We start from the raw sequence: 144,179 nt of genomic DNA on the forward strand, positions 1-144,179 counted from the left end.
CTTGTATGGCTATTTGTGAAGATGTTCACCTCGCCTAAAAGTTAATGCATTGATTTTGAAGGCATGCTTGGTTAAAAATTCAATCCTGAATCACCTGAATCAAAAGCTGCCAATTCAGATGTAGCCCTGGTGTTTCCCAGCTACATGGTCAGCATACAGGGCAAAGAGCTGTTCATGGGGAGAGCCCGGCCTCCCTGTAAAGTCAACTGAGGAGGAGCGAGGCCCCTCACTTTTGTATGTGGGACTCATGAGAAGTCTTTATCAATTGTATATGGAGTTATTTTGGGGGTTTCAAATCACAGGGATGATTCAGGGACCAGGCATTTTAGGGGTTGCAGTACCTGTGTTGGATGCTGCCTGGATCTGTCTCTCTGCTATACTTTGGTTTCTGGAGTTGGTCTGTAATAATATTAGGCCATCAAGAAGAGAGAGTGTGGCCTATTACTCCTGTAATTCCCTATTTAAATCCTGTATGCAGCTTTGAAGTAAGGCCACATGAAGACATCACCATTCTGGTCTCATTTTGGTTTTGAGACATCATGGAAGAAAATTAAATAAGAAGATAATGTAAAAAAAAATGGTCTTCAAATTATCCTGCAGGTATTACGAGGGAGAAGTGGTACAGATAAAGTACACAGAGCAATTCCAAACCCATTAGCAGCGGATGTGCTTAGAGGCCAAATGTCTATTATGGAAATTTGTGGGCAGCTGTCCATAGGTTGATAAAACGCATAGTCCAAGGAATGCTAATGAAGCCGGGACAGCAACAATAATGGGAACTGCAGAAGGCTCTGACGCTAAATATTCTCTGTAACTATACGCACACAGAAACAAAGATGAGGCTGGAAAAACAAGAATCAATGGCAATCCAGCTTAACAAGGGGAAGTGATCACTTCCCAAGTGCTTATAAAAGGAATTAATCTAGTTCACGCAGAATCAAGGCACGAGGAGGAAATTCATTATGTGTAACTGGGGACTCAGTCTGTCTCGCACCAAAATCAAAGGCATTTCAAAGGTATAGTTCTCTTTTCCTTATCAAGCATATACTGTGGAATAGGATCTGAACAAATGAACACATATGGTGTTATAGATACAATAACTACTTGGTCATGCAAAAAATAAGAAGGTAGGAAAATAATTCTGAGAGCAATGTTACTTTAAAGCAATGTGTTTGTAGAAAAGTAGGTTCAGGAACATCAGAAGTCTTTGTAAATCACTAGAGGAAAAGGGGATGATTTTTGGAAAGGCAAATGGAAGATTACTATGGGCAGTGCTGTGTGAGGTTTTAAAGTGCGAAACACTCCCTCATGCACATGACCAAGCAGCTAAGGCTTGGAGGCTTGCCTAGAGGTGGGACGGTATTACGGACACTGCTGAGAAAATTCTGTATAAGCTTGCTTCTGCTAAAGCAGAAAAGCAACGTAGGCATCTGCTAACATACAAGCGTAAAAATTTCACCCACGACATTTCTGATTCAATTTAAATGAATAAATTGTGGATTTGATAAACCACCAGAGCATAACTATATGAGATACCAGGAAGTGCAGTTGCTGCAAATTTCCCATTTCCCTTTCCTAATGCAACACCGCTGAGGAAGGAAGGAAACCAACTTTGTCATGCTTTTACTACGGTTGTGTAGATGCAGCTGTTTGGATGGAGTGTTTTGTCACAGAGAGAAACCAAAATATCTACCTCTGAGTTGCATGGGAAGCCGTAAGGAAACAAGGAAGGGAAATTCATTTGATTCAACTAGGAGGAATTTGGCTGAGCAAAATCCATTCCCTCCAGACTGTAAGGAATGCACGTGAGGCAGAGAAATCTCTGTGTGGTACTTTTAGACTGTTGGGAAGTGCTCATATAATAGCAGTGAGGGATTCAGATAAAAGCCTCTGTAAGCTGCATTTGATTTTGTTAAGTAATACTTGGTGAAGGCATGGGATCATCCTGTAAGGATGTGGTTGAAGCTCCCACTGTGGAGCAGACTAGTAGGGTGCCAGTGATCACACTGGTGCATACTCTCATGACATCCTTTCCACGTGATGCCAAAATCAGGCGTAGCAGAGCTCTCAGGTGGTATCAGCTAATATGGTATTAGAAGACTGCATTTGTGGCAAGACTACTGTGGCTGACACTTTGAACTTGACAGGACTATATGAACAGGAACTGCTCCCGTCATGCCATTAGTTATTAGACATGTCTTCTCATTATATCAGTAAGTATAATATAGGACCACAAGACTGAGAAGGATCCATTGGGTCTTTTATTTCATTTTCTCTTCTGGCCATGGCCACAAATAATCTTAAACCAGTAACTGCTCAGAGAATGCAGGGAGGGTTCCACTAGTAGGTGGCCAAACCTGCGCTAGTTTGCTAGAGGGATGTCAGGTCACCCAAGCTCTCAAAATGCTTATTTCCCTCCATTGACCAAGAGACTCTAGATCACTGATTAATGTGTGAACATTTACTCTACAGATATCTGGGGTTAGGAGAGATGACTGTCACCTTTGTGATCCACATTAGGTGGCAACTTCACTATCAGTGGAAAGAGGAGAGAAAACAGCAGAAGAAATAGGACATTGGGCTGCAGGTTCAAGTTTTTCCTGTTATGTGTGCATTGGCTTGTACATGACTTTCTTCATTTTGTGCTTTTTTGTTAGATCTGTGGGTAGGCAGGGAAGTAGATTGTGTTAAGATGAAGATACGCTTATGAGATAAGCAAAGAGAAATGAAAGAAGGCCTTTTTGTCTGGAAAACTGATGTTGTCCTGTAGACTAATACTGTTAAGTGTGCTTTCAGCAGCACTGCAAATGTTACTGTTGAAAACGCAATAATGGCGTGGGTGGGTTTGTGTGACCTGCAGTGGATAAGAGGACTTTGTGCTCCGGAGATCGGGCAACAAGCCGGGGTGTACGTCCGTGCCCCGTCCAGTCTCACGTGAAGTTGCCTGTGACGTGTCCTCCTTGGGTGCAGCTGTGATGAGGATGGGGGAAGCAAGCATCCAGGAGGCCCCTTTGTTCTCTCTTCATTTGTGCCCTGCTCTTCCACGCTGCAGCTCCATGATGAATACCGTGACTCTCTTTGCTGTGCGTTTAGAAATGGGGGAGAAGTCTTCCCTTGTGGTCAGGTTGCGCTAGTGCTAATGGAGGGGGGCAGCCTGCCGTCTGCAGCCTCTCCTAAAGCCCTCATGGTGTCAGCAGCCTGAGTTTGCCCCCTTAAAAGGGATATTGTAGAAGAGGAAGGGTTCAGAGGAGGACAGCTTTGATGACCCAAAGGATGGGAAACAGATGAGAACAACCAAGCTTTGTGACTTTCTGAGGAGAAAAGAGAGGAGGAAGGATATGGTAGAGGCCTATTAAATACAGAGTGGCTGGGGAGGGTGGCTAGACATCATGTCCATTGCCTCTTCCAGTGCAAAGACTCTGGGACATCAAATTGGAAAGGGCTGTGTCAAAACGAACAAAAAATGTTTGGTTCGTTGTACCAGGTTTAGGCACGGTGTGGAGCAGATGCCAACAGGGAGCTGGGACTGCTAAAGGTGTAGACATGATTTCAAGGGGAGACTAGGCAATGAACCTGGAACATCACTGGTTTTCTACACAGAAAGGAGGAGGATGCCCTCCTTGACAGGCCAGTGGCGAGGGCACTTGTGCTTGCTGGGAGACCTGGCTGACACGGAGACCTTGCATCTCCAAGCCGGTGCCTGACCACAAGGCTATTTGCATTGCTGACATGGAGCATTTTGTTCTTCTTTCTCTCCCCTCCTTATTCAACCACTGCAGACCAAGAAATCTGCCTCTCAGAGGGGCTCCGGCCCTTTAGCACTGCTTCTCAGAGATGTTCCCTGCCAGCATTTCCCAGCAGAAATTCCCGTTGTCAGAAGTATTGTCAGCTCTATTAACTAATCCAAAGAAAAGAAGAAGGGCCATATCCTTACCTCCCTTCACACCATCCAGTAGCTTTCTCTAGGAGGCTTGGACCTCCAGGAGACCTCATGCCTGAGTGACTTCGAGCACAACCTTTTCCTGGAGAGGGTAGGTCCATGCTTACACCTTCCCCAGCTACGGAAGGGCAGAGAAAGGGGATGTGGCCTCCCTGATAGTTTTCCAGGCTCTACGCTAGCTTAAATTAGGCACTGTAAGATGTTAACTGCGTGCCTTGGGGGAGTTTCTGTGCATAAAGTGGAGAAAAAGTGCCATCAAAATTTCATGGCAAGTTGTAGTTAGTTTACACGACACATCTTCCATTTCAGCGTGTGGAAAGCATTTTTATAGTAACTATCCATGAAAATTATTAAGATTCTTGTGCATCAATAACCTTCTTTTTAGGCCTGAATTTATGCATGAAAATCCAGTGATTTTCTCTGAGAAGCCTGAACTGCTGGAGAAGCTAAGGATGAAATTCACACTATTAAGCGTGAATTCAAAAAAACCTTGCTTTTAAAACCTACTGTGCTCTGAATGGAGTGATTTTACCTTGACTCGGTTCTGGGTATATCAACATTACACGGTACAGTGCTAAGCAGCAACACCAGAACTAGGTCATCTATTCCACAGCGTAGCTGCATGTCATATGCAAATATGCTTTTACATTGAGAAACAGCGAACAAATATTTCCTGTTCATCTTTGCCATTCCCCCAATGATTTTAGAAGCCCCTATCATATCCCACCTGTTCTTCTTTCCCAAGTTTGAGTGTCCCAATTTTTGCTGTTGTCAATTGTCTGGACGCTATTCCATTTCCATGGTCATCTTAGTCATCCTCCTCTCTACCCTGCCCACTTCTACCCTTTTCTCTTGCAGAGTACTGCAATACTGCACAGAATATTAAAAGTACAAGGGTAGTGTAGGTATATACAGTGGCATAATATCTACTTTCTGTCACAAAACAAACAAATGATGGATGTTTGAGCCACACTAGGGTTTCTTAGACATGACCACCGTGTAAATGAAACGTTCTCATAATAAAGTCCCCAAATGAGTTTTCACAATAGACCAGCCTTTTCGTCGTTCCCTCCGTCCTTCTTTCTGATGCATACGAAAGCATCTGCCAGCTTTGCATCTGCCTGAACAGGTCCCTTTTCCTCATTGTCTCTTTTCCCATTTCTGTTCAGCAATGGGCTTTACACAGCCTGTGCTGCTCCTTGGCATTTCGGCAAACTGTGTTGCACTAGTCAAACCCTCCCTTGTGTGATGATATTGTTCAAACTAATAATAATAACAATATAATGAAAACTAGCCACACCTTTTGGCTGCTCTCATCTCAACTTTCTAATCAAATTACCTTGTAGTCAGGGGTTGAGGAAATATTTATGAGTAAACACTTATGAGTCATGGGTGTTTCTAGAGGTCACATGCCCTGGGACCGGGCTCACGTAATCCCTCGGCCAGATGAGCAGCTCTCTCTAATCAGCATTGTGGGCCTGAAGATGGGTTGGCCCAGACAGACCTGCTTTTGTCTTTCTTTCCTTTATAGAAACACAAAAATGTTTTCCTTGTTTAATCACTGGCTACATTTTTAAAAAAAAGTTCATCTGTTGTCCTTTAATTACTAGTGTCAGCTAATATCAAACCAAATCCCACTGTCAGAAGACAGCAGAAGCCCCACGATGGATTTGCACTCAGTTTGTCTCTGTGAAATCTGCTTATACAATAAATATACTCTGTGTTCCTGGCATTCCTATGAGCATGTAATAACCCTAAGATACTGGCAGGTGCTTAGCACCGGAGCGAACGGCAGGTATCGACACATTTTCCTCTTCCTTTCCTCCTTGCTGGCAACACACGAGCACCACAGTCCCTCCTTTTTCCAGCTCCCAGTTAACATTTTGCAGTTAATATTTTAGGGGCTTCAAGGGGATCACACAGACCATGAAGAGGTTCCAGGTGAACTCCTCCAGGATGTTCAAGTGCCTCTCATTTCATTTTCATTTAATTCACTTCTTCCAAGCTTCAGCAAACCAAATCAGATTAGTGTCACATTAATTCTGAGCATGTGTCTGTATGTAGAGATTATTTCAGTTGAATTTGTCCATGTTAAAAGTTAATTCATATTAATTCTCCTGGGACCCCTAGGCAGAAAAGCCTTTGGTGGCCTCCTCATGGAGCCAGGATCCAGGTGCTTAGAGAAAAAAAAAATAGCTAGGGTGAGGTTAATGTCACTTAATCTCATAAGGTCCCTTTCTGCTCCATGCGGGGCAGTACGGTGCAGCTCCACTAGGCTCCTTTGGACCCGTGCGTTAGGAAGCACCTGGAGCTGTGCTGCAAAAGTGTCTGAATCGAGGGCAACCCAATGCCAACAGCTGTGCGATGAGTGTCTAGCATTGCACAAGATGATTCTCCCTCCTTGCAGGTGTATCAGTATCCTAAATCTGAATGAAGCTACATCAACACTGTCATGCAATGCCCACCCCAGTAATCATATCCACTGAGCTAACTGAGCTCCAAAAAAGTGCCCCAAATACAAAGTAAAAGCATTCAGCACTGTAAAGGGCAAACACCAGAGACATGGGATTTTGGTCACCAGCAGAAACTCTGTGAAAGGAGCTCAGCTCGCAGCATTGCCTCCTGAAAACTAGAAGGTCACACCCAAGCAAGTTTTAGTCTGCTGAACCACAAGCAAAATGGGCCAGCATAAACACAAACATCTAGTGCCAACGGAAATGCCAGTGATCCCATGTTATGACGTCTACCAGGGCCGGCAGATACGGCACAGGATCTGTGGGACATCCACAGGTTTCTGGAGCAGTGTATGGAAACCAAGTGGGACGTCATGAGGCATCATAGATAGCACTGGCTGATCCTGCTGAGGCAGCTGGATTGCTCCCTTTACATCCCTACATCTGTATCTGAGCCCTCTCCTCTCTGCGGCTGGAAGAGTCTTTCTTCAAACACCAGAATTACTTTATCACGATAAACTTATCTTGGGGCAAAGCAGGCGAGCAACAGCATTCACAGTGTCTTCATAGGCCATGCAAGGAGCCTGTAAACCTAAATCAAGCTCTTAAGACAGGGGTTTCATGAGCATCCCAGCAAATCTGATGGCTTGTTGCATTGGCTCCATGACCCTTCTGCTCCCAGCTGTGTGCTCACACGTGAGATTGTGCTCCCTCCTTTTCCTCTGGCTCTATGCTCCCTGCCTCCTGCTGCAAGCCAGCTCTGGTCATGAGCCCAGCAGAAAAATGTCCACTCATTTCTGCTGGATTAGAGAGTTAAACGGGCTGAATTAGTGAGTTAAACAGTACTGCTCTGGCTGGCATAACATGAGCAGCAGAAACACGGTTGAGAGAAAAAAGAAGAGATTAGTAAAGAAGGGTGATATGTCCCTCCCCTTTCAGCAGCAGCAAGCTGTTAAATTGGTTGGAACTGCTGTGTGAAACCCCACTCAATGATAAATGTCTAAATTAGATCGTAGGAACAAGTCCCTGTGTGTTTTCCACAACACCTAGAACATCTGTTCTGGCAAGTCAAGTGCTGAAACAGCCATATAATCTGAAAAAATCCAATCCAAAAAACCCATCCCAACAGATGCTGGTGCCCTTTATTGTGTTGCTCTGCCACAACCTGTTTTTAACTAAGCTGGAGAGAAGTTTCTATTTGGAAAGTCCAGAATTAACTTTCCTGGAATAAACGCTCCTTTTATCAAGAGCCCAGGCTTTGCTTTTCTTCCTCATTAGCTCTTGAACAAGACCCTTCGGCAACACCTGAATGTGAATTGCAAAGCTACTGAACTGAGTTCCAATAAGCCAAGTCTCCCCTTTTTGTGCTAATTGTATTAATTGCATCAGTTTATTTATCCTTTTGTATTAATGGCATTTTAAAATAAATGAAGTAGAGTATCTGTCAAAGAACTTTACAGAACAAGAATGTATATATTTTTGATCTGGGAGATGAAATGACCAGCTGATTACTACCCTCTGCCTTTGTATTTGATCAGCAGGTTGATGTTCTGTTGGTTTAACTAGGATAAGCGAGACATTTCTCATCGTCTCAAATACACCTGTGCTTTGTGCCAAAGTTTACAGTCTTTTTGGTCTAAGCACTAATGCAAATGCTACATCTGATGTATTGCTGTGACACTGTGGAGTATCGTTTGCTATATGAATCATCTCAAAATTTCATACTATGCTCACAAATGCCCCAGGAAAATAAGGAACTAGACTCATTCCCATACTGCAGATGAGATGTCCTCTAGTTCAGAGAGGAGGAATAACTTGTGCAGTCACAGTAACATCAACATCACTACCTGGAGCAGATTTCATTCTCAGCCCACGCTCTGAATGCTGATACATGTGCACATGCCATTATCAGGATCAGAGTACAGGACAGGAGGATAAACTCATCAGATAATTCAGGCTGGAAGGGACTTCAGGAGGTCTCTAGTCCAACCTCCTGCTCAGAGCAGGGTCAGCTGTGATACCAGACCAGGTACCAGACCAGAACTGAAATTCCGAGGCTTTTTTGAGCCTATCTACTCCACTATTTTCCACTATCTTGGCCAACCTCCCACTGATGCCGTTGGGGTGTTTGTACACTAAGGAGAGTAGGCTGAATTGGCAAGTGTGGAGAGGGAGAAGGAGCAGAATTGTATCAGCGTAGCAAATACCTGAACTGCATGAAACTGTGACAGGAAACACATACCCCATTTCTGGCACAGTTGCACAGCAGAACATCAGGCTGTTGTGTTTCTGCAGCTGTATTATGAGCTGAAATGCCGCCTGGCTGTAAGCCAGTCCCAACTGACTGCCACGACAGTGAGAACCCACTTGCAGTGGGAGGAGGAAGAAAGCATCTCTATGAAGAAATGCTGTGTGCCAAAACCACTAAGTTTTGAGAGGCTTCACTAAACAGTTAACCACTCTTGTACACTTCAGTGCATTGGGAAATGTTATCTAGAATAAGAAAAGAGTCATGAATATAATTAAGTGTTTAAACAGCCTCACCCTAGAGTGGCGGATATCTCGGTGGGTTAATCATAAACACAGGTGGAATCCCTACAGCAGCCAGAGGAGAAGAGTGGTACGTCTTTCAGGTGCTGGAGGAGTTGCTGAAGGCCAGTCCGACACCGTGCAACAAGGAAGCATAGGAGATGGATGAAAAAAAGCCAAAGTAATGTCTCATCTATATTTCCTTTGTTTCTGATAGTGAAAATGCAAGACATTCTGGAGGGAGAAAAATGAGGCTTAGAAATACTTGCAGACTTAAAATTTTAACATTGATGTGCTTGTGTGAGGGTTTCATTTATACCAGCAGTTTCTGTATTAGTATTTGTTTACTCTTTAAAAGTCTTTAAGGAAAGAGCATTAATTCCACTGAACTCTAAATGAGAGGAGATGACAAGCATATTTCCTTGTGTCTTCAGGATTTTCTTTTCCTGTCCACTGTTTTTAGAAATGTAATATATTGAAGATTAGCCCGGCTCATACCTGGTGTGCACCACGCCAGTAGTACAAGGAGGAGAACTTGCACAAGCCCAACAGGGCGAGTAAGAGAACAGAAATCACCCGGCGCACCTGGGTCTGGTGCCTTGGGGCTCAAAGGGATGAGGGCTGTTTCTACAGCTCTATCAATCGGTCTAATATAATTGGTATTTCTCCCTGCAGATTTGTTATTCTACCTTGAATAAGTACATACAAACAACATGTCTTGTTTCTTAGATGGATGCTTGTAAACCTGGCTTTGCCCACTGAAACCTTCTTTGATTTCAACAGGCTGCATCTAAGGGCAAAATTTGACACTTAAATCTTTCAGCGCTTAGGTACAGAACAGATGATCAGCAGCTCAGATCAAATCCAGTTCTTGAGCTGAGGATCTTCCTTAGTTTTTTCACAAGGAAAGGATACTGGCTTTTTCCTGGAAGACAAGAGAGTGTATGGGTGTTTGTGCGTGCCTATGAGCGTGTGTGCGTGTGTGCATGTATACATGCTTATTTATATATTTTTATATTTCCATTCACAATAAGCTGATTTAAGTAGGATATCCTGCTTATACTGTACTTCTTGTCTCTACCTTCTTTTGCAGTAGAGCTGAATGCAGTATTGGCAAACAAATTCTGCCCTACCTGTAACAGACCATGGGTTTTTTAGAGTAGCTATGGGCTCACAAATGTGGACTGAGATCAAAGCTTGGCCAAAGCACATAGAGGAGTTTCCTGAGAACTTGCCATAAATTAATTTTTATATATAATGAATCAATGGCAATGGTTACATAAATTTCACTTAGTGACAATTTTTAATTTTTTGCCTGCCTTAATTTCTAGGACTGCTGCATGTGGTTTTGTGTATGAAGAGAAAGACATGCTTTATTTCCCTAGTTTGCTTCCTTCTTTGAAACAGTGTAAGAAACCTTTCCTAAAACGAAGCTGGCATTACCTCTGATTGATAAGATTTAGATCAATTTTCTACTCCTTCTATTGAAACAGATTTGTTCTGCCGAGTTGGAGTCTGAGTCATTTACTGCTCTGTGGGTCTGATCCTGGGCTTACGGCAGACAGCAGAAATCTTTTTCATCAGATGCTCGAGGTGTTGGATTAGTCCCTGCATTAGAGAGTTCCCAGGCTCACAGTCTTTAAAACTGACTCTAAGCAGTTTATTAGCTTTGAAAAACAATAAGGGTTTGTTTTCATGTATTTGATATATTTTATTTCAGTTAATGTAGTTGATTTTTAAGAAACCATAGCTGCACACAATCCAAAGCACTTTAACAGCCACTGCTAAAGCACCTGGGAATGTGAACCAGTCACATGAAAATGTGAAACAGCACAATGATGTGAATCGAGTCTAAGAAATATTAATACCAATTTCTTGTTTCCTGCAAAACAGTGGGTCCTTTGCTCAGGTTTTTCTTTGTGACATCAAAGGGTTTTTTACTTTAAGGATGATGGATTTGTGTACAAACAAAATACCAAAAGTGTTTCGTACTTTATTCAGTTATGAGATCTTGTTTTCTTACACATTGCTACTATAGCTTCTGAAGTTAACCTCGTTTCTATAGGTAGGGAAATACTGATAATATGTTATTAGCGCTGACCTTCTAGATATTGATTCCAATTTCATCTCAGCTGTGGTTCTGAGGTAGCTCTAGAGAAACGAGGAATTGCTTCGGTGTTTACATCAGCATACCTGAGGGCAGAATTTAATCCACTAAGAATAAAAGATGCAACTTTATTAAGGTGCAAATGACTCATTTTTATTTAATTGAAGGCAACTCACATCACAAGGCAGCTTTGGGTTGAGGCAGGTGGGGTAATTTGTCAGAATAACCACAAAAACACACCAAGGAAGGAGTTAGACCTCCCCACATCTCCCTTGGCTTATTCTGTGAGGCTACAAGGAAGAGTTTGGCTCCACTGACATTGTCACTGCTTTGGAGAAGGTTTGGGTTTCTCTGTAAGCCCTCAGGGAGTTGTAACTGTCCCCTTTTTTGCCCCCCTTTGTGGATTATCAGTCATCAGCTCCACTGGTATCCCTTGCTGGGACTCAAGTTGTTTCTTAACACACCTTGCTCCCATATGTGAAAGTGTCTACCACAGGTAAAGCCTGAGATTTCTGACCTAGAGCTCTGGCCTCCTAGGGACACTGGGCTGTTGCTCCAGGTGCTCTTAATTCATGGTTAGCTGTGAGTTATGGATGCAAGTTTTGATTTTTGGAGAAGACAAAAGCCAGCTCAAGAGCTGTATGGTGTGTCTGTACAGAAAGAGCCCATCGACACAGCACTTTTTAGGATCTGAATAATTTACATGCTTTCATAACTTATATCCTCATCTCCCCCCGGTTTAATTTGTTGTGTTTTTGTCTAACTGGAATTTGTGGTAAGCCCAAAGCTGCAGATCCTGGTCAGACCATGAGGGCAGAATATAATGAGCAGTGGGAAGCCTCGGAGGCATAAATTTTTATGAGGAATGCAACAGTGAAACTGCTGTTGTTGGAACAGAGTCATCCCTCTGCTTCCTGATTATTACTTTATTCCTTATTTTTTATTTTATTACCATTTTATCGTTTATCACAGAACTGCTGCAAAAGCTCTGGGAGGCTGGCATTCATGTTGCTCTCCTGAAGCAACTAGAGGTATCATTCAAACCTTTGGGCTACCTGGAGATAGCCCAAATGTAAGCTGTTAGGATGTACATGGGATCCAGTGGTCTGATCTGACTAAAAGGACCCATGTGGACATAAAAAGCCAGGGCTTAGAAGAGGTGGCATTTGAGGACAAAGCACTGGCGACACAGGCAGGGTTTGCATTTTCCATGACTTCTCCTTCAGGAGAGTGACTGCTAATCACAGGTCTCATACTGCAGGGGGGAAATCTGCTTTACTGTGAGCAGTGGGTGAGCGTTCACCTCTTGTGCTCTCCTGGAGCTTCACATCAGCTTGTGTCCCCCTTCACCAGCTCAGGGCAAAACTGACACCAAGTTGCTTGGTGGAGAGCCTTGAGGTGGAGCTAAGTTGATCGGGTTCATAAAAGATGACTTGCACTCATGTGAGGGTCCGTGCAAGGGCAGTGAATCCCTTACATCTGGGCTCTTCAGGTGAAACCTCCCAAATTTTTTTTTAAAAAAGCAATTTTTCCTTCAAAACACTAATGCGCTACACAATCTCTCCGTGTTTGAAAACTTTCTGTCGCTTTACATAGTTTTGTGTGTAGTTTTGGTGGTTTTATGACCTGTTGCCGAGGCTGTACTTGCTCCATGGGGGTGGGATTCACCTGGATGAATGCAGGTGTCTCACGCGTCTAGACTCCCTTTCCAGCTAATGGAGACGAACGGACACTCATGGAGCATGATTCATTTGATGCATTTCTGACTCCTACCTGATGCCGATCACCTGGGATGACAGGCTGGGAGGTAGCAGGCTCCCTGTGGGTGTCTGAGGTTAGATGAGGGGAATCTGTCACCAATGACTAGATCTGCAGCAACAGATCACGCTCAGATAAGACCCATCTTATAACTTTATGGGGGATCAACAGAAGGATAAGGAAAGGAAGGTGCTAAGGCAAACAAAAGCACTTCCATGCTCTCTGATGGAAGTGGTAGCCAGGGGAATGAGCTGGATGCTGCTAGTGTAAGCGAGGAAACCTGTGGAGCTGTCGGGCAGCTGTGCTCTTTGACAGCAGCTGACCATTTGGCTCAGATTTCTTTTTCTACATGCATTCATATTTCCTACTTTACTTTCAGGTGAAAGTCACTCTGGAAGTCTTGTTTCCTGGGATTTGTTTTTTGTTTGTTTGTTTGTTTTTTTTAAACTGCATCTTTGCAAATGACAAAATTGAAGCCAAGTGTATTTTCAATGCTAGGTCTTTACTATTGCTGCTTTCAGAGGAGGTGCGGTGGATTTTCTGGGTGTCTTATAGAAGTTCTGAAATATATGCTCTTTTCAGAGACAATGGATATCTTTAAGTTTGGTATTTCTGGTTGTGCAGGCTGGAACCATGTATAAAGTTTGAAAACACTAGCAAAATAGCCTTTTATTCAATCTGTACATGCACCCTGAGGCTGAGACACACACACTCTACCTCATCACTAATAACTCTGGTCTTGTATCCTCTTAGAAAATGTGAAGTAATTTGATTTATTTTAGTCTGCAATGACAGACATTCAAGTTAAGCCAAATTAGTTGGCGTTCCCTGCAGCTGAGGGTCTATACTAATACACGGCAACTCAGTCATGTGTCTGAACCCTTTTTGCATTGACTGTGCCTCTTCCAAACCATCCAGTGCATCTGCAGGTTGGAGCTGTGGATGGCACTAAAACGATACCCCTGGCCTGCAGGCAGATGGATTTAGCCAGCACCACCAGAAAAACTGCTCTGGTGGAAGTGTCTGACAAAGTCACGTCTCCTACAAAGAACTCCAAGCAGGAAAAGCTATTAGGCTTTGCTGTGTCTCTGCTGATGGCAAAGGGATCAGAAATTTTGCTGTCTTCCTCTGAGAGAGCTGTTCCAGGGTATCACTGCTGAGAGCAAGCAGGTCGATCTTCTGTCCATTTCTCACACTGCTCCTGCTAATGTTTGCTCATACTGGGGATTTATTGATGGTGGTGAATTATGGAAGATAAAAGAAGAGAATTGCTACAATGCATAGCTTGTGACAAAAATAAGCAATCCTTTCTAAAGCCCAGATCAGCTTCCACTCCTCACTTTATTCGCCTGCTTTACCTATGTCCCCAGTAAGCCTGCCTTTTGGGCAAACAGATAGGACTCGTGAGTCGTGATTTATATTCTAGCCTCTGTATGACCATTAGCTTCTCTGTTCCTTGATTTTTCTATTTTTGAAAATGTGTTTATGCTTGCCCTTGCAAATCCATTTGAAATCCTTAGAAAAAAGCATTACCAGTTATTATGAGATAGTTCTTTCTGCCGCATTACTGAGGAATGCGTTCAGAATAAACAAAAGGAAGCAGCAAATGGTTTATCACTATAGAAAGTCTCTTGGAAGCTGGGTGGGATTATTCACAGGGCTTAATTTTAGGTATTAAATACCAGCCAAGCTCCTTGTATTGTCACAGGAGGGCAGGATTCCTCCTGAGAACAATTCAGATAATACTGGTTAAGCCTTTCCTATGAAATGCTCTCTGGAAGGGCCGCTCTCTCTTTGCTGGCCTGCCAGGGAGCCTGACTAGTGATGGGCAGTAGGACCATCCCTTTCTTGACCCCATCAAAGGGAAACACAGTGGGTGAGTTTTAGTTCAAGGTTAGGGCAATAGTTTTATTTATTACTACTCGGCCGTTCTATTGGGGAGAGCTGCACAAGGGGGAGTGAATCAATTGTACTAGAGAAGATATGTTTTCACAATAGTGGATATGGTAAATGTCTTCAGTGATGAATTGCTTTCCTTCTGAGTAATGTGAATAGGACATTAATTATTTCTCTGTGTGTTTGTACAGAAACAGGCACATTAGTCATTCCTCCAACAATCTTTCTTCATATAATAATCTATATCTTATTTCACGTTTGCTTGCTTTTCTTCTTTATTAAATGATCCCAGTAAAATACTAGTGAAATTTCAAGCACAAAGGTTGCAGATCTGATCCTTTTTCAGGAGGCTCATTCCAAATTTTTCTTCTTTGAAAATAGGACATTGAGCTGAGAAAAAAACCCACAGTTTTCAACCTGTAAAAAAATCTGATATTTCAGCATTTTCTTTTCACTGTGAATCAGGTCACAAGGCTGAAATATTCACATACAGTTCACAACCCCAAAACACACAGTCATGACATTTTATTTCCCAGCAGTTTACAACTGAGCCATATCTGAATGCAATGGGGACTTGTAGTATGGATTACTTTCCTGCTTACGCTTACGCAGGAGACAGGCTCCTTCACCAGACTGTGCAGACAGCTATTTTTAAGTTGTCATTCCCATCTCTGATACTAACAACACTGGTTGTGACTGCTGGCATTTGGTTGCTTCCAAATGCCTATGGAGAAGTACCACAGTAACAGAAAGTGTTCGCTCGGGTCAACCAAATGTACTCATTATTGACAAAGGGTGATTCATACTCCAGAACAGCAAACTCATTTGAGTTGCACCCTGTCAAGACAGGCTGCTTTCAGGGGAAACTGATGAGAAGCAAATATTGAGACATGAAGATGTTTATTTGAGGCACTAGTAGTGCTCTAGTCATTTTATACAGCCTTTGTTTGAGCAGCTTCCCTCCAACCCCAGTATAATAAAGGAGCAATAGCCATGGAGACTAATATGTTGATGGCTATGACAAAAGTGCAGAGGGATGTTTGTCTGGAAAACCTTCAGGCCTTCTTGTCTTCAAGGTACAGTCTGCTTTGAATGGTTTTTTTTGGAAAGCCTGGGCAGGTTGCACACTTTCTTTTTACAAGTTTCAGTTTTCTGGTACCAAATGGAAACCGAATTTCTGTAAAACCAATGAAGAGACTAATTTCACCTCCAGTGTAATAGGTCTGTGAGAGTTAGCCTGGAGCTCATGCTTGTGCCTGACCACCACTACCTCCCTGGTCTGCACTTCCAAAAGGTCACCTGGCACTGAGTGGCAGCAGTCCCTTGGCCCGCACAGGGCTCTAGAAGCTCCCATGGATTTGGCTTGGGCAATAATCTAATGCTCTACAAATAATTATGTTCCAGGTGATACTATTTTTCTCTCTCTCATGACTAGTTCAGGACCAGAAAATGGAGGATTTTATTTGGCCTGGCAGGGTACAGGCTATCCAAAATAAAAATCAAATCATCCTACAATGACTGCTGTCCTAAGCTGGTCAGGACTGCAATACCAGCTATTTCATAAAATGCTCAGTTTAAACATAATATCTCTAGACTTTCAAAAAACAAATTTGCTCTGAAGATAACCCCCTAAAATCATACTGAAATTTAGCCTGAAACTTCTCCAGAACAAGAGGATATTCTGGAAGATATGACTTTTAAGGTCTAGCCCCACTGAGCTTCACCATGAATAAAAAATGAATACTTAGCAATCTAAGAAAAGAGAAATTCCTGTTTGAAGACATACCAGAAATATCTGCTACTAGCCTCTTTATCTAAACGTCTTTGTTTCACAGCTATTTTGTGACTTATGCACACTGGGACTGGAGCAGGCACAATTAGAATAGACTTAATGATGGAAAGGTAGATTTAAACAGAAAAGAGATCCAATGTTGGTGATGTAAGATTGCAGGGAAATAGGAAGTCAGGGAGTGTTGCAAGCATATAGGCAGTGCAAAAATTATGACTTTGATCTCATACATATGCAGCTCTAAGTGTGGAATTACATCACACGTTCAAAAATTGGCAGTAGCTTTTGGCAGAACTCCGTGAGGCTAACATACATCCCTCATCCGCCAGAGCTGCCCATCAGGGCCCTTGTGTGTGTCTGACAGGTTTCCTGATGTTGGATCCTTGTACTTGTCATGGGCTCAGTAAGGTGAACTACAACCTTTCTGAGGTCAAAGTGAAAAAATAAGAAAAACGTTGTCTGTGGGATGGAGAGACTTTTGAGAAGACTTGTGTTTAGACACTTCTGTTTATGGAAACCAACTTGCTCCTTCTCCTGAATGGTGTTTAAACTTCATGCCTACTTGATAGAGGCTCTCACTGTGTATGCAATAAGCTCAGATGCTTACATTCCAGTGCAAACAAGGTACTGATAAAACCAAAGCATCTTTGCAAATGTCCTTGCTTGACCGGCATTCCCAGAATATTTCGCTGCATTATGGGAGCATTCCCAGAGACTCAGTCAGCAGGCTGTGGTTCGTATCAGTGGGCTGCAGTTTTGGGCCCCGTCTTGTAACAGCAAAATGCAGAGCCCTGTACTGAGTGGGAGGCAGAGCTTCATTTCGCCATCAGAGCATGAGAGAGCTCACAGTTCTCCTTCTGGAGGTATATTTTTATGGTTCTGCTTATCCATGATGAAGGAATGGCTGGTGGTGCATCAATCCTTGAATCCAATTTGGGCTGACAGGGTTTGGCATAAAATAGGGCCGCCCAAAGGATGTTTTGCATTTGGAGCCCAGGCAGTCTTTGATGACTGGAGACGTGTGGATGGGAGAAGGTAGGAAGAGGAGTTCAATTTCTGTGGCTCAGTCCATACCCTGACAAGACTAACATCTGACATGGGACTGATCACCACAACTGCGTCCAAACCTTGCATCTCTTTGGGCACTCGGTCCATCCAAATGGGACTTAATTATTCCTCTCCCGTTCTAGCGCCGCAGTATTTTGCCAACAACACTTGCCGACAGCCTTTAGAAAGTAGAAGACTGACCGTGTTGGGAGTACTGTAAAATAACAAGCCCCTAGAGGAGAAATAAGATGCGTAGTCGAGCTGCTTGCTAGTAAAGCAAGTGCAAAAAGACTGAATTAAAGGTGATATTGTTTGGAAAAGCACAAAGTCATGGTTCCCCTAGGTGGGACGTTGAACGTAATTCTTCACTTTCACAAAGCATTTATTTTATTTTTCAAATTTGACATCTTTTTCAATGCATCAAAGCATCTGGCAGTTTGATGTTCAGTAAGAAACATGCTCCTTGGCAGCATTCCCTAGTGCCGGTGAGGACCTGCAGTTGTCAGCGGGCTCTGGCTCTCCGTCCCTTGCCGATCAACCTATAACATGTCCATCAGAGCTACTGGGAGCCTCAGGAACAGGCACCCTGGCTGCCATGGCCTGGTACGGGTGCTTTTGGATCCACACGTCTTGGCTCATGATCAGCTCTGAAGCATCACTTACGAAAGTCAAATGCTGCTTTCTAAATAAGGCTCTGTCAGCCCTTTTTACTTATTTTCAATTGGATCATTAGCTAGATGCCTCTGCCTAGATTTCAACACATGGATTACTCCCTCAAAAATTAGAGTAATCTAATTTTTAGGGCCACGCTATCACTGAGCTAATGCACCAATTTATACCTGCTGAGGAGATGGCCTATTTAAGCATCTCAGCTTGTTTGCCAAAGTATTACTTGCTCTCAGATAACATTGTTCCAACACTTCCAGGCCTCCCCAGCAGTGGGTGATTTATGGGATAGGTGTTCTGACATACCACAACAAGAATTAACTCTCCAGTTTATAGTTGCTTGCATTTGGTGGCAGCACGCCCAGCATGGGAGCAGTCCAGCACCCACACAGCAAAAAACATCAGGTCCCTCAGGAGTTCAAAGATGATTGAGAACAATATTTTGCAACCTTTTGAGGAACCTGAACCAAAACATGCTTGATTTCTGAGTGTCTATACTAATTACAAGGATCCACTTTGTGCAAAGGAGTTTGTATTTATATACACAGGCCCATCTCTATAAATACTGCAGTTTACATCAGAGCACTTTTCTAACGATGCTGAAGTTTCCTGAAACTCTTCCCATGGAACAGGTAAATATTTTAAGCCAATTAACTGAATGGGCCACCCAAAGCTACACAACATTTTTGGATGTGGCAGGAGTGAGGCTGGCAATAAGCTCCATATTGTGACTTTTCTCTTCCTACCCACACTGCTAGACCCGTTTATTTCCCTGCAAATCCTGTCTTAGCCCAGGACTGGTCTGCTGTTTGGTGAGAGAGGATGGGCTGAGTCACTTTTTTAACATATTGACTACTGAAAACCTCCCTTTATGTAAGCTCTCCAGTTCATTTACACTACTAAACGTCTTATGACTTGGTGCTGGGCACAACCCCCATCTCAGTTTATCAGACGGCTTATGGAAACGCCTCCTTTGTAAATACGAGAGAGTTTTCTGTTCAGCCTCAGATTCGTAAAATAATTAAAAAAAACCTTCCGCAGCTCACTGCAGTGCTTTCAGCTGTTCCCACAGTATGATGCAGATCTTCGGGCAGGCTAATTACCGCTCTGCATCGCCCTGCGAAGCAGCCCCGGTGCCCAGCTCGCTGCCCGCTGCTTCTCTTAGAGGGGTTTTTCTGTCTGACAGCAATGGGAGATGAAGAGCTCGGTCGGCCTCCAGGCACTGCAGGAAAAAATGGGTTCACTGAATACAGGCACACCTCATTTTATTGCACTTTGCTTTATTGCGTCTCGCAGATATTGTGGGCTTTCCAAATTGAAGGTTCGTGGCAACCCTGCGTCGAGCAAGTCTATCGGCACCATTTTTCCAACAGCATGTGCTCACTTCCTGTCTCTGTGTCACGTTTTGGTAATTCTCACAATATTTCAAATGTTTTCATTATTACTGTATCTGTTACGGTGATCTGTGTTCGGTGATCTTTGACGTTACTATTGTAATTGTTTTGGGGCACCATGAACTGTGCCCACATAAGATGGTGAACTTCATCAACAAATGTTGTGTGTCTTCTGCCTGCTCCACTGAGCGGCTGTTGCCCCCTCTCTCTCCCTCTCCTCAGGCCTCCCTATTCCCTGAGACACAACAATATTGAAATTAGGCCAGTTAACAACCCTACAATGGCCTCTAAGTGCTCAAGTGAAAGGAAGAGTCGCACGTCTCTCACTTCAAATCAAAAGCTAGAAATGATGAAGCTTAGTGAGGAAGGCATGTCGAAAGCCGAGACAGGCTGAAAGCCAGGCCTCTTGCGCCAAACAGTTAGCCAAGTTGTGCATGCAAATGAAAAGTTCTTGAAGGAAATTAAAAGTGCTACTCCAGTGAACACACGAATGATAAGAGAGCGAAACAGCCTTATTGCTGTTGGAAAAAGTTTTAGTGGTCTGGATAGAAGGTCAAACCAGCCACAACATTCCCTTACGCCAAAGCCTAATCCAGAGCAAGGCCCTAGCTCTCTTCAATTCTGTGAAGGCTGAGAGAGGTGAGGAAGCTGCAGAAGAAAAGTCTGAAGCTAGCAGAGGTTGGTTCATGAGGTTTAAGGCAAGAAGCCATCTCCATAACATAAAAGTGCCAGGTGAAGCAGCAAGTTATCCAGATGATCTAGCTAAGATAATTGATGAAGGTGGCCACACTAAACAACAGATTTTTGATGCAGATGAAACAACCTTATATTGGAAGAAGATGCCATCTAGGACTTTCATAGCTAGAGAGGAGAAGTCAATGCCTGGCTTCAAAGCTTCAAAGGACAGGCTGACTCTCTTGTTAGGGTGACTTTAAGTTGAAGCCAATGTTCATTTACCATTCCGATAAATCCTAGGGCCCTTAAGAATTATGCTACATCTACTCTGCCTGGGCTCTGTAAACGGAACAACAAAGCCTGGATGACAGCACATCTGTTTACACCATGGTTTACTGAATATTTTAAGCCCACTGTTAAGACCTACTACTCAAAAAGAAAGATTCCTTTCAAAATATTACTGCTCATTGACAATGCACCTGGTCATCCAAGAGCTCTGGTGGAGATGTACAATGAGATTAATGTTTTTTTCATGCCTGCTAACATGACATCCATTCTGTGGCCCATGGATCGAGGAATAATTTCAACTTTCAAGTCTTATTATTTAAGAAATACATTTCGTAAGGCTATAGCTGCCTCTGGTGGATCTGGGCAAAGTAAATTGAAAACCTTCTGGAAAGGATTCACCATTCTAGATGACATTAAGAACATTTGTGATTCATGGGAAGAGGTCAAAATATCAACATTAACAGGAATTTGGAAGAAGCTGATTCCAACCAGCATGGATGACTTTGAGGAGTTCGAGACTTCAGTGGAGGAAGTAACTGCAGATGTGGTGGAAATAGCAAGAGAACTAGAATTGGAATTAGAAGTGGAGCCTGAAGATGTGACTGAATTGCTGCAATCTCATGATAAAACTTTAATGGATGAGGAGTTGCTTCTTATGGATGAGCAAAGAAAGTGTTTTTTTAAGATGGAATCTACTCCTGGTGAAGATGCTGTGAACATCGTTGAAATGACAACAAAGGATTTAGAATATTACATAAAATTAGTTGATAAAGCAGCAGCAGAGTTTGAGAGGATTGACTCCAGTTTTGAAAGAAGTTCTATTGTGGGTAAAATACTATCAAACAGCGTTGCATGCTACAGAGAAATCCTTTGTGAAAGGAAGAGTCAATCGATGTGGCAAACTTCCCAGTGTTAACACCATAGCTAGAACTGCCCCCTTTATTTTATACTGATTTTAACGTGATGATTTTAACCAACTACTTGTCTTCATTTTTGGCTGACCTCTTGAAGACCACTGTCCTGGAATAAGCGTGGTGCCCTTCAGGGCACTTTGGCTTTGTGCGGCAGCAAGAGCCAGAATTACTCTGGGGACACTTTTCATTACTCCTGTTAAGATGGCAGCTGGAGGCCAAAACCTAGCTGTGTGGGCCAGGATTTGTGCACAGGCAGAGACAGTGTCTGTCCTGAAGAGTTTTAATCTCACTAGTGAACGTGGACACAGGGTGAGGGGAAAAGAATTATCAGTGCAACTGTCATAGAGCAAGGAAACAACACATACAGTAATTTCAGTAATTTGGCATTCGCTTTCTGTATAATAGCCATCACTTTTTTAGTGATTAATAATCGAAGGAAAGGAGTAATTCCTAAGACAAGATTCTCCATCCTGGTGCTCCACAATCATCGACTGATTTCAGTGCATATATAGTCACATATAGACAGTCTGCGTCTGCCCTACTTGTTGCACGGTAGCTCTGGGCATGTAAACTTCAGGAAACATGAACAGAAATTACTGTTGAAAGGATAGCAATGGACAAAGCAGATCTGTGATTCTTCTTGGCAATGAGTAGAGAAGATACCACCCTCATGGCCTTTCCTTGCTGTTATTTTATTCAATTATAAAACTGTCAGTAGGACTTCTTCCTCGTGCCAACTGCTGACCAGTCTGGAGGCATGTGGACTGATGAGCCATGTCCATCTTTATATCCATATCTTTCAAGATTATGCCTTGTCTTTTAATCTGAGTGGACAGCCCTCAAGCAAGGCAGATGCAATAAAAATCTTTGAATGTGCTTGGTTTCCTCCTCTTCGCACCTTGAACCTGGGCTGTTAGAGTCTAGTAAGTCTGAAAACATTTCCTATGCAAAAGAAACAGTCAAAACACACCTTTTCCCCTTCTTCCAAAGTGTCCTTTCTTTATATCTTTTAATCAAAAGCTGTTTTTGTTACCCTCTTTAGAAAAAAAAAGAAAAAGAAAAGTCTTGATTAGGACAGAGCAAAAGTTGAGCCGAAAATTTGGCTCAGCTTTTGCTGCTCAAGTACTGATTGGGTGCTGAAGGAAGAGTCACTGTTTCCAGCTGAGCAAAGGAGATGTTTGCTGACCTGTTGCAGATCTTCTCGGAAGTTTTGTGCAGTTAAGAAAGAAGCCATTTGGGACCCACATGGCTTAGCATGCTGATAACACAGCATGGAGGCTTTCATTTGTAGCAAGGAAATTTTGATTGCCTTCCAGGACATTAGTGAGCAAAACTCATTAGCTACTGACAGGGGATTTGGAGGGTCTGGGACTGCCTCTGCCCTGACAGCTTTTTTCCTCCAGAGTTGCTAGTTCAGCTTATCAAGTTGCAAATTTCAGGGCAATGTAGTGAAACCGTCCCATATTGGTAATCTATCATTTCTGAATTCAGCCCCACAGGAGAAACATGGTTGGAAGCGCTGAAAGTTAAAAGTTTGATATTGCCCTTTTTTTGGATGTTACCAGGCTGTGAGCAACCTCCCCCTGAGAGTTTTTGTGAGCTGCTCACAATGTTTAGGATTTCATTTGGAAACAGAGTGCTTTAAAACCAACTTTGGTGAATGAGTTTTAAAGTGACAGCGCTATATGTTATGTCCCAGAGATGACACTGTTCTGGTGTCAGCTGAGTCTCCCCGGACTAGATGAGCTACTATATACTTTTTTATACCCTACCAGTGTCGGTTTAGCTGACATTTTGTACTGAAGAAATTATGAAGTTTTTTGAGGGAATTGGACAGCTAAAGCAATGGTGGCCACCACCCAGAATATAGGCACATGTCATAACCCCAAACTGAGTCATGTGTTGGTGATGATTTTCATTATTATTATTGATTTCTTTTTTATGATGGCTTGTGTGTGTGAGAAACAGCAGGAGGATGAGAGAAAGTGGAAAAAGGAATCAAAGAAAAACATACCCACAAAAAGGCAGCATAGGAACTTTGGGCTAAGTGTGAGTTTCAGAAAGGCAAATGGAGAAAACATTTTCTGTTCTGCTCCTTTGGAGAGAACATGGGATTTTGTATGCACTTTTTAAAAACGTAGGATTGTATGAGATTTAATTACCAGTTTCTCCTTATAAAAGAGCTTTGCCCACTGCTCAGGTCAGCCACAAGTGTGGCTGGTGTTAACTGAGGGCAGGGCAGCTCCCTGGGAGCTAGGCTGGATGCTTGTCCCTTGTTGAACCAGGACAGAGCAAATACTGTAGGCCATCGGAGGCAGCCAGCTGTCAAAAGTGGTCCAAGAGAAATCAAAGTATACAGAATTTTAAACTTGGATGATCACTTGGGTTAAAAACACTTAATGCTGTTTTGTTTGTCTGCTGCACTTCTTATCTGAGTAAAATTGCAGCTGCTTCACATACTCCGTGAACCTCAGTACTGCAGTGAACTTGATCATATATATTGGGAAGGAGGAATTCACCCTGCTGGGATTTGAGTACATAATTCCAAAGGTATCCTTAAAAAGATGTTTAGCCTAGTGCTAATAAACTGCCCTTTCAGTGGGTGACTTCCTTCTTATTTGCATCACAAAAGGTTAAGGAGATTATGAAAATAGTCTTCTGGGAAGTGGCAGAACAAAGGAGGTCTTTTGCTTCTGTAACCAGTTCACTGCAAGGACTGTAGTGGTTGCTGAGTTATGGGTGGAAAAAGTGAGAAAACAGGCAAAATGAAAACATGTTCTTATTAAATAGTAACTGGATATGCATACATGAATGCAAATTGTAATATCTGGAAGTATTCAAATATTTACTTGAAATCAGTGCTTCCTGCTGAGTTCCAGAGTGACACTGGAAGGCCTAATTTTCCAGAGAGTCTATCTAACAGCTCACTCCCGTTAAGGTGTCTTGGTGGGTGCGAAGATCTCGATGTCCTTTTAGCCTGGAGGTGCTATTAGTAAACAGCATGTGGCTCTCTGGCATTCTCCTGCAGATCGCCGCAAGACGTCAGAGGCGTTAATGTTTGCACAGGGAGAATTCCTGGTTCTGGTTCAGTGTTTACCAACTTGCCTAACCAGGCACTACATTTGCTACATGCAAGTAGATGAGTCTTAAATATCAATAAGAGCTCGGAGAGTCTGTTCATGGTGTAACAGGGAAGAAAAACTGGAGGAAAAACACTCCTGAGCAGGATGGAGCCCTCAGCAATGACACCGCAGTCCCACAGGTACGTCTAACGCTCGTAGGGGATCCTTCCAAGCTCTGATTTTAAATTCAGCTAATCATATTTAAAGGCTTCTTCTTGAAGGAAAAGAAAATAAACAAGCCCTTTAATGCTTAATTGTTCGTAGCAGAAGTAATTACTGCTGCTTATATTTACCTATTCCATACTGCCTGGTGCTTTCTATAGCAGTTTCTACCTGTACGAAGTCAAGGCAAGATTTTCTCGGACCAGCAGTTGATGGCTCAAGCCCCCTTTGGAAAGGGGCATGACTGTAAGAGATGCAGGAACAAGAGAAATGATCCCCTTGTGTGTAACAACTGTGTTTCTTATTTTGTGGGTGTATGTGTTCATATTTAGTAGGTCCATTACTCAGCTTTTGTGCCCTGACATAAGAATAATTATGGAGTACAGCCCTTGATTTACACCTGCTCAGGACGTAGCCTCTTTGCTATCATGACTTATAATTTATAGTAATGCTAAATGTATCTGTAAAAGGCTGTTGCTTTTCTGCAGGAGGGGCAGGGTTTGAAAGAACCAGGGCTATATGTCCCTGGGTAAATGGTCCACATTTGCAGAGGGCTTCTGCTGCTGCTCTGTTGTCTTGTAACCCTTGTTGGAGGTTTTGAGTTTAATTTCATTTGCGAAAGAATTGTGCACGCTTCAGAAGGTTCAAATTACAAGTTGTGCAGAATGTGCTTGAATAAACCTGGTATTTCCTCTTTCAGATTATCTTTTAGTTAATCAGTATATAAAAGCATTTAGGGAAATAGTACTTTTGAATTAAAGTGCTAAGAAAATGGGAGCAATGGGGTAAGGTCTCCTTAACTTCGGGTTTCTGCCTCCCTAGAGGTGCCAAGGCTGGATACTTGGGGAAAGAGTCTGTGAAACAGGATGGGAATAGAGTGATCCTAATCTTAGGAGTTGCCTGCAGTCAGGGAGTTTCTGAGCTGGATGGACGTTCAGTATCCCTGTCAGCAGACTCCATACGTTGAGCTGAAACATTTTTGAATTGTTTGATCTCAACAACATTCCTGGCAATATGTGTTATGACTTCTGTACCTTATAGAAAAACATTTCCTTTCTTTAGTTTCAAGCCTGTTGCCTGATAATTTCATGCAGTGCTCCTGTTTTGTGGTTTCAGGACTGAAAAACTGCAAATACTTATTGATCTTCTCCATGTCATTCATTATCTTGTACCTCTGTTCCAAACTCCCCTTCAGCTCCAGTTAGATGATACAGTAAACCCAAGCACCTGATCTAGAATGTGGTAGTCACATTAGCAGGGCTGACTGAGCATAAACTCACTTTCCAGTTCAAATGTGTTCCAAGAATGGATTAATTTGGTGGTGTGAGGCTTTACACTGGATTAGGCGTAAACTTGTATAGCATGTTCTGATCATTTTGACCAAAATGCGATTATGAACCCATTCCTGAGTCAGATCCAGCATGACTGCTAGGTGATTCAGCAATGTGTAGATCTGGTATTTTTGATCCAGGACGACTAGAACATGAGAAATACCCTACAGAGTCAGACGCAGTAGCCATCTAGCACTATTCTGTCTCCAGCAAAGGAGGTGATACTTAGGGAGAGAACATGAGCCTGGCCACTGTCTGTGATCCATCCTCCAGCATCCACAATGTTTTTATTATGAGTGTTAGTGGGTATTTTTCCTCCTAGTCCTTTTAGTATTTATGGACCTGTTTCATCAAGTGCATCCTAGCTCTAGTAGTGCAGGATTTGCTAAGTAACAGTTCTGCATTCACCTTATTCACCAGCTTCATCTCATGAACCTTGACCATATTTCCTTAGCTCTCTCTTTTCCAAATGAAGAGTCCCAGTTGTCTTAGTTTCTCCTCATAAGGCAGCTTCTCCCTCCCCTTGAATGTTTTAGTTGCCCTTCTCTATCATCTATTTTCTGCCCATTACCAAATTCTGTATTCTTTTTGAGAGACAGCTGACTGGAGCAACATGCACTAGCCAAAATGCAATAATTTAGTGGCATATGATGCCCTTTGTCACACTCTTATCCCTCTCCTAACATTTTCTAACATCTGATTTCACTTTCTGGTGCTCTAAACTGAAGTTCTACAGAGATTTATCCACAAAGAGAGTAACATTTCTTTCCTGAGTTGTAATAGCTGATTTAAAGCTCATTATTGCATGTATGCAGTTCGTGTATAACTAACACTGACCAGCATATTTTCACCTTGCAATTTTGTCTTGCCATTGCTGATATATTAGGAGATATTGACAGCTCGTATGAGACATAATATCATGCTGTCACGTACATGCGAAAAACCGCAAGCTTCAGAACAGATACTAGTGTGTGTGTGCCACACAAGTATTTTAAATAGCAGCTTGTTACACAGAGTTGTGTATCCAGCTTCTTCGAGAAGCTGAAGCTTTTCTCTTACAAATCCTTGGACCTGTCAAAATACAGGAAACAGTGGGAAATCAGGAAAAATGGAAACAAGTTAAGACAGCTAGTGAGATCTGCTGGGCTGTGAAAGAACAGCTCAGAAATAATGGATTTTGGGATACAGGGAGTCTGATTACTGAATCAGGATAAAGTACCTGACAGTATGCTGTATGACGCAATCCTGCACTGGCAAGGGAGATAAATTAAATGAATAAACAGCCAAAATCTTCCTTTGACTTCAGTAAACCTGAGAAAAGAATGCATGAAATGAATACTTCATTAACTGTTCATTAAGGTGCTTCCTGCTTTCCACTTGACCAAGTATATAACTGCTGTTTTGTTCAGCCCTTTGCAACAATTAAATTTAATGCAATAAATCTTTTCCGTGGGACTTCATTTATTAGCATAAATGAGATACTAGCTGAATAAAAACTCATTCTGAATTAACCAGTTTTGCTTACAGTATAGTTTTAGGCTGATTAAGCTTTTTATTCTGAAGCCCCTTCTTCATATTGTAATTATGTTTGACTATTTGAAATGATCAGTTTAAATGATGAGATAATTTACTTTTCCTTTCAATTTCCTTGACTATTATATATTGTGGACGTGATAAAAGGAGCCAAGAGTATTTCTTACATTTTTATGTTAAAAAAAAAGAATTAGGTTCCTTTTGTTTGGGTTTATTCAATGAAAATGGGAACTAATCATGTGGAGTTAATTATTCCCCAATGCAATAGTGTTTGATCTACTGCAAAATTCTGTGGAAAATTAAATTTTATTGAAAGACGCAGAATTTTAAGGAGCCACAAAACTGCATGCAAAAATACAGACCCATCTAAAAAATTTTACATTTGTGAGAATGTGGAAGGGTACTTTTCTCATTTCTTCAATTTCCAACATTTTCTCAGATGTCAAGGCAGTCACCGTGCTCATAAGTTTACAGTCCTTAGACACTGGAGCTGGCTCAGATCTGAGCTGCACAAACCTTTGATCGTCTTTAGAACTAAATCATTTCAATGGTACCAAAAAGTTTACTGAAACTGCTGCTTCCAGTGATGAAGGGACTCTGTGGGAAAGTGGGGCATCTGCTTTGGTAGGGATTGTCTGCTGCCAGGAGCATAGTGGTAGCTCACTCACGCTGTCCCTATGAGGACTTCTGGATGGTCTCCAGAGGTGCACTTTGCCAAGATAAAATTGTTTACGTCTGGCCTCTGTGGTTCCAAGAATCCCCAGAACCACAAAATTGCAGAATAGTTGGAGCTGGAAGGGACCCCTAAGGGTCCCTGGTCCATCCCCCCTGCTCAAAGCAGGGCCAACATGAGCAGTTTGCCCAGGGCCACATCCAGATGGGTTTTGAATATCTTCAAGGACTGAGACTCCACAGACTCTCTGGGCAACCTATTCCAGTGTTTGACCACCTTCAAAGGAAAAAATGTGTTCTTAGGTTCAGATAGAATTTTCTGTGTTTTGGTGTGTGTTCGTTGCCTCTTGTCCTGTCACTACTCACCACTGAGAAGAATCTGGCCCTGTCCTCTTCACACCCTCCCTTCAGATATTTATACACATTAATAAGATACCCCTAAGCCCAGGAGGCTGTTGGCCTCTTTGGCTGTGGCCTTCTTTGCCACAAGGGCAAACTGCTGGCTCATGGTCAACTTTGTGTCCACCAGGACCACAGGTCCTCCTTTGCAAAGCTGTTTTCCAGCCAGTTTGCCCCCAGCCTGTACTGGTGCATGGAGTTATTTCTCCCTAGCTGTAGGACTCTGCACTTCCCTTTATTGAACCTCATAAGGTTCCTCTCTGCCCATTTCTGCAGCCTGTCGAGGTCCTTTTGAGAGGCAGTACAATCGTCTGGTGGCTGCCTGGCCACCATCCTAGCCAGGAAGATCCTGCCTTCCTGCTTTCATTCCTCTGTGGTCACTGGGAGTGCGGTCCATGTGCCAGAAGGCCATCACAAGGTTCATGCCTACAAAAATGGGCCTTGACAAGCATCTTGGTCTAATGCAAGGCTAAGCCCAAGAGCTGGTTTTGCCTGAATGGCACAGGAGGTAGAACACTGTGTAAAGAAGAAGGCCTTGTGGAAAGGAACTGAAAGTCCCTCCTTGAACTACAAGGTGAGGTTAGACTACATGCCTGAATTCAGATAGCTCAGGTTGTACTTCTGACTTTATAACCAATGGAGAGAAATGTGTTTCCTGTAATCCTACACTAAATGTCTAAAATGAGTCAGATAACCCACACCCTCAAAGTGCCCATTTCTCTCCCCTGACTGTGAAGGTATTTAGGATGGCAGAGGTAGACTTCTAGCTCGGGTGAGATGAATCCCTCCCCTGCTGGTAGGTGGGTGAAGTCTATTGTGCTTGTCTTGAATTGAAGGTTTAATGTATGACTTGTGACTATTCCTGCAGCAAAAAGATATCCTTCTCCTGTGTTAATTTTCATAGAACATGGACTGCTAGGAACATTTTTCTGGAAGAAGAAATTAAGTTTAAATAGTGAGGAAAAACTCCAAGTAGATTCAGTGTTTTGTAATGTCACCCTTACTCTCCTACTGACAAGTCTGAAGTGCTTTTCTGACAGCTTTCCTTTAAATTAGACCGCAAATTGCAATTAAATGATAGCTGAGACATTATGCAGAACAAGACTTGATCATGATGCCCTTGTGAATGGACAGCTTAAATGAAAACAAAAGAGCATAAAAGGATATTTTTGGAATGCTAACAAGTGGGAAAGATGAAAGCTGCCATGAATAAATCTTGATGAGAGAGGAGTATGAAAATGAGTGAACTGAGAGACCTAGTAGGCCTGTGGCATTGATAATGGGAAATGAACCCTTGTACTTCTAGATCACTGCTTCAAATCCAGCACAGTCTGAGTATAATCAAAAGCTGTTATATGGCTGGTGTCTCACTCTTGTTTCCTGTTTGATATCAGGGAAAGATCAATGAATCATAGTCATAAACTAGGACCCGTATTGCCACTATACATATGCAAAAGAAGGAAGTTGTCCTTACTCCAGACTTTTTACAATCTAAGAAACTGTTCCTGTGTGGAATGAGCTGAGAGACTCAGTCCCACCTGTATTAAGTAATGTTCCTGATTAGCTGAGATTATTGATTTTAAATCACTTCTAATCAAGCACTTTCAATGGGAAACCTCCAAGGTAAGCGTATCAGTAGCCTATAGGAACTCTTCTCCCGCCTTCTCTTTGGACATGAATTTCTTTTATTATATCTTAAATTATCTTGCTGGCTCCAAACAGGAATGAAATCCTTCTTCCTATTTGCGTACCATGTAGTATATGGGAACTGAATCTTCACTGAATCTTGTCAGTGCTACTGTGCTACCGCAACAGCAATAACCTCACCACAGGTCAAAGAGAGATGAATGACCTTTCCTCAATCCACATGATCTGTTCAAGTCTCTCCCGACGTCCCAGTTTCTTCCAGTGCCATATTTCTTCCTTGAGGAGAGCCAGGAGATCCTGCTAACTCTCAGTCTTCCTTTTCACTGTGATGAAGATATCCGTAGCGTGCACCATGCATAGAGACATGGTCAGCAGCAGTAAGGTGGTGGCAGCCATGCAGCAGTGGAGGAGGAGAAGGCATTGGAAGCATCACACTAACTTGTCTTCATTCTTGCACCCTGGTCAAAGGGATCTGACAACTTGCAATCCCACGAGTCAAGAATACCTGCACATCACATGTGAGGGCACTGGCTTGGGAACAAGCCAGCAGCTCTGTGCAGCAGCTGAGCCGCTGTTAAATGGAAAATATGTCCCAAATATTACTGCTGCTAGGCATTGCCTGTGACAGGTACTGTACTTTAGTGGTTGGCAAACTCCTGAAGCTTCAGCTTGTGTCTGCAGAACCCCTTATCCCCTTCCCCACACCAGTAGGCTTTTGATTAATCAGGCAACACAATTTGAAGGAATAAGAATGATTACTCTGCTCTGGAGGTGCTGTGGCAGGCTCCTGGGAGAAGGCAGGCTGCTGGGATGCTGAGGCCCATGGAGCACCACTCAAGGACATGGCAGTGCCATTGCACTGTGAGACATGGGACGATGGGCCGCAGCACTGAGCTGCGGAGGTGGTGGAGCGAAGGTGAATGAAGTGAGACTGCCCCATTCAGTCCATCACCACAGGTGTAATGTCAACAGCGCTCCGCCAGGCCTTGGGGGTTATGCAAGGAGCACTGGAGACCCTTTCCTTGTGACACCTTTGCATCTTCCTAGAGGTGGCAAGCACAGCTGTGTCCCTGTTTTAGGGATAACAGATGGGTAGGAATAACCTATATATGGGACAGAATCAAATTTGGCGAAACTGTATGGAAGCCTGGAACTTTCTCTTCTTGGCAACATTTTCACAATTTTGTTGAGGGGAGGAAAGAAAGAGTAATCTTCCAGTTTTCAGCAGCTGATCAAATTTATATCTTGGCGCTGAGGTGAAAAGAATCACCCTTTGTGGAAATTCAGAGAAAGCTTACTCTTTTTTTCTTTCCAAAAGAATAATTTTCAGGAAAATGATATCCACAGAACAGGCTCAAAGGGTTTTAATGACTTTCCTAAGCACATCGGGTGTGTTACCCATGTGCTCTGGCACAATCTGTGGAGCACATGTGCTATCACTGGATGGCAAGTAGCTTACGTATTAAGGTGATGGATTGTCCCTATTGTGAAGGATAAATACCTTCAATTCCCTGAAAATACCATCTACTTAGCTTAGATCTATATGAAGGAGATTCGCTCCAGCAAATCCTGTGTGTGTAATGAACTTTTTTTTTTTTTTTTTTTGCTAAAGTCCATATGGAAGTTCTCCATTCTCTGCTATAGAGTCAAGCATTGCTGACATTCCTCTTGGACTTGGAACTCAACTGAATTTGCTTACTCCGAATAGGACATTTAAACCTTATCAGATTCACTTTCCAATTTTCAACAACTTTTCCTTTAGAGCAGAACACATCTGGAGTTTGCATGTGATTTCAGATGTCTGAGCACTGATTGCTATCAGGTTTTCTTGACTCATAGGTGCCTGCTGCTTTGGGCTGGTTGGCTGGGTACTTTTCCAGAAAAGTTCTTTTTTATTCCTACAGCAGTCTATGCATATCATTCCTCTAATGATAAGGGAAAAAATGTGCTGATAGTCTATCACTGCATGCTTGTGGCCATGCATATGTCCCACCTCACAAAAGCTCCCTGCTCCTGGACAAGCCTGGTAGGCACGTGGCAAGGTGTTGAGACCAAAACTGGGTGAACACAGGAACTGAGGAAGCCTTAATGAGACTGTGAGTATAAAGTCACTTTAACCAGGCATGATCTGAGAAATGATCCGAATAGATCCTCACCAAAGCTTTAACTGGGTCAGTTTTCGGCTGGATTATTCCCCTAATCAAGCTTAGGGAGAAGTGACTAAAGGCAGGAGAGGGAGGCAGAAAAGCCACATTTGGTGGTAGCTGTAACTGATGCTGGGCTGAAGCAACCCTGTAATGCAGCTTGCAGAGAAAGCCCTTGTCCAACCCCAAAACTAACAAGTAAGAATAAGTAAAGAGTAGTAAATAAATAAATAGACTGCAACATCTGTTATGGTGCATGTGCCGCTGGCACAGTGGGCGTCATCACAAAGGAAGCCAAAACAAACACTTTTATGCTTATCTTAATTCACTGGAAAACTGCTTTTGACCTGGAACCTATTATTTATGAGGTGCTTTTATCTCTGGCCTCTTCAGAGGCAGAAGAGTTGTGGTGGGGGGAAGTCAACAGGCCTGTAGGCTCATCGTGGATTTCCTTTCTTTGCCTCTTGTTCATTGTCTTGGTTTGAAAAGAAGTTTCAGCTCTTCTCTTGGTATGTTCCCCTGTGTGCTGCCAAATTTTAAAGTGAAACAAAATTAGGTGAAGCACAAAACCAGAGTGTTCCCTTGTTTGCTATCTGTAAAAGGAAAATCAGAATAAAATGATCTCACTGGGAAATTAAAACTCCTGCTTAACAGGTCCTTGAATTAAACTAGATTCCAGCACAGAAAAGGCCTGGAAGGTATTGCAATGATGACTTTTCTTTATTTTTTCAGAAAGGGGCTGTTTGCTGGCATGAAGCTGAAGAAGAAGAAAAAAGGCGGAAAAGGGTTAACTATTGCAAACAAAGACGCACTGGGTAAGGCCTCATAAATCAATACTGCAGCTGTTGAGAGCAGGATAAAGGAGCAGTTCTCCTCTTAAATGTGCGCAAGGGTTTGGTTTTTATCTTTATCTAACTGGTGTGGACACATTCACAAGACACACAGAGGTTCCTGTTTCTCCCTCCGAATGCCCTGCTGGTTTCCAAGCAAACGAGCAGTTCTCCCGCACACCCTCCCACTGTCCTTGCTCTTTCCTATCCACACAGCCTCCTGTTCATCTTCACCACAACTGGTATGTCAGCCAGAGCAAATGATTTCCCTTCCGTAGTTTTATGTTGCAGTCTCTTGCCTCAAATTTCATGTGGTCTTTTAAAACATGGTTTCTTGTGTGTTTAGTTCAGCCCGTGAATGATAGTACTGCAATAAACCAGCCATCTGTATCTTGGCCCACTATTGGGCAGGAACAGAAATACGTATTTTGTGTCATAGGCGCTATTTAGCTGAAGGGCACTACTTTTAGAAAGATTATCCTTTGGCCTTTATAGCAAGGGCTCTGGGCTTTTGGAGCAGAGAAAACCAAATACCATTAAACTTCCTAGTAATCACAGATATTTTAGAGTTTATCTTACACTTGATAAAATATACCATGATCTGTAAGGTACACTGTACTCTAATTTGCTTCAGTCTTCCTCGTAAGCATCCACACCTCTGCAACCTTTTATTTCAAATGATTCTGTCTTTGAATCATTGGATAGATTGATGTCTTAATGCCGCATCTTCATATATTCCACTAGTGTCTTTATTACTTAAGAGTCTGAACTAGCAAAGATATAGAAATTATTGGTTCTCTCTTGCCTTGGTTGAGGTTTTGGGCTTAGTTCACCTACCAAGGATGTGTGCAGTGGGGGAATGTGTCACCGCGCCCTTTTCATTTTCTGTCTTTGGATCCACACAGGGTGATAATTCCTGCTGATTAGTCTTGCACAACATGCACAAGGTTATTGAGGAAAAAAGATACCTGTTCAGGTGTTAAAATGCTAGAAAAATGCAACTTTAAAGGGAAAGAAACTTTAAGAAGACATTACATCTTAATGGAAACAAAATGGAACTTACAAAAATTGGTGCAGGCAGTGTGTTGGGCTGACACATGCCTGGTCCCTGCCGGGCTGTAAGTTTTATCTACTTTAGCCTACAAAGCAAATAATGCAGGGTATTACAAGACCATAAGCAAACAGCCTGCTCTAGAGTAAACAGGATGTGGGAGGTAGTCATGGGAACGTGGTACTACAGATGCAGAGCAAATCTGTGGACGGACACTATGCCCTAAAGGGGTGAAAAGCAGGCCATGCTCACGTGGATAAGGAGACAAGTTCACTCTCCCTATGTCCTGGGAAGGCTGTGCAAGAGGCGGAGGGGCAGTCAGAGAACATATGTGGTATATGAGATTGCTAGTGTAGTGATCTTTTTCGAGAGGCTGTGTATATCAGCTCCGGCACTAATGGGGCAGCAGGACACCTCGGCTGGAGCTGGCTCATGCCTGGCTACCTTGGAGCACAGACAAGAGTCACATCTGTCTGTGTCTGTCTGCGATGATATGACTCCACGTAGGGGTAGGCCAAAAAAGGCACAGGTGCATTCAGACCTGATGAGAGCTATAATTAAAAAATCCAAGTGAGTTTTCCTGTAATGTGCATGGTCCTTTGCTGTCATCACCACAGTTTCTAGGTGTCCCTCAAGTGACCATACCTTTGCAAAGAGATAGGGAAGCACCATTACAACCCTTTTTCTAGGTTTGTGGTTGGAGCACAATGTCATAGAGTACTTAAAGAAAATGCACTTGGATATGTTTCCTCTCATTTAATGCAGGGATGTCTCCAGAAGGTCATCTAACCCACTGGGTATTTCTGACCAAGTCAACCTTACTGTTGTAGATACTATTTGATAACTTCCAGACCAGAGACTGCTCATGTCCAGAGTCACTAAACATTTCCTACTTATAAATATCAATATCACAATGAATTACAGGTGAATTTACCCATAACACACAGCTGCCTTCCTAAGACAAGCATTGAACACAAACACGCTAGACAAGGGGCAGAGACACTGGCAGGATTTCTGCTGGACCAGGGGGAGAAAACAGAGCAGTATGGGGAAGGCTCCTCTGGCCAAATGCGGATGCCTACATCTGAGCTAGTTGCTGAAATTCTCTTTATGGTCAGAGAAAAAAATAGGTACTTCTGGAAGCAATTCCTGTCATCTGACTATAGCTTTCCACCAGAGATCACATGAATCATGCTGTTCAACTCTCTCTTTCTGTGCTTGGTCTTTCAGTCCACTATCTCTGCAAAGGGGAAAGGTGAGAAATGATTTCTAAGCTAGACTCCACTTTGGTCATTTGGATGGGACTTAAGGGTCTCTACTGCTACGGCAAACCACAAATGGCAGACTAACAGCCACAAAGTAGTATGTGCAAAAAACAGCACGTACCTCCCACCATCTTTCTGCCAGATGAGAGGTGAGGTAGTTGGGTGCCTCTGGTGTCGTTGTGCTTGGTGTGGGTGTACATGGGGTGAACAGAGGGGATGCAGGCATTGTTTATACAGAGTATATGGCTTTGCACAGAAGGGAGACTACTGCTGTTGTCAATGCTGCACAGCGCAAACCACTTCTGTATCTCTAATTGTGACACCCAAATAAATAAAATATTCAGTTCATGCTACTGAATTCACTGCTCTGCTCCAAGCTAGCTTTTTGCAAGCAAAAATCAGAGAGGAGTTTCTTCTCTTGATTGTTTTCTTCACCAGGTGATCATGATGAAAGTGAAAATCTTCACCACGAAACTCTCAGAAGACAAGAAGAGGGAGATGGAGACCTGACAAGCACTGATGCAGCATCCAGTGTTTTTGCACCCTTAAGCCCAAAGAGGAAAAGGTGCTGCTTGGCATATCTTACCTCACATCCCCCAAAACACGTTTTGTGTCCTTCTCTGTAATGGTATTGCCACAAGGCAATACATCTTCTCACAGAAAATGTGTTTGCTGACAGAGCCGATCTCTCCACCTCTGTACTTCCACATGACACAGTGGGATGTACTTGTCAGCAAAATATTATCAGCTCAAGACAGATTGTCACCAGATGCTATCCACTGCAGAGACAGATTGAAAGGGATGCTGAGAGAGCCTGAACTGTGCTGCTAATGAGAATGAACCAAAGGGGCAGGAGCCAATGTGTTTGTGTAGTTGTTCATATGGGGGAGGAATAGAGCCAGGTTTAATGGGATCAACAGGTGGAATCATTCCCATGCAAGACACAGCACTGGACTGTGTGGATGCAAAGCATTTCCCCATTACCAAATATATGAGAGACGGAGAGAGATTTAGAGTGATATGTCATGCAGATCCAGGTATGAAATCCTTTAGTACTCAAAGAGTGATACCAAATTCTTCCATGTTAAGTATCTATGTGAAACGGATAAGAACCTCCCATCCTCTTTTTATGTTTCATAATAAGCAATAAGAAAAGGTTAAAGACACACTGGGTGCTGTTCTGAGGAAAAGGTGAAATTGCTTGAGTATGAACTATGGTACTTACCAAATTGCTGGGTTCAGAGTTGAGCTGCAGTAAGTGTCCTTGCATGTGCTCTGAACTCCTGAGAGATACAAGCCAACACAGTGTAGCCAGCTTCAAATCAAAGGGGAAGAAGCTGTTTTGCACTGCTTTCCATTTGCATTGGTCTCGTCCACGGACAGCTACTATGCAGCTGTCATCTGACCATGGATCTGAGTCCTTGGACTATTGTTGTCCACAAAGCCTATTCCAGTGATGGTGTTAGAGTGACTGCTGGTGAAATCAAGCCTGATAGTCCATAACAAAACTACCTGCCATAAACAATGCAGGCTTAGTGACACAAAGTCTTTTCAACGCATGTCAAAGCACTAGCTCTTTCCTAGAGACGCCCAGTAATCTGATTTGTGATTTAAACAGGGCAAAGCTGGTGCCCAGAATTCATGGGGAGGAGATGAAAACCCAGAACTACCAGGTAAGCATGTGGTGAGGGCCTTTATGTGCCTGTGCAATCCCCAGGTGGGCTGGATCTGAGCCCAGGAGTGCACCTGGTGTCCTTGTGCCCCCCAGATTGCCATCACCATCATCGAAGCCAGGCAGCTGGTGGGTGAGAACATCGACCCCATGGTGATCATAGAAATCGGTGATGAGAAGAAGCAAACAACAGTAAAGGAAGGCACTAATGCCCCTTTTTACAATGAGGTAGGTGCTTTGTCTTGGAGAAGGCATTTTCTTTGATGGTTCTTGCGGTGACCACCTGGTAGGTCAAACAGAGATGAACTAAGTTGGCAGCACCTACGTATCTGAGCAGTGAGGTTTCTCCAGGAGCTGCTTAAGTTTCGAGCTTGGCAAAGCATAGGCAAAAGCTCCCTTGTGCTTAGCTCTCTTCACCCTTTGTCTTCTCAAGCTCTGTCCATCCTGATTCCCCATCACATCTTTCTCTTCTCCTGCTGCCTCTGTGCATTTTTCCAAATGACCCATTTGGGAGGTCTTTCTAAATTGACCTCTAACCTCCATCCTCTATTGTTTCCCCACGTAAACCTTTCCTCGAAGTTGCTTTTCCCAGCTGCTGATAAATGAGACCAAAACAGCTCCTAAAACAAAATGCTTCTCTGGGCTTCTGAGTATCTCTTGTCCCTTTTGACTGCACCTCCTGATACTGAGTGAGCACCAGGGGTACTTGCAAATGGCAGCGCCATGCAGCAGCAGGAGGAGGAGAGAAGCCGAATGGTGGCAAACAGGTCCAGGCCATGGCAGTGATGAGCGGGGAGCAAGGAAAGGGCTTGCTGTGCCCACCATTGCCCCAGCAGCTCACCAAGGCTCTGTGCGATAACCCAGAAAGCCGAACCGGGTTGCTGGCAGTGCTGGCTAACGGCACGAGGGTGATTCTGATCCACTGTCCTGTTTTCCCACAGTACTTTGTGTTTGACTTCGTTGGACCGCAAATGTTTCTGTTTGACAAAATTATCAACATCTCTGTAAGTACATAGGAAAGCTCAGCACCATAAGTAAAGATCAATTGTTGTTTGTGTCACATTAGCTTTAAATGATTCTCCTTGGTGTAGTTAAAAAGAGAAATAATTTTAGGTGCAAAGAGTGGTGGAAAGTTAGCATGAAATGTACTGAAGAATAGGAAAGGATAGGGAAGAGGAAAAGGAGGAAAGGCAGCTGGCAAGAGTTTGAAGTAATGTAACCCTCAGGAGGATTAAGTGTGCATTTTCAGGAGCGCTTTTTTGCTGCTGGCTTGGCAACCTGCAAAGTAGAAGGAAAAAAATCACCTTGTTTAATAGAGTCCTCAGCATTGTCTCCATCCCTTTATTTTCAAGCTGCCACTTATTTCAAATTACTGAGCTGAAACTTCTGCCTTATCTCAGTTCCTCAGATACAACGTGGTTTCTGACTAGAAATATGCAGGTACCTTGTCCTCAGCAGTGGCTCTCGCACTGTTCGGGAATTTCAGTAGCTGCTGCTGTTAATGAGGAAGGGGGGCTCTGAGTGTTCAGCGCTGTTCCCAGTGCTCGCAGCAAGTCAGCTTCTGGGGGGGCAATGGGTCATCTCAGACCAGCCCTGATGGAAGACACGCACACTCCTTTTGTCAATCTGTTGCCTAAATAAGCCCCTAAAAACTGCTGAGAAGATTGGATCAAGTTCCTACAGCACTGATGGGCTTGAGGTGTAAAACTGGTGAAGACAAATCAGTGGCAGAGCATTTCACAAGCTCAGTTCCTTCAAGGTGACAAGAGAGTGTGAATTCACCAGCTGGGATTGAAGGGACACCGGGTCCTTCCTGTTGCAGTCTACCATGGCCTGTGAAACAAATGTCCCCTTGCCGTGTGGCTCTGTGTATCCCCTCTGCCCCCACCTGACAGCCAGCTCACACTTGCACCTGCCCCTGATCAGAGTATCTAAAAGAAACGTGGATTTGGGGAATTAGGTACTGATTTACAGCCTAAGAGGCCGAGTCTAGGAAGTCATGCTAATTATCTTAGCTGAGGCTCTGGGGGTCTGTCACCACGTTCAGCAAACTGAATACGTACCTTAAACAAGGAGACAAGTACAGTAAGAGCTCATGAGGTTCTGGACAGTGTCATATTTGGATTAGTCACAAATATCCTAAGCTGAGACCCTCATGTGGTGTTTCTGTCTTTCAACTGCCAAAAGTCCCACCATTTGGCCAGAGAAATGATCAGTGAGTTGCTGCCCCAGGAAAGGGTCTGTGCCAAGCTGGCAGAGCTGTAGGAAGGCGTTCGTGTGAAACTGCCTCAGAGACACTCACCGTGTACCTGCTCTGCTGAACATCTAGTTAAATGACTTCTCTGCTACACAAATCAAAAACCTTCATTTACACATGCCCAATTGGACAACTAGGTGTTTAATTCTGTTAGTAAATTAACAGTCTATATCCTAAAGTCTAGCTTAGATCCACTGTGCCACATGCACAGCTCAAATACACAGAAATAAAATTCATACCTACATAGTGTGTCTGCACATCTAAACTTCGCTTCTCCCTGAGGACAAGTTCTGATACTGTTGCTTAAACTGGGTTCCTCTTTTTGCATGGGAGGGGATGTCATCTCACAGTTATGGCTAATAGCGCAGCATACAACCCCGAGCTTCTGACATTGTTAGGGTCAGGACTGATAATGCCCAAGGGGCATTAAATCTTTGTGAACTGCTGCTGCTTTGGGCTGTAGAGTCACTTTTCTCCAAGGCATGGCCAGTCTGTTAGATCTTGAATTCTTCTGATGATGCTCACATGTATCCAGGGGTAAAAGGGAAAACACCGGTTTTCCAAGTGAGCTGTAGGTGGGAATATGCCAGCTTTACAAGGTATGAATCAGCATAGTTTCATCAGGCTCAGTGAAAGTATTTGATTTGTATCAGGTGAAGGTGTAGCACCAAGAATTTAAAGAAGGTCTCCTAGATGAAAAAGACATTTTTAAAGGAAATGGTAACCCAGTGCAATGCTCATATATATTTCTGAAGACATAAATTCTATACCTTGGAACACAGTTTTGGAGAAAACAATGTATCAGGGGAATAGAAAGAAGTGAGTGAGGAAATGTGTGCTGGTAAGGACGGAAACTCTGGGGGATGGAAAGTTTCCTAGCACTTGCTTAGCCTCAGTTTCACTTAAGAAGAAACAAAGATTGACAGCTTCCCTTACTAGCAATCATTCATGCACCAAGTTCACTTAATCTGTGAAAACAACCCCCGCATCTGGAATCTGTATCTGAAAAAATTTGCATCTGGAAGCTCAAGGAAAACAAAAAAAGTATCAAACTATTAATCAGTTCAGCAGTTAATCTAGTTGCATTCAAATCCTGCATTTGGAGGGAAAATAAGTTTATCCATTTCTCAACACTTGCTAATGAATAGATTTTTTTCGTAATTAATATCTTCCAGTGCATTCCAGAAATCTTGTAGCAATGCCATAGCATAACTGAGATGCCCCTTTCATCCCAAACCCCTCTCTCCAGTACTGAAATATCTCCCCTTTTAACACTATTCATGCTCATCCTCATTTTGAAAACATGAAGAAAATCATTCAGTCATCTTTAGAGTTAATCGAGTCTGAAACAATGCAAACCTTTAATTAGGTATGATGTAGATCCGATGCTCCCTCTCGGAGAAGACAAGAAAAGTTTGCTATAAACTCCATGTTTACCTGCTTTGTTACCTTAGAAAAAGTATGCTTGAAAAGAAGTTCCAGGAGAGATGCAGAACACTAACAAAAGCAGTGAGGTATTCCCTCAGCACCATTTTAAGGCTACATTTTTTTTTTCTGTTGGAAACAGTTGATTTGGGCGAGCTCCTATTCCCATACAACTCCTCCAAAGCTGTAATTTTGTTTGGCTCCAGGATGGGACTCATCAGTCTTTGTGACTCCCTTTCCCAAGGGCTCCAGGCCAGGGTGGTCAGGAGGAGGCTGGTGCCCTGATGGGGCCTGGCCAGATCAGGGCTTCAGGAGAGCAGCTGTCGTGCACGAGGGATTCACTGTCACACTGCCTCCTCTCCCAGACAAATGTCACTTAAGTTTTATTTTCAATAGCAGGGTCAAGTAAAACTGTTCCTTTGTCTATTCTTGATTTTTTCAGTTCCAGAGGCTCTTTCCACATAGAAGTGAGAGGCTGACAAGGACAAGCGAGCATGATCCTTAAATCATAGGGGCACAGTGGTCCCAGGTCTTTAATGGGAAAAGACAAAACATTGCACTTGGCAACCTCCTGAGTTTTGCAGTAGAACCTGGTGACGGTGTCTGTGATCTTTACTTTGGAGCTTATGTCTCTTGGCCTTGGAGAAAGATGCACAGAGTGAAATCACATGACAAATTCAAAGCTAAATCCAAAAAAGTCCTCTATCTAGGACATGCAAGTCCGAAGTCAGGGTGTGAATCTTTCCAGATTGCTGAAATGCTCTCAGAGGCTGGGATATTTGGCTCCAGGATTTGGATTTAGCTCCCATGGCCTTGGATCCCAGGGGTTTAGTTTATCTTTGCAGTTTGGCCAAGGTTTGTTAGAAGATTCAGCCCACTTTCAGAAACTTTTCCATAAGCAAGGACTGGGTTTCAACCTTTTAAACCATTCTCTAATCAGGTGAGATGTCTATTTTTTGAAAAATACAGTTCTAGAGCCAATCTTTCCTTAGGATATGTTGCTAGCTTCTGCCTTGTCTATGAACTGCAGTACACATTTACTCACAGCAATCTGAAAGCATGTATTTGAAAACCAGACACAAAAGCCTATAGATCCAGGAATTGTCTCATAAAGTAACATCATTAATTAAAGTGAATTAAATTAAATTAAATTCCTTTGCTTACAAGAAGGATAATGAGACAGACTCAACTGGGCCTTCTTGCCATCTCATTTGTACCCATTTATATCTACATGGTTGCTTTGATTTCATTACATTTCTATGATGGAAAATCAGAATTGACTCTCTTGGTTTATGTGCACACTGAAACATTTGAAAGCAACACTTCAATTCTCTCTCCTGTGGTTGTACTCAGTTTATATGGAAATTTAGCTGCTGTGTAGAAAATGATATAATTTATGCAGCCTATGGGAAACCAATTATACCCCATGTGTTTATATGATTTATGGTTTATTTAAAAGAGTCAGTATAAATAATATAACTACATCTGCTCTGAAGACACTGTCTGATGTGCTTCAACCTCATGAAATCCAATAAAAGGAAGTGCAAAGTCCTTCATCTATGGAGGAATAACCCCATGCACCAGTACAGGTTGGAGGCTGACCTGTTGGAAAGCAGCTCTGTGGAGAAGGACCTGGGGGTCCTGGCTGACTGCAGGCTGACCATGAGCCAGCAATGTGCCCTTGTGATTAAGAAGGCCAGTGGCATCCTGGGTTGCATTAGGAAGAGCGTTGCCAGCAAGTTGAGGGAGGTGATCCTGCCCCTCTACTCAGGCCTGGTGAGGCCACATCTGGAGTGCTGTGTCCAGTGCTGGGCTCCCCAATACAAGAGAGACATGGAACTACTGGAACAAGTCCAGTGGAGGGCTATTAAGATGACTGATGGACTGGAGCATCTCTCCTATGAGGAAAGGCTGAGAGAGCTGGGCCTGTTCAGCCTGGAGGAGAGAAGACTGAGGTGGGATCTTATCAGTGTGTATAAGTAAGTATCTGAAAGGAGGGTGTAGAGAGGATGGAGCCAGACTGTTTTCAGTGGTGCCCAGTGACAGGACGAGAGGCAACGGGCACAAACTGAAACACAAGAAGTTTCGTCTGAACATGAGAAAAAACTTCTTTACTGTGAGGGTGACTGAGCACTGGAACAGGTTACCCCAAGAGGTTGTGGAGTCTCCTTCCTTGGGGATATTCAAAACCATCTGGACAAAATCCTTGGAAATTTGCTCTGGATGACCCTGCTTGAGCAATGGGCTTGGACTAGATGATCTCCAGAGGTCCTTGCCAACCTCAACCTTTCTGTGATTCTGTGACACATTCATCTGATCCCGGTTTATTTGATCCTGGGGCCTGCAATGAACCTGGGTGATTCCACCTGATATAGCTGTACTGATTTCTAAATTGGCACAAGATTTGGGTGAAGGTCATATTTCAAACACTTGCTGTGTTCCTGGCTGTGTACATCTGTCTTTGACTGCTGCCACATATAGCTGTTTATTCCCTTTGAGCCAAATATGACCGTTGTTCGGATTGTTGTTTCTTATGCTGATTGGAAAGAGAGAGAATGACAATCTTTAATGTGCCTTTTTCTAACAGGTTATGCATAACAAACTGATCGGGAGTGTGTTGATAGGCTCCTTTAAAGTAGATCTGGGGACAGTATATGGCCAGCCAGGTATGTGTTACCTTTTCTGCCTTCCTTTCTGTCAAATAAGGGTGCAGGGGAAGGAGGGGAGAGGGAACTGCAGTGCTTTTTCCTTTAGATGATTAGGGCTTGTGCCATGTGGTAAGCTAAGCAAGGTTTTCAGAAGAGTTGTTTTCCTACTTAGATGCCAGAGTATCAAAAAATTTTTGAAAGAGAGTTCAGCAGTGAAAATACCTTGAAAATCTGCCCACTGGTGGGAACTGTGGATCTGGGGGCACTTTTGCAAAACTGTCTTTTGTTTAGGGGGTCAGGGTGGAGAGCTGAATGCTTAGAAAGCCTGACCCTACTTGGTCATGATAGAGTTGCTGAAAATCTGCTGCGCGTGTTGGGGTAGGAGGGAGGGAGCGTGGAAGGAACGGAGAGGTGAGCGGAGAGGCCAGCCAGGAAGGGAGAGAGAAGAAGGCTGCGACAAAGCAAGGCGAGTGTGGTTCCACTTGACTTGCCATCTTCAGAGCTGCCCAGTGCTTTCTGAAATTTTAAACTAAGAAAAGCTCACAGAGCCCTTTTTGGTCCCTGCCTGCTTTCATAGCCATCTGCAAAACATCTGAATTTCTCTCTTCCCTAATTACTCAAGGTCTCTTTTCAGTCTTTAGGAATGGATGTATTTAGGACACTTGCTACAGGTGTCAGCCAGTCATGACATCTAAAACCAAGAGCAATGTGTCCTTCACACCACTCTCTTCTTGGGGCTCTGGAAATAGTGATTAGAGAGAAACAGGCTGACTGAAGTGAACAGGCTACTGCTCTAGTCTCTGAATTCTGCCCTATATTTCTTTGCGTGTGGTTTTACAGGAAGGCTGGGTCTGAGGAACAATCTTGATCTCATATTCCTGAGATTCCAGAGCAGCCTAGTTCACTCTAGTGTCTCCTCCCCTCTCCTTCACACACCCGAGCTAACGGCCAAGGATTTAATGTAAATGGCTGAATGTAAGTGTGTTGGGAACCATGAGGAGATGGGAAAACAGAGCAGTAAGTGTGAATGAGGAAAAGGAGAGCCGAGGCGAGGCTGGGGGCTACGCTGCCCTCACCCCCTGTGACTGTGCTGCACAATGAAACCAGTCTGCTGTGTTGTCTCTCCTGATATTCCTGAGCGCAGCTGGCCCAGTGAGTCTCATCCCTGTCTATACCATCACTAGGAAAGGTTTTAGGACCTTCCTCGAGAAGAGTAGCTCAAGCAAGGCTGCTTCTGGCTTCCTTTGGTGGCTGTCCACCCTCCCCCAATTCCCAGCTAGGATTTTGCTGTAGAAGAGTATTAAGATCTTCAAACAGTTCTCATCAAAAAAGATGGCTTTTCCTCATATAGCCCTAGCCTTAATTTGGTTGCTGCAATCTGACCCAACTTTCCACTGGTCTTCAGTCCTTGATCTTAGCAACCCTTGATGAAAATAAGCTTATTCCTGCTGAGTTCTAGATCAATCCTCTCATTTGTCTTTCTGATCACACAACATTTTGGAACTTGCAAATGTGTTTGGTAAACAAGGGTAATTCAGCATCATCCTCCTGAAAGCACAAATCTTGTTTGCAGCTTTCTGGCTGTAGAAATGTCCTTCCTGGAGATGAAGAGGAGAAGAGTTTGCATTGTTTCCATCATCTGATTGTTTGTATTTTTACAGGTCATCAGTTTTGTGACAAGTGGGCTCTTCTCACGGACCCTGCTGACATTAGGACAGGAGCCAAGGGATACCTGAAGTGTGACATTTGCGTGATTGGGAAAGGAGACACAATACAAGCCACTCAGAAAACAACTGATACTGAGGAACAGATTGAAAAGTACTGCAATAGTTTCTTTCTTCCTGCATCCTTTTTTACTGAGTACCTCAAAAGTCAGAGGACATATGCTCTCCTTTCAGTCCCTGCCTTGCTAACTTGAAATTACAATTTTGCAGGAAAAAAATATCACTTCACTGTCTGAATTTTCCAGCTGAAGGAAATGGATTCTTTCTCCTTTCAGGAACCTCTTGATCCCCAAAGGATTTCCATCTGAAAGACCATGGGCCAGATTTTACGTGCGAATTTACAAAGCAGAAGGGCTTCCGAAGATGAACTCTAGCATCATGGCCAATGTCACCAAAGCATTCATAGGCGACAGTAAGGACCTTGTGGATCCCTATGTGGTGGTCATGTTTGCAGGTCAAATGGTAATTGGGATCTTCTTGATCACAAATGTAGGCCTTCTTTCCTACTAGCGGTGTTACCGGCAGGCAACAGCTGATGTACTTTCACTTACTTTTATGTATATTAGGGAACACAGATTTTTCTTTCATCAGCAAGAAATCCTCACTTTCTAACTTATGCAGGAACAAAGTGAAGGAAATATCTATTGTCAGCTGAAGAACTAATATCAGCAGCATAGCAGTAGGTTAGAGTCAGATGGCAGTAGGAAAGATAATTCTGTAAATTTGTTACTAAAACATCAAATTATGAGACAGTGATTTACACACTGTGATGCTACATCAGTGCTATATTCTGGTCTCCTTAGGGTGAAAAAGAAAACAGGACTGAGTTCAGTGAAGATGGTTCAGCCTGGATTTTAGGGCTTTGCATTTACTAGAGAATTATATTGCTATAATTCAGGACCAGTGCAGATTTTCTGGGGGGAGCAGAAGAGGAAACATTTGAGGAGACACTGCCTCAGTGTTGCTTGGCGTTTTTGCTCCTGTAGCTACTGCAACACCTAATGCAATGCTATGGAGACCTGCTGAGAAGGCCCTTCTGACTAGGTGGTTTGCAGATGAGGCCTCAGGGTCTAGTTCTTGTCTTAAACCCATGTAACATCATGAGAGGGAGCTTGTCTTGGTTACTGGTCTAAATAAGGAAAGAAACTGAATGCGTTTTTAAGTCAGCAATGCTTCCAGTGTGCAAAGAGACTTTGGGGAGAAATCCAGTTTGTCCTTTACAGAAGTTTTGGATATGCGAATGAGACCTGTGGTGCTGACTGTGTGTTTCACTGTGAAGCCAAATTGCAGTATTACATCTGGAACTAGTATGGGTTAAAATGTATGGTCAGATGCATGCAGCTCTTCAGGTTTAAAAGGAATCTGAAGAAGATGTAAGAATGGGTCACGGATGTGAGTTAGCCTGCCGGTGTGTAACATGGGGACTTAGAAATGTTGGTGGGATTCCTGACTCAGTTCTCTTGCTGAATATGAATGTAGAAGACCTGCTACAGCCTGTGGCTTCACTAATATCTTCAATAAGGTCCTGCCATCTCCTTCAGGCCTAGGGGGCTAGCTCCAGCCTCTCGATCTGGAGTATGCTGGCACTTGCCTAGAATCTGAGCCACAGTAACTGTATGTTATGCTAGATAAATTGCCGCAGTTAAGGTAATTCCATCGGTAGACACAGCCTGGCCGTTGTAATGCATACCATCTTCTACAAGGCAATTGTGCTGGATTACTCCTATCCAGGTAGTTCAATGGCCATTTAAAGATGTGTGGTTTGTAACACAGATGCCAAGGTGTGGCTGCACAAATATGTTTTCTGTATAAGGGCCCTGAAGAATTAGACCTTATTCGCAGCTCTGCTGTGTGCAAGTGAGGATTCGTAAGCCATAATGTATTTTTTTTAATTAGATACAGAGGGAATTAAACAAGAACATCACCTGCATTAGTTACTTTAGTGCAATGTTATGCCCTATGCTAAGACTAAATAATATAAAAGCAGAGGTACTTTCAGGTTTCACCTATACTAGACAAGATTTTTTGCTTAAAAGTTGACCGGAGAAATGCTGTCAAGTGCAATTTGAGCTATGTTCATCATTGTTTTCCAGAGTCTGACCTAAATGCTAGGGTTAAAGTTGCTGGACTTTTATTTCAGGGTCGGACAACAGTGCAGAAAAACTGTGCAGATCCTGTATGGCACGAACAGATTGTCTTCAAGGAAATGTTCCCTCCACTCTGCCGAAGAGTCAAAATCCAGGTCTGGGATGAAGGCAGCATGAATGATGTAGCCTTAGCCACCCACTTCATTGACTTGAAGAAAATATCAAATGAGCAAGACGGTGACAAAGGTGAAGAGGGAAATGTCTGTTCTAAAATATGCCCTGAGAGTAGAATCCACTTGCTTGAGGTCTGGGCACTGACTAATCCCACCTAAGGGATACACAGAGCTCAGGTGAACATCTAGCCCTTCTGTTGGCTGTGGGAGCCTAAACTGAAGTTATATCACATTGAACTTAGTGTGTGGTGGTCTGCCACTGCCTTTGTTGCTTATAGGACCTCTACATAGTTTGGTACCTTTTTGTGACCGTGGCAATAATTTGCTCTAATACATTAAGGGTGACTGATGTAAGCTCACAGATTGTGCCAGTTTCTATCTGGCAATGAAAGTACAAAGTGCAAATCAGGGCCAAGCAGGTTTGTATTTCTGATTTAACTGGTGAGAGCTAAGCATTTAGTTAGGGCTTGGTTGAGTGTTATCACAGCTCAAGGAATTACCATAGGCTAGTGCTTTAGCTTGTCACATAGGTGAGGTGCAATTCACTACCTGAAATCTTTTCATTGATGTTTGAGCCTATGTGTATTATTTATGCTACGTTATCTCAGTGTGGAACATGGTCAGAAAAGGCACAATAACTCCTTAAACTTGGCAACTCAAATGTGTATCTAAGCCCCTAATCATAAAATAAAAAATAAATCATTTAAGGTGAGTAGTGGCATGGGCTTGGGAACAATTTGTACAAGGTAAGAAAGCCTTTGTTCCTCTCCCACCACGACCCAGTCCTCAGCCTGGGAAGCAAGTCCTTTTCCTCAAGAACTGCCATTGGCCTCATGCCTCTAGCACATGCAGTGCTAGTACTCTCCTCCTGAGAAAGAGCTTCATATTGGCAAAATACCTGGTTCACCCTGTCCATCTTTAGTACCTAAGTATCCTGCAAAATAGTGCTCTGTATGAAATGGTCCCTGCCTATACAGAAATGGGTCTAGGTTTGGCTTTTAGTGTACTGGAGGTAGGCTTTCTTTGGGTAGACTGTGCAAGACAGCCTGCTAAAGTCTAAGGGAAAGGCTGAAAATGTACTTTATCTCCAGGGTTCTTGCCTACCTTTGGGCCTGCCTGGATCAATCTCTACGGCTCACCCAGGAATCACAGCCTCATGGATGATCACCAGGAGCTTAACGAAGGTTTTGGAGAAGGAGTCTCCTTCAGAGGACGTCTCCTCATTGAGATTGCTGTGGAGATACTTTCAGGAGGAGCCCGTGAGTCAAAGTTTTCAAGGATTGTCAAAGATATCAAATTGCCATCTAAAGATAAAGACTCCAAAGCAGCTAAAGGAAAAGACAAAACCGACAAAGCAGGAGAGGATGGAAAGTCAGCTTCTCCTTCAAATAAGACAAACTCAACTGAAGTGGAAGTCGAGCCATTCGATGTGCCTTCAGAGGTCAGTATGAGATTAAGAAATTGATTGACGTGCATCCCTAAACCTCCGAGGTAGGTGCTGATTTGTGTATTTGGGTTCAGGCTGTGGAATACTTCTATGTGCCTCCTCCTGGCTTCTTCACATTTCCATAGTCTTGGGACATTTCTGTAATAATGCAAGCACAAAAGGAGTGTTAGTGTATACCTGTAACTCACAGAACATCTTGAGTGGGATGGTGATTACTGTAGCCATGAGTATTGTGTTAAGGTAAGGTTTTTCCACATTACTCTGTTTCCATAAAACTTAGTCACTTATCCTATTGCCCCTTCTGTACTAGCTGCATCCATGTGTTTCTACTAGAAACTTATGTGACATAATACCTGTTAAATGGTAGAGAGCCAAGGAGGCTACAGTTGGTAATTTTAAAGTCTGATTTCTTGCTCTTGAGAAAATTGGAAGTTGTCAATTGAAGTCAGTAGGGGCTCGCTGATGTAAAATTGGTGCAACTGCAAAGAGATGCAGCCTAGCCAGGTGCATGCTTTATTCCTCCTTTAACCCCTCGTAATAGTAGTAGTAGTTTTAGATAGCTAATCTCTAGGATTGCTAATCTCTTTAGGAGAAGTGATGCAAATTATGTTATCACCCTCAACTGGTGTTAACTGATGTAACTTTACTAACTTCGTCTATTGTACTGATTTTTCACCATGGAAGGACCTGTGCTACAATACTTTGGGAAGGTTGCCCGGTTGTGGGAAGACATGAGTCAGGTGCTGCGCAAATACTCCAGAACCACAGCTTTGATTTTCTGCTCCTTCACACTGCTGTGTCTGGAAGCAACAGCAGGCTGCTACATATGCAAACTCCATTTTTATACCAAGTAAATGGGAAGAAAAATGGTCTTATACCCAAATTTCTTCTCACTTCAGTATGTCACTGATCATAACTTTGGTGTTTGTACTGGGAGTCCCTTCTCACTGCATAAGACATTTAAGTCCTGTATTGGATCTGACTCTAAGTCTTTTGACTGCATCTTACCTAGTAAATAAAATCAGAGAGATTGTTCTTTGGCCTTGAGACTAGGCAGCATGGCCCTGCTTGCATCTGTGTACCTCAACTCTCTTTCTCCCTAATGAGAATGAAAATACCCAGAGCACCTTTTGGGGGCAATCCTTGACAAATGCTCTTCCTTGGGCTGTGCCCTGTCATTGCCTCCATGAGTGCTGGCTGGGACAGGTCAAAACCATGTCAGGGAGTGTGCTAAGAATGAAATGGTATAGATGATTGCAAGCTGGTGTGCCAACCTGCATCCTGGTCTTGTTTTATACAGTTGTATAAATTTAAGTTGCCTCTGTGCCTCAGTTCCCCTCTGAAGATTGCACTAGAGGTAATATGAGAAAAAACCTATTTCTATTTTCCTCTATATAGAGGAGATGCATTACTGTGAGGGACTCCAATACAATGGTCATAGGTGCTAGCTAAATAGTTCACACAGATGAAAAAACCCTGTTGTAGCACAAATAGCTATTAATAGTAATAATAAGGATTTTTTTTCTGGCAACTCTGTCTGAAATTCCAATACAGAATGAGTATATGAGTATATGAGTACATGAGCAAGAACATAATATGGTGCTGCTCGATATTCTTTTGTTTTTGACATTCAACAATATTTCAAGCTACAGTAGATGCAATAATTGCATTGCGACTTTGTAAAAGGAAAAGTAGGAACTGGAGACATTAGAAGTAAGTCAAAAAATGTTTCATCAAGCCTCTGAGACAACAGAGGCAAATTACCTGGCCCTACAGCCCCTCAGTACCCTCAGTAGTGACTGAGTCCAACAGCAAGAAGGCATTAAATGTTGGCAATTTGCTTTCTTTTTAAAGAGAGGTAGGTGTGTGTGTCAAAGTCTCTGAGCCCCAGCTTTACTAGGCACACCACACTCTCTGTTCATGCTGAAAATAATCCAGGTGCAGGGGAGCTAAAGCTGCAGTCTATTTTAGTGCTAGCTTTGATAAGAGGTGGTGCTAATGCTGTCACTGAAGACCTATGCCCCTTTGCTGTGTCTGGCAGAGGTGCTTCAAAATGAAGAGACCATGGGCTGCGTCAAAAGCTGTTCCCTGCTATGCTAAAGGCTGGGAAACTAACACTCAGATACAGCTGGTACCTTATCCATTGCCTTGCTCTCTTCTCTGTTGCCAAAGGGGCTAGTTCTGGTCTTGCCTGTAGGGCTCAGTACACTGGTATTCCTGCAGTGAAATCAGTGGGTTGCCCTGGGGAGACTGAGGCAGCCAGGGTATAAACTGGGGAGAACTCAAACCACATAATTGAGCTCTACTGAGCTTAGTCTTGATTTGGGGGTAACAGCTTGTTTTGTTGATGACCCAAGAGCACTGGAGGTTTAGCTAGCCTTCCTTGAGGGATAGTGTGTGCCAGGGGCAGGCAGATGATGGGTTTCCAAGAGGTTTATACAGAGCCAAACAGAGTCTCAAAACTCCAGGGGAGGTCATTACGCTCTCCAGGATGTGCTGCTGTGTCAGGATCCTTCAGTTCCTCTGCTTCCAAATTTTGTGAAAAGCTGACAACTGAGTTACCAGGTTCTCTGTGGTGATGCCAGGGAAAGCAAACTGCAGAGGACGGCACCATGGCGAGCCCATCTTTGTGCCTGTGGGTCAGAGCACAGCAGCATAAATCTGTTTGGCTGCAGTAGGCTCTTGCCCTGATGCTGAGGTCTAATAAAATGTGGATGGCAGAGATCTTCACGTCCTATTCATTTCACCAGGAGCTGAGTGTCCCTGAGCAAGGTCGAAGTCTTGATAGCACAAACTTATGGCCAGTAGGTTAAAATCATCTCACCTGAGAAGCAGAGCTGTGAAAACATTCCCTTGCCTGGATGCATGACAATGTCAGCATTTACCAGGGCAACGCAAAGAAACAGTATCACCACACTCACTGTAAAATGACTTATATCAGGATGGTGACACTTTGTTGCTGCTGCGCCCTTGAACTGCTACAGATATATAGTTTGGATGATGGTATAATAGTATCTGAAGATACTGAAGTCCTTTGATAGAGATTACAGGTGAGATAGAGTTTGAAGTGGGAGGGGATGATTTTTATTTGACTGGCTGATATAGCTGGATAGTACTGAAAAGACCGAAGGCACACAGGTTGGTCTCTTCTTCCAGTCATATAAGTTTCTCAAGAATGAGGTGCTACTTCTCTCTATGGATTTTGTCTCACTGACCAACACATTTACAACAATGATACAGCTGCTAGCTATTTCTAAAAGCTTCTCTGTGCTGGAAAAAAGATCAGAAGGTAAAATAAACGTCATTTTCTGCCTCATGCCTCTCCAATAGATCTATGAAGAGAAACTTGAGGAATTTCTCCTTTTTGGGACGTTTTTTGAAGCCACAATGATTGATAGGAAGATTGGGGACAAGCCAATAATCTTTGAGGTTTCTGTTGGTAAGTGTTTTAATCTCTTCTCTGAAGCAGAGAGGGAGTCTCGGTAGCAAGGGGACACTGCGTATTATTGATAGCCCTGTCTCAGAGCTCAGGAGTCAGCTTCAGATAAAGACTTACATATTTGAATTAAACTGTGAACATCATTTTTCCAGATAGTACCATGCTTCTTCCAGTCAAGTTGATTTAGCTATCTTTACTGCCAGGTGCCCCTTATTAACGTGTACCATCTCACCCAATGCACAGCTACTCACCCAGTATTTAGCCTTGTAGTCTGGGAGACCCAACTCAAACAATTTTTTCTCAGAGTGGAGGTCATTCAGCAATGCCCATTGCGACTTGTCCCTAGCACTGATGGAGCCCCTCTGCAAGGAGGATCCTCTTGCCCAACCCTGTTGATGTATAGATATGTGAGGGTGGCACAGGGGTGATGTAGAGCCAAGACTGAAAATGTACATACCAACATGTCCTCTAAAATCCTCCTGGTAAATCCTGTCCTCTTTCTGTGCAAAGCAGAACTGTACTGTGTAAAGTCCCTGCCATGGTGGGCTGAATTGTCCCTGAGAACAGACTGAAGAGAAAATGAAGGCATTTCCATAAGCATTGACTGAGTATTTTCAAAGCAGAGGAAATTTCCCTGGAGAGAGAAGCATTAAATGGCCTTATTTCCCTTGCAGGACTTTGCTCATCTTTGTATTAGCCCCATTAGAGCCCAAGTGCACAGCAGCCTTCGGGCACTTGCTGTCTTTGCATCTGTGTACCTGGGCGCATTCAGCTCTGGGGGTTGTGCATGGAAAGATCTCCATGATGAACACAGGTCAATGCATGATACTCTTCCTACTGAAACCTTAGTAAGAAGCAAGGCTGGAATAACAAGAAACTCATTTGTATACTTGGGCAAGAAATGATACTGCTGGAATTAATACTGAAGATGAGTCTGGCTCTGAACTCTGGAACTGAACATCTGCCAGCTTCCTCTACAGTTGAAATTTGGGTCCAAATTCAGCAAATGACCATTATTTACACAAAGAGCTGAATCAAAATTGAGATCAAGTTGTTGTATGGGGTGATTCAGCACATCCCTCTCCCCCCAGTGAGTGTTTTCTAACTCTAATAAAATCTATAATTGCCTGTCTGATGGATGTGCCTTTTTTCTAGTGCCTTTTAAAGGCAAATTGCTATCAGAGAAGATGGCTGTATTTTTAGCAGAACTATCCAGCCTCAGTCATGAAGCTGGGTCCTCAAACTGTTGTTATTAGTAAAGGCTCCTCAGAAACCCTACTGTGCTAAATTTGCTTGGCTGTAAGCAAGCTTTAGCACTTCTGAGATCAGACTTTGTAATGTTGTAAAAAAGAGACACAACTGCTATTTAAACCAAACACACACAGAGGTTCCTAGTGCTAGAAATACGAGGAATTTCTCCAGCAAGCAGCAGAAGATCCCATGGCTTTCCTGGGGCCAGCAGTGAGAGGATCACGTCACTTAGCCAGGCGAGCAGAAGTCATGACTTGGTCAGGGGTAGTATGTGCCTGGGTACTGCCAGGTAGGGCGGGTGAGGAAGCACTGCTCTGCTGTGCAGTCTGCAAGGGAGCGGGACTGCCACACCTGCAGGACCTCTATGCCCTGTGGTATGGCCAGAACTGCTAATGAACAGGAGGCGACCAAGATTTTTCAATTGTTATCACTGTTCTTTCTTTTTTTTAAGCCTAGTTGAGGTTTGCCACCTGCTATTCATTCATCCCTTCTCTGGTAACCCTGTGCCTCTAGGCAACTTTGGAAACATTACTGAGGGAGCAGCAGCAGGAGCTGGAGGGAAAAAGAAGGCGCGCGATGGCAGAGAAGTGGAAGAAAGTGCCCCTCTGCTCCATGAAGGGGAGGATGAAATTTCTTGCGACCTTGGAGTACCGCTGATATCCACCACACACCCCGAGAAGCCACTAGTCACAGATGGGAACAGGTGAGGAGCTGTGTTTCGAAGCCTCCCTGCCCAGGACTCTGGGAAATTCAAACATGGATTTGTGTTTAGGTTCTGAACCTCCACAAAGTTAAAAAATATTTTCATCCTTTCTTGCAATCAATGGTTCAAGCAAATTAAATATGAATTAGTGAAACAAAACAAGAATGAAAACACCATGGTAGAAATTTTCACTTCTGCAGCAAATTGTTGCCTCTTCTCATTAACAATACTGCAGTTTTGGGTACATGCTGGTTTATTATCCTCCATGGCAGACTATGGGATTTTTAGTTTTTCCCTTAACAAGAATTTAGATTTAAAGAACTGTTGTAAAAGAATGAATCATTCTTCAAATGTGCAATTTGCTTTTTGGCTCACTTCAGCATTAGCAAAACTTTCCCTCGTCAAGGACCCTTTTTCCTCAGATTTATGGAGATGTAAAATGTTGTGTCTTTTTTCCCCCCCTCTTGTGCTGTCTGTAACTGTTTCGCCAGCCACAGATGCCATATAGTGACTTTATGACCATCACCTCATATTGGAATCTCACTGGTCTCACCACTGGCTATTTTTAGCATTAATCAGTACTTAATGGGTTATCTGGTAGATTAAATAAACCCTACATTTTGCAATCATAAATGAACAGTAGAAAACAGTAGCAGAAGCCCTTTCTGGAGACTAAAGCCACTAGCTAACTGAAAGAACAGACTGAACAATAAGACTGCCAAAATGACACTGTGAAATTGCTAGGGATTTTTGCCATTTATATCAAAATATATAGCAAAGATAAGCTAACAACAAAAAAAAAGATCCCTCCTGAATCTCATAGAGGGAATAATAGACAAGAAAACTCAGTCCTTATGAGCTCTTTTATGGTTATATAATTCCCTCTGTAACAAATCCCATGAAAGGACTTAAGAGCTCTGTGGAGTCCTGGCAGTGGGCAATAGTTGGATTGTTCTTCCCTACCAGGAAACCACCAAATGTGTGATTGCCCAAGATCTGTGTGGTGCTACTGCTCACAGAATTTAATGACTAATACTCACTTTGCTGTGGGTTATTGAGGAGAGAGTTGATAGGAAATTCTATTTCTCTTTTGGTATCCCATAGGACAATCAAATGAGGTTGTAGAGAAGATCTTCATCTCTTTTGAATAGAAAAACTCCTGTAGAAACCTATTAGGGGTGCATGGAAGCTAGAAGTTATGGCTAGGATTGTCAAGAGTGACACGTGATTTGGTCTCTCTGGGCTTCATTCAGTCATTAAACACATGTGCCCAGTTTTATTTGAAATAACCTAAGGTATCTGAGGCATCTGTAAGAGTACATATCACACAGGATTGTTGAGAGACCCAGCCCTTTCTGGGCCCATTGGTGGATGCCCATGTTTAGGCAACTCAGCCTTTGAGGCTCTGGATTTCAGGAGCTGGATGATCAAAACTTTCTAAAAATTTGCTTCTGCTCAGATAGACATACTGAAATGGAAGCAGTCAAGTCTCCTCTCCATACCAAGCACTTCTGCCTTTTTTGGGTAACACAGCTTCTCCCAGAGCCTCCTTGCAACTATTCTTTCTGCCAGCTGTTGAACAAGGTCTTGGTAGTGAAGAGCAGGACCCTCAGGAAATTTTATTCTTTTTTTTCTGTGGGGAAATATGGAAAGATCACAAGAAGAATACATACCAGAAAATATCTCTGTGGTACAGCCTCTTCTGTGCTGCAGAGCACATATTGGTGGCATAGCATTGGAGCCATTCCCAGAAGAGCATAGAGCAACTGATAAACCTCCATTTCCATTAAGGAGCTCTCCACTATCTCACCATTAGGGACAGGGAAGACGATGGGGCCTCTAGTGTTAAATAGTACGCTGTGAGGAGGTGACCAGATTTTACTCTTTGCTCCCTTTTGTGCTGTGTGTTGTACCCCTATTGCTTCCCACCCACAACACCGCATTTCAGTGCTTCTCTGCATGCCTCTTTGCCTGGCGTTTCCCCCACCCTGGAAAGTGCTAACATTAGATCCACTGGCTTCCAGCTTCTTCTCTTCAGGAACCTCACAGGCAGTGTAACTGATACTTGCATTCATTCTTCTCATGTATTTACTGGGCAGCATGTGTGAACACATCCTGCGGCCTCTTCAGTTTCTGTGCTTTGAGAGAACGTCAAAGCGTTTTTCCTTCCAGTGCCTCCTCCAAAGTCCTTACTGCTGTGCTCTGCTCTGTACTTCATTTCCACAGGAACTATCAGTACCTGCCATATGACGAGCGGAAGCCCTGCATCTGTGTCAAGAGCTACTGGGGAGACCAGACCTTTCGTTTGTACTCTTCCAACACTCTTGAGAAAATGGCAGATCACTTGGTAAGTTGCAGCCATTTTCTGAGGCTCGGGTGTTCAGCAGAGTATGCCAGTGAGAGGTCATGTTCCCCAAAACATGCCTTCAAAACTTTCTCCAGCTATATTCCTTGTTATTCAGTTTGTGAAAGAGCAGTAGATATCAGCCCCTTCTTTTTTTCCAAATTGCTTTGGTCTGTCAGAGCTAGTCAAATATTTCTGACTGCACCTTTTGGGGGAAACATTTTTTTTGGCTATAGGGCTGTCTTCTTTCCTTAAAAATATTTTATTATTTGTCAGAACAGCAAAAAACATTTAAAATGTGGCATTTAGAATTATTTTGTTTCCTATGGCTCTTCCTTTGGCACCTTTTGACCCAGTCCCTATGATTTAACATGTGCTTAGGCTGGCGACCCTTTCAAGGATGATTTTGCTTTTAATTTTCCTAAAAACATTGATAGATACCAAATGCGGTATAGTCTCATGAACAACAATACTGAAGTCATACTGATGCAAGCTTGTATCATGAGAAGCAAGTGGCTTATAGGCCAACATTTTCAAACCACAGTGACTGAAAATTAAGCATCTGGATATATATAGAGAGAAAGACATATATTTGTCAGTGTATGGGAACACCCACAGGTCTTGCTGGAAATCCAGCCATTTATTTAAGTAAATGAGAACAGACTCCAACTCTCAGTGATGATAGTAGGTGTTGGGGTAGACCTGTGTATGGATTCAGGGCCCACAAAGTTTTGAGAAGTTACACAAGAAACTTGCTAAAGCAAACAGCAGGGCTATAAACAAAACCAAGGAGAACTACAGTTTTCCATCTCGTTCCCCACCCACTTGTCTTGAAAGAAGTGAAAAAACCAAAGCTGCTCCAAGCAGTAGCTGGGGAGCCTCGGAAAAGGTCAAAATAAATCATGCATTTGGAGTCTTCTCTTTGTGCGCTTCAAGCTTAGTGATATTTCAAAGGTCCTGTTTTGTCAGGTTACAAAGTCGCCTCCCTCATTCTTGCTAGTCCTACAGTGAATAATGGTATAACACTGGCAGGATGACAAAGTGCCCTCCTTTACATAACAGCTTTTTCATGACTTTTTCTTAGGAAGAGTCATTAGAAGAAGTAAAAGACTTGATCAAAGTTTCAGAGATTGCACCTGAGGAAAAAATGAGGAAGACCATAAGTGATTTTATCAATGAAAGCAGGTAACTGCATTTACCAGAGGCTCACAAAAAATCAAGTTTATATGTTGCCTACAAATTCCAGGCTAGACCAGGAAGCTGGTGATAGTAAAAGAAAATGCAGTGAACTAATTGAGATTTTTTTTAATTATTCTGCTATAAAAGCAAAGAGCTTCCCAAATTGCAGTATCTATTTACACAGGGAAAATATTTTACTGTTATTTTCAATAGTCAGTATTGACAATAGAAAACTGCCAATCATTGGCTTATTATTTTGGCTTTCTGGACTCTAAGAATAGAATGTATATGGGAATAAGTTGGAAGTAATAAAGTGGGTGATAGACATACTGTAAAAATATGCAGAGTTAAAATAAAAACAAAGGATTTCACATGTTGGGATAACCCCTCTGTGGGCTCTGTGCCAGATGTCATGACTGGGCTCAAAATAGATATAGATTCTGATTTACAGATGTTAACCCTGATTTATGGAATATGGTATAGAGGTTTTTTTACTCTTCTTCAGCTCTTAGATAGGTGCTCTATATTTATTTTAGCCAGAGGATTTCAGCATCTCTGTCTTCTGGTTCATGCACTGCGGCAGATAGAGAACATTTCATTCCAATATATCTTAGCAGAAATAACTCACACAAAGAATCTGTTATTGTTGTGTCCTAGGGCCTTCATTAGCAATGCTGAAAAGAAGCCCAAAGGGTTGAACTACACTGCTTTGGATAAAAAGAGACTCATGCTGTTCAAGCAAGAGCTGGTATGAATGTTTTTTCTTCAAGCATTGTTGCAGTGATGTTAACTGAAAGCACATTGGCTGTATACATGTTAATTTGTATTTGACTTCACCATACTGGAATGCTTTGTAATTAGTATGCATATAGTATCCAAGAACACTTTTTTTTAATAAAGTCTGCTGTGCGTAATGAAGAGTTTTAAGATACCCTGAAATAGTTCAGAAGTTGTTCTTCCTAAATACAAATAAGAAATTATAATAATTAGCTGATTTTTCTTTTTGATGTGTCTTATAATGGAATGATGCTGAGTTCAGTGGAATAATACCCAATTAACACTGTTGTTAGGCATTTAATTACTGTGGTGGAGCTAAACTCCAAGGCTAGTCGAATCTGATATTTGGTATTCCTGGACACATGCAAATATATACATAGATTTCAGTATGTTTTTATGTGCTCTAGTTTGGGTCTGTTCTTTATTTATATATTATTAAGCTTCCTGTACAATGCTCTGGGACATTTTCCTTCCCTTAGGTGCTAGAGAGACATGAGCGTAAGTGAAGATCTGGATTAGGCTAAACAGAGCAAAGAAGGAATTACCTACACTATGTGTCTTTTTTTTAAGATTATGTCTGTCTGTCTATTACCTATCAAGGCATGTTTATTGGTATCTTCCATTAAAGCAGATATCTGAAATATGCCAGACGAGTCGTTGCCTAAAGGCATCTATTTCTCCCCGTCGTATATAAAGTAGGCTTTGAGATCCTACATTGTTGTGGTCTAAAATTAGGAGGGATGAGACCCATTCCCAGTGAGGAATGACAAGACACAGACTGCACGTAGGAACCAGTTGGGCTTAAGCATCTAACTCTGTTATAGGCAGTGAGGTCCTGGTCACCTTCTCAAGGACACTGGTGAGAAGAAACCAAACTGGACGCAGGTCTTTTGCACATGTATTAGCTTTGTTTTCTGTTTGCAGCACAGCATTCAGTGGTGCCTTCTCTCAGGTCTAAGATCCTATAATTCTAGGTAGTAATCACACATCTCTTGGGACTTACATGAATCCAGTATACATATAGACAAAAAGAAAGTGGGGAGTATTCAGCTCCCAAGAGTTAATTCCTTTCTGTTGTGACAAAGAAGATAATCATTACCTTGAACCAAGCCTATCTTTTCTTTTAACTTGAATCTAGAACTGTTTTCTCCTGTGTATAGTTCAAACTACATGATAATGTGTATAAAATACATGTTGTTTTTCCCGGTTGCAGGAAGCAATATCCAGTGATGCCAAGGAAATTGTTCAGCAGCAGAAAAAGAAGATGTCACTGGAGGAAATGATGCATGAGACTCAGATCTTTATAGATAAAATTCGATTCTTAGTTGATGAGGTAAATCACACAGAAATTCAAATAAGTTTAAAATACAGGAGTAGACTTTGGCTTTCATGATCTCATGTGAATAGTAAGTCCTGATCTAGTTATCTAAAGAGTTCTCCTTCGGATATCTGGCCCCAATCCTGTTTTTCAGTTCATGGAGTTCTCAGTGGACTGGTAGGAAACACAAGGCTAGGCTGCATGGGCAGGGCTTTTTTGTATCTTTGTTTTTGTTTGTTTGTTTTTTAAAAAAGCCATCCCGTGTCTGCTCTGGTGGTTTGGAGACAGCCTGTTTTCTGACCTGAATTCATGTCTCCACTTTTATGGACACACTGATTGGGACTGCTATGAGCTCAGGAGTCTTTGCACTATCCTTCACTGCGCAGACCCTGTATAGACATATTACTAAGCCTCAGAATAACATGAGAACATATTTGGTCAGATCAAAATCCAGCTAGTCAAGTGTTCACTCCCTGAGAGTGGTCTGCAGGCAAATCTAGGGGCTGTGTCTATGCCAGCAAACTAAACAGGGCTATGGCTATTCCCTGGCTTAGAGAGCAAGTGACATGGCCTGGCATGGTTTGCATCCTGTGGCCAAACTCTTTTCCTTCCCAAAACAGAGTGATCTCATCCATACAGCCTCCTGGGAACAGCCCTTGGCCTGTTCTTGGCTTTGAACCACACTCAGGCTTTCCTTGGGGAAATTTGGAGCAGGGCAAAGCCATGCCATGGAGTATCCTAACAAGCAGAACAGATGATCGTGTGCCAGCACCTGAGTTTGTCCCTAGTTCCTTTTGATTTGCTGATACAAATGAAGCTGGTGATACTTCCCTAGTGGGTACTTCCAGCTTCCATGCTCTGTAGCTAAGGGGCTTCCTGAGCCAGGGTCACACGCTGATTTTTATTTTTAATTTCCCCTGAAATTTCACTCTGCGGAGCACCCACACAAAGCACTTACCTTTGGCTCTGCTTAGGAATGGAGGTTTGGACTGCAACGCGTGAACTCACAGCCTCTCCCATTCAGAGCACACGTGCTGCCCTGCAGGAGAGGCGAGGGCATCAGCTCTTGGTAGCTAGTGTTTTAACAAACGGTGATGGTGGTGGCTTGCAGAAAGAATCTGGTTTGCTAACTCAATATTCCTTGTCATTTAATAGCCACAGAATACAGTGCCTGATGTGTTCATCTGGATGCTCAGCAACAACAAAAGAGTCGCATATGCCAGAGTCCCAGCAAAAACCATACTCTATTCCCCAGTGAAAGAGCAAAGAGGCAAGGACTGTGGGAAGATTAAAACCCATTTCCTGAAAGTAAGTCTGGGACTTTCTCTGAACAGAGGTAACTCTCTGGGAAAACTTGGTATTCACATTTCACCCAGGGATTGTATTTTACATGTTAGTCTTTGTAATGTACTAAAAATGTATACGTGCTTATATCTGCCATCTATTATTAATGCTTACTTCTATTTATGCTTGTCCTTTTTTAACCATGATATCACACCAAGGCTCTCAGTGTCTGAGTGATTCATTCCTTCACTGCTTGTTATAGCAAGATCTGTGGTTTGTCTATAGATACATACATAAACAGATAGAAAAAGCACAGCCTCTTCCCTGACAAAGACATCAGAAAGCATCACATGAAACCCAGGAGGAGTTTGGTAAGAGATGAGCATGTACTCAGCTCACATACCAAAGAAACCTAGATATTCAGATGTACTATAGCAGTTTATGTCTGCTACTTGAAATGTGTCTAGGTGTTTGTAGTACATGTCTGCAGTATTGCTTAGTATTCTATATTTTGAAGGAAAGTTTTAGTGGACATCATGCTCCTACAAAGGCGATATGACCTGCAGTACCCAGCAGTGGAATATTACACAGTTGTGTTGTTACCATGACCAGATGGAAAAGCCTGAACACATTAGGCAATAGTAACTTCATTTGGTAGGTTTTTAGCAGCTTTTCATCTGGAGCGGTTGGGAGCACTCCCATAAAGCACAGCTGAAGAGCAGATAGAAATACCTGACCTCTTGAAAATTGTCATGGGTATTTGTTAAGCATGGTACTCTTTGCCTGCATAAGCAAAAAATATACCCTAATTCATTCTCCAGTCATATCACTATCAAGAATTACTTTAGGACTAGATAATATAGAACAGTGAGTTAAACAGAGGAGAAGAAGGAAATATTGTTGGGTTTTTTTTGTCAAGACTAGTAATATTTTATATCAGAATGTATTTTCTGACCTGCCCCAAGAAGTAGTATTTTTGGTAGTACACAGGACCAGCTATCAGACACTGGCAAAACTGCATGAAGTGTAAAGTGGACCAAAAGTCTGAGGAAAGTAGGATATCAAATATAATTAATGTGCTTCCAGTTGTTAATTATTTTGCACAAACCTGTGCATATTAGCCAGTATGCAATTTATGCAGGCTTTCAACTGAGTCAATTAGTCATTACTTCCCTAAGAATCACAGACGTTCCTTGTGCTAAACGGGTCTTAGGGCCACCGACTGTGGAGACATGTCATTTATCCGTTTATCAACTCCATGAATGCTCCTTTATTTTAGTAGCCTACTTTGTTTTGGCAGGATTCAGCATTCAGTCATCCCTCTATCTTGAGCTTGCTGGTGATGGGTATTTTTTCCTCAGTTACCAGGCAAACGCCCTCCAGGCTGGAACATGCAAGCAAAAGTAGACACCTACCTGTGGCTCGGACCTGCCAGATATGCCCAGAGCATCATGGAGAACTTGCCTGTAGGGTATGAGACAGAAACACCATCTATCACCAGCCCAGGGCACAGCACGGTGCACCCACCTACCTGCCTGCTCTATAAAAGTAAGACGCTGTTTCTTCTGTATAGTAGCAGCGTAAGAAGGGTTGTAAGAAACACATGGCCTAAATACCTCTAATTTCAAGGGCTGCAACATTTTTGCTTAAAGTGACTGTTTTAAGATGACCGTTGTTTAGCTTCTTCTTATCACAAAAAGCCAGTTTTATTGCCAGGTCCTCAGCCCTGCCACTGACAGGGAGAGAAAGGAACGGTTATCCTGTATTTTCTGTTCCCCGTCCCATGGTTCTGTCTTCTCATCATGAGGAAGCATCCCTCAAGCCTCCTGATGGAGCTACCATGTTGAATACCTCGTAGATAAACAAGCGATGGGAGATAAAAACCGGCAATTAACAATCTTGCAGTAAAGACTTTTCTCAGGCATTGATTTTAAGTGAACACAGGAATCTTACTTCTGAGTGTATCAGGTGTTTCCTTAGAGAAATGGAATGACAACTTCCCTTGTCAGACCCCTGGTTGGATGGTGGGTGGTCAAGCTTCCCCTCCTACATATGTGCTGTGCCATTTCCATGAAGCTGACATTACTGTTTTCATTGTAATGACATAGCCCCGCACCTCTTCCAGCTGAGAGCCCACATGTATCAGGCGAGGGGGCTCATTGCAGCTGACAGCACTGGACTTTCTGACCCCTTTGCAAAAGTTACTTTCACGTCACACTGCCAGACCACGAAGGTAAGTTGCAAAATCCCTTTCAGTAAATGAAAACAGTTTTCTCAATCAAGCCGTGAAAAGGAAAAATCTTGGTTTTGCAAGGAAACACCTAGCAAGAAAAGTTAGATGCCTACTGTTAAAGAGCAACTCCTGACAGTCCGCTGTGAGCAAGGCAAATGTGTAAGTGTAGCCAGCTACGCTAATGTGAGGTGCAGTAGTATTATTTATCTCAGCTCCTTTAGATGTCAGGTTCCCTGTCTATCGGGCCTCTGTAGCAAGTGATTTACCTTTCTCTCCATCTATTTCTTTTGAGTTTGGGCCATTGTCATTGCTTGGTATGAGGATGATCCCCCATGGTTCTCTTTTACTATCATCTATATGTGCAATGATAGAGGAAAGGAAGAAGAGGAGCTTTATATGACTTTTGTAGCCATAACAGTAAGTCAATATTGGTCTTGGCAATGGAATTCAGCAGTGCACAAGGCTGGTTCTAGGGTGGCAAAGTTGAAATCAGCTGAAGATGTAGTGAGGTGTGAGACCTGCGTCCCTTAAATGCTGAAGAAGTGTGGCCATGGGGAGTGGTCTCACCTCTCTCTCAGGTATCTCCAGGGGGTGAATGGTCACATGTGGGCATTCAACGGAGCCTCTGGAGACAATGGAGGAACTTCCACACAGCTCCTGCAAGAGGAGTTGAAACACAGCCCTGACAAATGGCCAGGAAGATAGTCCATGTCAGAACAGCAGGATGGACTTTCAGAGGTCCTGAGCCCTCTACAGCTATCCTAGATTTCAAATGGAGTTTGGAGCTCTGCAAATCAGGCCATAAGCAGAATGTGCTGGACCAAATATGGTCTCCTTTGGGGAAAAAAAGTATACAAAAAAACCCTCACCCAACCTCTCTCCCCCAAAAAGCCTCCGCAGAAGACTGTTTAAATTTAATTAGCAGGTGTGTATTCTTGAATACTCCTGTTGAATGCATGACAGTGTCTGCTGTGCGCTAAGGACCTCATCATCAGAGGCCAGTAGAATTGCACAGGTGTGGAAAGGCACCTATGAACTCTGTGGCACCTTGAATTTGCTGATCATGTGCAAGATGGAAAGACCTGACTTAGAACATAACCTAGCCGTGTTTTCTGGGCTGTCCTCACTGTCCTTCTAAAATTATCTCTGACACCTTCTGTTTGGCAGAAAATTCTGCAACATGTATTAGGGGAGGGAGAAGCAAAAAACTTTCTCTGCTGGAAGCTGTAGGTGCCTGATTGTGCTGCTTTTACCCTGAGAGTATGAACTGATGCTTTTCCTCCAATGTGATTATAACTTTTAATAGAAGCTGGTGAATAAAGCTAATGAAGTCAGTGTTTAGATGCATCAGATTCAGGAAAGTAGAATGTGGTCCAGGAAGACAGCATTTTACAGGCACAGAAGTGTGAACTTTATTCACTCCCTGAATAAAATACTGCAGGCAGTAACTTGCATGTTTTTAGAAGATTGTCAGCCAAGTGACAATAAACTGTAGTCAAAAGCCTTATTTCCATTGAAAAGAATGATAGCAGGTTATGAGTCATTTTGCAGTTGGCATATTTTTCCCTTTTTAAATGTTAGCTTTGTTAAATATAATTCCTGCCAAGGCAGTTAAAACATTATCTGTGATGAAATTCCATAAGCATCCTTGTAAGTTAAAGTATAACAAACTAAAAACCAGTGATTTATTATGAGTGATTCATTAAAATACTGTACCTTGTTTTTGTAAAAGTGTATGTGTTATTATATTGAAGAAAAAAACAAATCAGAAAAAATATACTCTGGAGAAGTGAAAACTGGATTCAGTTTTGAGCAAGACCTTTATTTAACAGCTTTGGGCCTGACCCTGCTTTTCTAAACCAACAGCCTTCCTCTTAATTTAATTCAGAGTCTTGTCTACACAAAGCATGGAGGTCACATAGTGAAATGTTTGTGATGAGCCCATGAGGCAAACAGGGAACGGGAGAACAAAAAGCCTTCAGGAGGAATGGGAGATACAGGCATCAAGGCAAATTAATCATATTCTTTTGGGTGGGAATAGCTGCTGAAAAATGCAGTGGCTCAGAGAACTGAGTTATTCAGGCCGTGGGAAAGGATGTCATCAGCATGTCAGCACGTCCTGCTGAACCACTCCCGGTCAATCAATTTACAGCATATTAAACCTTTCCTGTTTTTCATTAGATCATTCCTCAGACGTTATCTCCCACCTGGAACCAGATGCTGCTCTTCAACAATGTTGTGCTTTATGGTGACGGAGAGGAAATCGCTCAGTTCCCCCCTGAGATTGTCATAGAGCTGTATGACGACGATGCAGTGGTAAACTTGAAATCCTTCTTAATAAAAATCATGAGCTATTACATCTTATCAACAGCTTAAAGACAAAGCTGTGTCACTGAATAGGCATTAAAAAAAAATGATCAGGCAATCTGGATGACCTTCCTGAATGAAGCTCAATGTTACAACAGTTTGCAGCTGAATATAGACCCGAGACTCACTTAATATCCTTGCAAAGCTGTGGCCTTGTTTTTGCCAAGTGAATCTTCCATCCAAAGACAGGCTTAAAGAAATTAGAAGCATCTTCCCCACTCCCTATATACAGCTGTAAATATTGTATCTATGTCTGGGGAGACCTTGATTTATCTCTGGCCACGCAAGCTCTGACATGATCTCACTGGTTTGGCGTAGCACTCAGAAACTTTGGATGCCTGAAAAGGTAAAAAGGACTCAGCTGCTCCATTTTCATAGCTGCTATTGCATTTTATATTGCCATTTACCTCAGGAGAAGGTTTTTGTCACAAATACTAAGCTCTGCATCATCTTGGCTCCTGAGAGAGCCGCTGAATTCAAAGACACTTGATACACATTCTCCTTTATCTAGGGTAAAGCAGAATATATTGGGTCTACAGTGGCTGCCCCTGTGGTGAGACTGGCTGATCAAAAGTATGAACCACCTAAACTTTCTTACCACCCGGTGTATTGTGGAAATCTTTCTGGAGGAGACCTACTTGCTACATTTGAGCTTCTGGAGGTAAACTAGATTTTCTGGGCTGTTAATTCTCTCATTGATGACTTTTACTTTATGGGCTCCTAAAACTAGCCGTGGTATTGAGCACACCATCCTCCCGAATTGGTGGGAATTGCAACCGGAGGAGGATCATTTTGCCATCGCACTCTCTGAGTGTCGTTCCTCCCATCATGCCGGGGCAGCAAGGGCCACTACCCATGCACCCAGCCCTGCCAACCCTTCGCACGCTCTGTGCCACGTTTTCTCCCCACTCGGCCTGTTGCCCGTCCAGTGACTACATCCAACTGGACTCTGCCCCATGGAACAACTGTCAAAATACCACTGCTACTGCAATGACCTGCTCTGTGCCGTAGCGCATAGCACCGGTTTCAGCAGCCTCAAAGCTCGCTACCACTTTGTCTCATCATAAAAGGGAGCAGTGGATAACGAGAAGTGGATCAGGGAAGCTGGATTTTCAGTTACACCTGACATATTTAGAGAAATGTCACACTGTTTTCCAACTGCAAGGCAAACTCTGTGTGCCTCGGGCTAGCCTGGCGGATGCACACACTGAATTTGCAGGGCTTCCAGTTAGAGGAAACTTCTTTCTACCAGAAACCTGCAGAAGTTTATTCTGAAATCTGAAATGAGAAAAATGTGGAGCTCTGTGACACCATTTACAAGATATTCCTGAGGTAAAATGGGCTTTTAAGCACCATGGGCTAATTATATATTTGATGACAGTTGGAAATATGACACCATGCAGAGCCTATCCTCATAGAGGCATATACCTAGGGATAGTCTATTACCTTAGCTATTATTTCCCCTCCTTTTTTATTGAAATCCACCTTTTCAGTGACCAAAGAAAGCATTCTGTTTTGTAATGCTGTCTTATGAGATGAGGGAAGCAGAACGACTTCTGGGATATATCCAAATATACCTGTAAGACTGCACTAGAGAGTTGAAATTAACTCTAAGTAAAGACCTTACAGTCTTCGTTTTCATGCTCTGTGGTATTCTTCTCAGTGACAGCACTCTAGAGCACTGCTCGCAACAGATAATAGCAACATAGACTTAAAGGAGTCTTCAGGAAAAGGCACATTAAAACATCTGCAAGGTTTCCAAGCACTCAGAGCGGTTGTGCCAGTTGCTCCCTCCAGTATCAGGGGATTCCTGATGATGTTCTGTGTCAGGATGGAAATGAAAATCTCTAACCACTAATTCATTCTCCTCTTCTTTTAACCCTTTAACTGCTTTTGCCATAACCCTTTATGCACTCGATAGTTCTGATCTGCAGATACCATTTGGTCCAGTTAAAGAAGCAGTGTGTAAGAACTGCACCCTCCTTTGTTGAAATAATGCTGGTATGCTGGGTCAGTGCTGGGAGCTAAATTGATGTATAGAACAAAGCAGCCTGTCATTTATAGAAGTAATAGACTAAGGCAAGATTAACTAATGGATACTAGGAGCCTTGATTTTTGCTCAGAGGGGCTCAAGATTTGCTGAAAATCCAAGGAATCTAGATTTAACATCAGTCTTACATGACCATTTGTCAGGTCTGGTCGGGGTTTACAGTCATGGAGTTCAGGGGACTGTTCCAGTAGTTTTAAAAAAGAAACCCTTTACATGGCTATTTTGTCCTCAGATGTGAGATTTCTCCAGCCTTCCTCTCTTTAAGCTGTGCCCTTGTTATATGTTCACAAGCTGTAAGAAAAGAGACAAACAACCATTTGTTTTCTAGCTTTAAAAAAGATATGATAAATGTACCAGTTTAGGAATTACATGTGGATAAGTCACTTTATCACGTAGATGAACATAGTTTTCTTGATCACCTGTCATCATTATGTAAGCCAGATAATGCAGTGAAATTGAGAACCTTGAGAGGGGAATTGGGACACAACATCTGCCATGAGATCTGGTTCAGATGGTCTTTGTCTCTTATCATTTATTATTTTTTTTTCCAGAGGGTAAGTTAATCTATCATGGGATAAATTTTTGAGTATTTAATGTCCACTAATGCAGAATTTTAAAAGAGTTAATATTTTTAAAGCCCCATAGATGGATTTCTAGACAGACAGGTAGGGTTCCCAAAGTTGTGTGTTTCTGTTTGTTTTCAGAACAGCGTCACAGAGGTGGCTGATAGAAACCAGACACATTGATACAACAAAACTCGATCTATCCTAATCACTTTCCTTAGAAGCACATTTCTTTTTGATTAGAAATATGCATTAGATGCAAGAAAAAAACTTGAAATGGACTGAAGTGCTTCCTTACCAGAACTCAAAGGGAAGAGCTAACAGTGAGCAGGGCCATCTACATGACCCCTACCAGCAGCTGGAGAATGAGCTAGTGCTAAGATGCTAGCGTAGATACTTTTATTGAAGTTGTTGGTGATATTCAGCCTGAGGTCCATAGATACCTGAACTTCTAAAGAGTTTCGGAAAGGTAATTAAGAAAGATAAGTTCATCTATGCTATACAGCAATTTCTGCATGTGGAATTTCTAAAAAGGTTTATTTTTAATTTATAATTTTTTATGGTTCCACAAATTAAGAAAAAAGGGGGCAATGCCTTTGGGCTCAATGTCAGAACTTCTGAGTGAAATTTAATGGCTAAAGACTAGTCACTTAAAGATGGTCTCCAAAACATCTTTGGGGAAATGGTAGGTACTCTACCACCACCCTGACATGCCTACCAAACTTCACATTCAAAAAGACCCCATTTGATTATATCTTCCTGGCTCCTCACCTGCAGTTTTGGGATATTGCCATGGTATGTCCCAGGTGCTAGACACAGTCCATAGCACATACTAGACCTTCCTCAAGGCCCTGCTGCTCCATGGTGGCCCATAAGGAAACGTGCTGGGAGCCACTAACCTGGTCAGAGCAAATTTTTTCTCTGGCCTTCAGTTCTGTGAAATCTATTAAATGAATTCGTTTGAATTCTTATGAGTAAAAGGCAGTAAACATGTGCATGTGAATTATGGCTGCTGATTATGCTGTTACTAGCACATGCTGCAGGTGCTGTGTTAGGAAATGTGTTTTCCACACATCTCCCTCACCTACAAGGTACTAAGGAACATATCCTTTCTTCTTTATACTAATTAAAAGCCCACAGAGCAGTACATAGCTGTATATAACAGACAGATGGCCCAGTTAAAAGAAGCAGAAGACTTCAACTTTACAGGTCCCTTTAGAGCTGTATCTCAGATGCTTTACCTTTCAACAGTGACAATTTAGCTTAATAACTATGAAGCACTCCAAAAGTTGTGTTTCTTTTTCCCAGAACCCAGACGTTTTCAAAGGTGTTTGGTCCACGTCCCAGCATAGCTCATCTGTTTTCCTTTAAATTCATCTGAAGATATTTTGCATCCGTCTCCTTTACTATGTTTTTCTGTATGTATTCAGTAATCTTTAGGTATCGTACTTCACAAGGAAGCCAAAGAGAGTTACGCCTGTAGGTTTTCAGTTCACCTGTTAAACCAGTGTTCCTACTTTTATGTGCTGTCATAGCCTGAGCCTCTGGTAGGAATGGTCATCATGTCATAGGCTCAACTATTCTTTATAGATGGGCTGAGAAGATCACAGAACCACAGAACAGTAGAGGTTGGAAGGGACCTCTGGAGATCATCTAGTCCAACCCCCCTGCTCAAGCAGGGTCACCTAGAACATGTTGAACAGGACCCTGTCCAGATGAGTTTTGAGCATCTCCAAGAATGGAGACTCAACAGTCTCTCTGGGCGACCTGCTCCAGTGCTCAGTCACCCTCGCGCTGAAGAGGTTTTTCCTCATGCTCAGACAGAACTGCCTGAGACAGAATGAAACCATTTTGTGCCCATTGCCTCCCATCCTGTCACTGGGCAACCCTGAGAAGAGTCTGGCCCTGGCCTCTTTACACCCTCCCTTCAGATACTTATACATGTTGATAAGATCCCCTGAACCTTCTCTCTTCCAGGCTGAACAGGCCCAGCTCTTTCAGCCTTTCCTCGTAGGAGAGGTGCTCCAGACCCTTCATCATATTAGTGGCTCTTTGCTGGACTCGCTCCAGTAGCTCCGTGTCTCCCTTGTTCTGGGAAGCCCAACACTGAACACAGCACTCTAGGTGTGGCCTCACCAGGGCTGAGTAGAGGGGGAGGATCACCTCCCTCTACCTGCTGGCAATGCCCTTCCTAATGCAACCCAGGATACCACCAGCCTTCTTGGCCACAAGGGCACATTGCTGGCTCATGGTCAGCCTGCAGTCAGCCAGGACCCCCAGGTCCTTCTCCACAGAGCTGCTTTCCAACAGGTCAGCCCCCAGCCTGTACTGGTGCCTGGGGTTATTCCTCCATAGATGAAGGACTTTGCACTTCCCTTTATTGAATGTCATGAGGTTCCTCTCTGCCCATTTCTGCAGCCTGTCAAGGTCCCTCTGAATGGCAGCACAATCATCTGATGTATCAGCCACTTCTCCCAATTTTGTGTCATCAGCAAAGGTGCACTGAGTGCTGAGGGTGCACTCTGTCCCTTCATCCAGGTCGCTGATGAATAAATTGAACAGTATTGGACCCAGCATTGACACTTGGGGGACACCACTAGTTACTGGCCTCCAGCTAGATTTTGCACCACTGAGCACAACCCTCCGAGCTCTGCCTTTCAGCCAGTTCTCAATCCACTTCACCATCCACTCATCTAGCCTGTACTTCATCAGCTTGCCTATGAGGATGTTACAGGAGACAGTGTCAAAAGCCATCAAGTCAGACAACATCCACTGCTCTCCCCTCATCTCTCCAGCCAGCCATCCCATCGTAGAAGGCTACCATGTTGGTTAAGCATGATTTCCCCTTTGTGAATCCATGCTGATGACTCCTGATCACCACCTTGTACCTCATGTACTTAGAAATGGTATCCAGAATTAGCTGCTCCATCAGTAGGAGTCTGCAATATGCTGTTGAAAATGATCATGAGATTGGGAAAAGAAGCCAGGGAGCTTTCCCACAGAAGGTGACTCAAGCCGGGAGAAGGGCTTGGAGCAATGCGAGAGGCACAGAGCAGTGTGAGATTGTCAAGCCCCAGAGCCGCGGTGGCGCATGTGCCCCTCCATCCACCTGACACAGGGCCATTGTGTACAGCTGGATACGCTCCTGAACGTGCAACAAGCCTGTGTGCAATCGCACATGAAGAACGTGAGCACTACCTGCAGCAAGATTATTGCAGTTACAAAGAGAGGACCCAGTCTTAATAGTGCAAATGGGACTGGCATGTTCTCAAATGCTGTGACTGTGTGATTTCCAGCTTGGCAGGTCTCCTGATCTGTGCTAGGTGCAAATGGTAGGTGTGACCAGATAGCTAAAATAATGTCTCCAGAATAATGCAGGACCGCTATTCAAAAGTATAATAAGGCTGAAAAGGGTTGGCATTCTGTCCATCTGGCAAATGTGTGGTTCTGCTCATCTGTACTAAACTTATCAGTCTTTTTGTAGCTAGAATTGGATTTAGAATTTTCCTACAAAAGTCTTCTCATCAGCTTTTATTCAGAATTTTTATTAAATAGAATTACCATGCTTCATCAGTACCTGCGTGTCTTTAGGGCAGACTATGTCCTGCCAAGACAAGAGAGTCTTTTTTTGGAAAGGTGCTTTAATTCAGTCTATTGAACACACTTCCTGCCAAGTGTTTTAGCATCACAGCAGGACAGATAGCAATCCAAGTCACATTATTCTCACAGCATAACCTTTCTGCTCTGCAATGTGTCTTGAAAAGCTGTGTTAAATTGATGTTTAAAGTACCATTCACAGATATTTCTGCTATTGTTTTATTCTTCCACAAAGCAGCCTGAGCCTTGACTGTTGAATTTTTCAGATTCCTGAGTCAGATCCAGACAGTCTTCCCCCAGTGGATCCACCTGATGTTAGCCAGATCTACCCAGTTCCAGCTAACATCCGACCTGTTTTAAGCAAATATAGAGTGGAGGTGAGTTAGAATATTTCTGACTGTTTCAGAATCCCAGATCCTTACATTCCCTTACTGAACTGTAAAGCTTTAATTATGTTGTGATGATGATCTTTAAAGTGTAATCAGTAGGAATCACATAATACAAAAATAGCATATGACTTGCAAAATACATGGGGTAAGGTCAGATCAGACTGATTCTGCAGTGCTGGTCATGCAAGGCAGTGCTGCTTCCTGCAAGTGGTCAAGGCTAGATGACAGTCACAGCTGGCGAGGGAGTGACGGCTGACGCGGCAGCGCGTGCCTGCTGGTCTTGCCCCTCCTGCGCTCTGCACGGCCATGGGAAATGCTTGTGGGAAACTGAGACCTTCCCCTGGCAGCTGACCTGACCTCGCTGGCAGCACAATCGGGCATCAGCCACCTCCCAAGCTTTTCTGGGTCCCAGTTTTCAGCCAAGTGATGTCTTCTGCCTGTCTATGAATGTTTTCACCTTCTGTCTGCTCCTCTCAGTCAGCTACCATTTGAGCCCGCTGTCCCATTATGTTAAAAAGCAGGGAAAAGTGGCAGCTTTTCATCTGTTGGGACAATGCCTGGATTCTGCCCAACCTCGCCACTCCCTGTCACTCATCCTGCAGCCTTCACATGAGTGTTGTATTTGTCCACTTTGCTGTGCCAAGTCAGACTCTGCTTGCGAAACCTGATGACACTTCCTGAGAAATATCTCTGCAGGAGCTCAGAAGCTGTTCCTGCTCTGCCTTCAAAGATCAAGCAATTGAGCTGTGAAAAGGAGAGTTAGCTTTGCTGTATCCTTTAGTTAACTACTGTTGTCTATATGTAGGAAAGAGGATTTTTTAGCAGTATCTCTTTTACACCCAAGCCTGTGAGGTAAATGAGGACATGAGCCACTGCACTGATGCTAAAGGGCCAGCTTAAATCCTGAAACTTAGGTGTTTCTGTAAGTATTGTGCTGAGGGCTTCCCACTGCCTCTGCAATAGGATTGCTTTGCGCTGCTTGAATACTGTCTACTTGACACCGCTGTGAAATTCATCCCACCTATTTCTGCGGTACCCAGCCTAGAAGCATCCTTGCTGTAAGCTTCTTGTTTGGTCAGCTGAGCAGAGCAGCCACCCTCACAGGGTGGTTCAGATTTTAATAGGTTAAACCAGGCTTTGAAAGTGCTTCTCTGTGTCCCTTGACTGGAGGGAGCCCAGGACAACTGCACTCCTCAGTGTGATACCTCAGGCACCTTAAAATCAGGTAAATTACATCCAGATCTGGATAGTTTAATTGCCATGAGAACAGGTTTATAATTGAAGTGCACATTTATATAATGAAATATGGGTTCTGGAGGGTTTTCAGCAAGGAAATGATACAACAGGATAAAGATAACACAACTATTTTCATCAAGATACTATGAACAATATTCCACACCAAAGGAAATTGCCATGGAGCCCTTGTAACTATGGGAGCGGGCCCCTCTTTCAGCCGGGAACCCCTGGCAGTAGAGCTGCTCCAGGGCCCTCTGCCACCGAGGGGACTTTGGGGGTCCTGTGTGACTTGCTGCATGCCGCTCACACCAGTGCCCCATCCTCCTAGCATGCAAGTCACCCCTCACACTCACTTTCAGTTCCACTTTTCAGATTCATGAGACTCATAGCTTGACTCACTAACCTTTAATTTTACCTCTTTCCAGGAAACTCCAACCACAATTTGTCCATCCCTTCCAGCCCCAGTCCTCTCCTTCAGGACCCTCCAGCATATCCCATATAGAGGCCCATTTTTCTTGCATGTCCCTAGTTTACAGAACCAGTCTCCTCCAAACCAGGAGAATGGTCCTTTAAAAGACAACTGCTTGGAGACCTCCCCGATCTGTTGAAGACCTGAGGGCTAACTGAGTGCTGTTAACCATCTCTGCTTGTGAGCAATTTGTTTACTCCTTCAACAGCCCTGATGCTTTAAGAAAACTGAGGCTCTGCTGTTCAGATTGATGGCTCCTTTGCCCCGCTGAAAAGAAGACTTTTGCAAATGTGGTTATTATTGCTTGCTGATGACAATAACCCCCTTGCCAAGAGGCTGACATTGCTAAGTGCTTTAACTTCCACCATAATCCTGATGGTTATTGGATACCAGATTCAGCTCTTTTTTCCTGGCAGTCCTGCATTCCCAAAGGGATCTGAGGTGACAGGTGCACAGCAGAGGCTTCCCACACACTTGGGGGTCTCTGTGTGCTTCTGATCATTTCTCTCTGCCTGCGACAGGTTCTGTTCTGGGGCGTCCGAGAACTGAAGAAAGTCCAGCTCCTCTCTGTAGATCGCCCCCAGGTTCTCATCGAATGTGCAGGGAAAGGGGTGAAATCCTCTGTCATCCAGAGCTACAAGAAAAATCCCAATTTCAATGTCCTTGCAGACTGCTTTGAAGTGGTGCGTACAGCATGCTGCTCCTTGCTTGTCCATTCTCTGGGTAGGCAAGGTGTTAATTATTGATTACCATCCTTTCCATTCAAGTCATTTCCTCTGTGTCTTGATTAAATATTAAGGAACATCAGTTCTAATGTAAAAAGCTAATGATTCAAATATACTTTAAAAGACCTCTGCTACAAATGTATGATGAAAGATGATGTTCCTAATCATGTCTCAAGAAGGCAAGGAAATATGTTACAATCAAGCTTTTACTGACAGGTTGGAACTTGTTGCCAGATAACAGGGATATTTTTAGTACTTCTCTTTTCCTTCTCCCCTCTTATTTTGCAAGGTAGAGCTCAGTTTCCTATATTTTCTTTCAGTCCTCTTAATTTTCCCTTGTATGGGCTTTTAAGTGGATGGATCGTATCTGGCTTCTGAGCTCTGGGCCTTTTCACATTGTAACCCTTGCTGTTATGGACTAGGAATTTAATTATTTTCTGTTGTTTGTGTTGTAAGAGCTGGTCATTTCACTGGACGCAGGTCAATATGAGAAAAAAGTCATCTGATTTGCTCTAGCTGGCATCATCCCCAGAGGTAAAAGTATATCTATAAGGCACAAGGATATCAAAGCCCTAAGAGTAGTGCCTGGTCACTGAAGCAGTGGCATTAGTACAACCTCCAACCCATGTTCATTCCCTCTGAATGTTCCTGATTCTCCCAGAGGGCTGATATGACGTGCTTGTCTATGACAGCATGGGACTCGACTCAGTAACACAGCCCAGCTTGTATGCATTTTGCATTTTGAGTATAGTAATAGCTGGGGAGGAGAAGGGAGGGAGGAGTATCAGCCTCATTGGTGTGCACGACACATATCCTGTAGCATGATCTCTATTCTCTCAGTTCTCATGTTGTTGTCTGTCCTCCTCCACTAGGAACTGCCTGAAAATGAGCTCTTGCACCCGCCACTGAGTATCTGCGTAGTCGACTGGCGAGCGTTTGGGAGGAGCACCCTTGTTGGAACGCACACCGTCAACTGCCTTAAGCAATTCCTGTATAAGGCCCAGCCGGCTCCTCAGAACACATCAAATAGACTAGAGAGTGCAGAAACCGACAAAGGTAAATGTCCAGTTCTGACTCCGAATGAAAGGACAAAGCACTGTTTCATGAAAACAGTGAAGGGCCTGCTCAGAGGCTTAATGCGAGGCATGTGCTTAGAAGATAGGCTGTTTTGGGGTTGAGTGCAGGGTCAAATGCTACCTAACTTGCAAAGTTTCTATTTCAGTTTCGCCTGAGTCCTCCCAGGCTGCTGAGTTAACCGTAGCAGAAGCATCTTCAGCTGATCATGTCTATATTGAGGTGGAGCAGGGTGAATCTACAGTAGTAGAGCCAGAAACAGATCGTGTACCACTTCCTGCTCCTCAACCAGAACACTCTGGCTCTCGGCCAGAGAAAGACAGAAAAAAGAAGGTGAGCATAGCTGAAGTTGCCAGATAACTTGCAATTATAAACATTATTTCTGTTGCAGTCTTGTGGACTGGAGCTCTTCTCTATGGAATGGTAGTCTCTCATGTTAAACTCAGGATTAGCTATGACATCCTCAGATGCCACAGCAATAACAGAGTTGTTTTCCAGATAACTTGCTGGAGATTCTGGGTATGGCAGGGAAAAAAACCCACAGTATCTTGCTAGCCCTTCAGAGAACTGGTTAGCAAAGCTACTTTAACCCTATGTAATTTCATTCTAATTCCATTAATAGATATTGTCTCTCTTTCCTTTTGTGCCAGATGTTCATCCCATAAATAAGCACTACCAGAGTAGTGGGATTTTTGCTTTTCCTAGCCTTAAACGATCTACTTAACTGAAAGACTGTCACTATGAATGGCTGCTTCTACGAGTGCCCCACTGTGTTAGATGTTGTACAGACATGGAGCAGAAAGAGTCTGCGTCCCAAAGAGCTTACAGTCAAAGCATAAAACTGTTGTCAGTCAGTTGGTACAAGCAGACAGGAAAGCACAGGGAAACAAGGCAATTCTGGTCAGCATGACAGCTACAGCACAGTATATGTTCTAGACTGTACACTTTTTTTGTGTTCAGATGCATGTGCTATAGCTCTTTGTTTCTCTGTAGTTTCTCCTATCACAATCACTCTTTCATTGACAGCAATAAAAGCAGATGAAACTGGTCTGAATTTATTTCAGAAGATGTTTCCGCAGCAGCATAAAGCATCCAGTTCCTTCAGCCCCTGGTTTTTTGATGGTCAAGTGTTTCCAGCATCCTTAATTAGAAGGTCAAGAAAGCTGCATGGATGCTACCCAGTCTGAATCTTGCATCTGTTACAGAATAACTTCTTTGTGCAAAGGCGAAGTATAGTAAGAAAAGATTCCTAGATGGAACCCAGTAATTTAACCATCTTTGTCATATTAATTATGGTTGCCACCTTTCTGTCTATGCTCCAACCTCCACAGCCAAACTGACAACTCTTCGTGAGGGTATAAGATGAAACACTCTATTTAACAAGGGCAAATCTTAAACAAGAATGAAGCTAGTATGATTTGCTACATTAGCAGGTGACTTTCAGGATCAGATTTTTTAGCTTTTTTATAAGGAGAAAATGGTTGAATTGTAGCAGCTACTGGGAATCTTTCGTCTTCCAAAAGGCAATGCAGTAATAATGGGAGTTCTTACAATACTTGCAGACTTAAAGATCTCAAGGTGGGAGAAGCCAATTTATATCAGGATGCTTAAAGCATCATTACTACTGTCCTTAAAACATCATTACTATTTCTCTGGGTAGATTTGCTTTTTGTGTGGGTTGCTCCTGTAGCAATACCTCAAATGCTCAAAGTTTTGGTATAAGCAGAAGGTAATGCAGAAGTTGCTTCAATAATATGATGATTGTGATGAAGTGCCTTGGAATAAAAGACAAAGAAACTTATACATATTAATTAGCTCTTGGAGGTTGAAATATTCACTATATACATCTGTTCAAGCTTGATGTCATGGTTCAGGTGATTTTTAACCAGTCCTACAGTTCAACAGTATTTTCTTTCTGCTTTGCTAGGACTTGAAAAAGTCCATCCAACAGTCAACAAAGAGGAGAAGAAGAACAATTGCAGATGAATCAGCTGAAAATGTTATTGACTGGTGGTCAAAATACTATGCTTCTGTGCTCAAAATGCAAAAAGTAAGTCAAGCAGCAGCTCAAAATTCATATGAATGAGCAATGTTATAAAACTAGATTTACAGCTAAAAGATTCTTTTTTTGCTATTACATTCATACTAAGGAGTTTGTCCATCATTTTTTTCTTTTGAAGGCAAAAGGACTTTTTTCCAATGAAGGAAAACCTGAAAACAGTGAGTGAATTATTTGATTTTTGTATTACTAATACTTTGCTTCTATACTGTGTTACTGTTCACAATAAATGTCTGATAGCAGAACTATACCAGTAAGACTTTCCTCTATAGCTGATCAGATGGTGGGTACATTAAAACTTCACAGGCAATATAGGGTTAACATTCAAATCTCATGCACAACGTATGTGTATACACAATGTGTGTTTATGTGTGTACATATATATGCATCCATATATATGTGTGTGTGTGTGTGTGTGTGTACATATATATACTAGAAGGAAATACTTCATGGCTTAACAGGTCCCCTCACAGTGAAACAGAGCCCTAGCAAATTGTGTTGTCTAATGCAACTGCTTGAACAGACTGAGAAAGAAAACAAATGTCACTGTTTGCACAGATTTGCCTTTCGGACTTAAACTATAGCATCTTCCTATGCCAGAGCTGACTGTACTTCACCAGAGATTGAGGCGATTTCTATTTTAAAGAAGGTGGGGCAGTTGCTCTGGTTGGAAGGCACAATCTAAATGTCAGATTTTATCATTCTGGAAATGGCAGCTGACAGTGTTTCAATGATCATCAGTGCCCCTGAGAGACAAGGCAAAGATCAGTGTCTGAGCAGAGCTCACTTTTCTACATGGGAGAAATATTTAGAGAGAAAACATTATACAAAGGTGTGATGTTCAGCTACAATTAGATTTTGCTTGATATTGTGACATCCACCCACATGCTGTTCAGGCAGTCATGGCAGGGTTTTTTTGACTGATGACTTAAGACCTTGTAAAATCTCTTCTGATAGTTTTTTCTATATAGTTGAACCTATGATCATAAGCATTATGCATGTATGAAAGCACTGAGAAACATATATATACTTCCAAATATTTGCTGATACTGATATCAAAGATATATGAACTACTCAAAAAACAAAAGTGAAGTGAACTCAAAATCCAGACCTCAGCCCAAGAACTGAACCATCATGGAACCATCTTTGAGGGCTCATCCTGTTTTTGTTGGGAAGCCCCCTCTCAGTGTTTGGAGTCTGGCTTGAGCCTGATCAGATACTTCCTCCCATTTCTCATACTACTGGGCTTTCCTAAGGTGAGATAAGCTCTGGTTTGTGATGCCTTTGAGTAGAGAAAGCAGAGAAAGGCTTCGGTGACTTGGAAATCTGAAATCAGTCAGCCTGAAAGGGACTTATGCTTTTAAATAAACCTTAAATTCTGCACGAAATTTATTAGTTCACATCTGGGAGGACGGAGAGAGGCAGGAACAGAGCATTGTGGGAGGTGGTCAGCAGGGAAGAAATGAGATGGGACAACATTGGGCTTGATACCCCAAGCTCATCATGAAGACTGAGTCAGCCACAGATGGGTAAAAGTGCCACCTTTCCGTCTAGGAGTAGTGGTGGGAAAAGAGAGGACCTGCTGCTTGGCAGCACAAGAGCGAATGGAGGAGGAGAGAGAGGGAATCCTCAAAACATGTTTTCCATTTGAAAATGGAAAATCGCCATTTTCTTTCACCTTTCCAATTCTTATCTGAAATGTTTGATGGGCTTCCATCACTAAAAACCTAAATGGTCTCACGAAATCTCTGCAGATAAGCAGATTCCTGACCACATTGCATTGCATGTAGAAGAGGAACCAGACAAAAAGAAGAAGGATAAGATATTCAACAAGAAACTGAAGGAAGAGGCTCCCAACCTAGCAACCCTGAAGGTAAGAGAGAAGGTAACAGGTAAGGGTACTAGTCACTGTCTCCCCAAAGCTTGTCCTCAGGGACCAAGTTAAATAACGCTCCTCCTTACATTTATTTCAGACACTTTGAGCTGAATAAAACACACACAAAATAATAGTGGTGGTGCACATCAGCACATGGAGCCCAGAGGAGAGCCAAGGCCATGAAGGCCCACTTGGCCTTGAATTTACCAATACAGAGGTAGCTGATGAGACTCAGGCAAAATTCAGTTTTGGTGCTCTGCCTCTGTAAAATACTGAATTGTTACCTGAATTAATTCACTGTGAATATCAGGTTCCTTCTCTTCTCTTCTCTTCTCTTTTCTCTGTTGTAGTGATGTTTGGAATATAATTAATCAAATGTATCTCTGCAACATGAGAGCACTTCACCTAACCAATTCACTTAATTGTTTTAATAGTTTGGCTTAAAAATATCTTTTCTGGAATTATGCCAGCACTGAAATGGAGTTGCTGGGGTATGTCACATTGGAAAGGTTGCAGTGTACTAAGAAAGGCTTAAAAAGAGTATGGAAAACATTACTGCTGGTGCATCCTCCCTGATGGTGAGGCAATGTTCAGGTTGTGTTAGATAAACTTGAGCAACAACAGAAGGAATTCAGAGAAAATGTTATGGGTCATGCAAAATGACTAGAGAGGTGTGGAGGTTTGAAAAGATGAGGACTGCCTGGATTAGACAGCAGCTGAATAAAGGAGACTTTGGAACATCTGTCAAAGCTGTTTCCATTTTTCAACAGATGGCATTGAACTAAGCCCCTCACCTTCACACTAAATAACACTTCCTAAATTGCAGGTAGCAGGGGAAGGATAAAGTTGTCCTTTTAGAGGCTATTCAATCTTTTTGCCTATTCTAAAGCTCTGTCCCCACAACACTTAATCAGTCTCTTTTGCTGTCATGTTGTGATACATTAATATAACAGTCAAAAAGGGAAAGTACATCACAGGCATGTTGCAGAGCCTCCTCATGAAGGAAAGAGTGGCCATCGGCATTGCTTTTTCCCCAAACCAGTGCTTATAAATATTCATTCTGGCCCTTCTAGAGCCACTTTTATCTGCTACATTAATGCACTGTTCCAGTCATTGGGCAGGACATTGGTTAACAACAAAGCTCTTCTGTTTGAAGTGGGGAATGGACTACTTCTCCTCAAGGAGTTTTGTAAAACCTTGGTTTTATTAAAACCTGTATTTTGTATCAAAATTGGATTTCAAGTCATTTTGTAATAAGACAGTTGCTATAAATATATTCACCACACCACCAAAAGGAGCATTCTCTTATTTTCAAAGATTTATGAAGGAGACCTGGAGAGTGAATTTAATAACTTTGAAGACTGGGTGAAAACTTTCCAGCTCTTAAGAGGAAAATCTAATGATGAAGTTCATGCTGAATCTGAGGACAGAATAATAGGAAAATTTAAGGTGAGCTCAAATGCTGATTAGATGGGTGATAATTTAGAGACTGTATATTTTCATGTATATTTCAGGTATACTGAAGGTGAAAGACAAAGACATTGACAGTCTGTTATAAATAGAGTTACCTCTTTTATTGGATCCAGAATCATATTTTTCCTTTCCCATTATCTCATAGATGAAAGCAGCATCCAGATCCAGGTGTTCACTGTTGTTCTGAAATAAAGAATTACAAAGAAGTGTTAAATCACAGAAGGTGGAAAAGAGACATATTATGGAGTCCAGTTTCTACTAATGCAACTTCATTTCTAGACTGTCAGTTATAGTTCTTTGTATGTAATTTTGAATAATTTAAATGAAGGCTCTTCTAGCTGCTCCATTTGGAGACAATTGCACAGCCTGATCCAGGATGCCATTAAGCAATGTGCAAATGTAGTTCAAAGCATAAATTCTGTTACTAGGACTTCAAGCACTTCATACTTCAGAGGAATGGGTATCTTAAATTCATTAATACCTCAGCCAGTTTGTAATGCAAATTTCTCTTCAGATGACTTGCCAGTTGCTTTTAGGCAGTATGATCTACTCAGCAGCACAAGTCAATATTGATTTATATGGTTTGTACAGTGACCGTAAAAATATAGGGCAAGATGGGTTCCAATCAGACTGAATCTAGCTCAGTGGAATTATTAATTTACAAAGATGCAATTAAGAGCAAAATGTTTTCTTTGGAATTTCAATACTTAAATAGACTTAGAACCCTTGCAGATGTTATAGTCATTGAGAAAATGGAGAGCTGGGAGCTTGCAGGTACTTCTTGCAGTGATCTAGATGCAACAATAATGAGTAGTATGTTAAAGAGAAATATTTAAAATGATCAGGCTTAGGACATTGAACCTGTGTTCTCTTCAAATTGTTTTTTGCATTGTGCTTGGTGTATTTTCAATGGAAATAAAACACAATGTGTTCCCAGGGCTGCCTGTGCATATACCCAAGCCCTGAGGACTCCAGTGCGCTGGAGGGAGGGCAGCCCCGCGTTCTGCAAGGGATACCGCCAAACCACTCCGTCAAAGTCCTCATCAGGGTGTACATTGTGGCAGTAAGTAGACAGATGCTCTTTTAACCTTGAAGCAACTTGCAGGTTGCTTTTCAACTCAGTTTATCTCCAGTGTCTTTGCAGTGGAGCTTCTGAAAAACCTCATCCATGTGGCAGAATTTTTTTATTGTATTTCAGACAGTATTTTGTATTTTAGGAATGGACGTTTAGAATAGAAAACATTATACGTTCCTCATGATAAATCACAAGGATGATGGCTCAGACTGGAGAAACGCTTTGCTTCTTCAGACTGAAGGGACTGGAGCTATAATTAATGTAGTACGGCAACCTGTTCCAGTCACATTATGTAAATGCAGCCAGTGTTAATCAGGAGAGTGGTTTGGAGTTTGCACATGTGTAAATACAACATTCTCCATAAGGGGGAAGTGGGAGAATATGTTGTGAGGGCTGTGAACTGGGAGAAACCAATAGGGTAGGTGTTATGGATAAGGTACTGGGAGGGGAAAGAGGTGGAAATATACAGGACCAAATACTGAAGAAGCACAATGTGAAAATTGGAAGGGGGAGATAGAAGGAGATGGATATTTCAGAGGAACAGGAGAGATTCAGATGATCTAAGGGGGGGAAGAATGGTGGGTAAGGAGAAGATAGCAAACAAAACAAATAAGAAGAATAGGAAGAGGTTACTTTATTTCCTGAGTGTAAACTCTCCCAAACTATCTCTTAAAAACAGAGGGCCAGCCTGGGAAGTGGTGTTTTACACTGTTCAAAGGTGGGGTCCGCTCTTTGTGGAAAACCCTCCCTGGTTCCCACATACACGAGTGCATCCGGCTTCTTCCTCAGGGTTGCCTCTCCCTCTCTGCTTTTTTCTCTTAGCAGTGGTGGTCTCCAGGGACGGGGCTTGCGTCTGCTCCACCTTTGGAAACCCTCTCCTCCCCCAGATCGTCTTTCCCCAATTGCCTGCAAACCCAAATGACAGAATTTGTACAGCACCAGGCAAGCCGGGCTTTACCGTGCACTCCCAGGATGCCCCGAGGGCCAGGGTCCTGCGCGATCACCATGCTGCCTTCAACCAAGCCTCTTGACAACACGGTCTTTCTTCCTAACAGGCGTTTAACCTCAGCCCAGCTGACCCAGATGGCAAGTCAGATCCCTACATTGTGCTGAGACTGGGCAAAACAGAAATTAAAGACAGGGAAAACTATATCCCCAAGCAGCTAAACCCAGTATTTGGAAGGTCAGTGATGGCTTCATTTCATTTTCAGGGGTGATTTCTGCCTTGTCACTTGCCACCACTGCTGCTGCTGCTATTGCAAGTGCTGGGTGGTTGTTACATGCTGATGTCTGCCCACTCAAATGCTTTATTATGGTACTGATTAAAATGTTGAGAACTGCTGTCACCTTGTATGATTATAAATTATGCCATTTTCATAACAGTCAAAACACATCCTGAAATGCAGTCTGTGACAGGTTTTGTAAACTAATGGATGAGAGGAAATGAAGCAACAAATGATCTTGTCTGCTCAAATTAATGCAACTGTTAAGTTTAGAGTGAAATAAATATCAGCACAGCAAAGTGTAATTTCAAAATATTTATTGACATTTCAAGTTGAATGGAGTGACAAGTAAATCTCATAAATTTAGGATTAGGCCAGAAACCCCAGTCTTCTAAATGTGAGAGCCAGGGGCAGACTCTCAGTAAACATCAACTTTGTATTATCAAACGCTCCATGCTTATTTCCCATGATTTTTTTTTTTTCTCAGTAAGTCCACCTGTTTTAAGAAGGATGAAAATGTTTGGAATCAGGATGGAGTTATTCTATCAGAACATTAGGATATAGAAACTACACTAGGTTAGATTGAAATGCCCCTGTCCCAGTGTCCTGTATGCAATAGCAGAGGCTTAAAGAAAAGAGTGTAAGAAGAAAAGACAAGAATAGAATGGTCTCTCCATATCATAAACTCTCAGTTTCTGTGATTTAAGCTCTTCCTTAGCAGGCTGCAACTGAGCCATCATGGCTGATAAACCTTAATGCATGGCCATTACTGGTATATAGATGGAAGGGGAAATTGCCTGCTTTATTTATTCCAGACAAGATAGGAATTGGCTGTTAGCTTGGATAGTCCTTGCTTTTACTGCTGCTGTCGATGGAAGCATTGCGGTGGCTGGACCAGCAACCCCTTCCCAGTAGTAATGTCAGTAACAGCAACAGGCTCTCACTGCCCTTGCAGCCCCGTGATCGATCAGCATGGCCCCACTGGCCCCACGGTCACCCCAGAGCCTTCCCACACCACTTTCCCCTCCACAGCCTGCTCTGCTGCTGCTACAAAACTGACTTTGGCCACTCGGAGAAGGAGGACTGAACTTCAGGAGACAAAACTCAGTTTTTCCTGTGCTGTGGAGAAACCTGCAGTAAACATTGTGCTGATAGCCCTGTCTTCCACTAATTTATCAAATCCCTTTTAAGATCCCTGTATACTTTCAGCTTCCCTCTACCTCTCATGGCAGTGATTGCCACCACTGAAATATGCACTGAGTGAAAAGAGAGTTCTATTCTTTGCTTTTTTGAAACTTGTTTTAAGACTTTTGCCTGGTCATTTCACTGGTTGCCCCCAAATTCCTATATTCAAAATATGATCTGGAGCTTTTGGAAGAAGCCAGAAAAGACTCATTCCCTTTCAATGTTCTGAAAAATGTGCAAGAACCTCATATAGGCAGCTTCTTTAACCTCATAATATTCCTGCTTTCACCTCCATTGGAAGGATACGACCTCTTCAGGGTAAACCAGTGCAGCTGACCAGCTCCCTCCCATTGCTCTTTTTGCTGTAGCTGGGAACAAGTTTAGAACTGTAACAGGAGGTTGTAGAAGAGCAGGAGAAAGAAGTTACTTTTGCCCTGCATGTGTCCAGTATGTTCAGATATTTCATTAAAAAAAAAAAAGCACAACCCACAAAAACACACTGCCTATTAGACGAGACAATTTGCAGGGTAAGTGTTAGGTCCACATGTTGTTTGCACAATATTCATCACCTTAGTCTTTTAGGCTTCAGAACCAATCTGACTAGCATGTACTTCTCAATTTTTGCTGCAGATCATTTGAAATCCAGGCTACATTCCCCAAGGATTCCTTGCTCACGGTCCTGATCTATGACCACGACTTTGTGGGAACAGATGACCTCATTGGAGAAACTAAAATTGATTTGGAAAATCGTTTCTACAGCAGGCATCGAGCAACCTGTGGGTTACAAAGTCGATATGAAATGTAAGTTCTTCAGACTGCCACAGAGAGCAGTACAGCGTGAACGAGGTACTTGAAGGGGAATTTCCAGATGTGGGCAAATATTATGCTTTGCCTAGCACAGAAGTCACAGGAGGTATTTTAATTGAATTTCACCACAAAGCTCAGCAGTGGCTTTGGGTAGCTGCCAACCTGAGCACAAAGTGGGTATTTTAAAATTAATACCACTGTTTGTTCACAAAGTGTTCAAGATGGCAAACAGTCTGTGTATAACTTCTCTGCTTGACAAACTGCCTTTGGATGGGCTGAAAGGGCAAGTGAAAAATAATCCATCAGAGAAACTGTGAAAGGACTCAACTCTGCCCTCCATTATTCGGCTGCAATTGGAGTAATCGCAGCAAAGCCTGTGTGTCTTGGCATGCGCACGCGGGTGAGCAGGAGCCACACCAGGCTACTGGCTATTGCACTGCCATTGTGCACAGAAGGTTGATTAATGCAGAGAAAATCAAACTAAAATAACTTCAGCCACCTGAGGTTGGGGTGCTTCCCTAGGAGGTGAGGGTTTGGGGCTCTTCTCCCAAGACTGGAGCATGCCAATGACTGGGACATGTTATCTGAGCTGGGATTAGAGGCTGCACTAACTTCTCTGGTGTTTTAAGAGGAAAAAGTGAGCCCTGCTCAGTCCTGGGAAAGACAAAAAAGTATTGGCTTCAGGACCTGAGCAGACAGGGATGTATCTCAAGTAAGAAGTAGCACTGAACAATCCAGAGAAAAAGCTTGCCTGAGAAGATAGCAGGACCTGGCCACAAAGTGGATCTCATCTGGGAACTGTCAGAGCACTCTATTGAAAGAAAACCTTACCTGTTTCTCTCCATTCTCTACTTCATCCTTGCAGAGAAGGGTACAATGCGTGGCGAGATGCAACCAAGCCAAGCGAGATCCTAACTAAGCTGTGTAAGGACTACAAAATAAGTGGGCCCTTCATGAGGCCCGGAGAGATACAAGTAGGAACAAAAGTCTTTAAGGGACAGACGATCTTCACTGAAGATGAGAACGGTAATGAAGTAGGTCATTGTTCTTTGGTTGCATTACAGCAGTACCTAGAGGCTGCTCCAGCTGCAGCTGGGGCCCTGCTGTGCTATGTACTCTGAAGTCCAATTACTGGAGCCAATCTCTGCTCTGAAATGCTTGTATAACTGTGGTGATAAAGGCAATGTCTGTGTTAGCTAGTATTGTAGCTTAATGGGAGAGAATCTGTAGAGTGAAATAGTTTTTGGTGAGGAACTGACATCCACGTGTTAGGGGGTGGGAGTACTTTGAACTAGCTTCTGCCTGGTCCCAAGGATGGCCCCAGGAGCAGTTGGATGGCATGGGATGCTCTTGGAACGCATCTCCCTGTTTATCTTCATCTGAAAGGAGTGCAGCTTGCAGGCTCTGAGACTGCTCCACACGACAAAGAAAAGCAGAGGAAGTCAGGATAACTGGTGGAGTCTCTTCAAAATGCGCTCCCTATCCGAACTAACACACTAGTGTAGACGTACTGAGCAGTGAGAAGAAGGGGGAAAGCAAGTTGAGAGGTAAAGTGAGTCATTCAAGATCAGAGAAGTTTGGTGCATGATTCGGTTCCAGATCACTCACCTGACAGTCCTGCCTTACCTATTTGTCTTCCCTCCTCTTGATTGTTATTCATTATATATATATAACCTAAATCCAGGTATCTGGGGTTCCATGAATCCAGAGGGCAGAACAGAAGTTGCTTTCAGAGCTCTCAGGTTAAAAGGAGGGCAAAGCTACCAGGAAGTTGAGTGTCCATATCACAAATGGGTGGATTGGGACAGGGCCATCAGCGATTCAGTTTTATACTTAGAGTAAGTAAAAGATATGTGAGGATGGAGACTTTAAAGTGGGAACAAAGGAGCTGGAGACAGTAATGGACACCAGAAATCCAAGAAGGTAAGGAACTCGGACACAGTAGTGGACACTGTGGCAGTGTAGGCCAACCTCTACTTCTTGCTCCTTTGTGTATATTCCTCTTTGGTCGAACTCCTTTTGATAGATACAAAGCATGGTTCACATCTTGTTTGGGTAGCACTGTTGGAGGGAGACGAATTGGTCCATTTTTAGTCTGTTGGCCAGATGTTTTATGACTCCAGTATTCCTGCTAGTTTTCTTGCCTGGCAGAGGAGGGAATGCAACTGCCGGCAACAGGATCTCTAGGTGAAAATTCTGGTTCACTAAAGTGAACTTCAGACTAATCAACATCAGACAAGATGATGAAAACCAACAGCAAGGAAATGCAGAGACAGATGGCAAAGCCTACCTCCTGAAAAGCTTGTGTGCAGAAGTTTTTCAACATGTTATAAAAAATAGGACACAGCATTCCCTTCATCCAGACTGCTGTTCTGACACGTCCATCCTGGTCCTGGTCTGGTCTGGAAAAGCTCACCTATCTGTAGCCAGTGGAAAGAAATAGCTATCTTGAGAGCGTGAAAACTGTCCTTAGAAAGGTGTTTGAGACAAAGAGGATGGGTTAGCAAGGAACAAGCTATCCCACTTGTCACTGGAGGCTGCCTTGCTGAGTACCTCAATCTAAAAATCTTGGTTTTAGCTGGCTAAAATTAGGTGAAATGCATCACATTTCAAACGCATGCCAGTATTCAGAGCAGGGCTGGCTCTCATAACCATAGGATCCTCCTTCCTCCATCTCTGAGCTATTAGGAAGTGCTTAATACCTACTGTTTCTATCTGAAACAAGCCCTTTGTCATCAACACTCTAGGAAAAGCGAAAGCTGTTTTGCTAAGACAAAGAGATCCTGACTTTCTTCTTACTTGGGTACTTCTCTTCTAATCCAGGAGACATCCCCTCTTCAGATCTCTAGGTTCCTTTTGTGTAGTACAAAAACAGGAAAGAGAGGCTCAAGGGCTCAAAGGCTTTCGCTGTTTTTCAATCTCCACCGCCTTCACTGTTCGGACTGTTCCTTCGTGGAGATGCCCTTCACCTGGATCTGCTGTTCCTACAGTGGCCAAGCTGAGCACACTGCTTCTCAGGAGGAGACATGCGCTTGCCCGTTCTGTTCAGCCCTCACATCACTGCTCCTCCTTTGAGGTGTGGTTTGCTTCTCCAGGGGGGCCTTTGCTGTTGCCATCACAAGGCAAAATGAGGTGGAGATATAACCTAATTTCTGACAGCTCCATCAAAGTCCATGTCTCATCTTTCATGAGCCATAAAAAAGTCTCACATTTGCAGTTATCTGTGAGAAGAAGGGAAGTTACACAGAGTGCTTCTGTCTTCCTGTTAGAAGCAGCTGCTGTAGTAGTGAAATGATTCATTGCATTTCATTAACTACCACCTAAGCGCTTATCTTCTAGTTACTCTGGTGGATACCCTTATTTACAGGAATTAAATATGTTTTAAGATCCATTTCTTCTTAGTTGGGATACATAAAACCTTGCTTTTAACTCAAGCAAATTTTTAATGACTATCTTTAATAATTAATGGAATATATCACTCAGGGATTTTAAATGCTAATTCAGCTCTGGTTGTTCTTTTTGTTTTGCTCTTTCCCATAGAGGAGCCAGTTGAATCATATGAACATCTCTCCTTAAAGGTTTTACGTGCTTGGGAAGAAATCCCTGGAGCTGGATGCAAACTGGTTCCGGAGCACATTGAGACTCGGCCTCTCTTTCATAAGGATAAACCAGGCATGGAACAGGTAGGACCACTCAGAGATGGTGGTGTCACTAGACCCAAGAGCAGCCTTCCTCCAATTACTCCGGTTTCTGTTAGTATCTGCAGACTTGCAGAGACAGCTTTCAGGTGTTATACCATAGAGGAGACTGCGCACAATGTCAGCCTCAAAATTGTCACACACATAGGTATACAGTGAGCTACCGAGACACACGATAGCCACACATGGTATAAAGAGATGGGTTAACTCAGCAGCGTGGGCATCTGTAAAAAGTAGGAGAATTCTATACTGCCCAAGACATAAGAATAAAAAAGATATCTATTTCTTTTCTTCAAGGGTCGCGTGCAGATGTGGGTGGACATGTTTCCTAAAGATATGCCTCTGCCAGGACCTCCGGTGGACATTTCACCGAGAAAACCGAAAGGGTAATAACTTATACATTCCTCCCAATGCAATGGCATAAATCTTCAAAGAATGAGTTTTCCTTAAGTGTCTGGAAAGAATTACTAAAAGAACTACCATTGCAAATTTCTGTGACCCTTTCCCTTGATGTGCACAATTCCAAATTGAAAGAGAACATCTAGTTCAGTCTCCTCCATTAAACAAGTCAAAGAACAGTTGTTGATTTTTGCATCAAGGGCTATCACACCTCTTTTAGGAAGATATCCCTTTTTCTTATAAGATTTCAAGTGGCTAGCGGCAAGAGTCCCTTAATAATTCTGATATCATCCATTTTCTGAGCTGAAAGGAGTAATTCTGTTTTCATTACCTCTTCCAGCTAGATAGTGTACTTGACCACTGGTTGAGATCTTTAATCTGATGCAACAGTATTGCACCTATTGTATTTCCAGCTCAAGGTTGAAAGATAAGCTCAAGAAGCACATAAAGCAGCAGCAGACAGAGATGCATTTGGAATAGCAGTTGCTCTTATTTCAGATGAATACTTCTCCAGACTTGTATGCAATATTATACAGAGCTCTTCAAGCTAATTAAATGTTTGTAAATGATAAAAAATGACCAACAGAGTTCTCAGCTCTTTCCAAATCAGCTTTATTCCAATATTTTGACAAGGTCTTTCCTGGGAATTTTATATCTGAAGCAGCATCAGATACTTTGCTTTGACAAAAACAAAAGTCCATGTAACAATTACTTTCTTCAGGCCAGAATTTTCTGTAAAGGACCTTGACAACAGACATTTGCCAAGCCAAAAAGATGTAAAATTAGTAATACCCACAAAAGCAAAAAAAACTGCCAAACAAACAAAAACAGGGAAAATATTGCTAAACCATCAATTATCAGAAAGAAGATAAACATGAAAACATGGGCTACATGTTTTGCAGAGAAGTGCAGATTTGCTGCAGCAAAACAGGTTTCAGGCCACACAGGATGCTTTGTGAAAACATTTCTTGTTGATTATCTTAGACTGAACCAGGGTCTGCTAGAGCCTTGCAGATGGAAATCTTCCTTGTCTAGGGTAGAGATCTGGTTTTCAGGGTGCACAGCTCTTGAAGAGCTCCATGGTTGCAGAACCACGAGCTGCTGGACCTCCTGGACACACTGGCTGCTCGTGCTGCCCAGTTTCCAAGTAGAGGACCTTGAGATTGGCCTCTAGTTGGCCTAGAAATCTGCAAGAGCCCAGGACGCCTCTCTGATGCAGTCTTCATGGCAGAACTGACTGCAGCTGCTGAGAGAGGATATCTGGTAGCTTCTGGGGCAAACCGATGTGTCTACCAGCTTCACACTGTGAGGGTATTTCCAACATAGCACATGCCATTTCAGAAAAATCATATGTCGCTGTTTCCAAACATATCTCTCATTTTGCAGTTCACATAATGACTCAAGGCATACCTAGATTTTCGAATACCAAATTTTTATGTCACCTGCAACACCTATATTTCATATCAAGCTTCCAGATCACTTGATGACCACTATAAATGTCCGTACATAGAAAGAATGAAAAAGTTTAATTCCTTTTATTGTTGTTCCTAAAATGATGATTGAACTTGCTTACTGAAAGTGTTTCTAAACAGTACTTCTCTTGCCTTTTAATGCACTGGATTGCACCGAATACCATATTTTTTAGTCATTTCTTTAGAAAAGCACCTCCCAGGGAGTTCTGTTTTTTATGGGCTCACTGTTTTGGAGGCTGCTCTGGTGATTTTGTTCAGACCAACCCTGTTTCACTGCAGCATTTTTGTGAATAGAATTGAAAAGGAACATGCAGGTAGAAAAAGAAAAGCAAGGACTCTCCACTTCTTGCAAAGCTGGCAGTGATACCTTCAGTCATTCTGCATGTCCAGAGAGCTGAGAGGAGTCATCGTCTCTGCTCTGTCACTAGGCACTCTAATAAACAGAAGGGGCCTGAGGCTGATCCTGCTTTAAGAGATTTGCACGGAGTACGACATTTCTCACTTTATAAAAATATGAAATACAGATCTTTTAAACTCAGCTATGCAAAATCCTGTTTCTCTTCTTTTTCAGCTATGAACTGAGAGTAATAATCTGGAATACAGAGGATGTAATTCTAGAAGATGAAAATATCTTTACAGGGCAAAAATCAAGTGATATCTATGTAAAAGGGTAAGTTCTTCAGGATGCCGTCATCATACTGATGCTGCTTGCTCCTTGAAAGGACAAATAATATCTGACTCAAAATCAGTCACCAAAATTACACTGTGAGAATATGTCATGAGCTTTTTCTGTGACCTTGGTCCTTTGCTCTGAATGCCTGTTCCAATTAGTCATCTATTTTGGATAGTGCTTCATCCTTTTTTTCTCTTAAAATCAAATAACTATAAAATGCCATTAGTCCTTACTTCCTGCTCAGGCAGAGATGGCATAAGAGAACCAAGCCCACAGTTTAGCAAACAGAGCTCAAACACAGAATTTGAACCATAAGGGCTTAGGCAGATGCAGAGAGGTAGAAGTAGTTAGAGAAAAAGCATTCTGAGCATATTAAAATAAGAAACCAGGCGTACCCCAAGATATTCCTACAGGAAATGCTTTCTAACTCCTTCTGTGGGTGAGTGACCGTGAGCACAGTGGGGAGAACGTTACATCAGCACCTCCTGCTCTCCCTTTGATGCTGCCGCAATCTAAAAGCCTGTGTCAGCTCCAGAGCAATTACTGTGATAATCAGTAAAAGGTAGGGAATTCACTTATAGAAAATCAAGAGATAGAGAAAGTGGAGCCTGACACTTGAATAAGCTCTTTCCTGATATTGCAGCACATTACTGCTTAAAATTACTTTCCTTCTTTGGAGTACTGCTTTGCATTTTCTGCTTCTGATCAGCACTTGAACGAAGGTATCAGAGGGGGGGAAGGGAGAAATTATGGTGTAAGTGGACGCAGGAAGTATTGAAAATCTCCGGTGAGAGACTGGTCTTAGATTTCTTGCTGTATTTCCAATATTAGAGAGTGAGATGATTATAGCAATATGAATTTCCAAGATGTCAGGCATACGGAGAAGTGAATCTCTTGTCTACCACCTCCTGCATTGCCAATGACCAGACGCAGAGGGGTGCAGGAGGGGCACTAGGAGGGACTGGGGGGGCAAGGATGGTGTTTCCCACCTTTCCCATTCTGAGAGTCAAACGAACATAATAAAAAAGCCAAAATAAGTATAAGGACAGAGCAGGCTGGTAGCAGCTGTTATTCCTTTGTAGGGTATACCTGCATGCATTTTTCCAGAGAAACCTGAGTGCGCTCTCACCAAGCTACGTGGGGCAGCGGGAGCGGTGCCAGCCCTTCGGAGCAGGCGATACTAGCCCGGGCGAAGCGCACTGACGCAGCCACGCGGCTCCCAGAACGCAGCGACCGTGGTTATGGCACAGACTGGCCAAGCAAACCCTCCCTGGCAGGTCCTTTAGCAGAGTTTAATTTGAAATTACTTGTGTTCACACAGATATAGCCACCTTAGCCTTAAATTAACGCATTCAGCGTAATAGCAGAGCAGCTCTGATAGCACAAAACTTGGTGCAGGCTAGAAGCTGAGGAGCTAACCAGGCAGTCCCTTTGGGCTGAGCTGCATCATAGTGTGGCAGCACTGCTGTCTGCACCAGAGCTGGCCGACAAGGAAAGCCAGGAGCAGAGAACTTTTTGCTTCTGTGCCCTAATGATTAAGACATAAATCTTATTACGTTCAGGTAGTGCACTTAGCAGCCCAGACACCAGAGTCTGTTACCAGGCACGGATCTGCACTAAGGACCGTGCCATGCTTGGGATTGTTACTGTTTTTCACCATTTCTTCTTGAAATAATGGGGCTTGCAGAGAGGTGGGCAGTTTTATGCCTACACTGCAAAAAATTTTAATCTGTACTCAAGCTCTAATAAATCATCCTCAGACCTGAAGCATATATAGCTGGATCATTACCTTCAGAAGAGAAGATAATGTATTATGCTTAGGAAAGCACTGTCCTTTTTTAACATATCATTGCACATCAGAGGTTGTTCACACTGTATCAGAAAACAAGAGAAAAACAGAAGAAAAACTGCAGAGACTTCTCCAGCCATGTTTATGCCACATTTACACCCTTAAACTGCAAGTACAAGCTATTTGGACTCTAACACCAAGCACTTAAATCAGCCCTGGGACACTGTCACAAAATTTATTAGTGCAGCACAACATGAATAGAGTGTGATTAGTAAAGGATATAAAACTCATGCTCTCTTTGCCTGTCCAAAACAAGACAGACCTCCCGGCCAATAGTAAATGGCCAAGTGGAATTTTTCGTGTCTGATCTAAATAAAATTCATGTTCTCACTGTCAAGTTTTGATCATCACTGGCCGTGGTTGCATCCTGTGCCATGACTGTGAGGTAGCTGAGACCCCTAAGCCACGGCCATCACTGCACTGCAGCAGTCCTGAACTGCGCTGTTACTTCCTACTGGTTGAGGAAGAGCTAGGAAATGATCATTCTTGTAACTGAATGCTAAAAAACGCGATTCAGGCTCCCCTGGTGACTGCCATGTATTCAACTATGTGCTTGCCATAGGTGGATAAAGGGCCTGGAAGAGGACAAACAGGAGACAGATGTACATTACAACTCCTTGACGGGAGAGGGGAACTTCAACTGGCGCTTTGTGTTCCCTTTCCACTATCTCCCAGCAGAGAAACAAATGGTGGTTAGTAAAAGAGAAAACATATTTTCCTTGGAGAAGACAGAGCGCAAAATACCTGCTGACCTGGTGCTTCAGGTGTGGGACTTTGAAAGACTGTCTTCAGATGATTTCTTGGGTAAGTATGCAAAGAAGCTGTCTGAACTTCATCTGAGGTTTCCCCAGACCCTTATTTTGTAGAGGTAAATACAAGGAGGCATCTGGGACCCAAAGTTTGCTAGTTTTTCTCTGAAGTATCAAACTGCAACCTTGTACCATTTCTTAGAGACTAAATAACTAGGCAGTCGGATGAGACAATGCTAAGGCAATATAAATGAGCGGCTGATGATGCAGAAAGCTTTGCAGCTAGGCAGCTTGGGCCCAAGCTGCTGTGTTGCTCCACACATCTCAGCTGGAAACTGCTGTTTGAGTATTTTCGTGTCTGTTTGGTCTCTGAGTGTTGTTGCATTATTTCTCCCTCCAGGCACTCTTGAAATGAACCTAAATGGGTTCCCTCGAGCAGCCAAGACAGCCAAGAGCTGTGACCTAAACATGGTTTTGGCAGTAAGTGAAGAAAACAAGATCTCCATATTTCAGCAGAAGCGTGTCAGAGGCTGGTGGCCCTTCATCAAGGCTGGGGAGCTCACGGTAGGCAGCTCACTAGAGAGTTATGGAGGCTTTTCTCTTAGATTGATATACTTTGCTGAGATCCTGAAAAGAGACAGATGCTAATTTTGCATAGCTCGCCTGAAGAACAACCAGCACTGGCAATCCATAGTACTTCTCTAAATGCTTCAGTGGTCCCCTGTGGATTGGGTTCAGATGATTCCAGGCAACCAGAGCACTTTATATTTTTCCTTTGCTTCCTTCTACTGCTCATCTCCCAGCACACTGGATGGGTAGAGTGGAGAAGCAGGTGTTTCCAGCCAACTTCCTGTCAACTGAGGAATCTGTGGGAGAAATCTCATCTGCTTATTTTTTTCTTTTCTACTTATTTCACAGTTTAAGCAGGGCAAAGGACCTGATTTTGGTCCCATTACTCTTCTTTGGTACCATTACTCTTCTTGCTAGTGACACATCTCAAGTGGAAAGTACATGGTCTACTCTTCGTCTTGAAGTATGCTCCTTAAGCCAATTATTTCTTTGTTTTAATGGCAAGATAGAATATAGAGGAGAATGACAGCTTCCCCAAAGCCCTACAAGTCTCATTATGTAAGAAGTATCCTCCTAAGATGGTTAGAAATGCAGCCACACTAACTTTCATTGACCCAAAGCCTTTCATGCAACAGTGCTTGCAGCAGGGTGTAAATCTCACTCAGCATATACCTATCCATTTATCTCAGGGGTTTCTGCTACGGCTTCTCTGCATAATGTTGGAGTGCTTTGTGAGTATAATCTGGGGCTACAGTGAAATCCTTGATGTTTAATGGAACTTCTCCCTTTTACCTCTCTTTAAGATTCCTCTGTGCTGTTACAGAAGCACAGCAGTCCTCAGTGTAAATGAAACACAGCTCTACTCCTCTGTATCCTAGGTACAGTGCCAGTACCTAGCCATGAAGTACGTCCTGATAGTTAACTCTGCACATGGTCTTTGGGGCACGTCTACCATTAAATCGAGCATGAAGCAGAGCTGCATAAGCTAGTGAAAGAAGACCTGAGCTGATGAGCTCATGTGGCCACAAAGCACATTGGGTGCTCAGAGCTGAACCTGGGCCTCTCTGCACCCCATCCCCACACTTTCAGTTCTGGGGTTAGCATGGGTGAAGTGCTTTTAGCTCTTTCCATACGAGGACAGAGACCAAGAGCTACAAGCTAGATTCCTGTAAAATAACCTTCTCCAAATTCACCTGCTGTGCCCTCATTTTAGGGGATCTCCCTCCCTCTCTAGACTTTCATTGCCTCTCCAAGGATTCTTGCCATCCACTTTCCTATAATCTTGCCCTCCTTCATCTTTCTGTCTCTTCCAGCAAGAAGAATGCTTTGATAAAAAGCATCATCCTCAAGTTCATTGCACTCTTCAAACTGAAGATGACTGCTTACTCTCCACAGGTTTAATGATGGACTCCCCTCCCAGATCCCGGCTTTGACTCCATCTGGAGGACCTCCAACAGACTTTGGATCCACCTGTCAGACACATATTATTTCAGCCTTTTTATTACCTGAACAGAGCCCAAACACTGCTTCTTGCTCTAGCATTGCATGATATTTCTGCACACAGATCTCATTTCTAGCCATCTTCCTTTCGAGAGCTGAGACGCCACAGCCCAACTGCTCCAGCTACAAGGCTGGCTAAATTTCCCCCCGCTGCGGCAATGCAGTGTCCTCTGCAGCCTCCTAGCTCCCGACTCAATCATTCAACTCTGCAGAGATGTGTGATAGCTGAGGTGAACAGGAACGGGTTTTGCAACAGGTCTTTTTGGATCAATTCCTTTGTAATTTAGGAAGCAGAAAAGTTTTTTATAAGTCCGGTTGAAAATATCCTTCCTCTGTCTCTTCACGGTCTTTGAATGTATGTTAGGAATTTGGTGCCTGCGTTTCTTCTTTGTGCTTTTTTTTTTTAATTACAAAGTCTTTCTCTTATTTTCTTTAATCAATTTCCTTGACCCTTGGCTGGTTCCCTTATTTCTCCACAAGCTGAACTCTGCTATGATTTAATTGTAATAACTCAGGATTGGGTGTTTATGTATGATCTCTCCGATCTAGGGCAAGGTGGAAGCTGAATTTCACTTAGTCACAGCAGAAGAAGCTGAGAAGAATCCTGTAGGCAAAGCTCGGAAGGAGCCCGAGCCCTTGGAAAAACCCAAGTGAGTAGGAGCATATTCATTAAACAAGCTGGGGGCAGAGGCATTCAGCGGGAGGCAGGGAAGAGCAGATCTTCTTGCGCTTCTCCTGGCTTTTCTCTTCTTTGGTGCTGTAACCTTGAGAAAGCCGTTTGGCCTATTTGTGAGTCCCGGTGCGCCCGTGTGACCGGGAGGGCTGGTGGCACTCATAGCTGGCAGCATGTTCCAGGTGAGCTGAGATGTCTTTCAGCCAAAATAAAGCCAAAATAAATCACGTTACTTTCCATCTGTCCTCAGCTAGAGTTCACATTCAATTTCACAGCTGACCTGGCTCTTACACCGTCGTAATTTATTCGTAAACCTGACACCTCAGTTTGACCACGTAGAAAAATCAGAGGGATGATATTGATTCTATTAAGAGGATAAGTATAAGTGGTTAATATTTAAGCGCTCTGAAATGATTGTATTCAACATTTACTATGACCGGTTTTTATTAATCTGGCTATTAGGAGACAGACTCTTAGTATTAGGAAACTAGAATTATTTGCACACATATGAGTGTCTTAATTGCTACATATCAGCAGAAAACTGACCTCTGTATATGTCTAATGCTTTTTGCATAAACTGAGCAAATTTAGGCACATAAAACATGGAAATCAGGGTGTATAGGAATCACACAACTGTAACAAATCTATCTCTGATTTTACCATACTTCATAATCAAAGAATGAAGGCACTCATTTTTCAACATAAGACTTTCTAATGAGGATATTTTAAGTGATTTTAAAAGGGCAGGGGATCTGGAAGGAGCACTTTATCTTTCAGTATTTGCCACACTAAAAAAAAAAATCAGTTGAGATTTTTGTATTCAGGAAAAAAGCACTTTTAATCCATTTCGGCTCATAAACTGTGCATATAGTAATGAGCTAAATAAAAAAAAAGAAATTGGATTTCTTCCTAAAGAAGAAATTTTTCTTCTAAAAATCAATTGAAAGTGATAATGGTAAAGGTGGCATATTCAATTTTATTTTCTGTTTGCATTTTATATATCTTGGGATAAACATCAAAAAGAATAAAAGAGCATAACGGTGGAATTGCCAATACTGCTAAAGAGGATATAAATTTAGGCTGAAAATTAGAGGTATAAGAGACTCATTGAAAATTAGGCATGGAAAAGCTTCAATCAATCATCTAATCCCACATCTTTACCAAAGGCGGGATGAGCTATCCCTGACAGAAGTCTGTCTCAGAGATTCCCAGTGATGAAAACGAAGGTGCTTTCTTACAGAGAAAGGAGGTCTGGGATAGCTCTGAAATACGTGTCGGGGAAGCAACCAGTCCAGGCAGATTTAAGAGGTAGTATAGTTGCTTAATGAAAAGTCTACATGCCCAGAGCAGGACCCACAAAGGCCTCTCCTTTTCCAGGCTCACATCACCAGGCTCAGCCTGTGCACCCCAGGCAGTCTGGCGGTCCTGGGCTCCCTGGGTTTCACCTCAAGGACACTTTAGCTGTAAAGGTGCCAGTGTGCAAAAAGGCTGTCACTAGCCTGGTGTCCCCTTCTCTGCTGCATGGCCAGCCCTGAGGTGTTTCAGCCCAGAAACCACAACACCAGAGTCATCTTCTGGATCTTCTTCTGACTTACTGGAGAGGCTCCACATCCTTTTTTTTTTTCTTTTTTTTTTTTTTTTAATGACAAAATACACAGCCAACACATGGCTCAACCCAGTCTACTCTTAATTCTGATGTATGCCTTAATTAAACTAAATTTAGGATGGGGATAGTCTCACCTAACTTTATCTATCTCAGAAGAGAGCATTAAGTCTGAGGCTAGTCTTTCAGTCTCCTTTTATAGCTGCTAGTGTACAGAGCAGGGAGTCATCCCACTTACCTAACACAGCTACCTTAGGATGGGAGCAGTCACCACCAGGAAGCTGGGGAGAAAGATGAATTGTCCTCTGGAAGGTCCTTCCTCTCCACGTTGGCTGTACAGGCAGCCCACGTGACTCACCAGACCAGACACCTAACTTTTAAAGCTAGGCAAGATAAATCCTAAAGTAAATAAGGTTATATCAGCAGATGGATAGCAGATACTACCTTGGCTAGATAGTCAGGCACTGCAAAAAAATAAACTAATTATTCAAGATGTTGTATGCCTCAGTTCAATAAAACACACATATTTGTTTAATGCTCTCCTTTATATTAGCTCAGAAACACACATGAACTGCGTATGAATGTTTACCAGTTCAGTGCCACTGAGGACTGTGTGGAATATGAGGTTTGTACAAGCACAGTAATCAAAATCAACTTGCAGATGGTGGGAAATTGTTTCTGCACTTCAAATGAATTCTTTCCAGGAAGAGGTGGGTCTCAAAGAAGTATATGTTAGGACCTCTACGTCTCCATGCCAGTACCTGTAGGCTCCCACTTTGGCTGTTAAACACACAGAGAGGAACAGGAATTTTCAGTTTGTTTCACATAATTAAGCTTTTGAATTAAGAAACAAAATAATTTCAAAAACTACATTAACTTCTAGCAGCTACTAGAGAGTAGCAGGCTCTTTGATGTACCAGAATAAGGGCTGACAAAGATTAGATGGGAACTAAAGCAAAACATGGACAATGGAAACAAGGTGCATTGTTTTTAGCAGTGAGGGTAATTTCCTACTGGCCAAACCACCAGGAGGTTATCTATCTGTCTCTTCAATGCTGCCGATCATGACAGGATGCTTTTCTGGCAGATGTGATACGCGAGCTTTCAGCCCCAAAGCCTGAGCAGGGGAAATTCTCTTACCTGTGTTGCACAGGAAACTAGTTAAATGAGACAGGGTTTGGGTTTTTTCTGTCTGTAAAAGTTATGAAAAGCCCTTGAGTAGCTGGAACACATGGAAAAATGGTTTTCTTACTCAAGTTTATTGTTCAATCAGTTTTACTACTTATAGTATCCATTTTTTTTAGAATTCCTTTATATCTGGAGGGCTTATTTCTGAGCCATGTCCACTGTTGGTGTAAAACACTTCTAATTAAAAGCTGTTCAATTGGCCTTTTCGATTTCCTGACTTTCTGTCAGATTGGCATTCACATCCATGTCCTAGTGAATACTGAATTCTCAAGATGACGGAGACATTGTTTATATTCCTTTAACAGCTTTCTGAAGTAAGACACAGTCATTGCTCTTTGTGATGTCTAGTCTTAATTTTATTCTCCCTACTGTGCCATCTGCACAATTATAGTAATATTTGATGGAAAAGACAATGTGCACCCAATTTTGCTGCTGATAATGTTGCTCAGCCTCCTTCTACTCTGTGGGTCATCCCATCATACACCGCTGACAGATGTTGTCTCAGCTCGTTGCAGGGGTAAGGCTATTAAAGTCAGAGGCATAATTACCTCCGAGGCTGTGTGGCATGGCAGAGAAGAGATTAAGCCAACATTTTTCCTAAGGAGAATCTCATGTTCCTCTCTGTACCCAGCCAGCTTTGTTGCACAGCGTGAAGAGGCTTCAGGTCATGAGGCTGCTTTTTAGGACGAGAATATGACATGGGACAACATTTGGAAAAACAATAGGATGGTGGAGTGCAGAAAAAGGTGGCTCTTCTTGCCATTATGTAGCCAGACAAACTAAGCAGATTTTGGGGTCCATCTCTTGTTGTCAGGTGACCTGTTTTACAACTCCTTCTGAACATATGGTATTTTGGGCTGCATGCCAGGCCTGAGCTCTCTCTGTGCCTGGTATGGCACTGTGACTATCATCAGGGAGTCAGATTTGTTGTACTGGCTCCTTACTCCTATCACAGTGCTAAATTCATTGCAGTGAATAGAAAGCTTCATACTCAAGAAGCTCAGGATAACTGCATTTCTCCTTTAGGATTTATGGTGGTCTTGTCTGTAATCTTGAACTCCATATCTTGTCTTAAATGGGAACAAATGGGAACAATTATGAAGTGTGAACTGGAATTTCATTTCTGGTGGTGTGTGGAGCATGCGCTCAGGGGCTGATGGAAAAAGAGTGACCCAAGAGTAGGCAAAATTCATAGAAATTCCCTCTGGAGAGTTTGTAAACCTTTAAGTGGGCTCCCAGGAGTTGAAAGCCCTTTTAGACTCAGTTTTGCAGTGGGGTCACCTTGGAAATATCTGGATCTGCTTTTACCAACGTTTTTCTTTCTTTTCTACTTTCTTCCCTTTTAGCCGACCAGATACCTCCTTCTCTTGGTTTGTAAATCCTTTCAAGTGTTTGTATCACCTGATCTGGAGAAATTACAAGAAGTACATCATCATCGGCATAATTCTGCTTATTATCGTTATCTTCTTGGTGCTCTTCTTCTACACGCTGCCAGGTGCGATCAGTCGTAGGATAGTTGTAGGATCAGCATAGGAGTATGGCTCTCATTGTAACTAATCATACACAAATGCTTTAGTTAAAAATAAAAGTCAGGCATACAGAATTAATGAGCCTGAAACATAACTCATTCCTTGTAAATAGAAAATGTAACTAGTCCTATCAGAAACTGGAGCTGTCTTAGAATAGTTTAAAATTTTACTTCTTTGGCTACTCATTCAGACTCAACCTTAATGTACATTAAGATGCCACTGTAGATCTAGTGACAACTAAAGTTTGATTCTGCACCTTAGACTGAGTTTGAAAGTAAATTACTTAATACCATGCAGAAACCTGACAAATCAAGTATTTATTATTTTTATTAATGTTATTATTATTATATAAGTGAATAAATACTGAAAGCAAAATCTGTACACAGAGACAGATCTACAGTTCAGTCCTTGCATAATTTTTAATTAATTATTTTAACTGTTTTCTGTTAACTGATGACTTTATAAGGGTGCCATTATTTTGAGATAAAAAGTTTATTTAAAAATATATAAATTTAAATTCTTTCACTTGGTGTTGTTTGCAGATTTTTCCTGCGTCTCTCTATAGGAGCTCTTATGAAACCTTGCACAATTGTTGTCAATGTCAAAATCTCAAACAAACGTTGAGAATACAGAAAATGCTGCAGTCTGTGTCATACGCAAGGCAAGGCTCGATAGTTTAATGGTCCCACTGGCCTTAAAATGAGTGAATGTGAATTTGAAGTAGCTATAAAAATCTTGTTTGGCTTCATCTGTGGTTAGACATGTCATAAGTTAACCTTTGAGAAAAGCCTTCCATCATGCTCTTGTGATACAGACAATGGAGTGTGAACCCGTATACAGGACTGAGCCTCTCTTCACCCTTCACAAATTTTAAAGTATCAAAGTGGAAGAAAAAGAAATCCTAGAAATGCTGAGAATGCTGCCAATCTCAGGGTGCAGGAATGAAGATTTAAACATGGGCATCATTCTCAGAGGTCACTTCATGGGATGCTGGCATGGCTCCAGTTTGCACTTGGCTTGTCTCAAGGCTGTGCAAAGCAGCTCTGTTATGCTGTCTGGCCTACAACACAGGTACCTGCAGTGCTGTGAAAAATGGGTGGCAGTGAAACTCCCACAGAGAAAACGGTTTACTTTTTAAAGCATTTTAGAGACTTTTCTTTGGATGGGGTGAATTGCCCTCTGAAAGTGCCTCTTCTTCTTTCCACTGCTGATAGAGGCAGATGGCTGAAGGTAAGTTGAAAGCATCCCATCCAGCACATGATGGCATTTAATATTTCTTCAGGCTTTCATGTTTTAAGTATTTGGTAAATATGGTTGAATTATTTAGGTATGTGAATAACTCCACTACAATTAGATGTGTGGCAAAGTACCATGTTACATGGGTTAGCGTTTGCTCCCTCACATGGCTCCAAGTACCAAGCCTTGGCCCTGGACCACAGCAGCAAATACACAGTGGCAGCGCCGTTAGGAGAGACTGAGATGCTCAAGTCCTGATCTGAGTCTGAATGTGCCACAACTTTGCATTGGCGCTGTCCCGCTCCTTCCTTCATACCCCAGGGCAAATAGCCACCCCCTTTAGCCCTGCTGCCCTTGGGATCTTGAACCCCTACAGCCCAGCCGTTCCTGAACCTCTCCTATTGCTGAACTCTGCGGTCCCCATGCCTCTGGACAACCCAGCAGCCTGGGCTAAAAAAGGCATCACTCAACCAAAGAGTAACCAAGTTAAATCCTCCACAAGTCTTAAACTGTTCAGGCTTATCGTTTAACTCCACATGTCAGCTGATATGGAGAGCATTGTCCCACAGGGCAAAGCTAAATTGAATATCTTTTTTTTTGGTCTTCCAGATGGCTGCAAAGTAGCTAGAGAGATAGAGCTGTCAGTAAGTATCAGAGACAAAATATAGCATCTCTCAATTTTGGGCTACTCAAGCAGATGCCAGGTGTTATGGTTTTGCATCTTAAGTGAGTTTATGGTGACATGGGCTTTGTGGTTAATAGGGAGTGAGGTATGTACAGAGGACAGTTGTTACTGTCAAGTGCTGATATCTATTTCCTACAGAAATAAGAGATCCCTGTCCTGAGCAGTTATCATCTCAACGTTGGTCTGCAATTATGTTGGCTCCATTTTGAGGCCAGCTGGTACAACTTGGACTTTTATCAACTGATTTCTGACCACAAATAGCTCATTAAATAGTGGAGTGCTGTCACTGGCAAACACAAGATTTGTGGATGCAAGGCTGTGCTTTCAGAATAGGAAGCATCTTAAAGATATTTGGAAATAATAACCTGCCACAGCTGTTCTAAAGAGGCACGTCCTGCTTTGAGTCATATGGCTTGCAACAATAAACACTGCTTTGTGCTTCCAAAGAGCTTCTCAGGTGGGAGCAGACGTTATCCTGGTGGCCAAACCTAAAAGATAGGGAGACCAATGCCAAAACCCATCATCAGTTTGTTGATGATGAATTCACGTTTGGGGTGTACTTACTTCTGATACCTCAATTTCAGGCACCTTGAGTCTGATTTTTAGATGCAAACCCACCTCCTGGAGGCATCTAAGGAGCAGAGCAGGAACAGAGACCTGTCATTTAGTAGCTGTGGAGCAAGAGGACCACTGCTCAGTTCTTCTTCCTCTAGCCTCCTGTCTTCAGCTGATTAGACCTTTCTGAAACTATGGGCGCATCCAGATGCATGGTTGAGGACATACATGCCAGACACTTGTTTTGACCAGATTGAATCCAGCTCTAGTCTGGAAACATGGAAACCTGGAAATGCTTTCAACAGGGCTCATCAGGACACAACACCAAGCTAAGAGAGTTCTCAGCTTGCATTTGGGAGAATGGGAAGAGCAAACAGTAATCAGTCATCACCCACACATGTAGCCATTGCTTTTAAGTGGATGTATAGCATTTTCAGTCAGTAATAAGAACCTTTGCTTCAAAATAAATTGCATAGGTCTATAAATCCTCCCGGCAGATGAATGCAGTACAGTGGCAGAGACAGCTCAACAGGGGAGAATGGACCTCTGCCTTGTTCTGATGATATAGCTGAAAAAAATCCGAGGAAATGAAATGGAAATGGAAAGCTTACTTTTAAGGAGGAAAAACAAGATATAATCGAGATATAAAGTGAACTAGTAAAAGACGAATGGTCCTCTACAGAAAAAGCTCAGCGCCAGGCATATTCACAGGCATATGAAAATGAAATCTTTATGAAACGTTGTTATTACGTGTGTCAGGAGGAAGGGGCATTACTGCCATTGCAGAGTGGAGATGTGAAAAACCACTCACGTTAACAGAGCAGGATGAAAGTGGTAGAAAAACACTATCAGATCTTTGCCAGCAGGGCATCCCGTAAAAGGGAACAGTATCAAATAAACTCAACAGATGATTACGAATTGTAAGGCCTCAAGGAAAATATCTATTAGTTTATACCTCTGTCACTTTTATTGGCTCAGTTCTGGAACACACACTGATACGTTAATACTACAGGCAAGTGAGAGCATGAAACGTTAAGTAGCAGCAGATGTTTTGAGCTGGACCCACAGAGTATAATCAAAGGCAGGATTTGACCCTTACACTCTTGGCCAATAAAATCAGACAGTTACCAGTAATACCACCACAGTAGGGTCACCACAGTCTCATTTCATTTCCTACTTTAAGAGGAGAGAAAAGCTGTTATCACTGATCTGCCTGCATGATAACTAAGGAGGCGATGATGAAGGATGAGTCTTACTGTGCTGATGTATTTTGACAATTTTGTATTACCATGTAGCTTATTAGGACAAAAAAAAAAAAAAAGAAAAAAGAAAAAAACTTAACCACTCACACTTCATAATGCAGCAAATTTCAAAGAATAAACATGCTGTTCCTGACTTGCTAGGGTAATATTCAACACCAGACAATATTTGCCTGTGTAAGCAAAAGCTATTCCAGCCCAAAGGTCTGCTGAAGACCAACTGTTTATGTTTGCTGCTCTGGAAAATGCCATGTTGTGAAATGATAACTGAACACACAGGGAGTTAAGGATGGGGCCATGTGCAGCACCCGCTAGCAGCCATTCCCAATTCATAATGCCCCTCAGAAAACCCTCAGAAAAGCTCGAGCATAGATTTCCCTACTGACACCACAATTCAGGAGCTTGAATTATCATGAGATTAAATTGAATCAGGAGAAAAATATAATTTCTTTTCCCTGTCTTTCTGATTCCCCCTTGCTGCCCATTGGGTGAGACAGAAACCAGCTGTGCTTGGTTTCACTGTGAGCCAAGTTCCCACCAAGCCCCCATGGGTGCTGAGACACCCAGCAGTGCACGACAACCACAGTGTCACCAAGCAGGCCCAGTCCCTGGAAAGGCGCAGCTCTGAGGCTGTGCTGGAGGATGAGGTTTCAGGCCCAGGTTCATACTGGGTCAGCTAGGACACACTCACCTTCATCTGCAAAGTCATTTCTGGAAAACTCACTGCGCCTTCTTCAGCTTCTGTAGTCTGTGAAGCTAGTCTATGTTTCACACCACGAGCTCGTGTCCCAGCAGAGCTCTGGTGGCACACCAGCTGTCCAGAGGGGCTAGACTCACGTCTAGAGCTTAGCACTCTCTCGAGCGATCTGCTCTGGAGACCTGTTTTCCTCTCCTTGTCATGTGGACTCTTGGATGCAGCACAGACTCCTTGGCAATGGTACATCCCTGTTTCTCTGTGCAGGAAAGCACCCTAAATGGGGAGATCTGACACCATTTCCTGGCCCGGCCATGGACTCTCCCTCTTTGCCTTTTAACAAGGCACAGCAAGTCAGGTTTTCATGTGAAGCATGAAAAGAACTGCATCAAGAACTGATTAAATCTGAAAAAGTTCCCATATAGGCACCTAACTAGGGACCAAACTAAAAAAAGTGAAAGGTCAACTTCTGGAAATGTATCTTCCAATTCTCAGTGTATAAGGAAAGGGTAAGGTTTTTTTGAAAGTCTAGTCTTTTTATTTTCTTTAGCTTCTTGCAACCAGTGTTGAAATGAAGATAACAATGTATTTGGTAGAAATTATGGATAGTTTACTCAATTCATTTCAGCGCAATTACCATTCTGAGGTTAGCTTTTCATAGCTAAACTGCATTAATGTTGTACTGAATACTGAATTCACAGACTGGCAGAGCAATTTATCCTACAAAGCAAAGCAAGGGGGAAAAACTACACTCCAAAACAGACTGGATACATATTTATCCTGTGATTATCATTCTTCTGAGACAATAGATTTGAAAGCACTGTGCCACTTCATTGTTTTTAAGGCTGATATGAAACTGCCTGAGATCTCAAGACTTCCCAGATTTCAGGTTTTGGGCAGGGAGGGAGGATTGTTTGTTTGGGGGGGATTGCCTGAACTTTCTTGAAAGTTAAAATTTTGGGAAAATTGAAGAGATTTTCTTCTGCAAAGAGATTTCTTTGCTACTCAGAAAAGGTTTGAAGGCACTATGATTGATGTTCATGTGACCATCGCGCAAGAGGTTAGTTTATCCGAAGGCTCAGAACCTGGGGGTCTCCCTGCCATTGCACCTCCTGGAGGTGGCCCATGATTTTGCATGGCCTGTATAACACTTGCTCAGGCCAGCCCTGGCACCCTTCAGGAAGGGCAAGGTGTCCTCTACTTCCACCGTGATTTCACTAAGGGAGAAAGGTGGTCACCACCTCTCGTGATATGTTAAGGACACACAGTAAAAAGGAAGGCATTACCCAGATCTTTGAATCTTTTCCATGCCTAAAGGTACCCATTGATGTTTAACTGTCACCACTCTGCCATCTGTATAGGTAAGAGACAGCCATAGACATGCAACATGGAATATTATAAATCAGGCCTAAATCCCAGGGCACAGTCTGTAGTCTCAGATTGTTCCACAAAGCACAGAAATACCTTGTAACACTGCGGTTGCTGCTGCTTCTGAGGTGTGCCAATAAGAGTTTGCTGGGAAGGTGGTGCAGTCGGGGTGGTAAAAATCAAAAGGATCAGTGGGAGTCTGCGGGCTTGCCTGGCTCTGCATTCTGCAGAATATTTTGTGCTTTGCTCCCACCCTGGGAAGTGCACTGCACCTGCCAGATTCATCTCTGTGGTGACTAATACCTACATTAAAATGACTTCTACATTTGGAAGAAACAAGTCCCCTGATGAGATGACACAAGAATTTGTTGCCTCCACATGTTAGTCACAGAAATGGCTTCTGGTTACCAGAAGCAGCTCCTCATCGTGCTGTGTGCTGTGATCTCCAGAAGGGATATTTATGAGATTGGCTGAATACCCCACTCGCCTTCAGCTCCAAAGTGTGGAGTGCTGTCTCTTTCCAGACAAATTTATACATTTTCTATCTGTTATTTGTGGCTGGGGAAAAGCTCGACCCAAGAGCTGATTCCAGGCTCCCAAACATTTGGTATATGACAAACATCTCTGCCTTCCTCTCTTTCTAACTAAGCCCTCATTTCAAAAGCAGACAAGCAAACAACTTTTCACGTCTTTCTGACTGAGAAATGATGATTTGTAGAAATCTTCTAGATTGTGTCTTTTAAGGATTTCTCCAAACAGGTATAGAGACCAATCAGAGCTACATTAATTAGCAGACTGTGCATTCGCTTCCCAGATGCCTCTCTCCCAAGGCTCCAGCACTCCTTGGCAGTAACAGAGGTCCACCTTCATTAAGAGCAAACTGGAAAGATCTCTAGCTGTTCCCCTCTCTCCTGCAGACAGATCAGTGACCCTGGCTAAATTCTCCCTGATGGCATTGGCAGCTAATTAACATGCTAATTCCAGCATCCTGGTCTTTCAAAGTAACCAGCCATTCGCACCACAGAACTTTTTTATATTTCAGCTCTTTGAAAGGGCTGTACTTGACCTGCCTGCATGGAAAGATGCCGTTACCAGCAAAGCCTCCCATTTTTGCTGCACTGATGGATGACACTTTTGCTGCAAGCAGCTGGGTCATCCTGGTTAGTGAAGTGGAAAAGTGCAATTGCACCGCATGCAACCCAGCTGGAGAGTAGATTTGCAGAGAAGGATCTGTGGGTCCTGGTGAACATGAGCCAGCAATGTGCCCTTGCAGCAAAGAAGGCCAACAGCCTCCTGGGCTGCATTAGGCAGAGCACTGCCAGCAGGTCAAAGGAGGTGATCCTTCCCCTCTCATGAGCACTGATGAGATACATCTGCAGTGCTGAGTCCAGGGCTGCACTCCCCAGTACAAGGGAGACATGGACATACTGGAGCAAGTCCAGGAAAGGGCCACAGAGATGATTAAGATATAGGAGCATCTCCCATACAAGGTGAGGCTGAGAAACCTGGTACTGTTCAGTCTGGAGAAGAGAAGACTAAGGGGAGATCTTATCCATGTGTACAAATATTTGATGGGAGAGTGTAAATAGGCTGAGGCCAGACTTTTCTCAGTGGTGCCCAGTGACAGAATGGAAGGCAATGCGCACAAACTGAAATACAGGAAATTCCTCTTGAACATAAGAAAACATTTTTTAACTTTAGGGGTGGTCAAACACTGGAACAGGTTGCCCAGAGAGGTTATAGCGTCTCCATCCTTGGAGATGTTCAAAACCTGACTGGACACAATCCTGGGCAACCTGCTCTAGCTGACCTGGCTTGAGCAGGGGAGTTGGACTAGGTATCTCCAGAGGTCCCTTTCGACCCAGCTGTTCCGTGATCCTGTAATTGCTGGATTAGAAGCTGAAATGAAGGGGATGCTGGCAAAGAGGAAGGAAACCACCTCCAGTTTCCATTTCAGCCTCCATTCTGCATTTCCCCTTGCCATCCATGCAGTGCAAACATGGCAAACTTGCAGTGGCTAGCTGCAGATGTTATGACTTCTTCTCCAAATGGCTTTTAAGAAAGACATGTCCAGTGACTGTCTTGCCTACTAACAGATTACAAAGAATCCATTATGTCTGTCATATATATACTGACATATATTAAAAATGCAGATCAAGAACACTTCGGATGTCTACATCACTAGGTGGGATGGTTTAACAATATGGTTATATTGCTGTTGCCTTCGTCCAGAGGTTTCCTTTTGCTCCACTTCATTATTATTCTCTGCAGTTTGCTTTCAGTTAAATCCTTATCCTGAAGGGTCTCTGTGTGCTCTAGCACCTCAAATCTGAGCAGTCTATCACTCTAGGGTATCTCACCTCAGATTAGATTCCTTCAGTCAGTTCTGCTACCTGCAGCCTAAGTGGCTACAGACTGTCTAAATACCTCCTCTGGACCCTGTGTCTTTCCAGCTTTCGTCATTGATCAAAGCACCTTGCATCCATGAAGCCGCAGTTGCCCCTGCAAGCCCCTGATGTGCTAAAGGACAGGTGTGCTCTCCGGCACAAAGCAATCCAAATAGGTTTTTTTGTGCCCAGTGCACACTGGTCCAAACCTTAGAGCTGTACACCACAGATTACATGCCAGATTTCAGGAAAACATTAGAAAAAGTGCCAAAAGCCAAAGGGACTCAAAGACTGCCTGCATATCATAAGAGATAAAGATGTATTTATTTATTTACTTATTTGTGATGGTATTTTTTTCCTGACAGATGAGCAATGGTTAATCCACTAGAAACAAGCACACAGTTCTAATACACTGACGAAGCATTTGCTTGTCAATATTACTGTATGGCAAAGGAAATTTGGCTGTGTTTGATGCATCTGATTAACTTTTAATTGGCCATTGCAATAAGATCTCATTGAAACACTGAAGAAAGCACTTTTCAAAAGCCTCTGACACCATCATAATTTTCTTGACTTTTGGCATGTGAATACTGTAAAGCAGCGGTTCTCCAGAGCTGGTACCATAAGTACAGCTGGATGTTCACAGCTTGTCTGAAAGTGCTACCCTATAGCAATTTCAAAGGCTATTTATTTCAGAGCCTTTAAACACCACAGGAGTAAATATCATACAATAAAGTCAATATATTGCAGAATTACAGAGAGGTTGAGATTGGAAGGGACCTCTAGAGGTCCCTTTAGTCCTCCCCCCACTCAAGCAGGGTCACCTAGACCATGTTGCACAGGATCACATTGAGCAGGTTTTGAATATCTCCAGAGAAGGAGACTCTACAACCTCTCCAGGCAACCTGTTCCAGTGCTCTGTCACCCTCACTGTAAAGAAGTTTTTCCTCATATTCAGATGTATTAAACCAATGAGTAAACCATTAATCAGATGATTAATGGGATTCATCTTATTCTGCTAAATTCACACATTTCCTTCCCTAGATATCTTTATTTGGGGTGACATTGCATGTCCCAGGCTTGGTTGTGACCGCTTAAGCAAAGGGTGCAGCCCATGCAGATGCCCCTTTAGCATCTATGACCACGAGGAGGGTCTGCTCACTGCTCTAGGAGCCTGCGCTGATTTTAACATACCAACGGTCAATTCTTCCCACTCAGGCACAGCAGCTGACACCATGGCACAACGAGCTGGAGTAGCTAATGAGATCTGTGAGGAGCACTTATGGACTGGATACTTTAAACATAAGAATATGGAGTTCAAGATTCAAAAGCCAGGCACTGTGATTGCCGTCCCAGGAGCATGGTGGATCCTCAGCAGAGCTGAATATTTTCCTTTTCCAGTGTAGTCTATGTGATGCTGGGTAGCCAGCATCTCTCATGGGTGATGCTCACTGCCCACCAGGACAAACCTTTGGAAGGGGGGATCAACACATTGGCTCAAGAAATAGCAATTTATTAATTTGAGTTGTTTGAGCTTTGGACATTCCTAAAATGTTCCTACTCTGAAAAGTGAGGCAGGGATTCTTTGTAAGCTTTTTCTTCTGTTGCTGTCACATATGTGACAGTGAGAGGAAAGAGAAAGGCTGAAAGCTTTCTACTGACTCCACAGGCTTTGGCTGGGGCCTTTGATTTGCAAGAACAAAGATTGTGCAGACAGCTAAAAAGGAATATGACCCATCAAGTTTGGAAATACTTATGTTTGCCAAGAAATGTGGTTCAAATTCTGTTTCAGCCCTCTTAAGTTCCAGTGACTGTAGAGCATCTAAAGTCCCTGAAGTCCCCGGGTTTTTTTATTTTCAAGAACTTTACTTTTCCACAAATTACTTCTGATTCTAAGACTAAAATTTTATGGATTTGTTTTAGTTCTTTCATTTCCATTCAGCGGTTTGGGAAATCAGGTGGATTTTGGAAAAGGAAGGTTCAGAATAACTAAAACATGGGATTGCTGTAACAGATCAGACTCTGAGATGTCAACTCCAGCTTTCCACCCCAGCTTTCCACTCCACACTGTGAGATCTTGCGCTGTTGAAAACCTCATCACCAAAGCCTTTTCTGACTTTATTTCCCAGTTTCTGAAGGGCTTTTTCCACTGGACCAAAAGGTAAGTTGCACCTGCAAATCAGTAATCACTGGGGTGCTGAATGGCATCTGGAGGTGTGTCAGACCTCAGACACTCAAATATTTTTTCCAGAGCAAAAACATTTTTTAGGAACAGAATAAAAAAGGTCTAACATCTGCCTGAAAGGTTGTTCCACTTGGTTAGTATTCAGATATGCTAATTTATTCATTGTGAGAGAATTATGCTGCTGCAGACAAAATTAAGACTAACTGCTGCTGTGTTTTTTGCCTCAATACTTTCACAAAAAGCGAAGGACTTGATTCTGAATTTACTGTGATTTGTTTTACTCTCACCGTGAGGAAGTTCCTTCTGACTCATCTGGAGAGCAGCCTGAAGCCCTCCCAGACAGACTGGGGGACGGACCTGTGGGAAGAGAAATACTGATTCATACTTTGGATCTGCTCTTGGAAGAGCTGCGATATTAAACGTGCCTTGCTGACCCCGTCTTTGCTAAGTGATCCCATCTGACAGAGCTTAAGGATGAACGCATCATGCAATATGAACAGTAACGCTTGCTTTCACCCTATTGGTTAATTATTTTTGGGTCACTTCCAGCTTTCAGACTACTTGTTTGCATGCTTGGAGGGCACAAGGCCTTCCCTGGAGTACCTGCTCACAGGACAACATGGTTTCTAAACCAGCTTTCACTCACCGCTAAAATTAGACATTGACCGCTGTCAAGTGATCCGCTAAAAACCCTGTTTCTATCACCTGCTGCCCCCCAGTCCCTGTGCTGCAAGGACGGGTCATTTTCTCCTCTTTGAAAGAAAGTAGCTTTATGTCTTCTTAATGCCTGTTTCATCTTAAAAGCTGATCCAGCAAGCTCATGTCCCAGCAGCAATGAGAAGCAGATGCACGCCTGGTTTATCTGGGCTCATAGCTGCTTTGTGTGGCGCAAAACACTCAGAGCATGTTCCTTAGGGAACCTGCATGTTTATCTTTTCCCTAGTTATTGGCTGTAAACGGAAGGATAAAAGCAGGTGTGTCACATCTCTACAGTCATTTAGATTGACAAACATGCACCTTTCTTGGAATTAAGTGAAAATGAGCTACAAAAAGAGCATTTTGCAAGAAGCACTGAAGGTACAAATTGAAGCCAGAACTTGAACCGAACTCCTGAGCATCCCTAACTCAAAGGAGCAACTGGAACCAGGAACCAGCTCCAAATTTCACAGCTGGCCCTGCTAGCTCCAAGTTTCAGAGCAGCTTGAATCTGACAGGAGCAGTTTTAGCAGCTGGATTAGGTGCCTTGTGGGATGTGTGCCAGAGGGCTGACTTGGATGCTGCAGAAGCACTTCAGCACTGATTGGGATCAGCCTGTGACAGCACCAGCCCACCCCCAGGTGCTTCCGTCTAATCCAAGCTCTGTGGCCCTGATGACATTCCAGTACTTTTTGCTGATCTCTGCTCTGTGCGAGTTTCTCACAGGCTTTGGGTGATTCAAAACCACTAGCAGTTTCTCTTGTATTTGTGTTAAATAAATCATGATCTTGGTGTCAGACATCCAGGCAGTATTTTTTGCCAGTGCTTTTGAGGAGGCAAGCCAATTTCATCAATCAAAAATGTTATTTTAACCTGGGACAGCTTGGGAGTACTTTAGATGTGATAGCGCTTTGATTGCATTGCTTATAATTACATTAACTCAGAGTTTTAACCAAGTTCTTGACTTATGAGTATGCATCACTATGATCACTTTTTTAATCCATCAAAATGCCTTTCATCCAAGGGCCTTAAGATCTTTTACACAACCATTCTTGAGAGGTTTGTTTACTTGCAAGGTATTACCACATACCTAGCTGAAAGGTAAGCAAACTGAGTGGGGCTCTGAATGGCTGCTGTAAAGTTGCGGGTCATCTGCTGAGCTGCACACAGCCATAGCAAGCCCTGCGTGCACCTTGCAAAGCTTTCCTTGTGAAACCCGAAGCCAGAGCAGAGCTCTGGAAACATTGGTATGCCAGAGCGCGTGTGCTAAACTAATTACGGAGTAGGCAATGTGGTTTATGTGGTCAATCATCCTGGTCACAGCTTAAGCATTAACGTGAAATGACTCTCTGCAAGCTTTCAGCCGCTGGTTTAGCAAAGCTGGTTTAGCAAAGCTTTACATGGGGAACCAATTCTGCTGTCACTGAAAGCAGTGGGAGTTTTTGCATCTGAGGTATGTAGAGCCTGAGACTGACTGACTTCAATAAGTCAACAGATTGAGAGCAAATAACTTCCCTGCTGAAGGCTTAGGAAAAACCTCTGTTGCCTCTCGTCAAAAATATGTTTATGATATTTTAGAAGTTGGAGGAAACTAAAAACACAGTAGAAAGAAGCCACTGTGATCAAATGTGCCATTATAAAAAAGGGTTCAGGGTTTGTATTTTGCAGTATAAAGCTCAAGATGAAGTCTGAAAGAAAAGGCTTCTTTAAACTCGAAACCTACTGCAGTTAGATCGCAGCCCCAGGGACCGATCTGGCTCAGCCCAGAATCGCAGGGTGCAGCTCTCGAGGAGCAGGTAGCACGAAGGGTGTCCCTGGTGGGACGCCCAGGCAGGGTCTGCACAGGGCGCCCGTCTAGTACTGTTACAGTGGAGTAGGTGTTGTGGGGCAAAGGGTAAATGAGCTAGTCGTTCGCACTCACCCCACGATCCCCATTTTAGTGCCCTGGTGAGGGGACACCTCGCCATCTTCACCGGTGGGTTTATGTTTTCTGCACGTGCGGATGCTACTCCAAGTCGATATATGAGCCATTGCTGCCATAACACCTAAAGGGCCGTATTGAGATGGGACCGGTGATCCCAGGAAGCCTTTTCAGTGGTCAGTGACTGCATAGTTGAACCCTCCTAGTCAAAAGCACCTCAGCGCCAGATAAGAGGAGCATATGGCACCCGCAACGGCCTTTCTGAGTGATGGTGGAGAGGGATCCACGGAGCTCAGAGTGGTTTGCAGCAGAGACCCAGAACAAGCCATTTCAATAGACCTAAGAGTCGAACCATCATGGCAGTGCTGAGCTAACAACCAGAGTGTTCAGTGGAGCAAAGCTAGGCCAATAGACAAACCTACTTCATCCAATTTACTGATCAATCCTTTTATTGCAAAAGCTGAAAAGCAGTCTGTGTAAATTCTAAATTAACCATGTCTCAGCAGTTGCAAAAGAATAGCATTTCAGTTCAAACATGAGTAAAAATAAACAATAAGACCAAATGAATGAGATGGAGAAGATTCTACCATGTCATTTGTGATTTTCAGCCACATCTATCATTTTCATTATGTTTTTATTGGAATGTCAATTTTTGTCTACAATGTGTGCTGTGCTTTCACTGATCGCTTGTTAAATGAAATGGAGCAGCCTCATGCTAGAAGTGCTTTATCTCATCATCGCTCCCAGAAAGCCTATATAGTGGCTTACTCTGACTCATTTTATAAAGCATGAAGTGACTGGTTCCATTAAAGGACAAAACTTGAGTCATCTACCCAGAGCATTACCATCCATTCCTTTTTCTCCATTTCCTGTTGGTAGAATAAGTAACTCACAGTTATATGCAGTAGTACTTTTTGAGTAAATCCTTTAGAAGAAAAACTGTTATTAAAGTGTAGTTACCAGACTGCAGGGGCCTGTAAATCCACCCAGGCTAATGAGGAGCCTGGTAATGCAACTGCGTCACTCCATATACTGCAGATAAACTGCAGCACCAAGCTCTTTCCGGCCTCCTAAAGCAAATCCCCATGCAAACATTTATTTTAAATATAAAAAAACATTCAAATGATTAATGCAAGACAGGCTATGTAAGTAAAAACACCATCTTTTATTAGACCAATCAGCACAGAAAGAAAAATCAGCCAAGTTTTTGGGCACATAAAAGTTTCTTCAGATCTGCAACAGAATCTGCAGCAGATTTCAAAGCTGAATACAAGCAGAGAAAAGTTGTCATAGCTTGATTAGCTACGTATCAGTTAGACCATCTCTGAAGGAAAGGCGGTTGGTATCTCTCAAGTGGAAAGATACTAATAGGAAGGAGAGAAAGGCTGTGACATAGATGTTTCCTAAGGAAAGAGAAAGCAAGATAGTTTAGAAAACCTGGAACATGGCTACTTTCTGTCACCTCCATGGAGCAGGGTGAAGAGGACTTAGTAAGTAGAGTGTGTTGTATTGCCCAGTTCAATGCTTTGTGCAGTATTTGCCCCATGTGGCTACCGGAAGCAGAAGTGACTGTTTTAACCTTGGTGGGATCAGATTAAAAATACATCAGTTCTGTAGGACCAAGCCCGTATCTCCAAGACTCTTCAGGGGCTGCAATTTGTGAGGCTGGGCATGGATAACCTTGCTAGGACAACACGAGTAACCAGAGCAGGAGGAACTTGTCCCCTTTCTTCTCAGCCTCGGACTCTCTTTGCTGGGCTTGTCTGCCTCCTAAAAGCTGAACGGAGGCAGGAAGCAGGGCATACTGCAAGCAGAGCCATATATATGCCTCACCCACCATTTCTTTGGGAGGGCTTGGCTTTCCAGATCCTTCCCCATCCTTGTCTCGCTGTGCAACAGTGACAAAAAGGCTTCTACAGAGCTGGGGCTTGTCAGGAGAGCTGCCTGCCCGAGGTGGGGGCAGGAGATAGACGTAGGGTTTTTGGGTGGAAAGTAATTTCAGGGAGGACAGAGGGAGCATCCTTACTGTGTGGAAATTCATCTACTGGGAACTGATTTTGGGGGAGAAGAAATTTGTTGGTGGAACAGATTTTTAGAGGAGAGACATTGTCTAATGGGAACCCAGAAACGGGTTGTTCCCAGGAACAGGAGGAACGGCTGTGGGTGGAGGGAGTTTCATGTCCTTCCTGCTCACATTACTCACTATGTTCACCGTGGGCGCTGTGTGTCCTCGTTAAGAGGTTGTTTGATGTGTGCCCTTTGAAGTGGGCTCGAAACTGTGACTAACACCTCCGTTCTGGGGGACTGCCTGCGGTCGTACTGAGGCTTTTCTTTACCTAGTGATTTCTGAACGCTTACACAAAGACAACCATAGCCTGCAATTCAGCAGAAAGGTGCACTGAGAACAAGAAAGAGCAGGGAAAAAGTCATTGCTCCTAGCACTTACAGCAGGGGAAATAATTCATTTACTGGTTGAGAGAGACTCAGTCAAAGAGAATCTGGAAGACACCCAACTACCTGTCCTACAACTGAAGTCCTGTAGCTTTCCCTTGGGTTAACACTGATCCTCGCCTTTCTTACAGCTTCAAAATAACCAAATGATGGCTGCCAGGGAACCGATCGCACGCTGCAAGGAGCAGTTTAGCATCCAAAAGAGCTGGGATCTGGTACTTTCCAGCTATGCAGAAGATGCTCACTTTGTTCCCTCTTTTCAGCATTCCCATTTATTCTATCTATTTGCTGTAATCAAGACTAGACAGGGTGGAAACCAGATTTTAGAACTGGTCGTGATTCAACATGAAGTTGCTACTGATGCCTTCTCTAATAAACAGACAAATAGGAAGCTTTCTGAGAAAATTAATTCAAACTCTTGGCAGGCTGCTGTTAAGATATGCTGCCTCCCAGAAATAAAAACAGCTCCTGACTTGTTTGTATCGTAATGGACTCATTCAGAGGCAAACACCTGCCTTTTCCCTAAGTCTCAAATGAGAATAAGCCTGGGATAAACCTATATTTATAGTATTTAAACTAGTCTCAGATCGCACAGAGCTCTCTGAGGAGGTGCAGCCACCCCGAAGAGAGGCTGAATGCTGTGAAATTGGGGACTCTGACACGATTTGTAGCTGAGCACAAAGGCAACTTTGAAAAAACTGCAGTAGCTGCGGCAGGGAGTACCCAAGCCCTGCTGAGGCTGGCTTATAAAAGGCTGTCTCTTGGGAAAGAATAAAACATAACCTGCACAAATAAATTTACCACCTTTAGTAACTCAGATGCTCTCATTTGACCTCTACCCTTTTCCAGCTGTACCGGTGATAGGTGTTGGAGGTGAGAGCTTGGTGAACATGCTGTCTGGAAGAAAGAATATGCTGATCCTTCCAAGCTGCAAGTTTGCTTTTCATTTTCCTATAAGGAAAAAGGCATAGCAGATTTTGGAGGGAGAAAAGGGAATTAATTTTTCTTTTCAACAAGGGAATAAGAGCAACTCTCCCATTTCCTAATCAAAAGTGATATGCTATGTCCCTTTGGGGGGAGATGTACTGAAGTAAAGATGAAAGATAGAAAGGGATGCACTTGAACCTGACATATGGGTAGAGTTAGCAACCCATCCTTTTCCCCTCCATTGAATACTTTTGGGAGAGCACTGAACAAGTCAGATCACCGCTACTGAAGAGCTGCCAAATCTCAGCTTCAAGGGAGAGCAGAAGGGGCTGTAAAAAGGTCATATGCCGTATTGCCCAAATTAGAGATAGGTAACCTCAGTGGTTTTAGACTACCCTGCTGCTAATATGCTTTTAATATACCATCTGACTATCAACCTCAGGAGCTCCCAAGCATCCCCTCACTGCACTAAGCAGTCTGCACAGTGAATGTAGCTTGGTTTTCCTACATCGTCTGTGTTGAAGATTTCTACAATGCTACCAAGTGTAGCATTGTAGCCACTTCCAGCTCAGAAAACTCACATCTGTCCATCAGCAGAAATAATAAGGGCCCTTCCGTGCCAGGTCCACCAAAAGTCCAGTAAAGCAATAGGATTTTCAAAGCAGGCCATACTTAATACTAACTGTATTGTGCTGGCCTTGGGAATCACTTCACTATTTTCAAAATATACAATTGCAATGGAAAGTTACTTGTCCTTTGAGGTATCTGCAAATCAACATTTTTAAAATCTTTGCAGTCAAGCTACTGCAGCTGAAAACTTCTGCAAGGACTGTTGTTTTTCTGAAAAATGGGCAGCTTTTTTTTGTTTTTGCATTGCTGAAAAATCACCATATGTTCATCTCCTGAAAGGGTGCTGAGCATGGTTGGATCTCAAATTTAGTCAGAGGGTTGTTTTTTCTCCTTGACCACTATGGGCTTTTTCCAGACATCTGTATCATTCCACTTCACTTAGGGCTTAGGTAATTACTGCAGGAGACTCGATTCTCACACTCCATTAAGAAAAAAATGATGCAGGGCTGCACACAGTTGTTCCCCTTTGCAATAGCTTTTGCACCGAACGCCCAGTTAATGATTTGCAGAATGACACACTGCTCCCTGTGGGACACCGCAGCTGTTGTCACGGAGCAGATACATGGCTCTGGCTTTGTGCTGTCTTTTTCAAAGTATTTCTTCTTATGGGGAAGCAGAAGCAAATAGTCCTTGTGCTGCTCATGGTTTTGGGGGGATCTTGTAAAGTAAGGAAATAGTTCTCATTAAATGTGATCACTGGGGGAAACATCCTCGACAGGTAACAGACACTGTTGGACTTTTCAGTTTTACTTACTATATTTTACTTTACAAATTTACTTACTACAGCCTCCTGAGAGTCCCAGTCTTCCTTCACCAGCCCAGAAACATACCGTGCTGAGCCCCATTTTGCTCCCACTTCCACCCTAGGCCAGTTTAGTGAATTTAATGGGGATGCAGCAATGCTGAGTTTGACATTTTGCCGTTGGCACAACAGGCAGGAGAAGAAAGAAGGTGGACTAGTGAGGGACTACGTGCAACCGACTTGGTTCAATTAATCCCAGTGTAAGTTAATTAGATAAGAATGATTGAACAGCTGTGCTCTGCCACTCAGCTGAGAGGCTGAGCTCGCCTACACCTGCTGCAATTAAATTAAGACACCCCCTAGAAACCTTAAAATAAAGATTTGACTTTTATAGTCACCACAAAATGCTGATACAACTAGCACGTGTCCTGCATGAAGAAAGAGACAGTTATTGAACAGAGGGTTGGTGTGCATGGCACACTCATGCGTGTAGCATACGCTCATACTGTGCAACTGATAGGGGGCTGGCAGGACTTATAGGGACCAGGGCATTCAGAACTTGATTTCTTTCTCCAGCCTCAAACAAGCTCCCTTAAGTGCCTGCAAAATGCTGTTCATTTGCTTTGAAAAGTGAGCATTACTCTAGATTAACATCCAGTTTGAGACCATCCCAGAACTTGTCCCAACTACAGATGCACCCACTTCTTTGTAGGCCAGATATGAAATTCAGTGCCCATCATGTGTATTTCCCCTAAATGCGCAACCTCTCTGTGCAACCTATTCCAGTGTTTGACCACTCTCATAGTAAAAAACTTCTCTCCTATGCCTGAACTGGATGTCCTGTATTTCAATTAGTGCCTATTGCTTCTCGGTCCATCACTAAGCCCTGTGAGCAGAGTCTGGCTGCATCTTCTTTACTCCCCCCACCAGGTATTTATACACATTGGTAAGATCTCTCTGAGCCTTCCCTTCTCCAGGCTGAACAGTTCACCTCTCTCAGCCTCTCCTCATATGAGAGATGCTCCAGTCCCTTAAACATCTTTATAGCCTTTTGCTGGACTTGCTCCAGTCTGCCATGTCTCTCTTGTACTGGGGAGCGCAGCCCTGGACTCAGCACTCCAGATGTGTCTCACCAGGGCTGAGCAGAGGGGAAGAATCACCTCCCTCCACCCGCTCCAACACTCTGCCTAATGCAGTCGAGGATGTTGTTGGCATTTGTAATACTTATGCTTAACACTTAGTTCCCATCTGTAAAATCAGAGGAGTGGCACTGTATCACAGAGGTGAGGAGAAGCTAAAACTCTTTCAAGAGGAAGAGGCACTTGGAAATTTTGGCAGTAGGGCCCTTCATAGTTATTTATAACATGGAAAAATGTTTTGCTCTTAGGCAATGACCAAAGTAATGAAAACCCCCTCAGCTTCTTCCCATACACCCCTCTGCGCAATAAATAAGTACCAGCTTCCCAGTGAGCACCCTGTGGTAAATATGTGGGCAGGCGTGGGAGTGAATAGTTTGGACACCTCCATCTTCTGCATTAGTGATGTAGCTCTCAGTCTCTGTGGACAGATAAAGCTCCATAGGACTGTGGGTTGCTTACAATATACGTACAATGAATATGCTTTACAACGTGTGATTTATTAAAGAATGAATGTCACAGCCAAAGAAGACACCAGAGCTGACGGATGGCCTGGGAGGACAAGGGAGCTCCTGTTGCATTTATGCTTTATACCTCCAGGTCTGTCTCCAAAAGACACAACCCGAGAAGGTGTTAGAGCAGATGGCCACATACAGCAATGGTCTGAGTTACTGAGACTGCCTCCCTACTACAGGGAAAATCTGGCAAGTGGAATTCAAATACAGCTGGGAAAGAAGGTCCTTTGCTGATAAAAGGAGCAAAAGAAAGTTCAGTCACAGCTGCCCTGAGAGGGATGGGGAATGTCTGGTTTTATTGAATATCAGAGTCATAACCTGAAAGCATTTCCATGAAATGTTCTTCTTCAGTCAGCAGAGAGGTATGACCTTATATAGCCATATCTCAGGTACCACCTCACTGCCCTAAATCAGGCACAACCTCACTGCAAGCACTTGAGTTAAATCACCACAAAGCCAAGGCCACTGACTCTGGCTCTGTCTACCAAGTACTGTGGTAAAGACAGCCTCTTTCAGCTATTTTTGTCAAGCTGGCCAAGAATCAACTGCTATATAACGGTTATACATGTCTTTGTCATTAAAAGAGATATTCTGTCTCCAGGAGAGGGATCCTAATTAATTGGATTTAGGATAATACATCTGTCTGAGGGCAGCCCCAAAAAAATCCACTGCGTACTTACATGTAATTACTATTCACCCAGTGAGCGAGTATTTTAATAGCCACAGAAGCAAGATGGTCATGTAGCCTGGGAAGACCTGCAGCTGCAGAGTGCTCCTCTGAAAGGCGTGGTGAGGAGACCAGGCTGGGGCTGTTTCCCAGCCCTTCATTCAGAGCCAGAGCTGCTTGCTAGCGCTGGAAACTACGCTCCTTCGTTTACCAATCGAGAGTCATTACAAGGTTATTGTTGCTGCTGAGATGTCTGTCTCCCTGTCCACTGCTGTATTGCAATGCTCCTTCAGAGGCTTGTTGCCAGGACTAAGGGACCATCACTTTGCTCAGGCTGGCCTGTTAGCTTCAAAGAGCAGTGCTGCGAACCCTTGGCAGCTGGCAGATGGAGCAAAGCTGCTATGTGATATATATACTGCTGGAGAAGGGTCTGACCCCGCTCTCAGAGCTGCCTGGAGGTCTCAAGCGCCCAGGGAAGACTGCATGCTATCAGTGGCACACATTCTCAAATGCAAAGGACTTTCTGGCTGAATGTGATTTTATGTATAACACTGAGCTTACATGCTAAGAAACAAAATGTAATCAAGCATTTGTCTCACCAGTGACTCAGCTTTTAGGAACCTCCTGTGAAGCTGGAAAATCAGCCTTAGAAAGTAGTTTCTTCAGCAGCACAAAAATATGCCAAGGAAAGCCACAGGATCTCTGCAACTTCCCCAAGTCATCCCAGCACAGAACTTTTTCAGGTCTCATTCAGATTACATCTCTGAGCATAAAAGGTGATTTCTCCCTCAGTAATACCTTGCTGAACACTCACAATCTGCTCATGCCTATTTTTCATCCTTGATTGCAGTGCCTTGTCAGAACAAGCCCTGTGACCAGTGCAGACTTCCCCTAAAGCACAGGCTCCGAGAGCAAGCACACTGCAAGTCGCACTGTGATATGTTCCACCAACCCGAGTGAGGAGACGAGTCCCCAGCATAAATCTTCACTGACTTTTGAATTGCTTCTGGCATTTCAGGGAGTCTCAGTCTGACAGCACTTGTGTTTTCTTGGGGGCTTGCCACAGCTGAAACTTTCACTTCAGTTTAATTTTTTTTTCTCTTTTTATTAGCTTGAAGTACTTAATTAATGTATGAAGTTCTGTTAAAGCATCTGAGTGAACTGACGTGCGCAGCCACGGTGGAAAAGGCTCCCTGCATGAATCAGCATGTGGGAAAGAGCGAGTGTCAGCCACTGTGAAAAGCTACTTTCAGTTCCAGTAAGTTTACAGGTTGAAAGTCCTTGTCCCTCACTGCTTGCTCAGGGCCCCCTCGTCATGGTCAGCAGGCAGACTGACTTCTCTTAGCCGTAGGAATGCAAGGAAGGATCCCCCGCTGCTCCAGAGGGGATCCACTTGCTCCAGTAAGAGACTTCTTTCGCTCGGTATTCCAGGAGAAATCTCCACCTCCAGGTTGGCCAAGAAAATCAAACAAGCGTTGACAGCTCCTTCCGCATCAGATGTTGCTCTGGGTTGGGAAGGTCCATGTGGCACAGGCAGCCTTGGCACCGGTGACTCTTCTCTTGGGACGGGGGCTAGCTGACACCAAAATACAGCAGTGCTGCTTCCACTCTGTGACAGCAGGCACCGGACACTAAAACCTGTCACTGCTACTGAATGATATTGAGTTGAATCTCCCACCACATTTCTCTTTTCTAGAACATCCTGTAGGGACATCCCCAGAGGTTGCCCACACGGCTTGCTAGCTGCCCTAACGCTTGTGGCAGCATTCAAGTGACTTAATGTGAATGTCCACAAATATAGGTGTCTACCTCTGACCTATACAAACCAGGTCTCCCTTGGAGCTGATATAATGCACCTGTTCAAGGGTACAATTTTATCTGATCCTGAGGCAGCTGTCTAAACCTTGTCATATTAGTTGCACCTTGCTTTTTATCGTTTCATTAGAAAAGATGCTCCAGGATATGTTAGTCCTCCTGGGCTCAGGCAGCCTCTTCTGCTTCTTTTGATGACAGATCAATACCTGAAATCCACAAGGCTGTAATTTGGACCCTTAGTGATGCATTTATGTCCCATTTCTCACTCATAAAAGTGTCTAGACTATGTGTTAAATTTGGTAAGGTTGTTATACAGTCATTGTTTGAGTAAGGCCTTTCTTCCCACACCCGGGTAGGCAATAACTGATTGCTAGTCCTGTAAAATTAATTATATGTGAACTATCACTTGAGGAAAAAACAAAGTCAGTTGTTGTACAGTAACTGTAACTTTTCTATGTGCCTTGTGCCTTAAACTCCAATATCCAGCATTTTTTTTCAACTTTAATCCAAAGCCATATTTTGATGGGCTTATGACTGATAAGGCTTACGGTAGCTGGGATTGTCCCCACTTTATTCTCAAGTCTGGCATTGCAAAGACCTGCTGGCACAAAGTGCAGGCCCACATGTGCTGATATTCAGGGGGCATGGCCTCATGTGAGTAGGATCACGTACGTACACAGAGGGCATCCTGAGCACAGGACAAAACTCCAAGCACTGCAGTTATTGCAGTGCCACAGAATAGCTTCTGGAGAAAGAAACCTGCTCTGGAGGATACTCCAGCTTTCAGCCTTGAACACGTAAGATACCTACAACAGCAATGCTGTAAACTCAGTTTGGGTATACTGGGAATCAGTAGCTTAATGCTTATTTTCAGTAACCCTCTATTTTTTTTTAAAAAGGAATTATATTACCATAAAGAAGAAAGCACCTGTAAAGGAAAGCACCAATTCTACTGATAGTTGTGTGCAAATGGACCTAAGTGGGGTTATAACATGCCAGCTAGGTTTCATGAAGGATTTTCTTGGGAAGATATAACAGCAGGATGAGAGGATGTTCTGATGCAATTCCTATCATTTCATCAAAGCGAGATGATGAATCCTGGTGTAACAGTCCCTCCAGGCAGGGAAATCATATGAAGTGACCCTTTCATGCAAGATAACCATATCTGGAGAGGGAAAAGCTTCCTAAAAGTCTCTGCAGAATTTTGAGTACAACAGGAGTAACGCAAGAATACAAAACATATCTCTAAAAGCTTTATCAGTTATCTGAGAGGAAAAGCACTAGGCAGTAAAAAACACATGGAAAAGATGGCTGGTGAAACTATAAACTGGATAGACTCATCTAACATTTGGAAAAAAGCTACATCTTCAATTTTTCCCCCAAACAAGAAACGATATCATTTTCATGGGCATCTATTTGCATATTCCTCTGGCATCACTCACCAAATGGGCCTTGACTGGGATTAATTATCTCTAAATAGGATCTTCCCAGATATATCTTTGGAGTGATTATTCTGAGAAAAGGAAAGAAATTATCTTCATTTATTCTTTCTCACAAAAAGACGTGCCTCTCGATATTCTCAGAGTCACTGCCTATTTCCCCTGTGGCTGTCATGCTGATGAAGCCCAGGGGGAATCAGCAACGCACAGCTGAGCACTTTCCCTGCTGCATACGCATGTCCTTAGTGTGAAACAGGTCCAAGCTTTCTCTTGTGTGGTCCGGCTAGGTTAGGAGCAACTATTCAGTTGGCATGAGTAAGTCTACAAAGGATATTTGTTAAAACACAGGCTCTTAAAATGGTGCTATTTTAAAACACCAATAACCACCATTTCAATGTGAAATTCTACCTAAAAATTAGCAGATTAAATGAGCCCAGATAGTGCTGCTTATAGTTCCTCCATTAACAGGCAGGAGCTGGAAGGATCCATAACATCACATTTGATCCTTGTATTGCCACCTTTGTAGAAAAACTTACAGGCCCATATGTTTGTGATACATAAGTCAGATGGTCAAAACGACTTAGCAGCTCAGCAAATTGCCTGTAATTGATGGCTGCTATGTGTCCAGGAAACCAAAACGCAGGGACCATAAGGTGCCTCATGGTTAGGGTCCTTAGCCAGAAGGACTAAAAGTTGCTGCCAAAATGACATATGTTTTTTTTTTTCATTTAATGATGGTTGATGTAAAGATGTGAAGAATCCGTGTGGGGCAGGGGCCGTACACATGCAAACCAAACCCACCTGTTATGTGCATACACACAAATACAGAGCATAATTAGCTTGACACATGGGATGGCTGAGAAAGAAAACCTTTCATTTTTCCCCCGAGATAGGTAGACTGATACATCCATCAGGTGTCCATTCGCATGGACATAACACATTCACATTCATAAACTTAGAATCAAAGGGGCTGTGTAGGTTTGTGGTAGTCCCCAGGAGGACCAGTACTCCAGATTAGGGCATGTGTGTGGTGGCTGTCAGATGCATGCCTCTGCACAGTGCTGTTAGGTGTCTGCCAGCTTTTGTGTTGGTTACCCATGTCTGCTCACACATCTCACCTTGTATGACCAGCAACTGCTAAGGAGTTGAATCAACAGCTATACCAAGGCTTTGGCGCTTTTGAAGAATGCACACGGTGGAGGGAACAAAGTTAAAATCTATTTTTTCAACCCTTGTAAAGTAGAAAAGGGGCCCACGTTAAGTTAATAATTGGTTTCAGGGAAGGACTTAATGCTCTAAGTATGAATTTCCATAGACAGGGAGCTCTCTGCCATGTAGCGATGCCATGCAGAAGAAAGCCTGGCTTCGTGTGGTCCCAAGGACAGCTACATGGTGAGTGCGGATCGATCAGTCTGTCTGCACCCATCTCGCTCCACCTCAATCCCATGTGGAGAGCTGGACTTCCACCTTCCACAGGACCATCACGCCAGTCTCCATCACTCGCAGCAGGTTTGTGTTTTCTCCTGCACCACATACCCCAGGGTTGGAGAATTGATCCTCAACTCTAGAGCTAATTGACTTTCCTCCTTCAGGTCCCTCCTTAAACTGCCCCTTTGCTACAGCACATTTGACATAGGTTACAATATGCATCTCCTGAGACTGTTGCTTTACATGCTGGTTGGTACTGTTTTATTGTCCGGCACGTCCCAATCAGTCTGCCTGTGTCTATTATCTCTTATTCTACCTTTTCTGTGGGATTCGTCTCACCTAATTTCAAGCATGTAAGGTTTTCCTTTGTAATAATACCTGACAACGGTTTCAAACAAGCCAGAGAAAGCATTTATTCACACTGTTGCAAATTAAGTTGTGAGCTTTTTACTTCAGGGTGCTATGGAGGCAAAATATACGAAAGTATTCAAAGAAAGGCCAGAAGGAATTTATAATGGGATAGATACATCAGAAGCCACTTAACATGATAGTTCAGATCCAACCTTTCTCACCAAAAGTCCCCCAAATGCTGATTTCTGGAGGCTAGAAATGCAATACTTAGGGAAGTGTCACTGCGATTTCCCTGAGACTTGCATTGGTTCCTAAGCATCAGCCACTGGCTCCTGGCAGAAATGTGCTAGGTGGGTGTTTGCTCTGAGCTGGTACGGCAGTTCTCACATTCTTATTCAAATTGCCACAGAATAATATAGTAATGTTTTTCTGGCTGGTTTGGGGTTCTCGATCTAGTTTAGATTGGGACAGCTGACTTTTAAGGCAGCCTTCTCTACACTGAGCTAAACACAGGATGTGGAGATTCAGTCAGCCACAATCATCTGACATGATTCTTGGCCCCTCAACACCTCACCTCTGCTGAGGCCAGGGACAGGGTCTTCCGAGGGCAGCCTAAAGCTGCTCCCACAGTACCTAGGCCAAAACGAGCCATCCCACAGCAACAGATTAATATAAATGGGGCTGGAATGAGATGGAGATCCCCCCTCCATGAGGGTTCAACCTACTGCCCTTGACACATGAGCTTGTGGAAGAAGGAGGCAGAGGTCCTCCTATGCAAATGCACGCGGTACAGGCCTTGTCTGCAGGCTGTGTGAGGCAGCAGGTAATTGCATGAATCTCAATGAAACTGCATACTTCAGGCTGTGTCATGTAACATCCACTGTATATGACATTATAAAGCAAAAAGAAAGACCAAATTAATCCCTGATGTATCTCCATTGCCACAAGGGCTCATCGTTTTCCAGCACTGAGAATTCAGCGAGGACAGAATGCCAATAAACCTCCTTCCCAGCAGCGAGTTGCTCACATCTTAATTTTTTTTAGTCAACAGTATGTGGCATTCATTTAGCTGCAGAAATCTGTGAAATTTACTTTTTCCTCTGAGTTCACAGCCTTGTGCTCTTCAGTAGTAAAACTCAGCCATTAAAAATGTCTACCTCCTTTTTTAATTTGTTTTTGAAGGTAGAGGGAAGAAAATCAACTCCAGGAGGAGGCAGTGAAATGCTCAAGGAAGGAGCAGAAAGGAAAAGGCAAGGGCAAGGGCAAGGGAGGCAGAATACGTTGGATTTGGATGTGAAAGACTCACTGCCTAGTTCCACCTGTCACTGGTCTTCTGTTGACTTGAACTAGTCGTCTCCCTATTCACCAGCAAGTATTGGTTCCACTTTGGCGTTTGTGACTCACTCTTCCTTGCTTCTAACTTTCATCCATGGAAAATAAAATGAAATTTTTTTTGCATTTGAAAATCCAACAAGAAAATCCTATTAGTTCCTTTCCTGGAAAAGAGGGGTTCAGCTACTCCTCTCTAGGACCTCTCTAGCTAGGTTTGCACTCTTCTACACTTCGGAGTGGAGTAGGAAATGTGTGCTTAGTAGGGCTCCCATCTCTTTCACCCTGTGCGCTGCAGTCTTGGAATTTGATGGAAATGACCTGTTACATGCTCCCACCTGAATGTACATGTGCTTTTCTCTTTCCCCTGTATGTCACCTTCATTAATGTCTTCACTCTCACAGCTATAAAATAAATAAAACATAGCTGCAAAGAATTTCAGTGTGAGATGAAACTTGCTTTTCTTTTTCCTGGATGTGTTTTGAGAACAGCTGATAGAAAGTGCTGCACAAAAGGAGCATGAACTTCTCTCCAGCGCATGCTGCCCAGGGACTGGTCTATGTATTCCTGAGTGCCATCTGCTGGCACCTTCTCTGGTGAGCTCTGGTGCACAGATATCACACAACACTCCTCAAATGCTGAAGGGCCAAAAGAGGTTAGCGTCTCCCTCCCTCCCTCATGGCTGCACAGTGCTGCCTTTACAGACAGATGTGTTCCAGCCCCTGCTGAGCCAGGTCACAGGCAGTTCATCCGGGGAGATGTGTAAATCAGAGGAGCCCAGATCTTCAAAGGTATGCAATTATGCTCAGCTTTGCCATGCCAACCATCTACTGGAAAGTTTCAGCCTTGAAGCCAAGTCTTCCTTTATAGGGAGGGGGATTTATGAATATAACTGGCTGATGGGCCAAAGATGGGCTCCAGCCAGAACTTTATCCTATATCTCTCTCCAGGTCACCTATTTAGATTTCCCATCCTCTTTATGTGAAACACTCTCAGTCCCTCCATCTGCTCCTTTCTGCTCACATTACTCCATCACAATCTTTACATAGCCGGGTACCCAGTAATTTTTGTAAAGAGAGCTTTGTTACCTCTTTATGTGTCTACTAATGTACTTCACATGTCTTACACTATTAAATGGTTTAGTGCATTAGAGGACCTTACCTAGGAATATTTTCTATCTATGTGTGTGTGTATAAATCTGGCATTTATTTATGCAGATGGCATGCAGCAGGTATAAAATCCATTAATAGTCAATTTGGATCCTCCATCATAATTCTGTGGGGAAATGAGGCATAGTCCAGCATCTACTGAAGTCAATGTAGGCCTCCCCATGGACTTCTCAAGGGGATTAGGTTGAGTACCAGGGCTTCTAGGGCATGCCCATCTTTTCAGAAACCCATTTCTGAAAATAGCCAATACTAATCTTTTGGTTACTTCCAAGCACAACATGCTCCATCTTTCCTCTCACTTGCTACAAGCAGTTAAAGTCTGGAAAAGTCCATTCTACCAGAAAATGAAGGAATCCATTCAATGAATCATCTAGCTGACCTTTAGATAGCAAACACAGCCTGAAGTCTGAAATTGCCTGTTCTGCTCTTGCCCTTATTAGAGCAAACACAATCCTGTATTAAGACACCTATGTCAGTTAATGATCCTTGGGAGAAGAGAGAGCTGGCAGTGTCAGTTGTGAGTTACTTGTGCTAAACAAGGCATGTGACTTCTAAGAAAATGTCAGTCCACTGGGACACTTGGCTGAACAGAAGATTTAAAAATTATTTTTTCTGGGCTTTTTATTTCCTCGCATTTTTTTTTTCAGCTATGAATTCAATCAGTTTAAATTAAGAGAGGATTAAAGGAAGATTGGAAAGACCACAAAATGGGCTCATTCAACAGTTCCCTTGGAAATGGTTATGATTTTGTGCCCATCGTGGCTCAGGTAGAGCTCTCCCTGCACTGGGGGGAAGCAAGGGGGATGGACCAGATGACCTCTTGCACTCTCCAAGCCTACATTAAATGGTTCTGTATTAGAGGTTCTTCATTTTCTGTGCATGTCTTTCTCTCTCTGTAGTGAATAAAACAAACACATTGTTTTTTCTCCACGTTGGTGTACCCATATTGTTGGAAAGAGTGAAAATTTTGAAATTGTGGAATCAGGCTTCATCTTTGGTCTGCTGGCAGAAAGCACAGGGATCTTTGGGAACCTCCAGAGTGATACTATATCAGAGATATGGCTGTAGCGTTGGATGTGACTCATGGAGAAAACAGCCACCTGGAAGAAAACAGCTCCAGGTGGAGTTTGCTAGTAGTGAAGTAACAGAGGAGTCTCACATACATTTTTCCCTCTGTGGGGCTAGAAGATTAAGACACCTACCAAATCAGTCAAATCCAGTGACTGTTTTTTCACAGACTCAATAAGCTTGTGGGTTTAATTAGACCCTATTTAAGAGTGTGAGAAATTAATATTCCCCTTGTGCAGAAAAAAACACCAAAGGGTGAAAATCTAACAAAACTGACGGCCAAACCTCCATATATCTTATTGAAGCCAATAGTTCTCCTACTCTTCCGAAAGGAGAAGCCAGTAAGGAATGAATACTTCCGAAGTGAAAGCAAAATGAAAATAATTTTGAAAAGAATTATTCCAGACAGTCATAAGACTGCTGTGAAGACCAAACGTATTCCTCCTTTGCATTTCAGCTTGCTGTTTTCTTTTTGATGTCCTGATCTGCCAAGCTGACATTTGTGTAAGTCTTAACCCAGAAGAAACGGAATCCTTATCATTTGAAAGACACAGAAGAAAACTGAAGTGATGATCAAGGTGAATGCCCACAGACCCACCTGCCTTTTGTCTCTTTGTTATGGCTGGTGTACAAATGAATGTCCTGATTTCTGAATACACATTCTGAATACATTTCAATGTGATTTCATTTTTCTTGATTGATTACATCAGAACTTTTCATCTCAGCAATTAATTCAGCCAAATGTATTTGATTCTTCAAAGACACCTATTCTTCCACTCCATTAAAATCGTTTCTGGGACATCTTTTTTTAAACAGGAAGAAACAATAATATTTTATTTCCCTGTACCTCTAGTTATATCAAAATGCTCCTTGGATGCATAGCTAAATGAATCCTGTGGTGCTAAGAGTATCAGGAGAGATTCAAATGGGATTTGAGAATAACTACCTTAAGAAGACATGTATCCTAGTGGCTATGTGGGCAAAGATGGAATGACGGTTCTTACACTCCATTACGCTCCCTGTGCAGGCCTGGAAAATGAGATGTGACAAGTCAGACCTCTGGAAACTTGAGTCATTCAGTTGGTTGTAACAGAGATGTTCACATTTATCTTTTTGGACAGGATCAGCCTCGCATGATTTCATTAGTCTAAAAATTAGTAGTTAATGAAAGCTAGTCATCTAGGCTCTGTATAGAGACAGATGAGTGCTTCTAAGGTGCAATCCATCCCAGCCTGAGATTGCTGGCCGTGCCAAGACGAGGTGTCTCAGAGAGTTATAAGCCATTTTCTACACTGCTTATTCAGGAGAGGTGGCTTAGTTTTTCTTTACTGGAAAATGTAATGAGTTAAAAGTAGTTAATTTAATACAGTGTAGGTCATGCCAAGTTTTCTAAATTTATGATACAGATTGTAAAATAGAAAAGAAATAGAAAGTGAATATGTCTTTTCATACTACCTAGAGGTCCTGGCTCTGCATAGGACCGATCCTACAAATGTTGTTTTCCAAAACCTCTTCAGCCATCAAGACTTAAGGCAGATTCTGGTGAACTGGTCAAGACTAAGTAAGCTCAGTAATTCTGAGCTGTAATAGCTCAGAACAGGACATTTCTTACCTGGGACTGGCTATGGCCCAAACTTGGTTAAGTCTAGATCCCTTCAAAGATGTATACCAGGATCTCTTGTTGGGACAACGTGGCTTTCAGGGCTTACAGCAGTCTGCAAGTCTTTTTTTTTTTTTTTTTTTGGTCCAGTTGTTCCTTTTTCTTTTTATTTATCCTCCTTAGTCAAGGCTAATTGGTTCTAAAATTCACTATAATGGTGGAGAATGTCAGGAAACACTAAAATGGTCCTTTTATCTTGCTTTCTTACCCTCTTACCAACAAATTTTGGGTGATGGGTGGCTTCTGTAGTTAACAACGTTATAAAGCTTATTCGTTACGAAGCTTGCTGAATTTATAAGATAAAACTACAAGTTGCATCCATGACCAGGTAACATCATACAGTCTGATTTGTACTTTGGGGCAGAGTCTGAGCATGGCATACATCTCAGACCAGCAAGCAGACTTGAGTGTTGTGTCAGAACCAATCTCAGAGAACAGTGGCATTTACCACAATGGATGAAATCTGACTCACCGAACATCTATTTGTATGATATAGACACCTATCGCCAAGCTAGTCATCAGTAGATTACCTTAATGATCAACAGAGAGAGATGAGTGCAGTCCATCTCATCCTATAGCAGACATGATAATCACACTCCATTTCTCTCCGTTGACCAGAAAAGAAACGCGAGGTAGCCAGTTCAAATGGAGATGTCTGAAGCTGGATAAAGTGATTCACATCCCCATCTGAGATAAGAATTGATCTCTTGGGTGACCCATAATTATAGAGGGGGCACACACAACCAGTTAAGACTAAACACGTGAACTTTTAAATGTCTGAAGACTGACAAAGAACCTGCCCTACATTCCTTGTTTTCACCTTCTGCCACAGAGGCCTTTGCCTCAGAAGAATGAGATGTCAACGTAGAAGCATCATGGGAACGTTCTGAAAAACATGGTAGATATGAGAGATTAGATATTATAATTTTAATATTTTTATATGATAATTTTATTATAGTAATAATAATTATTATTTCACTTAGGGTTGTCATAAAGACAGTTTTCTTCCTTGGGGGCTGAAGGTGCAGAGAACAGAGTGGGAAAAAAAGGAAAGGAAGAGGAGGAGGAAAGGCTGAAGGCGTTTTGCCAAAGAGATCCCTTCATACGGTGATTTGGGAACAGGATGCCCGTGAAGCCTTGGCGTGAGCAGCGCTCGCGCTGAAGTGCAGCTGTTACTCACACAGGAAACGTTAGAAGGCCAAGACAGAGGTGAAGCGAGGTGACGGCTTTACAGTCCCAGCAGGGCTGGCTCTCTCAGAGCCACAGGGCAGAGGTCTATCAGCTTTACTTAGGACCCAGAGAGTGCTGCAAAGTTAATACTTGTTTGCCTGCCATATAAAATCCCCTCCTTCATGTATCCCAAGCATGCAAATATGTGCACTTTTATTGCTTCCTCTAACGTACGCAGAATAAATCCCTCTCTATCCCTTTGTGCTCTTTCTGATTCCTCATATCCATATTTTCTCTCTATCAGCTGGAGAAAATCTCTTCAGATTCACTGAATCAGATCTGTCCCTTATTTAAATACATTGGTTTACACTGGGGATGCATCCAGCATTTCGTAGCTTTGCTACAAAAAAGCCAGTAGTTAGAACAAACACACTCTATTGGCATAAGAAGAAATACAGGGAAAATAATCAACTGAGTGTGCAAATAAGGTCATTACTGGATTGCATCATGACTTTTTAAGTCTGATCTTTACTTTTTAACTGCACAAACACAGAAGGTGATTCCATCTTTTACAGCATAGTTCATTTGCCAAGGAGATGTGATAATAGCAAATAAACTTAATCTTGCTTTGAAATCGAAAGGAGACTTGCAATATATATCCTACTGTTCCAGCTACCAATGGGTTTTCTGCAGAAAAGCTATTTGAGTAACATTAGCAAATGTTACAGAACAGCGTGCTGGAAAAATAATCTCTGCAAACAGCTTTCCTAAGCCAATATTCCATCAAGTCAGTAAAGAAAGTCAGAACTGAATGAAGAGATAGATTTGATTAAATTGTAGCTGAAAATACCCAAACTAGCAATTTTGATTTGAAAATACTTATTTTGTGGAATCCAAACTTTCTTCTTAATTCCCTGGCATACTGGTACAGCTGAAAATGTCTGTTTTAGCAGAAAATTTCATATTTCCAATTTTTCTTTCCAATTTGGAATCAAATGAAAAGTCAGAAAAGCTAGTTTTTCCCAGTGACAGAAACTGCCTTTCCGGGGAAGCTCAAAGGATGGAAATGACACAGAAACATCCTCTCTCAGACTCTGATTTCAGACCAGACCCCCTTGAAGAGATGTAGACTAGTAAAGTGAAGAAATTTCAAGGAAAAATACATAATTGGCAAGAAGCTTCAGGAGAAAGACTAGAAGAGCAGGATACACCTGCAGCAGAAGCCAAGTGGAAATTAGTCACCTAAATACTCTGACAAAAGGACTTTTGGGGGCCTTTGTCTATGCCTGAAATCTCTACTGGCAAAAGTTTTGTTGATATATTGCTATCAACAACTATTTCAGCAGAGTGAGAAAATATTAGACTGCTTGTCCTCTTCGCAATATGCTGTAATGTGCTCTGTGAAGTACAGTTCTTGTGGTCCTTATTATCGTTAGGAAGTGGAAGGGGCAGTGCTCAGGCATCCTCAAAGATACCAGATATAAAACAAAAATCCAGAAAAGAGACCTGCTTCAGATGGTGCTGCCTGCAGATGGTCTATTTATTCCTAGCCGTAGCCTTCCCACAAGGCCTTCCTCTGCTGTGCTTTTACTATGCATAAGAGAAAAAAGACTGTTTTACCTGGAAATACAGAGACAAAGATTAAACACTACTGGCTCTAGCAGATCAGTGAAAATGTCCCAGAGGACCAGCAAGCACTGCAGGTTCAGATAATTACTCCTTTGGTGGGGTTCATCTGATCAAAGGTTGAGAAGAGCACATCAGAGCCACTCACCTAGCTTAGTTATTAGTCAGTGGAGAGACCTAGGCATATCAAGGTCTGTTATCTCACTCTTAAGTCAGTATTTAAAGTCAGTATCTGTGATACACAAATCATATTTAAAATTGGCTGTTTGTTTGCTTTTCATTGACAATAGCAGGAGCCCCGGATGAGGAGCTCAGATGGAGAGAAATACACTACAGCCATCCAAACCATAAGATAAATCTCTCTGCATCTAACCACAGCAGACATATTTTAGGCACAAAAGTCTATGCCCAATCAGTTTAAAATGAATAATCCACAAAAGCACATCATTTTAGGACTTGTTTATTGGTTTGCATTTAGCATATAATAAATAAACACGCTTTGTTCTTCTTTTAACATATTGAGTTTGATTTGGTGATGGCATTGCCAGTAAATTCCTGCACTGTGAGGCCACTGAGGCTGTTTGCTAAGTGCCCATTGGGAATGATTACTGGATTATTCTGGCTGTTGTTTGTCTGCTTCTACCTACTCCCATTTCTGACATGATCTGGTTACTTTAGGACCAGATTCCTTCCTTGTCAGAAGCAGCTGGCTGCAAGCATTAGTAGGATGCAGATGGGTGTTTCAGAGCTCAGGAGGAACTACAAGAAAGGTATGACTTAACACAGGCAGTAAATTGCATTTATAAGAAGTACCTGGCCTCTAAGTGACCTCCTGAACCATGGAAGCAAAGAGAACATCAATATAATGATTGGAGAAGTGGCAACAATTCATATTTTGCTTTAGCTTCATTTTCCAATGAAAGGGGGTGCTCAATAGGAAGCCAAGTGATTTCAATGTGCTTTCCAGTCTTCTTCTGGCTCTCAAGAAGCAAAAGGCTGGATGAAGATGGAAATGCCCCTACCTTAGCATTTCATACACAAATCTGCTTCAGCCACCCGTTTGCCCCCAGCACTTGCTGTTTTGCCTGACAACTGCTCTTTTCAAACTGGCTGAATTCCTGTCTGTAAGGAATTGCCACAGCTACCATCTCCCCGGCAGTCCTGCCTTGCTCTGGGTTTGGGATTGCATTTCCTGATGTGTTGTGGTCTTGCTGCCATCGTATGACTTTTGGTAGGCTGTTTGTCTAGTTTTTTAGCTAAGTGTGCTGCGTGGAAGTGACTGGAAACGAAAGGGAAAATGTGTCCCTATCCTTCCGTGACATCTTTAAGATGCAGACCGCACTGCATTTTGCTGATTGTTATTTTACATTTTTCAGTTCTTACCTCTGTCCCTGCTTTAACTATGATCTTCATATTTGATTTCTGTGGCCATACGTGCCACAGGCATGACCCAGGATCTCATGCTGCTAAGTATTAATCATGAATAAATACAAGTGTTTCTTGCACAAGTCAACAACTGATTTGTTTCTCACCCAAAATTTTTATTTTAGTCATTTTATATTCCTGTAAATACTAAGGGCAAGCATATCTTTTTTCTCTGAATAACTGAGGGAAGCAACTAGCCAGGACAGGTCAAAGGAGACAGGCCTGTGCTCTGCTCTGCATCTCCGCTGTGATGTTCTGCATCAAGCAGCACACAAAATAGCTAATGGAGCTTAATGAGATTTGGAAGTGCTGTGCATAACGTCACACAGCAAGTAGATATGTATCCCATGAAACACTACCTCTTTTGTTCAAGACATTTGAAACCTGATTTTATAAGAATGCTTTCTTTCTAGTTCATCTACTGCAAATGCACATTTGTGGCTGAATTTTCTGAATCAGGCCATGATGCCATTAAATGCAGTAGAAGCCAATTGCTTTGGAAACCCAGACTAAAACCGAATATAGGACCAAATCCTCAGTTCTGAACACAGGCATGAGAGCTCCTGAATGTGACCCATGCTTTGTCTCATTTATCCCCAGGTGGCAAATTCATTCAGATAGGGATTTTCTTTGTTCTTTGCCCCATGGTTAGCACAGTGTAATCCTGGTGTTTCAAGACAGATAATAAATATTGCAAAGAAGTTTTTCCCATGAATTCAGGTCAAACCAAGCCCTAATCCTTCATTGCCCAGACTTTGAGGTTTCCAAATCCTTATCCACATGCCTGATTACATGCCTAACCGTAATCTGTTAGCATTCAGATCCTTTTCAGTCCTACATCTCTGCTCAGGCTGTGTTACAAGGAAAGTTTCCTCCACCATCCTAATATCTTAGTCTTTTAAACAGACATTAATGAGGGAAAAAAAGATCAAAAAGATCTTTTCTTATAAAAATGGTGCTGCAAAATTCCACGTCATTAGAAATGGAAGCCCACCAAGTCATGAAAATGCACTACCAAGAATACACCTGCAGGTAGGAGTTTAGTGGGCAAATAATACTTCCTGTTCTGGGCTGTCTCTGAGATCCACATGGCCTGGTCCCACCATCCTGTAGGGTCCAGCTGCTGAGGTAGGTCCAAAACCACCCTGCGACACCAATAGATTCAACCACTCCAACTTCACGACTTTACTTCAGCAAAATTAGGCACCAAGCCTGCTTCATGCAGTGCATGGGTAGCACTAGGTATCTTGGAGCATGGTCCAGGGAGCCAGCAAACATAGCAGAATTAGGTGGTAGCAGAATGGGGGGTGGGAAGGAGCCTCTTAATCTCCTGAAGGCTTTTGTAGCTCTAGGCATGAGCTTCTGCTCCATGGCTGAGCCGGACAGGAAGTCTCTATGCCATTCAAACGCTATTGCTCAAACAGTCCTTGAGAGGGGCCTTCCTTACCAGTTGCTTAACCCATTCCATAAACTTTGTGGCATGGTGTGTGTTTTGCACTTTAGAAAACAAAGACCAGCTGTATCTTGAAAAAAAGATCAATATAGCCAATTTACACACAAAGGTCTTGGCTTCACAAAGGCATAGGACATTCTTCTCTCCAAGAAAGGTCAACATCAGCCTCAGAGATGCTGCCAGTAAGCTGGGCAGCCCAGTGTAGATGGGATGCATTCACAGTATAAGCGTTTGCTTTGGCTCTTCTTAGTCCAGAGAGGCCTTCCCTAGCCTGAGGGGAACCTGGCAGGCTATGAGCAGCTTCACTATACCATCTGTGAAGAGCTCATTTTGATAGTTGCCAAGTCTGGTGGTCACAAGTGGGTGTGAGACTTGCTGCACATCTTCCTCTTCCTCAGGGACTGTGCTGTAGGCTGCTGCATTGGTCCTCGTCACACTGCACACAGGTACAGAGCTTAAAGTGGCTGCAGAATGACTGCATTAACCGTGCCAGTGAGCCCATATGGACAGTGTCAAATGTTGTCCCAAGATGCCCAGAGGTCACCTGCCTTCTGGTTCACAGTTACATAACAACTGTGCAATGTGTTGGGAGACTGTTGAAGGACATCCAGACAGACACTGCTTTCTGCTTACACAGCACTGCGGGGAACGGGTGGGCCAAATCCCATGGGAGCAGCAGGAGAGGCAAAACTGTAGTCAGGGAAGGTTTACTCGGTGTCTTCCTCCGACGTGGCATGCTTGGATCCTTTTCTCCCATGGCAGGTCCCTCCTTAGGTCTGCAGACGCTGAGGGGCCCAGGGAAACACCAGCATTTCCAGAACTGAACCGAAACCTGGCAGAGGATAAAATGAAGGGCGGTGACTCCTGCTTTTAGGGACCAAAGGGCCTGATTTTCTGCAGCCCTGCACTTTATGATGCTGCTCCCGTTGCAGGAAGTGAGCAAGAAATGCTGCTGTTCTGATTTTGGAAGGCATTTACATTCACTTTGCACTGAAATAAATGATTGGATAAGATGGGAGTTGATGGAGAATCAGATCCAAAGATCCATCCTTGTTAACCAGGAGCATATTGGTTACTCCTGTCTAACAAATTATTTGAAGATAATAATTTCCCAAAAACTTTTAAGGGGCTGGTTATTCTGTACAGCGATTATGGGTGAAAGGCAATGATTCTTTATCAATGTGTGCCCAGCCTGCAGGAATTCTCCCAACATAATTTCAAACCTAAAACCCACTCTGTAGTCTGCTTGCTTGCCAGCACTCCCTTTAATAAGTGCTGTGGTCACACCAAGCAGCCATTTAAAATAATACAGGTGTAATAGCTCTAACTCTTACTGGAAACAGAGGATATAATGAGCAGCAGCAAGAGACAGGGCAAAGAGGATATTTGATCCATTTGTCGGGGAAGAATTCTTTTACATTTTGTCTTTCATACACAATTGCAGAAACTCTTGAGAGTTAAACACAAGCTGAAGGGAAGAGGAAAGTCTTGGGCTGAATTAGAGCGAGAGAGTGATTCTATTGACTCGGGAGCTGGAGAGAACAGGGCAACATGATAATAACTCCTCGTATTCATGCTCAGTGGTTGCAAGAAAATATGTAGCTTGTGCGTCTGACTGCGTTGACTGCAGACTGTGCTGAGTTGTGCACACTTTTTTGTGCATTGCATACAGGACTTTCTGAAAATAAAGCTTCTAATGTGCATAATCTGGAATAAGAGTCCCACTTAAAGAAAAGCTCTTAAAATCCTTGAGTAATTGAATTCTATTTCAGAGCAAGATTACTACTAAATGACGTTTTTCCTCTGGGTGCCTCTCAACCTAATAAACTATTGCTGAAAATCAGCATGAACTCATATAACTAGTTTTTCAGACTTATCTCTAGCGTTTTGGAGGGTGCGTGAGTTTGGGAGCTTACCTGTGTTCAGCTCTCCAGTCTGTAGGCAGGACTTTGAAAAACACCCAAACTTTTGTTATTTTTGCAGATCAGACAGGATGAGTCATTCCCTACAAGTCTCTATCTCCATTGATTATCAAGATAGAATGAGACGGCAGGCTACTTTGGGAACATATAAAGTTAAATGTTTTTAATATACATTAATAATGCTTGGCCATTAATAATCAACTATGAATAATCTATTAGCTCTCCCCACTTGGAAAGTAATGTGATTTAAGCCTTTATCACTGGTGGTTAAGGTTGGTCTGTATTCTTTTCTACTGAATTTTGACTTACTGCCTCTTTTTCAGGCTTTACCTCTTACTGTAGTGACATGGGCAGTTACTCCAGTTCAGGTGACTGGAGGACTTGTTGGACCTCTAGTTACTGTCTGAGCCTGCGAAGCTTTTGAGAAGTCCAGCCTTTGTTCACAACATTCATTTGATCATATGGTAAAACTATGCAATGATTATGGCATAAATGATTTACCCTGCACTCAGAAAAGCAGACAAAGTCTGCAATGAAGACAGATTTCTAAACAGGCTTGCAATCATTTTTCCTTTTTTCCCCCCCACAGCATTGAAAACCTACTATCAATTATACAACTTAACATAAAAGACCCATGTAAAATCCCACTTCTTGCATAAGTTCTGATTGATTGCACTGTCACCTGGAGCTCTGAGAGGTGGCTTAGTCAGAGACAAATAGGCATATCTCAAAAAAAACCCATGCCATTCCTGACCTTGCAAGATGTGGAGGACTGGAAGCTTGAAAATCTACTTGCATAATGAGATGAGAATTTATTTCCTGATGAGAATATGCCTTCAGCTTGTTCTTCCACACTATAGATCAGCAGAAGGAGGCTAGGGAGAGATTTTGTGGCATTGGTGAACCAAAGATCAATCAACAGCAACAGCCTTGTGGCATAACACACTTTGTATTCTGTGTGTGGTGTCAGTTAGACCACTTAATACCAAGATAACAAGCGAGTATGGTTTCAGCACTGGCTGAAGTGAGCTCCTCACACTGATATGTTTGGCTTCTGCAGTGTTGACCCACCAAGCATGAAATAAGGCAGTATTAGCAATGTGCTATCAATAAAGGCTGTCTTCTTCTTTCTATTAGCATGGGACCTAATACCTGTCATGTAGCATACACTGCTTGGACCATGCTGAAGATGATTAGGCACTACAGCAATACAGTCAGTCAGTCTAGAGGGGAAAATATGTAGGTACATCTCTCTTCCTCTACTCTCAGGAACTGGAGCAGAGCCAACCATGTAATAGCTCAAGATGCCCTGCTCACATGGGTAGGTTCAACCAGCGGGATGAAATGACAAAGTGATGCTTTGTCCCTGTTCCAAAAAATATATCAGGGAGTTGAGAATTAGAAATGGGAGCCACGATCTTGCCTCCAGATCAGGGGGGCTCTGATTTGAGGACAGTCTTTCTGTCTCAAAGCACTTGTTTGCATGTTAGGTGGCCCCACTGCCCTTGCATCGTGGCTGCATCAGAGGTGGGAATGAAAAGAAAGAGTCCCGAATGCCAGCCAGTCTTGTCCATCCGCAATGGCATGGCTCAGCGCAAGTTAGAAAATTTACAGAAACACTCGCAGGCCTGTCTCGGGTTGTGCTCTCCTGGCCAGAGCTCCTGAGTCTGCTGTCCACTGCATGTGGACAGGAGCAAAACTGGAAAGCCTGCATGCAACTAGAAGTGCAAACATCTGTTTCATGATTCACAAGCAACCTAGAAGCGAATGGCAGCCATTTAAAATTCTTGCAGTTGGCAGCTCTCATGGCTTTAAAATGTTGTTTTCTGAAAGTCCCTGATGCTGAGTTCATATTTGGTAACGAAAGAATCTCATTTTTTCCTTAAACGGTTTCCATGCTAACCCTTAGTGTGGAACTGAGACGTCTGCATCTGTTGAAATCTTCTTAACAGAACTGGCTGCATTTCTGGAAGGCTTCTTGTATTGAAAACATGCTATTAGGCTTGGGCCAAGAGGCCCAAGGTGAAAGTCTAAGCTTCCACCATTCAGAACATCACACCAAATTATTTAACAGCCTTTGCTGGCATTAATATTTATCCATATAAATATTTTAAAAACAGATGGTAAATGAAAATAATTCAGCTGTTGTTGTTTTTTTTAATCTTGTGGGGTTTTATCACTTTCCTGATTTTTGAATGTTTGGAGATATTGGCTTCACTCTTCAATCTGAAAATATATTGCCATTTATTTTATAGCTAATACCTAGAACAACTGCAAAGGAGAGAGATCAGAGAAAACAATCAATAGGGTAGAGCCAGCGATGAATACGAGAGTAGCATCATCAAAGGCAATAGCCCTGAACTCTCTCTCTTGCTGAGAGCCAGGCCTCAGAAGTTTTTTTAGCCTCACAACATCTGTGGTTAGGTGTAGCACTACTATTTTTGGTTTACAGATGGGAAAATAGGATACTTAGAGGTTATACAACATGACCGCAGTCATTCGAACAGTCTTTCACAGAGCTGGGAATTGACATGGTTTCAAAAATAAGGACGTCTGCAGTCATTGCATGGCCCACAGTAGCAATGCCTGCACGAGCAAGTGATCTGGTAGATCAGAGCATTTGGTGGTGACACCCTTTTCTCTACACTGTGTGTGGTTGAGTTTCAGTCTGGTCCAGGGGACCAGAGGACCAAACGTCCCCATCCCTTGCGTTGCCCCAGGAAAGCGGTTCCACAGCCCTTTCCCCCTTGTCAGGCTGCCCAGGGCCACGGTGGGCTCCCGCAGGCCGTGCAGGGGACAGGAGTGTGCTGCTTCCCTGCCACCACCACCCAGGCGGGGCTTCACACCTGGGAGCAAACCGCACTGGTGTTGGTGCTCCTGCCTCATTTCACTGTCATCATCCTTTATACAAAAACATCCTATACAGCCTCGGCATAACCGGCTGCTCCAGACACTTCAGTAGGGGTTAGATTTCACTGTGACCAACAAGCCAGGCAGCAAACTGACACAACACTCGTCCTTTGCCAACAGTTTATGCACAAAAGGTAGAACAACTGTCTCCCCGGACCCCGATGTACCTCTCCCAGCTTTCTGCCTGTAAGTCCTTCTCATATGAGATACAGCAGAGTAGAGGATCATGGACCGGGACTGCACATTACAGCTGCTTAAATAATTCAGTCCAGTCCAACAAGCTGTGTGCTCAGGAGCTCCCCAAAGCTGCACTGAGACCAGGAATTAAATCACTGTCACCGAGGAGAAGATTATATATCTTAGCAGCAGATCGGTGCAATGGTGATCTACTGTTCTGGTATTTTCTACGCAGCATGAGGAATTCTCCATGGAGTAAAAATTTGTCAGCAGTGATAAGTAATGGATCCACTAGTCTCTGAGTAAAGAGCTCTCAGCAGAACCCCCATATTTACTGTTGTAGAGCTTGTCCCTAACCCTAAATATTCAAAAATCAGGAATCAGGCACAGAATTGTGTCTTTAGAACTGTGAGAGCTAGACAAAAATATCTTTTCCTTGGCCTTCCCTTGAGTATTTGAGCCACTAGATTTATTTTCCAAGTCTTTTCCTGTAACTGCAAGGACAAGGAGCTTGGAGTTCAGACTGTGGCAAAATGACTATCCGAGTCAGGAAATACGAGTGTATAAAAATGGGCACCAGAAGATGGGAGGTAGAAATAGTTAATCTTTCAGATAACTTTCCAGGTAAGAACTGAACTCAGTCAGACAATTTTGCAGCACTGTAGGTGCACACTTAGCCTTTTACCTCAGTTCTTCAGTCAATTCTTCTTCAATCAATTCAATAGACTGCTTCTTCAATGTCTTTGTTGAATGAGCTGAAGGGGAAAAAAAGTCTCTCTCTGAGATCAAAGCACTGGAACAGGCGTTTTAATACTGATTCCTGCCTACAGGTTTTGTGGGTGAAGGTGGAGAATCCTTTGGGGCAGATTCTGTAGGTTAGGTGGCCAAAGAGCATTCCCGTTGTGCAACTGTGGCCACCCAGCAACTGAGCTGTCCGAGTTGGAGACGCTGCACCTCTTAGCTGCAGCACAGTGCCTGACCGTGTGCACACTCTCTGCTGGTGTCATCTTAAAACACAATGGATTAGTTTAAACCTCACTTGAAGGTAAGTTTGGGTGAGTGGTGGTATGACCAAAGATGCATGCCACCACAGTCTCTTGCAGTCATGTGAACATAACTTAAATACCTTTAAAAAACAACTATAGTATGCTCATTGTGCATCTATAAATGGGGCAACAATACTCCTTTTATCTGTTTCATTTGTTTACATCTTTGGCTTCTGCATAAATTAACTATATATTTGTTCAGGTCTCAGCACAACAGGGTGAGAATATTGTTTTAGGTTATTAGATACCTTTCAATAGAGATATTGTAGACTATCAACAGACAAAAGACTTTATAGCACACAAACCATCAAGAAGAAGGATTAGAGCTTTATTGTCCTGGGAGGTGATGATTTACATTTCCTAAGAAATATGAAACTCTAACAAGTCCTAAATTATCAGAACTTTAAATTTTAGCACTGTGTTTTACAGCTGCTGTCAAATAATGGTTTTAATGATATATCACTTTATCCAAGCAAAATTTATTGGCTCCAGG

The 144,179-nt window shown here is 42.9% G+C and overlaps 1 protein-coding gene across 1 annotated transcript; it reads left to right on the forward strand.

The window, feature by feature from the left end:
* Positions 1–33,209: 33,209 nt before the first annotated feature.
* On the forward strand, positions 33,210–102,169 carry FER1L6 (fer-1 like family member 6). The gene is made up of 40 exons (XM_026110107.2): positions 33,210–33,281; positions 36,051–36,177; positions 37,231–37,285; positions 37,381–37,512; positions 38,226–38,288; positions 43,554–43,632; positions 45,276–45,432; positions 45,614–45,800; positions 47,479–47,671; positions 48,690–49,039; positions 52,376–52,484; positions 54,249–54,438; positions 56,665–56,785; positions 57,867–57,967; positions 58,619–58,709; positions 59,952–60,071; positions 61,212–61,364; positions 62,702–62,888; positions 63,449–63,573; positions 65,755–65,889; positions 66,452–66,601; positions 72,417–72,527; positions 74,766–74,927; positions 75,842–76,025; positions 76,192–76,376; positions 77,971–78,093; positions 78,224–78,263; positions 79,857–79,975; positions 81,296–81,427; positions 82,389–82,514; positions 83,582–83,709; positions 85,565–85,735; positions 86,607–86,767; positions 89,282–89,424; positions 89,737–89,825; positions 91,882–91,980; positions 94,395–94,636; positions 94,982–95,145; positions 97,201–97,301; positions 101,462–102,169. Exons 1-40 carry the CDS (start codon positions 33,218–33,220, stop codon positions 101,646–101,648), a joined length of 5,556 nt encoding a protein of 1,851 aa, XP_025965892.2. The 5' UTR covers positions 33,210–33,217; the 3' UTR covers positions 101,649–102,169.
* Positions 102,170–144,179: the final 42,010 nt, after the last annotated feature.

The sequence above is a fragment of the Dromaius novaehollandiae genome, chromosome 2 (genome assembly GCF_036370855.1).
Source record: "Dromaius novaehollandiae isolate bDroNov1 chromosome 2, bDroNov1.hap1, whole genome shotgun sequence".
Taxonomy (NCBI): domain Eukaryota; kingdom Metazoa; phylum Chordata; class Aves; order Casuariiformes; family Dromaiidae; genus Dromaius; species Dromaius novaehollandiae.

What these genes read in the sequence shown, in the direction of transcription:
- FER1L6 (XM_026110107.2), top strand. Translation starts at nt 33,218, where the DNA reads ATGAAGCTGAAGAAGAAGAAAAAAGGCGGAAAAGGGTTAACTATTGCA. An exon ending in CACACTGCCAGACCACGAAG is followed by an intron (nt 63,574 to 65,754) that starts GTAAGTTGCAAA and finishes GTTTTTCATTAG; the next exon opens with ATCATTCCTCAGACGTTATC. An exon ending in TGAAGGAAAACCTGAAAACA is followed by an intron (nt 78,264 to 79,856) that starts GTGAGTGAATTA and finishes AAATCTCTGCAG; the next exon opens with ATAAGCAGATTCCTGACCAC.